The 144179-nt window shown below is 45.8% G+C and overlaps 1 protein-coding gene across 3 annotated transcripts; it reads right to left on the bottom strand.

Moving 5' to 3' along the window:
- Nucleotides 1-53529: 53529 nt before the first annotated feature.
- WDR72 (WD repeat domain 72) lies at nt 53530-143181 on the bottom strand. 3 transcript variants are annotated; one of them, XR_010475306.1, is made up of 21 exons: nt 142761-143181; nt 135428-135589; nt 134244-134350; nt 131205-131283; nt 129440-129611; nt 128817-128893; nt 127697-127816; nt 125652-125797; nt 125201-125297; nt 122558-122699; nt 121831-122073; nt 121022-121242; nt 120496-120691; nt 114430-114635; nt 101107-101921; nt 97541-97632; nt 95764-95846; nt 91654-91759; nt 61236-61670; nt 59584-59682; nt 54318-54349 (listed from the first exon to the last, which is right to left on the bottom strand). XR_010475306.1 is itself a non-coding variant. In XM_065076370.1 (20 exons), exons 2-20 carry the CDS (start codon nt 135578-135580, stop codon nt 54294-54296), a joined length of 3210 nt encoding a protein of 1069 aa, XP_064932442.1. In that variant the 5' UTR covers nt 135581-135589; nt 142761-143181; the 3' UTR covers nt 53530-54293. The 3 variants fall into 3 exon arrangements, 2 of the variants coding, with proteins under 2 accessions (XP_064932442.1, XP_064932444.1); XM_065076370.1 differs by lacking the exon at nt 61236-61670 and having other exon boundaries at nt 53530-54349; XM_065076372.1 differs by lacking the exons at nt 61236-61670; nt 142761-143181 and having other exon boundaries at nt 53530-54349; nt 134264-134350; nt 135428-135464.
- Nucleotides 143182-144179: the final 998 nt, after the last annotated feature.

Below are 144179 nucleotides of genomic sequence, written 5' to 3'. Positions count from 1 at the left end.
GCTCAGAGAATACAGCAGCTGCTTTACTGGAGAGTATTTCAACATGCTCAGCCCTGACCTGGGGCTCATCTCCAGAAGGGAGAAGAGTCTTGAGACATTGAACTTCTCAGTCAGAACTGGAAAACGCACGAACACCATCCATTGCTGCGGCGACGCCGACACTCCTGAAAGCACGGCACGCTTCTGCCCATATCGGTGCTCTGCTTTCACGTCTGTGATCTGCGGACGAGGTCTGCACCTCCTCCAAGCTTCACACAACTAGCAGCCTACGCATCCTTTAAATGACTGAAACACCATGCAAGCCTGTTGCTTAAGACTCCTGAACTTCAGAATAAGAGCATCTATGAAAAGCATTTTTAAAAAATCTAAAAACCCAACCTCTGTAAAAAGACGTGCTGCACAGAGTCAGCCGCTTCAGCAAGCTGCTCAAAACACACAAAACTGACTGCAGATCAAACATTTTAAACGGGATTTAACACAAATTTATTGGCAGTGAATTCTTGTATTATATTCGTATCCTATCTGTTGGAAGGTGGCCAGAAAGAGGCAAGATATGACATTTAAATTAAATTTGCTACTTGAAAGAGATGTGTATAAGTATTTAGAAAGAAATATGCATCTGTTATTTAATATTAGATAGGTGCACACTAACTATTTCCTGTAAACTCCACAATTACAATGAGTAACCACTGTTGTGGGAAACAAATATACAGCCAGCATTAGATCATTCTTAGATGGGAGGTGCTTTTGCTTGTGAACTTTCTTAAAATACCTGGAATTACGTCTCCCCCACCCGCTTCATTTCATGCAAGCGTTCTCTCCTGCTTTATGCCATTGGTTTACTGAAGAAAAATAGCAGTTTCTGTATAATGTAATTTAGGATAAATTAGAAACTTTGAAATATGTTTTTCTGTTGTGCAAATCATCTTAATCAAGGACCGCCACTAATACATTGACAATAATAGTGTCTGCAATGTTTTCCTGGAATGAAAGGGAAAACTTCTCATTTTGATAATGTATCATGTGGCCAAAAATATGTAACTGCAGTGCCATTCGTGAGCACTGCAGCTGCGCAGCGGCTTCTGGAGCACGCCCTGCACGCGCCTCAGGTGCCCGAGGCCCCGCGAGGCTGCCGAAGGCGCATTCCGGAGCCACCCGGGGCCCCTCTCTGTCCTGCCCGCACCCCCCAGCCCCGAGCACCCCCAGCTCCAGGCCCATGTTCTCAGAACCCTCGTGCAGCTGCTCAGACTGGTACAGTTATAGACACTTCTGCTCCGGGGCAGAAGAGGCCTGAGCAACCCTCTAGCAAAGGACAGTTAAGCTCCATCTCCAGAGCAACTTTCTCTCCTGAAGAATTAATTAACTTAAAACATTGTTCCTGCAGCCAAAACTTGATACACTGATGCAGAAAGATTAATGTAGCTGAGTATCACAGAGATGAAGAATTTCCTTCTAATTAAAACTTTCTGGCAAGATAACAGTATTGCCCTCATATTAAAGATTAATGCTTTTGATAGTTCTGATGGCTCAGTGTTCCCTGTAAATCATAACAGAGATGCTTAAAGAATTGATTCAAGCTCATTAATTGCAAAAATAAATAAATATCACACCATCTACAGCAACTACAAAAAGCAGAATACTAATCATTGCTAAGTTAATTTTTAATTCTGTTTGCTAAGCACTGCATTAGCGCAGTAACTAAAGCCTGGCTGCCCGAAGGCTGCAGCTTGCAGCTCCCCTGGCGCACCGAAGGCTCGCTGACCCACGCGGCACCACGGAAACGCTGCACTTACAAGAACCAGCTTCTTCCTTTCCCGGGGCAGCTCGGGAGCCCGTCCCACCCGGAGCGCCGCGAGCAGCTCCTGCTGGACACGAGCGCCAGCAGCCGCGGACACGCAGCGTCCCAGGCTGAGCCCCCGGCTGCTCGCTCCTCGCCCTACTTGTCTTGTGTTCATGGACTTTCTGCCATCAACAACCAAAGCAACCCCTCGCTCCAGATAAACGCCTCTTCATTTGAATGTGAGCAACGTATTGGTTTTCCACGTTAATTCAGACGTTGTTAGTTTTACATACTGCTCTGCCACAAGCCTCATGTTAGAAGTGCCTGAGTTTGTGTTGAGGTTTTGGCATTCACCTTGAACTCCAAGGGACTGTTGACTGGAAGACATCACACACCTTCAAGATTCTTCATTTTTTTTTTTTTCTTCAAGAAATGACAAAATGGCTGAAGTTCCGCGCATAGTAAAACTCAACATACAACTTGTTTAAAATACTATATGGGTCCTTCCTTATTTCCTGCCTTTGGCCATAGTTTAAGAAAGGATGTGGAGGTACCGTGTACCTGGGCACGTCTCTGGTGCGCAGCCGTTCAGACACCTTTCCAACAAGCAAGCGGCAGCTCCGCCGTCCCGAGGCAGGTGGCACAGAGCGTTTCCCGCCTTCCCTCTGCGACTGCCGCTGCCTAACCGCCTTCAGCAATCGAAACTGCATTGTGACCGCAAACAAATATGGGAGAACAACGAAATTTTAAGTCTGCTCATGGGAAACTTACAGAAGCAAAGCCAGAAATAAATGCAGCCCATATTTCATTATGCAAACACTGCCAGGAGATTATTTTTTCAACCTGCTTCAGGTTCATTTTACTATTAATTTAGTTTCCTATTCCAGCGTGCTATATGCTTGCAATCTTCTGTTAGCAAGCATTAGAGGTAGAATAGAGCAAAACTGCATTTTGTATGCTAAAAAGCAGCACAGGAGGCATTGCAAGGGTCATTTCCTCCTGCAGGACTTGGAGAAGCGACAGTCGCTTGTGTGCGCCAAGTCAAGCTCTGATTCTGTGACTCAAAAGGAAACTGAAGTTGATTGCATGTACAAGAACTACCCCATTAGTTTTACTTCCAGCAAATTTTACTAGCTTTTGTTACTGTTTCTCCAGTTAAATCCACATGAAATATCTGATTTGTCTGAAGAACTATTTTATTTTATGACTAATCAGTAATACAGAAGACAAAGCATTCTTGGAGACAAGTCTCTTGTCTCTTAACAGACCTGGGGGCCTGAGATAAAGGGAACCATGACAGTCTTCAGAGTTGAACCGGTAACTGGCACAGCTATTTACTTGCACTGGTATTCAAGCACTTCATGCTCACAACCATTTCCACATCAGCTATTGATGTGAACTCGAGTTTGAAGGCTGTCTGTATTTAATTGCAGAAGAAACAATAACCTGTTGCCTGATCCAATGGAGGTGACTTATCTGTTCACTAGGGCGCATGAATTTGGTGTTTGAAGGAGCAAGTGCCTACCGCACTAATTCAGTGGTTGCTTTGCAGTAAACCTGCAGATACAGGTCTGGACACCCTGCTGCAGGAAAGAGAAAATCAGAACGGGTTAAATGGCAAAGGCTGAGAACAGGGAACAACACAAGTACCCATGTCACTGTGAAGCCATGGTCCCTAAAGCCTGAGCTATTAATATAATGCTGGCTCTGCAAATGGCTCAAGGTCTTAAATATACAAATATGTAGCACAAAATATATATATTACATATAAATATAAAGCACCAAAAATTGCTTTAACATTCCAGAAAGAGAGACTCCAAATAGCTGGGACTGAATGTTTTCTTATGTTTTGTTTCAAATACATACGAGATTCAACCAAGCCAACACTTTGATAACAAAAAAACCCCAACCCTATCTCGTTTTCCTTTTACTTATTATAAATTTCAATTCTTACTTTCAAATACAGGCATCCCCCGGCACTTCAAAGCTACTGCAGCAACAGACTACATCATTTCAGCTGCTAAAGCAGCTCAAAGAACCCAGAGTCCTGCCTGCTCTTCTCAAGTCCCGGAGTCCCCCCTTCAGCCTCTCCACGTGCAGCGGGCGCTGCGCTGCGCGGACCGCGGGGGCTGCGCGCTGTTCCAGCCCACCGCGAGCCCCACCTCGCAGGGCAGCTCTCGATGGAGTAAGAACCTCATCACGTATTGCAGAGTCTAAAACTGCACGCTTCCCCTTCCAGATGTGATCATACCACCATCACAGAGCACACCTGAAAGCGCATTCAAAGTCAATGGAGTAACTCCTACTGAAGTCACTGGGCTTTGAAATCAATTTCTCCACATTGATTTCAAATGGAGTTGAAAAAGACTTGCATGTGCTTATAAAGTTGGAACTGAGGAAAAAATACTGCATTTCCCCTTTTTATGAAAAATAAGCTCAACAAAATGAAAACCTGCATCATTTTTGCAGCCAATAGATCAGATAGGATAGTATCGGCAGTGACTTACATGAAATTGAGGTCAGTAACAGAATTTCAGGCATCTAAGCATGTTTATGTCCCAAACAAAGAAGAAACAGACATGAACTTCACTGTTCATCTTTTCATGGGCATGTTTTGAATCTGAATTAATTGCAAGAGCTGCAGTTGTGCCTATGAAGCAAGGCAGCTGAGCACAAACCAGAAGGGCTCTGCGCTGAGCGCGGCTTTTCTCCTTGTGCCGTTCTCTCTCCTGGGAGACGCTGCGTGCACACACGGCACCCGCCGAGCAGCAGGGAGGTCACTGCAGCCAACAACACACACTTCTGCTTTTCTCACAGGGTATTCTTAAGCAATAGCAGCCCTACAGAACTATTAATTGGGCTGGTCCTTCCCGGGTTCAGACACCTGTTTTCTAGACATTGCCACCTTTGTCTCTTTACAATGGGGTATCTTTACCTGAAGCTTCCCAATTTAAAAAGGTACTATGTAATCACCCAGCTCACTGATTGAGAGGTGTTTGTCACTGTCAAGGAACATGATGGACTCATACCTTGGAAAATGAAGACAGCAGAAGTATCTCATCTGCCTTATAATAATGTGATCATTACAGAGGAGGAATAGAGAGCTTTCTGGAGAAGTGAACCAGTTCCTTTAGCAAAGAGGCACTTCTCTCACCACCCCAGAACACACAGAAAAGCACAGTTTCCATTTTAACAAAGTGGAACAATTAAAGCATCTCCAATGTCTTTATAATTCACATTCAGGACACTGAACCGAAAAATCTTTCCAAAGTGTTCTCAGCTGGTTGTAGGACCAGCACCGGTCACTTAGCAGACTCGCATAGCCAGCACCCCCGAATCACAGACAACCGTCCCCAAGAAAGTGTTTTAGCACATTAAAAACTGGAAAAAAAAAAAAATCAGAAAAGTGAGCATTGCTGCCTTTTACAGAAATATTATGGAATGGTAAAGACTCAAGTGAAGCCAATATAGTGCGCTGACAATCTGCGTTCTTTTAACAAATAGGCTATTCAGTCTAAGAATAAACCCCAGAAAAGACATTATTCTGGGACAGAAGGATTATTGTTGTTTTATCTTTATTTCTTTCTAGCCAGAGACAATTCATCTACAGGCAGAATTAAAGCAAAGGTGTCTGTGTCTGAAGCAGTGAGCTGAGCAGGGCAAACGGCGACTCTCTCAAGAGAAGTGAGCTTTCCCAGCCCGCAGAGCGGACAGCAGACCCAGAAGCACATCAAGGCCAGCTTGGTACGGCCATTCTTACATTCGCCGTGTCTCAGTTCATCTAAACTAAATACACAAGAACCCAGTATGCTCTGTGCTTCCAGACTGCAAAGAACCATTCCTTCCGCACACAGTAGCGCAAATTAACCACTTCTGCCGGTAAAGCACTAACAAGACCTCTGGTGTTATTCACATGACTACTACCAAAGGTGAGTAATTGGGAACTGGGCCACCTGCCAGCAGAGAGTTTCTGCCACTTTTACCGAGTATTACTTTATTTTGCAAGTTGACCTGTAATGAGATTCTGATGGGCACAGATAGAAGCTTTTCAGCCAGCATAATTCAATGACAAAAAATGATGGGTATGAAATTACATTTCTTTCATATAATTCTCCTGCTCCTCCTACTGCATCCCTGTAGCTTTTTCTTTTTTAAGCCCCAGATAAGGATTATATTACAACTTAGGGTAACAACGAGCAGAAAAAACGGACCATCTGAACAATAAGAGGTGCAGCACTCAATAGCACAGGAAGATTCTGCTCCAAGGTTTCCCTGAAATGCGTTTTCTGAAAGGGTGTTGTGCTCCATTGCCCAGAGTATAATACAACGCCCTCAACATACCCCAAACCTCACTTGCCATCACTGCCCAGTGCACGGGGAACAGAAGCGCACACGGTCAAACTCGGGGACTTCTCAGAGAAGAGCACGTGTTGCTGCTGCCCACTGTCCCTGCTGCGCGTCTGGTGGGTCGTGATGGACCCCGGCGACCCACGCAGCTCAGGATCAGCGATGGCAGCTCAGCTCCGCACGCGCTCCGTGCCAGCAGGAGCCGTCTGAACAAGCGGCCTGACACCGCCATCGCACTTGCTCTCCGAAGGCACAGCTGGCACTGTGGATGTGCGTTTTGTCGACGTGGTCTAAAACTGGAGAAGCAGATTAATTTTCAGTCCTACCGCAGTGTTAAGTAATGCAGAGGAGAAGCAGGATTATCAGCAAGAGGCCAAATTCACTTTCTTCTAGCCATCACCAAGCTCCAGAAGAAGTCAGCTTTCACATGAACTGAGGTGAAAATGCTTAGCAGGTAATTTCCAGTTCTCTTCAAAAGCCTAAAAAAAATCTGATTTGTATGCATAATTATTATTTCCAACTATCTGAAACCCACAAATTCTAACCTTTTTCTCCTGATATGAAAAGCGGCACACAATAGCCCATAACAAACAGGAGATGGCCGTGGTTCCAAAGGCCCGCCACAGCTCGTGACCTGCGCTGCGCTGCTGGAGCGGGGCCGGGGCAGCACCCGCCCAGGCAGCGCTCTCACTGCCCGCAGCTGAGCAGCACACACCTCCCTCCTTAGCAACTCTATTCTAAAAAAACGCAAGAGAAACACGTGCAAGAAATGAATGTAGCTGGCAAACAGAAACAGGCAAGACGTTACGGGAACAAGTTTGCTCAGGTACTATTTCCTGGAAACATGATACAGGCAATAGGTCAGTGAGTGTGAGCATACCCATTCATAAGTGTGCAAACAGTAGCTACAACTGCCTGGTTGTCAACTGGGTCATTATGAAATCTCTTGCGTCAGAGTAAATGGAGGTGCTGGAAACAACGGGGTACGACAGTGTGGCCTTTTGTAGGAGGGGAGAAACAAAAGGAAGCTTTGGGGAGAAGCTGGTTTTTTTTAAAGCATGGATAGGCCATCTTGGGCCCCTTGGTCATCTCAGGGCAGTTCCCGTATTCCGTTCTCAGTCCAAAAGGAACACGTTGGGCTGCCTGACCTTACACCTGTTCACTCCCAGCCCTGCCAACAGTCAGCCTTGTGCTGCAAGCACCCGACCACAGAGGAACAGGCTGTCAAATAGCTGATTTCTAAGAGCTTGTGTGGCCTCATACGCGTTTAATGAACGCTGAAGCAAGAGGCTGTCCCTAATTCTGCAGCTCAGGTCAAGATGAGAGGCAGCTTTGCATGTATGTATGTATATATGTATGGCTCTGCAAGCAGCCACACATGGGGCTGTTGTTGAGGCCCTGAAGAGCGCACTCAGTACCATCGTTCTCCATCGGTGTTGGACACAGTTTGTGGCACAATTTTTGATGTCTGGGCATTTTCTACTTCCTTGCAAAACTGAATAAACAGCAGAATTTCCCTAAAACCTCGTTCCCTTGAAAACAAAAGCTTTAACGCTAATACAACACACATTATCATTTTGCCTCCGAGACCAATGAGTTCTCTGACCAGTTTCCATTGTCTCCAGGAAAACATGAGAATCACTCCTAAAAATTTCTCAAAGGAAAGTCAGATTTCCTGACAAAGCAACTATTTTAAAATTTACCAGTTGATCCAGCAAAGTCCTTCAAAGTGTTAAATTAAAAGGTCTATGGCTTAGTTTTCTAAAAAAAAAAAAACAAACCCACTATCAACACAATGCTGTAAGTGTTATTACACTTGCTGGGAACACCATGAGGAGCTCTGACAGCACTGCATCAGTGACCTGAAGATACATCAGCTCTTCAGTTGTTTTTGCTACTCCGCAGAGCAGAGGAATGCCCCAGATCCGCCTAAGGAAGCGTTTCTGTGCTGCTCAGGGGCATTTCGGAGCGCCTGTCTCAGTGTCCTCAGGCTCTTCTTCAGCTATTAACGACTTCAGTAGAACAGGAAAAAATCTGCAAGAGCTCAAGGCTCTTGTGATTGATAGAAATTTTGTTAATGTACAAATTAACTATACATGTGGCTTTTAAATTCAATTTAAGCCTGAAAATCTAACCTTGGGGGTTTGAAATAATGGGACATTAACTTCACTGCCTTTTACAAACTACCATGAAACATAAGTAAATGACAAAGATGAATAAAATCAGAATGATGAATGTTTCATAGTTGGTATTTTTTTAAAATAATGTTATTGCCATTGAAAACCTAAGTGAAATGAATTCGGCCATTTCAGCTCAGTCCCTGGTGGACAATAGTCCACATTTCAGAAGCATCACACATAATTTGGCAGAATTGGCAGCCTCGGCTCAGATGCGGCTCAGGGCTGAGTCCGCGCGCAATTCCCCAGCGAGACGGCCCTTGGCGCCGGGGTTAAGGTCAACGGCTGGGCGCCGCGGGGCAGGACGGCTGCTGCGCTCACCTCGCCACGGACACAGGGTTCGGCTGCTGGGGACGCGCAGCCTCCCCGCGCCAGCAAATATATCATACCCTTCCCTTAAATATACACGCACCTGCACTTCCCTCCCGTCCCCCAGATAAAACACACCTTCCCTGCCCCTCAGTCAGTTTTACAGCCCCTGTCTTCCCCCTCCTCCCTTTCCCACCCCACAGTCATATTTCACCTTATACTAGATTTAAAAGATTGCCCATTCTTGACCCAGAATACAGCTGGGCAATATACTAGTTTAATGGCAGGAAAACAGGGGCATCAATGGAAATTACAGAAAATCAAATTGAACAGATGTCAGGAAGCACATCAGGCATTGTAAATGTGAGGGATGCCCGTCAGACAAGGTTACGGAGGTGAAAAAACAGACCCCGTGTAAAAGAGCAGAGCAAGAACAAGAAGAGCAGCCCTCCCCCCGCCCCGCTAACTGACGCATCGGGAGGTTGCCCTGCGCCGCTCTTCGGAGCGACAACAAGATCCACCGCACACGTGATTAGAAAATAAGACTAACAAGCCTCACAGTAACATCATCGTGTTACAAAAATACTTTTGAAAACAATGTCGTTTCATCAAAAGCTAACAGAGGTTCAGGTCAGGCCCTGAAAATATTACGACATCTTAGATTCCACAGGAATTTTCCACTGATTGTAACTAGAGAAGACCAGATATTTTAAAGTATTCAAACATTTAACACAGTAGATTGTGCCCAGTGGGATTTTTAAAAGGGCCCAGACACATAATTCCCATTAGTGACAGATTTGAAAAGCCCGCTGTCATCTGGGCATCCTCAGCATTTAAGTAACTCTACAGATCTGGCTCAGAGTGGAGGTTTTTCTACCTTTTGTGCTACACGTAAGGAAAAGAGTAGAACCAGTTTCAAATATGAGCAGAACACATGAACTTCTGCTTTCAGCTCAGGTAACTCCACCCACCGAAACAGCATCACGGTAACACAACTTCTGCTTTCCTGTATCCTACCAAGTCAAAGTTAACTGGAACAGTGGTCATGTTAGGTCTTGAGAAAGGACAAATAAACCTCGCTCTCTCTTCTGAGGCAACGAATGTCTCGCTGAAATAAGCGTTTATACACAAGGTACCTTTTCCCTAAGTTTGCCAATCACATAGCACAGTAGTATAGAACTATTCTAGTATAGAACTTCCTGGAAATACTCATTGTGCTTTCTAAGAGTGTGCCATACACATGAGAGTATTTTGTTCAGTTTGTGTCAAGAACTGTATTAACACACATTAGCAGGGCCCAGGGCAGCCTCTGCCCGTACAGCCCAGGCTGCCGCGTGCATCTGAAAAATCGGACATCGCACCATTACCCTTGCACCATTACCATCGCTGACAAAGACTGCAGAAGGCATCTTAGTTTCCTCACGTACTGGGGGTGTGGTCCTTGTTTCCCCTGTACATAGTCAGCTGCCCTTGACCGTGACTCAGACAGTTTTAACCAGGACAGCAGTTCAACAAGATGGGCACTTCGCCAGTTTCAGATGTTTTGGAGTAAAAAAAATTAAAGTAAAAATAAGACAAACTTGGACAGCGGGCTCTGAAGCCAACAGCTTCTAAGCTTTTCTTTAAAGACAAAATGTTTTGAAATTACTAACAGAAGTTTCCCTTAAGTGGCGATGTAAGTCAAGCCGCGTGCAACTCGCATCTCAGTACGAAGTGATGACGCAGAGATCATCAGGTTTAACTGCAGCAGGTTATCTCCGCACACTTCCCTCTCCACCTGCCTCCAGCCCAGCCTGCTGCGGGAAACCAGACCCGCCAGCTCCAGGCGCCCGACAGATCTCAGACGGGCGCTAGGAGAAGGGCTCTCCGCAGCTTAACTGCTTCTCCCTGCAGGGCTCCAAATCTGGACAAATACCTGTTTACTATCACGAGGCTGAGTGTTGCCATGAAACCACCTTGCCCATCACTTTGTTCATTACTTCCAGTTCTTAATTGCTTGGACCATGCCAGGCCAGCTCATCTTTAATTGGAATAAAGAGTTAATCTTTCATACAAAGGACCCAGCTGAGCCTTTGTATGTATTTGAATGTGCAAAGGGCTGCTGGCAGTTTGGAGTGTGTGTGGTGTTAGCGGGATTTAGCTCATTAGCAAACCACAAAGGCTCTGCTGACACTGTACTCTGGGTAAAATACACGAGGCCAACCTACACCCTGTGGACATGTACAGCATAACTACATAATAAACAGGCATTTATTAATAATTTTATCTGTCACACATGCAGAAGGAGAGGGTGAGAAGTCAAAAGCTGTCATATGTTGCAACTAAAGAGGCATAATTAAAATGATAAGTGTCATGTGATTATAACCCTTGAAGAATTAATCTAGCATGAAACAACAATGGTATAAATACAACAGCATATGTTCCAAAAATTAATTTCACATAATAGGCAGCTGATGTAAGCACTTAGACCCAATTATGTATGGTCATACAATAGCAGCTGATGCATGGAAAATCTCCTCTATAGTGTATACTGCAATAATCCCATTATAAATGAATGAATAGAAAGACTCCTTTAAAGTCTTTGCGCTAGTGTGTATTTACAAATTAGAATTTATGGAAACATTATGTAGTTTTCACTTCTCCACTCATTTGTTTCCAAGTTTTAACTTTCCAAGCCATATATTGCTTCCTCAGTACCTCAGACCATTGGCTGCCCTGTGGAAACAGGATTTGTCACGACAGCAGGTACAACCTATATATTTGTTTAACCTTGACTTTAAATAATTCTTTAATTGTTGTATTTCATAAGTTCTACTCTACTCAAATAGGACTTGATTCCTATTGTTATTCTACCTGATTCTCCCTCTAAAGTTAAATGAAACAGAATACTAGAATACTACGTACTGCAGAGACCAGAATTGAAGAGATAAGGACAACACTCATTGGTTGTTAGTGTTTAATTTAATGTTGAATGTTTTGGTTTTACTTATATTAACACTCATTTTAACACTGATTAACCTTTTTCTCATAGTGTGAGTAGTTTATACACAGCTGAAGCACGCTGGTATTTCAGTTCACACTGCTCGTGCACACGAGCTTCGCTCCATTGACCTCGACTCTGGTTGCGTGCAATGCAATGTCACATCCCAGCTTTCAGCTTGAGAGCACAATGTGCATCCAAAATCTTAAACCTGGAAGCACTGGTAAGAATTCAGATGCACACAGATTGCCTCCTGACAATGACAGAAAAACTTATTCCAGAGAGAAACTCTATTTATTGATTAAGTTTTGGCCCTGAAATCACTTTGGATGCTTGTAAGGTCAATCAGAATGACCTACCATATGCTTCAATAGCCTTCTGTTCTCCTTCAAATTATGCAACTTTTGGTTGTGAAGCGGTGAACATCCGCACTGCTGCCACTGACCGGTGGCACTGGTTCTGCTTCGAAAACCTAAAGGCAAATTTCATTCACTGTGTCTATAGAGTCAATATACTAAACAAGAGGAAAAACAGTGGTAGTCTTATAGCACTATGACAAGAAAACAATGTTATCTACTCCATGGAATTAATGTTGAACTGTAAAACAACAGCATTCTGGGTGCCACGCTGGGCAAATGAAACCAGAGGTAGCAGCAGACATGGAATTATCCATTCAGCTGATCACAGAATTACATCTGACAAAAAAAACCACCCACCACCACCACCCCCCCAAACCAAAACACTAACAGTCCTCAGCAAAGAAAAAAACCATACAACATGCCTCCAAAAAGTCACTTACAATGTATGCTACTAGTTCTTTTTACTTGGGTGCACATTCAGTTTTTTCTGGGAGCTGAAGAATGCAAAGAAATACATACAGCTCATTAAACTGCCTCCTAACAGTTCTTATGAACTAAAGACACAGCTGGACTTTACACACAAACAGCAAAGACACGGCCAAGATTTTAACAGCAACCATATTTGTTTAGTAGCCAAATCACATTTTGGCAGCAGTCAGCCAGTGACAGTCACAAGTCCTTTTTGGGAACATAAACGAAGTGTTATCTCTGGAGAACACAATATACTGTTGGCACGTAGTGAACTGGCAGGTGGGAGCTGCGCCAGGAGCCAGGTGAGCTGTGCCGCTGTCCCCGGCCAAGGCGGGAGCGGCAGCCGCAGCGAAACGAGCAGAATAACAATGCTTCAAAATACCGCGGCTTTCTTTTGTCTAAACATCATCTATTTCCTATCAGTCAGGACAGGAACAAAACATTTTAGGGAGGAATCAAAACATTTGAAAGAAAAACAAAATTAGAGAAGGCCAAGCACTAATTGCTTACCTGAAATAGGAAAGGAGAGCTTCAGTTTAAAGTTAATGCATTTACGGAGATTTTGAAATTTCACTTGACATTCAGTTCCAGCCATTTGTAAACTACTGATTAAATTAAGGCTCCTCAAACAGTGACACAGGCCAATGACAGCACTGCTGTAAGAGGCTGCTAGTCACCAAGCCAGCCCCGCTTCCCGAGGGCGGCCGCTGGCACCGCGCTCCTTGGGAAACCCCTGCGAACGCCGCCGCACCCGAGACTCCAACGCACTGCTGCCCGCAAACCGCGCGACGTGCCGCAAAGCCAAAAGCCACACAACGCCTGTGCTCCATGGCAAGGAGTTCACACAAGTAGCCCGTTAAGACGTCGTTTCTCTGCAGAGCAGGCCAGAGCGCAGCCAGCGCAGCGCCAGGGCTGCGCACCACCACAGAACTCCGGATGAGCCAGCGGGTCGCTCTCACGTGTGCCAACTGGACGGGCCCCTTGGGGACCCATTCTGCCAGGAAGGGATTACTGGCCTTCGCTAATGGCCTTTCTGCTCCTGGCTGTGCCTTTAAAGAGCAGACATCTACAAAGGCTTGTGTACCAGCACAGCCTGCAACCCATGGACTTGTCTCTGCACAGGAATAGGATGAGGAGGATGAGAAAATTTACTTCAGACAAGGATCCAGCCCAAGTCCCTCAATTTTCAGCTGATTTGCTTTCAATAGACTCAAACCAGTTCATTACCAGAGGGCAAAGGGGGTTTCTCCTATTCCGCCCCGCTTTACGCAGGGTCTGGCGCAGGTGGCTGAGCACGCGTGGTGCACACCAGTGACCCGCTCCTGGTTCCATCGCTTGGTGCCTCAGCCACAAAGCTCAGGAAAAACCATATGCAGGTTTTCCTGAATGAAATCTTATCTTTATCAAAGAAGGCCACACATTTGGGCCTGGAAGTATTATAGTAACAGCTGTAACTAAGTGAGTGTTATTAAGAAAGGAAATAAGGAATCGGGAAGTATTTGAAGTTCCGACCTTTCACCCCAGCACTATGATTCAAGCTAACCCTGAAGACCTGACTATGATCTATCAATGATTTCTGGTTTAGATCCCCAAGAGTTAATTTGGTTCATGCTGGGAGAAGTTGCTTGATATGGTTTAAAAAGTAGGCTATTAGTAATGGCACATTACCTGTTTGTGCAAAATCATGCACACAAGCTTGCCTTAAGCACTGAATAAAACAGCAATACATACACACATTACAAGGTTCTGAAAATACTAAATTGAAAAACAGGTTCAAATTTTGACAACGTAAGTCATGCTAAATTATCTTTCTCTCAGTAGAAAAGTCTTGACTGAATGAGAAGAGTATTCCTGGACTCCATGCCATGGAAACTGAAATAATGTCTGATGAATTTACAAGTACTGGACACTTCAAAGGCTGCTTCATTATATCTTTCAAAAATATTGCTCTATTAGTGAGGCATTTCATCAGTTAGAAGGGAGACATTACTCAGTATTAATGAAATATAGCAGACACCTGAGGACGTACATAAAAATTATTTCATTTAAAATTAGATATGTTTTCATGGATAATAAAGAATATTCCTTCTGAGCAGGAGAAAAACCGTTGGGGAGGCAGAGGTTGCGGGAGGATCCCTCAGCGATGTTATAAAATCACGGCAGCACCAAAGCGATACCAAGTAAAACGTGTTCCCTTCTTTCTTAATTGTAGAAAGGCTGCACAGCAGCTTTACTCATGCAGCCCACTTGATCCCCGTTTAAACAGAACCGATTTTCTTCCTTGCTTTTCCCCCAATTTTGGCAACAAGTAAACATTTCAACTTTTCTGTCATACAAAATTAACGAAAGATATAAATACAGTAGCCAGGTTGAAGGGATAATGTTTTATCAGCAGTTTCCCCTGTTTAACTGTTGCTTGAGAACTACCCTGAGATAAAAAGGAAAGGTTATTACACTGAAACAACCTTAATTCTTCAGGGGAAGAGGCCCAGTTTATTGACAGCAGGCAGCCATCTGCCGCTCGAGGCCCGCGTGCAGATGGAGCAGCCCCCACCCGCGTCCCCGCCGCGCCAGCCCGGGGCAGGACACGTCCCTCAGGGCCGCGGGACCCCACCCGGACACGGGCCCCGCACCGGCAGAGTTAGTTGGATTTTCTTTTTAATGCCCTGAGTGCAGAGATAAGTTAAGAGATTAAAGGTCCTTACTACATGCTTAAGTTTAGCAAGCAAGTGTCCGTGTGGCTGAGTGCGTAGCACAAAGCATGACAGCTGCAAATGGAATGTTACAGGAGACACAGGTACCTGTCTTCCTACAATGTTATGGGTCACTGCAAGGAAAGGAGCTGCCAGGCCGGGAGCTCAGACCTGCTGTGGAGGCACAGATCTTGGCCAAGGGTCCAGGAATCAACGGGTTAAAACTGTGGAGAGACATAGACACACTGGAGATAATCCAACGGAGGGCCACAAGGATGACTGAGGGATTACAGCATCTCTCCTATGAGGAAAGGGTGAGAGCTGGAACTGTTTAGCCTAGCAAACAGAAGGCTCAGGGGGGATCTTATCAATGTATAGAAACACCTGAAGGGAGGGTACAAACAGGACACGCACTTCCCAGTGGTGCCCAATGACAGGACAAGAGGCAATGGGCACAAACTGATACACAGGAGACTGTCTGAACATCAGGAAACACCTTTTTTGGTGTGAGGGTGACTGAGCACTGGCACAGGTTGCCCTAGGAGGTTATGGAGTCTCCATTGTTGGAGATACTCAGAAGCCATGTGGACACTGTCCTGGGCAATTGGCTTCAGCTGGCCACGCCTGAGAAGGCGGGCTGGACCAGATGACTTCCAGAGCTCCCTTCCAACCTCAGCCATTCTAAGAGTAATGTATCAAATTGTTAAGCAAGTTGATACTCATTAGGAACTGAAGCTTCCACACTGGGTGACAGATAAAGACACCACTTATCCAATGAGGAATTACAAGTTTACCCATGCAACCTCCCAGAGCTTTTTCATACCAGCATTCCCAGTCTGAGTACACACAGCACACAGATCTTACACGCTCCCTAGGCTGCAAGTAGAAAAAAGGTTTACCTGTGGTTTTCCTGAAAGGTCTCAGCTGCAGCCAGCATGTGCTGCTGAGAGCATAAGAGCTGAGGGTAACAGCCTTGCTTTGTTTCCCCTTCCCCCAGCTCTGCTCATGGGGCTGACCCCGCAGCCGGGGTGTGGTGACGGTTTTTTGCTGGTTTGTGTGTGTTGGTCGGTTTTTGGCTGGTTCGTTTTTTCTCCCCACCGGCAGCAACACTGTTGGGGATGGTAAGGGGGTAAGAAAGAATTTTCTGTTTTCTCACACTTGTGCACCAGTACCTGTCACCCTGTGTACTGTACCGTTAACAGGTAAAGGAGCTCAGGAATGTCAGACTTCTGTGGACAGCTCCAGGGAAAGGGGACAATATAAGTTTTTTAACATCAAATGAAGATTACCATAACAGTAGCAAATTGGTTCTGAATTGACTGAGGTAACGATAAGAACCTGTGATATTTGAACATGTGCTTAGCTGAGGTTTGCTTTAACCCTTACAGGTCTTCTGTAAAGCAGATTTGGAACATACCACTGTATTTGCTGTTTAAAGCAAAAAGGCCTAAGTGAACCTCCCAAGTATGGAGGCCAACGCAAAATGTCACATTGCAACAGACTGAAACCCAATTGCTGCTCACAACACATATTCAAAATCGTGAGCCCAGCCGCCTAGAGAACAGCAAGCACGGGGTCAGGGATAACAGGGGCTCGTGCAAAGTTCCAGGTTAGTGCTTCCCTAAACCCACGACAAAGCACTGAAACAGCATCTTCCTGTAGATTCAGGAAATGACTAAATAAAACCTCTCCTTTTTGTGCTGTTGCTCTTCCATAAAGTGCTGATGATACCATTGCCTCCCGTAGGCTGGAACAGTACAAACTCCATCCGACAGCCCGAGCTAGATTCCTAAGTCAATATTATCATTGAATGGGACCCATCGATCGGCCAAGCGAAGCAGTAAAAAAATGGATTCCAGCTTGAGGAAAAAAAGACGACTTGGGAAGCTACAAGTCTGGCTTGACAAAGCTGAAGTCTCTGGGCTTTGGCTGGGTTATAACTGCAGCTTGCACAGCCCAATAAACTCCAGGCCATTATAAGCTAGATTTAGCACCACACTACAGTTAAAGTAGCTTCCAGACCAAGGTTTCACTTCAGGAGGTCAGGAGATGAAGCCCGACCTGGCTGGAGTAGACTGAGCCCATGACATGGTTTGACACAGTTACATGGTCAAACAAACCCCTACTTAATTACAGCCTTGCCAGCAGCTTGACTTGCTAATGAGAGGCTGGTTGCAGCACTGCTATTTCCCTAACCTCTCTTGCCTCTTGGTTTATTGCACTTGAATGGAGAAGAATAAGAGAGAAGGAAGGAGGGGAAAGAGTGCGAAGCAAAGGGTGATCCAGCAGAGCTCACAGTGGTGGAAGCGCCTTCTGAAGCAAGAGCTGCTCACTGTAGTAACCGTCCGGATCTGCCTCGCAGCCAGCACTGTAAAGCTTTTATCATACCTTCATGGCACACAGATGGAGTGTTCCTTAAGCAGCAGGGAAAAAGGTCTGTAATAAATCACCACACAGGCCTCCTGTAAGGTGAGCATGTGATAGGTATGGTGAACTGCTGCATTCTGGATAACGACAGCAAGCCAGGAAACTGAAACCATAGGTACATAGTTCAAATTATTGCATCCCTTCCTGTAACCAAAAGTGCACTATAATAATTCATTAGGAACATGGATATTTCTTTTTGTTGTTTTTCTGCTGCAACGAGCTTTGATGATTACTATTAACGACCAAGAGTTGTTTTCTAAAAAACAAAACAAAACAATAAAAACCCCAACTTGTCTTTTCAGCTTTCATTTGGCTTCACTATACAGCAGAGGGAGGTTTCAAGCATTACCAATACCCTGGCTATAACAAATAAGTACCACCAAAAGGCCTATTTTTATACAACAGACACTGGACTAGAGATGTTTTTTCTATTTTGTATAGGTTACTGTACTGCCTTCATTACCAGAGCATGTAGGCAATTTTAATTAATACATTAAGAGACCTTGCCACACACAGCTGGCTCCTCTGATCATCTCCCAGGAGAAAAGTGGAAACTCAACATGTGTATGTGACTCTCTTTCTTTGTTATTGTCTCTTTTCCAAGAGGGCAACAATTTGCTATTGGCCTGCAGTCCAAAATATTCATACTAAAGTGTTTTACCAAGGTTACATCACTTTAAAATCTCAGCTTGAGAAAGCCACAGAAAATTCAGCCACGTTCTCCCCGAATTTAACCGGCTCCTCAGAGCCAGCTGAGGTGTCCCAGATTCATCTTTAGACATTACTTGTACTGCAGTAATTGCAGTAACAATCTCCACAGAGAGAACAGTCCATTATTCACATCTACAGACCATCTAAACACTGCCAATGTTAGATCAATGTCAGGTAAACGACAGCATGAGCCCCAACCCCGTCCCGCCGTCCGATGCGGCTCCAAGCTGGAGCGGGCTGCACTGACCCCAGCCAGGAAAATATCTAACACACACATTCCAATTTTGGGCACTTTATTCAAATGTGAAGGCAACCAGTGACAGAAACATCCTACAAGATTGATACGGTTTGAAGCATGTTATGTACGACTTTGCTGTTCAACTTGCAAGTAATTTGTAAAGCGGGTCTGTCCTGACTATGAAACATGGTATCAGTGTGATTGGAATCAATAGTTCCTGCACTGTCATTTGTCACATATTTACAAGCCTGAAAAATAGTTCATTCTGTCCTGATCCTATAACTCAAAAGATTGAATCAGAACCCTGGAGGGATCGTGGAGTGCGACACATTCATTACTGGTCACCGGTCTTTGGTGACGCTGCGATCACCGCCACGCCAGGGGATGCGACTTCAAACTGAAACAGGGTGCTCCCGCATGTGCTTTCTGCTCAAGTATATTTAAAACCTGTTGGTAAGTTGCCCTGTGTCATTTTATTGTAGTTAACTTAAAAGAATGAACTTATTTGTACTGTAATTTGCTTTTCAGTTTTAATTGCCCTTTTTAGAGGAGCTTTCACACTTTTTGCCTCAGCTTTTTAACATTCCAAATAATGCAACAGTTTTAAGGAACGAACGCAAGCCACGGAAAAGTCAAACTCATTCATATTTTCTCCTTAAACTTCCCTTCAAATTAACTTTTACAGAAAAATTCTAAAACCTCCTTTCTTGAAAGGTTTTTACGGCAAACTGCACGCCCGCTCCTGACGCCGTACTCTGGGAGCCCGGCCCAGCAGCTCAGCGCCAGCCACCCCCGAGACTGAAAGTCACTCACGGCCCTAAAGCAGAGCGCAGTGCGAGTCAGCAGCGCGTTGCCACGGGGTGACACACACCGTCCACATGAACAACCTCAGATCCATGCTCACAGACCACGGCCACACACCCTGAACTGCCAGGATTTCCACATCACAGCGGAGCAGCAGGCAGAGGGATTCCCCACCAGCCCAGGTTCAAAGCGGAGCCCGATGTCCCCCGGGCTGCCTCGTCCCCCCGTTCAGGCTGTGCCGCCCCCTGCCCTCCCGCGGCCCCAGAACTGGAGGGACAGGTAAGGTGCCCCTTACACATGGGGACACGGGTTCCCACAAGCTCCCACACTTGCCCAGCTAAACCAGCATCCAGCCCAAAAGCAGCAGGACTCCCTTCCCCGCAGTCCTTCCTCACTGCATATTTGGCAAAATATTGCTTTTTTTGGCAAAAAGGCCCTTAGCATGAGTTTCCCTTGAAACTATTGTCTCTGCAAAGTCACAAAAGCATCAGAGTCGCTTCTCAAGGTCTGCAGCTTAATCCTGTTCAAGAACTTCAGTTCCAATAACTCTGTTCCGCAGCTAATGTGTCACACAGGCACAAGAAGAGGTTGGACTAACAGAAACAAAAAAATCAAATTTCAGTAGAAAAACACCCACAATTTCAGGAGAGAGAAAAAAAGATAAAGGAAAGCATGACGTCACTTCTGACCCACGACTCACAGCCTGCAAAAAACACAGCAATATTTCCAGTGATCTCTCACGAGAACAAACCTCAAGTGCCAAGATGCTGCTAGCTCAAGAGGTAGAAGTGCCATTTTCAAACATAGAAATCCTTATGTTTCTGTTTGTTCTGTAAAACTTCTGCCATATTTTTGTATTTTATGCTGACCACAATGATTTATTCAGAAATACCTTCTATCCACACATAAATCCATTTTGCTGTAGCTGCAGCAAGAAAGGAGTGCTGGGACAGGCTCCGTTTGTTATTTAGAAGCCAGATGACCCAGGTTTCCCTTTCAAGTCTGTCTCTATGCGTTCTCAGGCACCAGGTAATACCCTGAAGGCCAGAGAGTGCTTCTCAGTGCTGTGCAACTAGCAGTAGACACATAATGAACAAGTTCGGAGCTAATAGGCCATGGGAAGAGAAGAGGATAGATGAAGGACATTTACAGAGCAGGGAGTTTGTCAAAGTTAATTTTATCCTTGCAGTGATGCTCGGGGCCCAAAATCGAACCAAGCAGCCCTTGCTCTGCCTGTTTTTATGCCCCTTCAAACCACATTTGTGCATATCCTTCTTGTATCACTTGTCATTTGTCAGAAACATTAATAGGGTTTAGAGCCTGTAAGCTTTCCTTAATCATCGTGCGTGTTAATCTGCACACTTCCTAATGCTTCATCTGTTGTCTTTAAACATCTGATGCAGTTTAAGTAAATCTGCACCATCTTCATCTGTAAAACCAGATGCAAAAGCTAATATCTCTGGTGTTTAATATCTTAACCCTTAATCTGTACTTTAGCATCAATCCCTAAGAAGATCTGTTTTTTAAATATTTGCCTTCTGACTTTACAGCAAACAAGAACTCCAGCAACAGGTAAAATGCCTTACTCTAATTATACCCCATTGCTTCTGAATTTCCTAACCATCGCTTTTCATAAGCAAACGTCCAAGAAGGCAAAACGAAGAAACCAAAGCACGAGAACGGTACTAGAGCTAGAGATGTGGTTACAAAGCCCTGCTCCCTATATTGCCACTACATTTCCTGTATTCTTAAATATTTTCTGTCACGAGTCAGCTCACTGTACGTTTCCGTCACGGCTGCACGCTCAGCCCAGGGAGCCCGCCGCGCGAGCCGGGGCAGAGGCGAGCGCCCGCAGGCCTCCTACCTGCCTCCAGCCGCTCTCCTCAGCCAGCGCAGCGGGAACCGCACGCCACTCCAGCTCTCGAGTGTCCTTGTGCAGTCTGCCATGGAAAGGCATAAGACGCCTTTTATCTGTCCTCTTTTGTGAATGCAGCTCCTTGAAGTATCTCTTCTTCTGTCCCAGAGTCATTATGGCCACTATTGCAAGCTCATAAGTTACAGAGAGAGCTCTGTCTGCAGGACGGAGACAAGAGGCTGCTGCTCACTTCAGTCACGATGGCCTTGCAAGGAGATGAATAGCCTGGGCCACCGTGGGGCCATGTAGCCTGGAAAAGTCGGGTTTGCACAGCCCTCCAGGGCAAGCCCTTCAACTTATTCACACGGGGCACAACAGCCACCCCGTGCTCTGGAGAACCATGGAGGCACAGTCCACACAGCTGCAGTCAGCCCTGCAGCACCAGCCTGCCGCACACAAGTCATCTTTGCAGAGCACAAGCCAGCAAGCCAAGGCTGCTATCAGCCATCTTCTGGAGGCACAGCCATGCCACCAACCCCACAGCACACAACTCACCCCACTAACAACACTGCCCCAAGCCCTGGCAGGGCTCCTACTTGTAGCCTCCGCCAGGTGCTGGAGGTGGGAGGAGGTCTGATGAGGCTCGTTAGCTCGTTTGCACCTCCTGGCAACTTTTGCAGCAGCAGAATATTGTCCCAGAGCCACCTGGGGGAAAGAGGAGGTTCCTGTCACTGAAAATGTTCGGGGTTTTCTGTTGCAGTTCAGACAGTATTTTAATGCTCTGCCTATGTAACGTTTCTTAAAATCATCAGCCAGAGCAAGCCTGCCAGGCCTTGGCCTTAGGGTTTTGAGTATGTTTGCTTCCCCTCCAGTTCTGAGGTGCTTTGCAGCCCACACAACGCGTGTGCCTGGCAGGCCTCAGATCTCTGTTCAGCTTTGAGCCCTCACTACAGGAAGACATGGAGGTGCTGCAGCAAGCTCAGAGGAGGGCAATGCGAGGCGCTGGAGCACAAGTGTGATGAGGAGCAGCTGAGGGACCCGGGGCTATTCAGCCTGGAGAACACTCTCATCTCCACAACTACCCGAAATGAGGTTGTAGCATGGAGGGTGTTGGTCTCTTCTCCCAAGTAACAGGACAAAAGGAAATGGCTTCAGGTTGTGCCAGGGAAGGTTTAGATTGGATATTAGGAACAACTTCTTCACAGAAAGGGTTGTCAAACATGGGAACAGGCTGACCAAGGAAGCGGGTGAGCCGCCATCCCTGGAGGCAGGTAAGACGTGTAGATGAGGTCCTTAGGGACACGGTTTAGAGGTGGACTCGGCAGTGCAGGTTAACGGTTGGACTCAATGACCTTAAAGGTCTTTTAAAACCAAAACAATCACAGAGGATACTAAACCGTAGAACGATTCTATGATCCACGGCCCGGTCCCTGGCACCCCGCAGGACCCCATGGCATGTTCTGGGGTGGATGTGGGCCTGGGGGCGAGCACGGGCCCCGAGCGCGGCCCCCGGGGAGCTGCTGTAGCAGCGTCTTTGTGTCATGTACTGATACAACTTGTAAGCTCTGTCTTAGATGAAGCAGAGATTTCATCAAATTAACACAGCTCATTCATCAGGGAAACATTTTTGTATTTGTAATAGTGACAACATATCTAGCTAACTTTAATAATTACTTTTTGGTTTTTAATTGCTTTTAAGAAGTGAGTCTTTGCCAAGCAGTTGAAATGTCCGTGTGTTAACAGGGCCCAGCTGTGCCTGCAGGTGAGGCTGCTCAGCCCTGGGCGAGCACTGGCTGTCTCAGCAAGGCAGCTGTTGCAAAACCGTCACAAAATTGCTGAAGATGATTGCTAACATTCTCTTTGCACATTCAGAAATAATTTCCTGTCCCATAGACTCTTGTCTGTTATTTGGGATAACTCAATAGTAAACTAACCAAGTAGAAAAGAACATTAGATTTGTCTGAAATCACCAAGAAACATGGATATGGTTGACATGGGTAGTCCTCTAATACAGACGCACACACACACCCCCCTACACACACTCCTCCATAGAAAAGTGCCATCAGTTCTTGACACAGGAAAAGAAATATTAATATTCTTGGTTACAAATAGCTTCTCAGACTTATTTCAGTCATAGAAATCACCTACTACATTTCTTTTTCAATTGAAATGTGTTCACTAATGTTTGATATGGTGTTTTGAACGGGAGACACTTGCACCAGAGGAACAGCCTGGCAATGATCTTCCATGGCACTGATGTATCTGCATAGAACATCCTATAGAGAAGGTGAGCACACACAACTCATTGACAGTTCTCAACAACGGCAGTCACGCAGCCAGACAGACGGAAAGCTGACACCCCCAAGCGAGCTAACACTAACCCACGAGTAAGATGTATCACCTCCATCACTGCTTTCTCTCGGTGTGAGCCATTATCTTTTACTAGCCCTAACTATGATTTCCTGTTGTTCATATCAGAATACGAAATGCTATCGGAAGCAGCGGCATGCTGCCCCCTGCCCACGCTCACTCTGGGAGGAGAGAGGTGGTGACTGGGCTGGGTGATGGGCGGAGGTTGTGACCGGCCCCCCACCCGTCCGCTGCAGTCCTTCCTGTCTTCAGATTCCAGGCACAGGCAGCCCCCAGGGGTGCCAGCAAGGAGCATTTTCTTGTGACCACAGTGATAAAGCCACGATCACTGTCATCACGCTGCAATTACAAATGGCATGATACATGCTATGGGAAGTCTAGTATTTGCAGAGGTAAAGAAAAGGTTTTCCTTGAGATGACCAGATAGGCTAAAACCAGTCAGGTATTCTCTCTTTCTTTGCAATATCAATTAGAAAAGAGTGCCAATGAGACTCAAAAGCTACATTTTGTAATGGGTCCCAACTGAATGAGATGTTTTAATGAGCAGAGGTCATTTTCAGCAATAAAGGCCAAAGTGATTGGTAGATAAGGAGCTGTGGTAGAGGGACGCTGGCACCATGCTGAATGATAAGGTAAACCCTGAGGTTCGGGGAAGGGATGGGCGGCTTCGAGGCTGCAGCCACCCGAGTTCAGAATATGCTGCAAAGCTCTCAGTTCAAGCAGCCTACAGAGGAGCGGTACCTGCTGAGCCATCAGGAGCCTCTTCTACATTTGTCTGCCTTCCAGAAAAGGCCAAGCATCAGACAAAGCCTCATGCGAAATACTGCATTAGCATTTAACAAATTCCTCATTACTGCTTCCAAACTGTGGATTTGGTTATAGCATGCAAGAAGTCCAATGGAGGGGGCATTCCCCTCTCAAGTTTTGGTAGCAGGAGAGGCAACTGGGTGTATGAAGGTCAGGACTCAGAAAGCACTTCTTCTTCACATGTAGTAAACCGGAGGAAAAAAGCAAGCAAACAAACAAAAAGCAGAGAACAAAGCAAGCGGCAGTGCACTCCACAGCAAGAGCACATTTAATGAGGAGGAGCCCGCAGCACCTCGGAAAGCACATCAGGTACGGCACCTCCTGATCGCCGCTCAGTCACGCAAATCCACCGCACCAGACAGCCGACAGACGGGGGCTGACAGGACACTGATCACCGACAGGGACAGGGGAAGAGGCGCCCGCCACAGACAGGGCACAGCGGAGGATTTCACAGGCTGTTCCTGAGACTGGCATGTACACAATCCCATTCAGCTTCCATTCACCTATTAGTAAAGCAGAGGTTACCAGAGCTTAAATGCCTAGTTCTCAGAAAGGTTTTTGATATGAAAAGCTGTCCAAAGAAGTAAGCAGACAACAAAAGAAGATATGAAGGGGTTCACGCCAAGCTCCAGAACCGGAGCTGAATGAAAACTGGACAAAACTTTGTCAACTATAAGAATTACACCTACTCTCGTGGCCATCATTCTTGTGTTATCTAAGCATTGCTACATTGCGATTTCAAGCAGAAAAAGGTAGGTGGGTTTATTAACTCCAAGACCTCAGGAGTAAGTTGTACAGAGCCAGCACTTGCATCAAGACTTGCTGAGCTCCCAGGCAATGGCTTTTTCTCAAGATTATGTTTCTAATGCCAGTGAAGGAAGCAAACCCGATACTCACCTTCCTGCTTCCCTCTGCTCTGCAGCCTTCTTTGGGAGTTTGCATCTCCCATGTGCTCATATCACTTGCATTTTGTTCAGCAGGGAGATTCAAACTCTTTTAGCCATGCTGGCAGCCTGTTAGTCAAACTGCCCGAGTCAGACCTTGTGGAAATGGTACGGCTGTTCCCATGAGACACTCTCCTCCTCACGACTGTGTCAGTGCCGAGGGTGAGACAACCTTGCATTGTAAAGTTAGTAATGTGAAAAAGCCTCAGATGCAGGAGCTCATGGATTAGTTTTCATGCAGAGCCCATGAATCTGAAACACTGTGGTGTTCATTAATAACACACATTATTAGGTTTCTTCTGATTAACAAACACAGGGAAGAGGTGACATGTATCTTCCACTCCACAAGGTCTATCCTCCCTCATTTAACATTCTCCAAACACATTCAAGGGGTGTAGCGCTCCTGTTTATACACAGTTCCCCACTTTAATATTTGCTACTTGACTATTCGCGGGGGGATTTTGATACAAATAGCAATGCTAAACAACACGCGTGTTTTAAACGGACGTGCTCCCAGCAGAGCTGCAGCTAGCACACTGCAGAGAGCATGTCAGCTGCATTTTATAAGCATGTATCTCAGCTGAACAAAAACCACAAGGTCAGTTTTCTGCTGTTTCTGAATGTCCTCGGTCTCCGAGTTAACCACTTACTGTTCAGATCACAAACGCCGCCTCAGCATCTGTATGCACCAGAGCCACCTCTCTGCTCGTGTGTGTCAGGCGCCAGCACGTGACAGCCAGCTGTATCTTCTCACAGGAGAGCAGAATAAATGCACTAACACAAACACTATTCCCCCCCAAAATGTGTGAAACATTTAACGGATTTATAACAATTTTAGCAAATTAATTGGAAATGAAAAAAAGTTTTTTGTAAAAATGAAGATGTTAAAAAATCCTGAAGGCCAAATACTTCACTTCAGATCAAAAACCAAATCTTTACTATGCAGAAAAATAGCAAAAGCCTGTAAATCCCCTGAATACAAAAGGACTTCCAAATTTTCACTGCAAAAAAATAAAGCCTGAACCAGTATCTCTCTTTATCTCTCTATCTCTCTTTATCTCTATCTCTCTTTATCTCTCTATCTCTCTCTCTCTCTTTATCTCTCCTCCATCGCAGTTCCTGTTCTGTTGTCTCCAGTCTGCGAGGACGTAACGCTCCAGTGTGCGGCTCAGACCTGGGCCTCTCCTAATAGCAACTGCCAAATATGCCAAATAGTGGCAATTACGTGATGCTTTGTGATGTGGACCACTGCCCATTAGGGACTCCTCTCTGACAGCCAAACCGATGTAACTTCAGACCTGAGGATGGATCATGCAGAGCTCCCAAATACACAGGCCTCTGCTGTTAATACACTTTAATTGCTGTGAGAAACATAAATACAGGTTTAAATTTGGTTACATCTTCCTGGGTTGATATACAGGGTGAAAAATACCTTGAATATCATGACTACTGGCTCACACTTGCAAAAAAACCCAACCGACTTAATGTTAAAATTTTTGTTAAACTTAGTATGCAATGGAAAATTAATTAAAACCATTATTAAACAGGCAAGATATTTACTGCTTGCCTTCCTGATTCGATCTGTTGTTAAAACGATCAACTTATATTTTCCTTTCACTCGCAAAACCTCTGACCGTCCCAGACCCAGCCAGGGGCTGCCAGGCCCACGCTCTTCACACTGTGCGCCCTGGGTTCTCTAGTTGCCGCATGTGTTTAATTTAATTACAATTAATGAGTTACAATTTCCCCTAAGGGAAAACTAGCTTTTGTTGACAAAGAGGTGTTTAGTGAATGGCATTCAAATTCTGACCTAGACCTCAAATTAACAGGCTCTCCATTAAGAATGCATGAGTAGCTTTAAAGACTGCATTTATCTGTCATGGTCCTTTAAGTCCTCTGTGATGTCTTAAAAAAGACAATCAAAATGGCAACACTACAAAAAGGATTCAAACATTACTTTTGATGGCCGTGTTTTCACTGCAAAATATCATTGAGCTCTACTGGATTACAGTCCATAAAAAGGCCACAATAAGTTAAAGTCCTACCTAAATACTGATGCCACTTTCCTTCATGCAGGAAATAAAGTACCAGGGCTCCAACAAAGCGGGTTATCAGACGCACCCTTCCCTGGTCCCCAAGCAGCGGGGAGCTGCACTGATGTATTCCAAAGAGGAAGCGTGGCTCCAGTGAAGAAAAGGCGAGCCGAATGTCACAGGTAAGTTTAAGCAATCAGTTCAGGTGCACTTGGAGACTTTATTCTAACTATTAGTCTGCAGAACTATTTTCAGATCTATTTTTTTTAGTTGTTAACAGGGTATAAAAGAATACCAATTCCAAATGAAATGGGAAAAAGCTTTTTACAGTATTTCAGAAATCTACATGATCAAGTAACGATGTCCAAGAGTCTTTAGATGATGCAGTAAAAGATTCAGTTTCGAGAGTTCAGCTTGCATTTAGCTAACCAATGCCAGTCTCATTCATGTATTATCTTCTTATTTCAGGACGGGGTGAAGCAACCTGTAGATCACACTGAGGCTGTGCAAAGCAAGCCCAGCTGCAGGTACTCTGAGACTGTGCAGGTAACTGCAAAATCTTTTGGATTAAACTGTTATAAACACTAGATACGGGGTTATTAAGATGTACATTTATGTGGTATAACAGTAACTGCAAAATCAGCGCAACATGGCCATGTGCCGTTGGTGTTTTTCGCTGTCTGGCATGCACTGTCAACTTTCTCACAAAGATTTGCATGTGTCCAAGGCTTTTTTAAATATCAGTTAATTAGCTTGTGCTGTTCAGTAGTTTCTAGTCAGAGCTGCAAATGTTGACAGGTTTCTGCTTCATTCTGCATCTTATTTCTCAAATACAGTAGCAATATGGAACAATAAAACCCATCATTAACAGAACACAAACACCTACATTCAAGCTGCTAATGTGCTATGGCAAATTAATATTTCAAAGTGTTGCTGAATTTGTTGAAAGCAGATGGATCTTTTCACTAGGAAGTTCCTTTCAACCGGACTACTTTCAAAGGCTCTTACAATTTAAAAAGTTAAGCATGAAACTCCGATACTTGGGTATTTTTGCCCTGATAGTTATCCATAAGTACCCATAATTTTAATTTACTTTGAAATTACTGTAAGCTAACAGCATTAAGTTTTTGGTGGTAAAAATTAGGCTGATGAGGGATGAAAGTAAGAATCCGAGACACTTGAGAAATATGGCAAAGAGTAAACCCTTAACAGCGGAGCAGAGATCTGGCACCAGCATGCAGACTGGCAGCACTTTGTGAAGCCTCTGTGAACGGCACGTACGGCAATGCAGGAACACGGACTGATACTCGCCCCGGGCTAACGGCCAGGAGCCAGGCAAGGAAACAGAGTGCAGCGTGGCGCACGGCCTGCGCGTGTCTGCGTGCACAAACTCCTGCACCTATGGCAAATCTACCCCACTCCTGTCAGCTGGAAACTACCTCTAATGGTTATTGGCTTGTTAAATGCATTTGCTGATTTTCAAGTTGCGGAGTATTTGGTAAAAGAGGTCTAGGGAACAAAATGCCATCAGTTCACTCGTATTTCCTACATAACCTTGCTTAGATCACTACAAATCAGAAGTAAACTGCTCAGTGTAAGAGTGCACCTGGTTTGAAGCTCACACGTGTACAAAGCTGCTGTCTCCACTGGGGAACTATTCCAAGAACCCTTGGGTTAACTGTTCTCTCAAGATATCCACTGTGAATCTGTGAGCGCCTGAATGGGAGCCCCTTGCTATTTAGATAGTGAGAGATAAGATTTCTTCTTTAAATATTAGCTGTCAAACTGCGTTATGTCTTATTATGTTTCATCAGATTGGCATTCAGCATGATGAGGTTTAACAGCACATGCTGATAACGCACAAATAGTGTAACATGACTTAGGAATAAAATTAAAGGGCAGCGGACTACTTTCAGCCTAGATACCTGGTTATCAATGGTTTGAGAGAGAACACAATTCAACCACAACAGGAAATGTAATTCATGTTCACAAACCTGGCAAGTTGTTCTTTTCACCAGCGGGCTAGATCAGAACAGCAGCGGTGCGGGCGGCAGGAGGTTCGTCACTGTTTTCAGCCACCATAATATTGGCACAGTACTTTCCAGGTGTGTATGCTTTGTAGCTCCTAGAAGAAAAAGCTGCCATTTCACAAGTACTCCTTAGGTTATGTGTTTTGGATGAGTATTTCAGAGACACGTTCTGTGTCCAGTACAATTAACGTCAGCTTGAGGAGCAGCAAAGGGCGGTTTCTAAACAGATCAACGAGCCTCCAAAATCTCTCTCTTACTAAACATGCTGAGCTCATTCTATGCATCGCAGATTATATACCTTTAAAACCCTTTCATCAAGAAAAACACCTTTTGAAAGCTGAAGAGAGACAGTCTGCTGATTTTAATAGGTTACTCAAGCCTGTAGTTGAATTCCCTCACCCAAACTTGGGTTCCGCAGTTGTAAGAACTCAGCTGCAATTTTCAGTGCACTTCTTCCATGCAAAGTTTTCTTTCCTCCTAATTTTGACTGCTAATGTATTAATGGCAAATAATTTTTTATCTCCCTCCCTTTCTCCCCTAAACTTCAATTACAGGTTGCATTCCAAAAGATTAATATTTGTGCATGGTTGGGAATTAAAGCGCTGACCTTCGTACACTCTTTTTCCTCATTGTTTTTCCGACCATCTGCTCTGCACCTGACAAATGAGGCAGCGAGGTCCCTCCGTATTCTGTTTGGGGTCTATTGGCTGAGGAACTCTTGGTCATCCTACCTGCCTGACGTCTGGGATCATGATGAATTGTCTCCAACTCCAGCCTCAGATTGTTTTTTAACATTTAATTTAGTTTCTTCCTGTGCTTGGATGAACATGGCCACGTTATGGATTTCTGCTCTAATGTACACCAGCAGGTTGGAAGAACAAGCCTCAGCAAGCTGTGGAAATAAGAGAGGCTGGATCAATAGTCAAGGTCACGACCCTGGCTCTGATTCTGTACACTGTCCTGAGATTTTCTCCCCTTAAAAGGCTCCAACTGCTTCTAATGTGGATCCAAGTGCATATTGAGAGAGAAATTCTTACCAATCAGCCCCCCAAAAGGGTCGGTGTTGCTGGATCCTCTTACCTTTGGCATCTTACATAAAGAGCTGACAAGGCATGCGCCTCTCTGCGTTTAGGCTAAAAAATTAACACCTTTTACACATGATCCCAGGCAACATTTTCATAAAGGGATAGGACACTGAATTTTTGTCTTCTGCTGCTGGAAAAACATCCACTCATTCTGAGAGTAATTCAGACGGCACTAGAAACTATTTCAGATAGATATTAACTGCACTATCCAATCTTAATGAAGATGCACAATTGTTACATAAGCTAAAGAGACAAAAAATAATTTCACAAGTATACCTTGATTATAAAAGTAGAAAATACTGCCATGAAGTGTTGTGATAGAGGAACAAAGATGCCAAGTCATTTGTTGAGCCTGCTTTTGTGCCGCAGATAGAGCTTTGAGGCTTCAAATATATGACTGCAACGCAACCAGGCACACTCTGAATGGGTGTAATTTCCACTGCAGGACACAGTCATGCTGAGATTCAGTGCTTAGGAAAAGAAGAAAAAGATTGCAAAGGTATTTAATGTATCAAACCACCCCCCCAACCCTTGATACAGATAAATTGCTGTATCTGGTAAGACCCAGCCCACAATGATGTGCAGTCAATCCAATAAACAATTCAGTCTCCAGTAGAGATGAGCAGAAGTATTTCTCACACAAAGCAGCAACCTTTTTGTTGTCTCTGCAAAAGGGTGAAAACAATCACTCTTCAGCTGGCCCCGTTTCTGCCTTTCACGTAGCAGAGCAGAGAGAACACAGGGACAGAACTGAAGGTCGGTCAAGAAATTCAGCTTGCCGCACCATTCCGCCTTGACCTGAGCCCGATCCATACGCCCAGCAGCAGGACGGCTACAGAGAGCTGCAATGAGCATTAACAGAAAACGCTGCTGACACAGGTTTCCCACAGTAGCTGGAAATTGTTCACATGTAAAATTTGCCTCCCAATCAAGGGAACAGGAATTGGTAGCGTTTCACATGGTAAAAATCAGGGATTTGTGCAGTGTGAGGAAGAAGCTAAGTTAACGTTATGAATTGACACAGGAAGGTTGCCCAGAGGTATTTAGGTGCCCCATGGGATCTCCAGTCAATGCAAATTCGATGTGCAGTGGTTTTGAAAAATCTCGCTCCGTGCCTATTGCATGTTGAGGTGCCAGCTCACTTCTAATAAGTCATTGAACCCTGCTACCCATTAAAAAGGAGAGGTAGAGGACTTTGCTTTAGCTTTGAAATTGTCCTTTTGGTTCCAACGTCCAGCTTTGAATGTAGGTGTTTCTCTCCTATATGGTGAGGACTAAGCAGACTCCTCGCTTGTATAGAATCCATGCCGACGTGCCCGATTATGGGACCACCACTGTACGCTCCTCAAGCAATAATCTGACATTGTACTTGCCTCAAATACACCATCTCTATCTGCCATCTGTAGGAAAAATATGCACTAAAATTTCCCCAAATCTGATGCCACAGAATTATGTGATATGGCTGGATGACTGAGGAGAAACAGAGAGGAATCAATAAAAAATCGTGAAAGGATGTTGTGAACAGTACGTACATAACGTGCAAAGATGGGCTAGACTTTCCAACTACTATTCTCTTTAGAAATCAGCAGCACCCCAGCCTCTCAATGAACCTTTGCCCTCCTGTGTTCCTTATATGCGTGATTCTTGCATATATTGTCCCTACCTACAAAAAATCTGATTTAAAGGTTATCAGCCACTTCAGTTTCCACCAGCTTTTGAAAATGTGGAGTATCATAGATGCATGAAGAAATGCAGCCAAGTAAAACCCATCAAGCCATCAAACCAAGTAAACTCTGTCTCATATGAAAGCAAGAGAAAAGTTCATATTTAACTGTTACTGTCTTTCAGTCAAAATAATGGCTCCTCCTTATATCTGGCTCTGGGTACCAGACTAGGATCAGACTCCCAGCACTAGGGTTGCTCACGCTGTCTCCCATTGGAACACTCCTGCCCCGGAAGCCCTGACACACCACCCTGATTGTGCACAACTCCCAAAGGGAGACGAGGCCAGTTACGGGGACCTTTCGGCTGCTAGAAGTGAGTGCTATGGAGTGTGATTCTATAGAGGCAAAAACTCCTAGTGACACACTATCACGTGTGTTACACTCACACAGGGGACTACAGATGTAAGAGAGCAATGTGGCACCACAAGGTCAGTTTTCAGGATTTCCTGAATATTCAAGGATTCAGTATATATTCTGTTCAGGCTGTTGAACAAACACTTTAAATGACAAAAGCTCTGCCTGCAGACTGCCTGGTGACCTCGCCAGCCCTGCTCTACTTCCCGATGGAGAGTCAAAGAAGAAACGAACATTTACAAACCAGCAATTACATACGTAAAGATTTTAACAGAAGAGTCAGCCTCAAGTAGCTTTTAGTGTCATCAGCCAATAACTCCTGTATTTTGCCAGAAATGATAAATTAATAAACAGAGCTATGGGGTTGTTTATGGATTGAAGAGATCCTCCTTCAGAAAGAAAATATTAGTGTACCACCATTATATTTGCTTAAGAAGTATATTATTTTGCAACTTCATTTATATAAAAAACTTCCAAACCTCTTTTTAAAATAGCAGAAATGTAGGCAGCTGTGTGTAAAACCAGGGGGCTGAGCGGTCTGGCTGCCGCCAGAGTCATCTCGAAGAAGGAGAAGCTCGAGTAGAAGGCACCAGCAGAGTCCTACGTGTGCCCCGAGAAAACAGCCGCTTGTGGCCAGAAGAATGCGAGATTTGCAGAACTTAAAGCAGCTTCAGTCTTCCCCAAAGCTGTGTGCGATCCCTTCCCCTCCCCTTTCCTCACCCCACGTCCTCCCCAGAAACACGCAGATGCACCAACGGACAGGAAAGACGCCTGTGAAAACTGCAGTGTCTGCAATCAAAAGTACAACGTTTACTGTGGCTTTTATCAAAGATTTCAATTCCCTCATCTTAAGGAAAATGACCCTTTTATTTTGTTGTGGACATAAAATTATGGCTCAGGGAAAATTGGAAGCATTTCTGTTGAGGGAAATCAATTTTCTCACTGCCATATATGATCAACATGTCACAGCCATCACCTAGATAATAACAGTAAAGTACAAGTAAAACGGCTGCTAATACTGGCTTAAAAAAAGAGCAAGATAACACTGCTGTGTTTTGGTTGTTTTTTCCCCCAAACACGTTTGCAATAAAAAAGGAGGAAGAATGCAAAGGTTTCTCCTGTGATCATAGCCTTTCAGAACAGTGTTTTATTCTGTATATTGATAGTCTGAAGTGTTGATGAAGCTGATGAGAAATTTGGTGTTCCTGGAAAAGTCAGTGCTTTGCGTAAGCTCTTCTGGGCCCTTCTCAATCAGCTTGTTAATGGGTGGTTAATAACAAGGAGATGTGACCAGCCTGAGACTACCCAGCAGCATGTTCACACAGAGGCACCACTGAGAGCGCAGAAGCATCTTCTTCATTCGGATACTCCAAACAAAGGAAACATCGAGTCTGACCTTGCTGGGGAAATGCTAATGGCCTCTGCTCATCCTCCTCCGGCCCCCCACCTCTGCTGCCCCGCCTCGGGAAGCCGCCGGCACAGCCCGCGCCAGCACCACCGGCCCCTACACAACCGGGGCCTGGACACGGGCGACACACCACAAGAGATTACATGCTCTTTGATGTTCGCTCCAGCAGACAAAACACCAGAGCTAAGCACATCTCCAGCGACACCACAGCAGTGCACACAGGGTAAATCAGAGCTCTGTTGAAGAAAAGGAAGTTGTTTAGTTTGTCAGGTTAAAATTTCAATGGTGCCGAGTAAACTAGCCTCCCCGGTATAAAACAAGCCCATGCTCCATGTGCACAACACTCCACAGTGACAAGGCCCCATTTGCAACACTGAACACAAGTGAACCTGTGCTGTGACTGTCGGATTCCCGTGAGTACCCCTGAGGATCCCATGAGCGCCCCTGCGAGAGGCACCGAGACGGGACCGCATTCCTGCGCTTATCAATGACAAAAGCGAGGAAGAGACTTTCTACTGAGGTTGTCAGGCAGCAAAAGCATCCAGCTTAAACCTTCTGGTAGTCACATTCATTACTAATCTGCATAAAACAAAGAATATGTTTTTGCAGGATTTATTGTGAGTTTCATTGAAGTCCACCATGTCCTCAGTTTGGCAAAGTGTTTCAGAATAAAACTACTGTGACTACTAATGTGCTTAAAATCAAGCATCTGCTTTATTAGGTGAGGAGCTCTGTGTAATGACTAGTGAGGGTTAAACATTACATTTTCCAAGCCTATCTGACCATTCTAAGAATATGCAATGCCATGACATGCTTCAAATCTAAATACAGTCGGGAAATGTGCTTCTAAGGAGTAAAAAGTATAACTGAAATGTGCTAAAAATACGGTGAAGACCTTTCAAATCCTTTTTTTAGCCTTTAATCCATTATTTAGCACTTCATTCTTTAGAAGAAACCTGCAGAGCTATATCCTCAGAAGCACAACCTTGAAACAAAGTGTTTTTAGACATGCACAGAAAGCATTAGCAGCTCTCATTGCCAAATGACACCTGTGCACCCGTGTCCTGATCCCTGGAGCCGGACCTCAGAGTATGGAGTTATTCATTCAAACCCACTCCATCTGACTGATATCAACGTACCCGCTCCTGGCTGCACAGACTGAGTAAATGTCCAGCTCAGACAGCAAACACTGTTGTCTTGGAATCTTTCATTCTGGGCTATTATCATGCATTTATCATTACGGTGTTTCATACCCAAATACCCATAAATATTTGGCTTTGGTTGCAGGCAGACCCGAATGTCGTGGAAAGCTGACCTGCAAGTAAGTAAGAGGAAAATCTTATCTGTGGCCTTGGAGAAAAGGAGATAAAAGTGAAGGGAAAGTTTGAGTAGTGTGAGCAAAACGTTTTTGAAAGCTAAATTAAGTAAATGTCCTGTAGTCAGTTATTAACTTCACCTAGTTAGTGTGGCTGTTTGGTCTAGAAAGGTTATCTGCTCTAACATTTCTTACCATTTTCATAATGTTATCAAGAATTAAAGAGGTAACATTTATCAAACATTGACAGTGTCCGTGAGTCAGAACAAAGAGCAGCCCCGCAGTGTGACAACGGCCAAGCTGCCAGAGAGGCAGGTCCAGATGCCTTGGAGATATTTGCCTTTGGATGATGCATTCTTTGTCATGTCAAAATGTAACTTTCAAAGTACACATGTTACTGATTAAGTTACAGGCAAAAAAATCTTATTTCCTTCTAATTATTCCTAAAGCCCTATGCAAAAGATGGAGAAGGATAATCAACGGGATGATCCAGATAAAAGCGAGCCTTAACACCAAGAGAAATCAAAGGGCCCTATCCTCCCAATCCTTCTGTGATTAGTCTTTAATCTGCAGTGAGATTGCTCACGTGAAAAAGAATTTACAAGATCAGATCTTAAACCTCCCAACTGCATTTTTCCTAACAAAAGGGGTGGATTAAGATCCAGACCTAGGGTCTCATTGTGCCTGACAATGCTGGAGCAGCAGTGGCAGCAGCCGTTGAGCCTCAAGGCTCGCGCTGTTCCAGTGGGCTTCCATTCCATCGGCTGGACTAACCCTTAGTGCAGCGAGTGGAAATCTCGTGACAGCACTTTATGTCAGATCCCTTCCCACAAAGCAAGTGACCCCGTAAGAGTGAGCACACCAAAGGCAGCCCAGAAACTAGGATTCCCAAACCCTTCCTCTACATCAGAAAGCAGAACCTCTGATCCAAAAGCTTGCTATCATTTCAAAATTTGAGAAGGCAGAGCAATTAGCAATGGCTGTCATTACCGCCTGGGTGTCAGCAGTGGCTAGGGCTTAAGACATTGTCTCCTGATTCACATTTGAACAATTACACTTACGTGGAGGCTATTCCAAGCAACTGCAATGTGCACGTTAGCCAATGGAGAGGCTTGGATAACACGAACAAACTAGAACCCAGATCTGTCTCAGGTTCATCTCCAACCGTTCCATTCCTTTCCCAGTCGGATCCAGGCAGTAGCTGGCACTTCTGTACCAACAGCTCTCATCCAGACCTACTTCTAGTCAATAATAAATAACTTGGGAAGAGTAAATAGGTGAGCAGAATTGCTAGTTACAATCTCTAACAAATTAAAAGGCATCAAATCAATATTACGTTTCAGTGGGATTCCACACTTTCCAATTCACTCAATACTTCCTAAAATTATCATTTCACCAGTTAATCAGGGATTATTTAAATGATGTGTCAGCTACGGCTTGGCTGTCAGTGTGCCTTCCACTGAGTGCAGCACATCCTGCACCGGGAAGCGGGACCGGGATGCACGAGGCACCTGCGTCCCTGTGTCTTGCACGCACACCCGAAGGCCACGGCCCGGGCTCTGTCCCCTCCGCTCGGTCTGCAGCCTCGGCTGGGACAAGCGAGCGCACAGGCGGCTCTGCTGTGCTGTGCTGTGCTGTGCCGTGCCGTGCCGTGCCGTGCGGTGCTGTGCTGTGCTGTGCGGTGCTGTGCTGTGCTGTGCTGTGCTGTGCTGTGCGGTGCTGTGCTGTGCTGTGCGGTGCTGTGCTGTGTGATGCGGTGCTGTGCGGTGCTGTGCTGTGCGGTGCGGTGCTGTGCTGTGCTGTGCTGTGCTGTGCTGTGCTGTGCTGTGCGGTGCTGTGCTGTGTGATGCGGTGCTGTGCGGTGCTGTGCTGTGCGGTGCTGTGCTGTGCGGTGCTGAGCTGTGCTGTGCGGTGCTGTGCTGTGCTGTGCTGTGTGGTGCTGTGTGGTGCTGTGCGGTGCTGTGCGGTGCTGTGCGGCGGGGGACAGCGGGCGCGGGCAGACCAGAGCTCCTCTACCCACGGCTATAGAGCTCCCTGCGACTCACAGATGCCCCCATTGCTCAGGCCAATGTACTCCCGTTCTACATTTTTCCTCTTTCCCAGACTCCCTAACCTCTTAATGTAAAATAGATCAAAATTGTCCTTATTCTGTTTCAGAGATCATGTTACTTTGCTTTCTGATATCCTGACTCCTCTGTAGAATATAACGGGTCTTAGAATAAACCTACTAATCAGATCTGAACACATTACTGATTCTGCTTCCCTTCCTCATAAGCATTACACAAATCCCTTCCCAAAATGCACTGTGGGTTTTGCAGCAAAACAGCATTGGCAATTCACTCTTTTTTTTTTTTAATTATGTACTTGAAAATATTTGCTACTTTATGTAATACTTTATATTATTACAACCATTGATGCTCACCTTAGAGAGCTGTGATTAGAATTACCAAGGCTAGTCCAGGATGAAGATCCAATTCCAGGCCAAATTTTGACCCAGGTTATTCACCAGCAAGTATAGAATAACCTTTGGATTGCAGTGACATTGCTCTAGATTTACTCCAGTCTGCCCGAGATCAGAATTAGCCTTTCTTTAAACACATTGTTCTCCGGGACGACGCCTTTCCAGATCGACTGGCACAGTTACATCCTTCTTCCCCTCTTCCCCTCAGGCCCATCTCTGAGTCGGAGGTGATTCAGAACGAGTGCTGGAGGGAAACGAGTTACAAGGGTCTCCCGCAGCTCTAAAGGTCCAAACTCCTTTGGTTGTGATGTGGAAGCCACAAAAACACACCAACCGTTCATTCATTCAGACTCCTCCCTCTTCACTTGAAGGGTAAAAGGCACTTCCAGAACGCAATGGGCTGTCTCCCCACACCTGTGAAGCACTTCGGAAACCCTTATACGCACTTATTACCTCTTCAGCTACCAGAGCAAAAAGACTATTGGCATTCACAGTCAGAAAGTAATCTTTCAACTGGAGAATTGCTAAGCCAGAGGGGATAGCTTAGTGATCTAAACATCCAGGATCAAATTAAGCCTTGGTGCAAGAGAAAGCAACTCGGCTGACTTGAGTGGAGCGGTGCTCATTTACATCAGAGCTGAGCTCGTCCTGCAAGGGTCAGAATCCCGCAGCCGGGGCTGCGAGAGCAGTCCGTCAGCCCAGCCGTGTGGGGGAGGCTTGCTTGCGAACGCCGGCTTGGGAGGGGCTGCTGAGAGCAAAAGGGGAATCTGAATTTCCTGAAGGATATGGCACACCAGAAATGAGAGGAAGGCTTGGCTCACAAACGTGTCTGCAAATACACGGCATTGCATACAGAAGAAAAAAAAACAACAAAAAACGCTCTCCTCTTTTCCTTTCAAAAATTCTCATTTCTTTGCTTATTTCCTCCAAATATTATTTGAAGACATCACTGGTTTGCAAAAATGCTCATCAAGACATGTTACCAAAATATGGTTGGTTGCTTGCTTTAAATAAAAAGCTGTTTTATCTAGTAAAAACGCCAAAGGCTAAACAACATGAAATATAAAGGGAAATCCAGTTTGCCGTATGTTCAGCTAGGATCCAGATCGGGCGGCAGGGCAGCCGCGGCGCCGCCGGCGGCAGAGAGCACCGCGCCTCGGGTGACGGCTCTGGCACCAGCCACTGCCGGGCTGCTCGTAACACTTTTACCCCGTGCTGTTTTATCTTTCAAAATCATTTGCTCAAGTAGCTGACAAATTTCCATCAGCACAGAAAATGCTGCTGGACGCTCTTCAATTTGCTGTCCCACAGACAGTATGGATAATGCCATTTACAAATCCACTCCATTAGAAATTGCAAATTTTCCCTACTTTTCCACACTTTTAATCTGTTCTTGTTTCCACAGTGTTAAAAATGAAAACTAATAACCCTTCCTGTTTTAGACACAGAGGAGCCATTAAGACTGCATTTTCCTTTTCACACTGCACTTTGACTAGATATTTTCATTTGCTCATCAAGGCTAGGTAATCAATATCAATATTTTAATTTTAAAATAAAGACAAAAGTATTATTATGGACAACATAAACGTCATTTTCAGAGCTGCTGTACGGCCCTTTCACAGGGAAGCCGAAGGGGAAATCGGCCCCAGCTCCTGTTTTCTCCGACTTCCAGGGGACAAGGCTGTGGATTAGCAGCGGCAAAGACAATGTTCCAATACCAGGAATCTCCCAACCAGAAAGTTGTATCTTGGGCTTGTGTTTCCCAGAGCCCTGCAGCAGCAGAGTCCCTAAGTGCTGTTAGATGGCAATTACACCTTAAGCAAAAAGATACTGCAGATCATTGATTCCTGCAAATCTCCTCTCCTTTGAAGCAGCAGCACTTGCTTATGAATGAAGATACACTTTCACCTTGAAATCACATAAACCTATTTTCTCTATTTAGTCCTGGAAGCACATGAATTAGATGTTCCAAATTGGATACATCTCATCCTAAGAAAAAAGAGGTTTGATCCTCAGAGCCTCGCTTTCAGCGGCCGCGATACGGCTGTGACCGCTCTCAGCAGCGTGACTGAGACTGTTTTGGGGAGTGAGAATTAACAACACGCAGTTTGCAGAACGCAGTCCGTGTTCGCAGCGGAGCCAGCGCGCTCAGCCAGCTCAGCCCAGCTCAGCCCAGCTCAGCCCAGCTGAGCCCAGCCCCGCAAACCGGCGCGGGTGCGCACGCGGGCTCCTTCGGGGGAGCTGCCCCGTGCGCAAATAGGTGACTGCGGGAGGCAAACACGGCAGAATTAAGCTCTTCTTTGATTGTATGGAACATTGACTTCTGTAAATGTGACCTTAAATTCAAATTGATCTGATCTTAAATGCAGGAGATTTCATCTACCTTCCAGGCAAATATGCTCCATATGTTAAATACCAGTAAATATAGTTAAGTTCTCTGTTGTCTATGGATGGAATACAGAGCAGCTTTTCTGTAAAGACCAGATTCTCCCTTAGCAGCAGAGGATTTAAAAGGTCAGAACTAGTAATGATCAGCTGAAAACAAGGGCTCTCCTGAAAGCTGTTAAGACTGTTTGCATTTCCAGTAGGTCCTAGAGCCCATTGCTTGGCAGTCATCACAGAAAGTCAGCTGAAAGAGAACCTGATGTGGGGTTCTGTTGCTTGGTTTGGTTTTGGTGGTGTTTGGGTTTTTACTGTTTGTTTATGATGATGATGCTTCTTTCTTTCTTTACCTTTTAATGACTGACAATAAAAGTGGAATGTTGTTTTCAGGAAACAGAATCAAAAGATGGATGAATCCCTAGAGTTACTCTAGGAAAACGGCCCCAGGTACAAGATGTAACTGACCGTGACTGGGGGGGTTAGGAAATACCTAGTTAGTTATCTCAGAATTGCTCACTGTAAGGCTTTGCATCTTTCCTGAAACACTGTGCTGTTCAGCACCTGAGGAAGATCTGTTCCCAGTTCTGGCTACTCGTTTGTTATGCAGCCCTCCGACATCGTTCACGATGGCCTCCCTTTTTAGTTCGTGGATCATCCATCCTGGGAAGCAGAGCAATGCTGCTCTCTCCCAAAGACAGATTGCCCTGCGTGCCAAGAGCTGGCAAAGATAAAACCCAAAGCCAACAGCAAAGTGCTCCTGGCAGAAGGCTTGATGGAAGCTTTAGGGAACTAATTCTGATATGTTTGCTTTATTTTCTTTTTAATGGGTTGTCAGCTGAGGAGAACAAACAGCTCCTCCTGCATCCAGAACCATAAGCATTTATTGGTCCAGATAAAGCGCAGAGAAGAAATATTATTCAGGGTGTACTATAAGTCATCACCATGTCTCTTCAGGTAAAATGCCAAAGTATTTCTGTTGTACGGTTTTCACTGTGCTGCTCTGTGCAGCACGGACTGGTGGCGGGATGTACTCACGGCCACTGGAACAGTGCAGTTTAATACCGAACACATCCTCTGAATCTTACCCTGTAATAGCCCCCGAGGTGCAGTATTTCTGATACCATTAACAGGAGAAGCAGCTCCCTTTGGCAGGACATACGGTGCTTTCAGTACAAGGGTACACAGCCCTGCGCGCGTTCTGAACCCTGCGGCCGCCAGGAGGGGCCTGGGAAGCCCTGAAGAGCCCGGGCCCGCAGCAGCGTCCCAGCTCCGATGAGCACGCACGGGGAACCCCCCATCTCTGTGCTCTCCCCAGTCCCCATTCCGGGGCAAAAGCCTTTATATTCCTCTTCTCAGCCCACATCATTTGGCATTGGATTGAGCAAATGGTAGACATGGAAATCGCTTTGCCAGCTCTTCAGGATATGGACCTGAGCACAAACGTGGGTTTATTTTCTCAACGTCTGGGAAAAGAAAATGCATTGATACTGTTTAGATACCTTTCAGAATGTTGTCAGCATAAAGTGCAGAAATACATCTCCCTGCGCTCACCCTGACCGGGGCTGGTAAACGTACCACTGAGCTGACACCAGTGTCTTTCCTTTTGAGGAACCTGATCTAGTAGAAGGTGTTCCTGCCTATAGCAGGGAGGTTGGAACGTTCTGGATCAGGTCCTCAGCTCCCTCACTATGTTTCAATATGACTGCATCTGTGTTGCTATGTAAAACTGCCCAGAGGAAGACCAGGATGGCCTTCGCATATCATTTCCCAAAATGAATGCTCTTCTGGTCACTTTGGTGTGACTCTGTTGAACTGGCCAGGGAGAAAACTCCCGGGCAGCCGCAGTGTGTGTCTGCTTGGCGCGTCAGTGGGTCAGACACCGCGAGCAGCCTCTGCCTACCTGTCACCTTCGTGGTGACGATGGCATCACCCTCAAAGGCAACACAAGGCCACCCCCAGGCTGTCAGCAGCTGAGCTAGCAGGTTTTGGGGGCAGGTCACCCCGTGCTGCGCCCGGCCGCCAGCGGGAGCGGTGGAGAGGTGTCGGCTCTGGGGGTGCTCGGGAGCGCAGGAACCGCTGGGCCCCTCTCGGACAGCGCGGACGCGGCCAACGGGGCCAGCGGAACCAAAACCCGCTGAGACAACTCCCAGTTCCACTGTTACACGGGTGTGAGGAAGCTCAGGCTGCCATTTAATCCACTGTATCTCCTTCACGGACTGGCAGCTTTACGCCCATTTTTAATGGCATCATTTACACTCCTGAAGAATTTGTGCCAGTACTGTACAAATAATTCTGATCCCAGAATCTACTCAGGCCTAACCATCCACATATATCAGTTAATGACAATTTAATTGCATATGCTTATCATCATAAATACTGAAATATTTGTATACAATAATATGTGCTAAGGAACACATTGAGTTTCAGTTTGCCATTAATTTCAGTTTGGTATTTATATACAGCATATGGATTTCAACTTTTCCCTTGACACTAGCGTTGTTGAAACAACCACTTGATCTATTAAATTTTTTGAGTAGCTCTTTAAATTATAAATAGTGCCCAGTTGTTTATTTCAAGTGCTTTCACTACTCCAAATGTGGTTTAATTGTATTTGAAAACTGCCAAATATCAATGGAGATCAATCCTGTCCCATTGATCTGTTTATGCAGTTAAACATGTAGAATATCAGATTCGGGCTCTAACATATTTAAATACTGCTCTATTGATCAGCGCTGCCATGATCCAGCGCAGACGATGGCACCGATGATTGCAGGAAGCTGCCTGCTCTGGTTTGCTCAGCCGAGACCTCCGTCTTTCAAAAGGCACCATGGAAAAGCTGATCCGCGGCTCTAGAGCAGAGCGGGAGCCAGAGCGGCACGGGAGCGCGCCCCGCAGAAACATCAAATCCACGCGGGATTCTCGCATCTCTGTGGGAAACCACAAAAACACACACCGAAAGGTGGAGAAGGGCCGTCAAAACCCTGCCCCTGGCTGCCTGGACGTGACGAGAGCGAGCAGGGCGCTCACACGAGCCTCGCTCCGCCACAAACACAACAAACTGCTCTGGGGGCTGTTAGCGCAGCCATAGAGCAAAGGTGCAAACTGTCTTCTGTAGAACACGATGGGACTACTCCAACTAAACTGCAGAAATGCCAGATCTTGCAATGATGTTACTTCAGTCTTTTGGATTGGTACGTGACCCTAGTTCGAGAGCTCTACAAGCAAGTAAAAAATACTTTGCTTCAACCCCAAACACCCATGGCGGATTTTCTAGAGCTAAACAAACATCTCTTTTATTTGTTAGACATTTTGAATATCCATGAAAAAGCTGACCAGGAATCATCAGCTTCTTGTATTTGCAGTTCAGAGTTAATCGGGCACAGAAAGAGCGCACAGGGAAGGATGAAGTGCTCGTTCCCACGCCACACAGAATCAGGGCCAGACACCAAAGATCGGTCTCTTCCAACACTAAGGTCCCGAGGGAGCAGAGGGAAAGCACCTCTCATTGCCTCAGACATCCACAGCTAAGCGAATGCAGCAAAAGACAGAGGGAGAAGAGGGTTTAGAACTTGGGAAAAGGGGAGGACTGGGATGAATCAAGCGGTAAAATGCTCAGAGGGTTGGCTGAGCCTTTCTAGACAAGGAGCGAAACGAAATGCATGCACAGTTCCAGAAAGCGCCCGACACAGGTAACAATGCTTCAGAGAGGGTGACGCGAGGAAGCGCCAGCAGCGTGCTCTCCCCACTCCTAGGACAGGGTCTCAGAAAACTCAGCACTGCCGCAGATGAGCACGCAGAGCCTCATCAGCTGAGCAACGAGAGCAGAACGCTCTGCTTCTTGTGCTTCCCTGCGTGTCGTACCTGGCTGTGCAACGCTGTGGTGACAGCAAAGGAGAACCACACACAGACCGCCCTGTGGTGTTTCAGGTGAGTGAAAGCTTGGAATGCAACCACCATCATTATTATCACCGGGCTTTGCCAGCAAAGGTAAGTAAGAAGTAGCCCCTTGTCAAGTTTGCGTCAAAACGAAACCTTGCTCCAGGCCCTGAGCAAACAGCGTTCCCTGGGAACGGGTGCATGTGGCACATCCATCACGCTATCAATACCCGGGCTGTCCTGGACTGTACACAGGACAGTGTTTGAACAAAGTCTAAATGCTTCTAAACTTCTCTTCGTGTGCTACAGTAAGATCTATAGTTTAAGATAACCTACACACGTTACGAGGTCATATTAACTGCATGCTACTAGATTAATAAAGACTTTTTTCTATATTAGTAATAATTATTGTAACTTTTTACTTACAATAATTTTTGAGGAGAATACTGCATCTGCTTGAGACTCAGGACTCGCATTGTAATTGATGACTGTTGTTAGCAGGGCTTAAAGATTTCAGTAGCTGCTGAAAATTAATTGTGGCAGAGGTATAATAACAACAGTATTTTGTACATTAAGGAATATTAAATAGGGAAAAGCAGGCCTGTGTGGAGTGAGGAAGACCGCAGGCAACGCTCTGCTGGGGACGGCAACTTGAACTAGCACTCATTCATATTTCTAAATTACTAAGAAGGATCTAGCTAATCATTAGTTTCTCTACAGCTCCTGGCAACCTTGTACAGACTGGTATGAGTTAATATAAATCCCATGAAGTTCACAAAATGTGCTACCACTCCTGGAACCTTGTGGGAAACACCAACTTAATAACCAACGGAGAGGTTACGATCCAAAACATTTGTTGAAGGTACGTTGGTGTCCGAGCGTGACCGACAGGGTGACGAACGATGGCTGCGGGGCCAGCTCTGCACCCGCGCTCTCCTCCAGCAAAGGCGAACACACCTTGCAGAGGAACTTACAGAATCCGCTTTCTGTGAGATCAACATCCACATGCCAAACCTGTACAACTCCGAATGCAGCAGCAGAGCTTCCCGCAAAGCCGGCACAGCACCCCGAAAGCGAGCTGCCCCGTCCTGCCTAACCCGTCCTGTCTGCCCCATCCTGTCTGTCTGCCCTGCCCCGTCCTGCCTGCCCTGTCCTGCCTGCCCCGTCCTGTCTGTCCTGTCCTGCCTGCCCTGTCTGTCCTGTCCTGTCTGTCCTGCCTGCCCTGTCCTGTCCTGCCTGCCCCGTCCTGTCTGCCCCGTCCTGTCTGCCCTGCCCTGTCCTGCCTGCCCCGTCCAGCCTGCCCCCAACGCCGCCCAACAGGCTCCAGGGCTGCCGTGTGCGCTCGGCAGGCTCTCGCAGAGCGCTTCAAAGCAGGCAGAGAGCACCAAGTGTTGTCTTTGTTTGCGTGAATTTGCAAGCCTCTGCTGAACTTGGCCGTCTGTGTTTAAAGGCTTAACATGCACACAATCCTCTTCTCACAGGCAATACTCACCACAGCATTCAGCCACAAATGCAAACCAGTCTCTCAGATAAAGTGGAAAAAATAAGGATGGAAGGGGTAAAATATGCAGGAAGCTCTTCTATCCCCATATGGCCTGAAATTTGCTCAGGGTATTATACACGTGATTAGCAACTGTCTGTCAACTAAAGAAAAAACACTTGGAGAATTTAAGGAGGATACAGTTTTTAGTGAAGATGCAGGACTCAAATGGTAATTAAATATAAAAAAGAATTATAAATTTCTGCCTTACAGATGAAGCCTTTGAAGACAGGGAAGATCAGTGTAAGACTCTCCCGTGTTTTGTTTGCTGAGACCTGCCCCGTAACAGGTGGAGTCAAATCTACCATTGTATTGTTCTGGTCCGACAAAAATCAGACCCATTTATCTTTAAAATATCTTTAAGAGTGCTAAACATAAGTGTATATTAAAGTATAGAAGAGTTTGACAAGGTAGTATTATTGATTACGAATGGACAAGGGCTAATACACATAAAGACTGGTAATACACATACATGGAGAGTTAAACGTTTGCACATCCGCTCTTTCTGCAGTCCTATAGCTAACATTTCACAATGTAACCGCAATCTCCACATCCACCTTTAAAACAGGACTCAGCATGGAATATACAATAGCAGATAAAAATAAATACACATACACACACACACATACAGGGCTTGACCCAAAATACTTTACAGTGAGCCTGTTTTCAGTGTGGTCACAGTAAATAAAGGTGATGCTTTTAATATAAATTTGCAACCTTAAAATTAGTGAATTTTAAAAACTTTAAAACATTTTAATTTAGCATCTCTAATCGGAGATATTTTACATCCTAACATATATGTTTGAGAAACCAAACGTCAACCATGAGCATGTATGACTTTCTCTCTCTGTCAGCAGCATGTTTTGTATTTACGTGCAGGATGAACCCTACAGCGCATTCACACCACATCCTGATACCTGACGGCAGGCCGGCAGAGCCGCGGGACCCACGCAGCCCCAGCCCCGCGGAGCAGGGGCACCGCGGCGAGCGCAGAACGCATCCCGCCGGCTTTACTTTGGGTTTCACTCTATGGTTCGTCTCTGTTTCTAAAGTACGACGAAGCTTCCTGAAAGGAGAAAAATTCCAGTTAAGCACAATATATTTCTCTTACTTTTACAGTAATAAGTGGTTGATAGCACTTAACTCTGACATTTTATCTACATACTTACCTAGCTGCTCCCCTTACAGTATCTGACCGTTCACAAACCTTAATGGAATTACACTCACAAAACTCCCATGAAGCTGGAAATTCTTCCTCAGTCTACACGGGAACGGAGACCTGCAGGGATCCACACAGCTTGCCCAAAAGCAGGTCAGACGTTCGAACGTGAACCAAACTCAAGTCTTTCCAACTCCCTTTCAGGAGAACAGCTTGTCTTCATAAACTGCTCTTATGCTTGGGTCACATTTAAAGTGACCCAATATATGCTACAATGTATGACATTCACATCCATTTTGTCCCCTTTATTGGTGTATAGCTACAAAGTAAAAGCAGTAGCAAAATACCCATAATTTTCTCATCTGTTATTTACATAACAGTATCAAGAATCAAAGCTGCCTTTACCAAGCTATGCAGTGCATCCTATCAAATACAGTACTTGCATTTTGTCTGCTTCTATGTGCAGAATGAGAACTTAAACGAATTGGTTTACCTGCATTTGTTCTATTAAATAAATACAATGGCTTGGTTTGGAAAGGTCAGTAACTTCTCTTGCTGCTGCTCCTCCTCTGTAGCTGTGGAAGAGCAGGGACACCATGTTCTCGGGGCCGAACGGCTCTGTCCGCGTGGCTGATGTCCCCACAGCTCAGTGGGGACACACAGCAGCGCTTCCCCAGGCACATCCTGCCAGACCACAGAGGAGATGAACTATAAGGTAAAGTAGTAAGACTGCAGTGGAATGAGCCCATACGGACCTTTATTTTCTAAGTGACACACTACAGACATAAACCTGAGTTGGAGGGGTCAGATCTCCATCAGCAGCAAACGCTAAGCTCTCCAAAATGTGGCAGGGTTCAGATCTCCTGCCTGGGTTTGCTCCCATCCTTCTGAGAGATGAAAATGCAACAGGAAACTCGAGCAAGAATGTGTATTTTCAGCTTCACAATTTGATTAATATTGGTAGAGCACCTTCAAAATGACTCATACTGCATACCACGTGTTTCTCTTGAAGAGGATTCAATCCAGTTTTATACTAACTTTTATCACATCCAGGAATGCACAGACACTACACTTAACATACACTCTATTATTCTGTACATACCCTTTTTACATGGATCTGTAATAGCAAATTTGAAGTGCCTGGGTCTGTGTTCTGTCAGTGACGCCAGCTGCCGGACAGCTCTGACAGGGCGAGTGCGGAACTCCTTTGCCCTCCAGACGAACACGGACCCGCTCAGACGCCTCCCAGCAGCGTGGTCAGCAGGAGCGGATCAGCTGCGCGCCAGGCACACAGAGATCGTCCCACCACGTTGTGGACACCCATGAGTTAGCACCCTGGGAATGGAATGTCCCTCACTCTAACCCAGCAGTGCAGACGCAGCACCTGTCTCTGCAGTCACCTTACCGGCACGGCCCAGGCACACCTGCGCGTTTAAATACACAGATACAGTTCTAAGACCGTGAAAAAGAATATCATTACCTCATAAGGAGAAACATACTGGGCTCAAATAGACCAAGACTGCCAGAGAAGCAGTTGCAAACTAGTTATGCCCATTTTTTTCCCATAAACATTAAAGCATTCTGTTTTCATCACTACTTACGTTCTAGAGATAACTCTGGGCACCCAGGCTTATGAGTGTGATTTCATTAGTAGAACGAGAGCGAAGTCACAGCGGGCACTGTCAGCACCCGTGCAGCCGCCCCGCTCCCACGGGCACAGCGTCCTGAGCACGGGACGGGCCCGCAGCCTCGGCTGGAGGACGCGTGAGGGCAGAGGATGAAGTACCTGCCGGGTTTCACTCCAGATGGCACAGCAAAGCCGAGCCGAGGCCGCCACCGAGGATCCTGTGACAGCTTTCACAAGACCTGTTCAACGCAGTTCACTGGTTGTCACTGTTTCCAAAACCACTGTTGTGCAGCGGCACTGGTGTGGAATGGAAGGTGAACTTCACCACAGAGATCGCTACATTTCCGTGGTGAGTGAAGTGACCCCAGCACGCTCCGTGAAGCACTCTGGGGTTCTCACAGATGAAAGGTGCTATATAAGTGTCAGGTATTGTTATACACCACTTAGGAGAACTGTTTCCATTTACTCCTCTGGATTTACTGTTGAACATTTAGAGATAATCGTCATTGCTGGTAACAGCAGTAAGAACAGCACCCTGAACGCTGCAGATTGTTCTGCATTCTGCTTGTCTGTAACAGGAGGTCGCACACTGCTCAGCAGGAGGAATTTTTTGACCATTCAATTATGGAGAACTGGCTGTTTTTCATATTATATGGTCAAAGTACAACTGCCAGAGTTATTTACATGGCTGCATCGTTCACAGCCCAGCATTACTGAAAAGATTCAGCTAAAAGGTAAGAGCTTTCATGACAATATTCAAACCGGCACAGTACCACAGCTTCCTACGGTACAGTAGTACAGCTGTTTGACTGTATGACCTGTTTGTATTTTTCCACATTCTACTCATTCATTTTATTAACAGATTTTATCCACATGCATGCCGGATGTTTTTAAAGATGCTTATCCAAGCACTAGTTGGAATTTAGTGGAGATTCCACTGTTCATCCTAACACGGGTGCCTTTGCATCCTTGTGGCATTTTTGGGAAGGAAGGGCACTTTTCTTTTTTTAACGTAACAGAGCTCTGAACGTAGCCCAATATTGACTCTAACAGGATCGTAAAAGGTAGCCTATTTTTGCTAGTAGAGGAGTAATTTCAGCTCTGCGCTAACAAATCCAATGGTCTTTATAACAACGGAAACCAGTCCTGCCCCAGTAATTCTCTCAGCTGAGTGGCACCTGAATATAAAGCCCCTCACGTTCCCCTTCTCTGCCGCTTCCCGGGTCTCTCCTCTCAGATTTCTGCCTGCAGTCGGGTATCTCATTAACCTGCGGCTCTATCGGGCCTCATTATCCTCTGCCGAACGTCAGACAGAGCAGGAGCCAGGCTGTTAACCCGCTGGTGGCTGCTGAGCGCGCGATGCCCCCGGGCCCCTCCGCAAGCGGCTCCGGCTGAGCAAACGCTGCTGCAGGACGCGGTCCGAACCCAGCACTGCGCAAGAAAACAGGAGTGAAAACCTTTGTGTGCAAGGGAGCTGAATCTATCTCCAAGGAAGCCAGGAAGGCTTCCCTCTTATTCCCAGTGTCTCTAGCACAGAAGCTGTAAAAGCATTAAAATGTGCAGAACTACCTCCTCCTCTCCCTGCAGCCAGCAAGGGCACTTTCCTGGCTGATCCAGAAAGATTACCCAGGCAAAGGGGCTAAATGCTCAAGAACACGCAGTGTTGCTGAGGTTCACTTTACGGTCCCATCCGCCTGTACGGGAACCGCCGGACGCGAGCCCGGCGCGGCGGGCGCTGCTCCGGCACCCGCGGGCTTCGGCTGCGCTGCTTGTACCCAGCGCAATGCCCAGAAATTCCCATCTGCCTCCAGCAGCCCTGTTCAGAATCACCACAGAAGATCAGAGTGCAGCTTGGGGGTCAGTGTGATCACAGTTTGCCCACGCTGGCATATTTACTCTTGCTAATAGAGTTTACTTCTTTTCATGTTTCCTTATTGCCGCTTTTCCCCGCTCTGTCCCTGCGGAAGTTTAACGACTGCCTGTCACAGGAGGGAGAAAAACCTCAGCATTCTGTAAAGAGTGTCATAGATTCATCCCACATACAAGGAAGAAACAGCCAAAACCACATATGAGCATCTATAGATGTAGGCATTGTAAAAAAAGTAACACAGGGTGCTACATGTTCTGTGGGCTAAGCAAAAATCTACACCAGTAATATCTGCTTAAAGGAGTAAAATAACAGAAAAGGCAACTTTTAATAAAAAATACAGAATGAAACCAGTAAAGTCCTCATGCAGTTAGACAGAGATACGGCTTAGGACACGGGGAAAGACATTTCCGAAATCCCCACAAAACCATTAAAGCGGAAGGTTCACCCCACCGGTATCACAGATGCCGCCCATGCACGGGGCTGGCGCAGCGGAAACCAGGAGCACGACGAGCCGCTCAAACATCAGCTCTTCTTCAGCAACACAATATTCTTAACTATTTAGTGGAACAAACAAGTAAACAGAACAAGACACATGTTCATCCCATGATAGATGGTGGATCCACCTAACTCTTCCCAGAGATTTCTTTACCGAAACCACCAAAGAACCTCTGTAATTTAATCACTGGCCGCTGCGACTGGCTGACTGCCTGTTAATTGCTCCGACAATACCCAAATTGTCAGACCAAAAGACCACCCAGTGATTCATTGGGCTGTCACTCCATATAACTACAGCAACAAATATAAGGAACAGTGCCTGGAACGAGTCTTCGCATGTGACGTCTTCTCTGATGCTTTTCTCAGTATCCAATCCATTAAAATTGTTCATAAACTTCTTTAAAAGCTCCAAAGGAGCAGCGATACTGCAAAGATCTCTCTCAGGAAAGCCACGTTTGGTAGCTGTCAGAGTTTCTACCTCAGATTGCTCAGGTAATCTGGTGATTCAGCCTAACAAGTTTGGGCAGCTCTGAGTCGGGGTCTCAGTTTTGTTGCTCTCTTTCAAACCCTCTCTACTCAGCCCGAGTACATGTCAGAGTTCAGCTGATTCCACACCATGCCAAGCTAAAGATATTTGGGACTTGTTTTTCCCCAGGATAGCTCATGCTCTATTTTACAAAGCACCATGACCAGTAGAGCCCCCAGCACAACACCCAACACGGTGTGTCCCGCTGCCCTCTCTGTCCCCCCGCCACACGGTCGCCCACGGCCAGCGGCTCCGCTGCCCGAGGACCCGCTGCCTGCTCCTCATTCTGCACGGAAATGAACGGGGGACTGTGCCGGTGAATCCTGACACCTTCCAACTTTCAGAAGCACACTGTGTGTCTGAAACCCAGTGCAGCAGAAAAAACACTAGCCATTTAACTTACAGGAAGAAAATACGTCACAACGTGCAAGCCACCAAATAGTGGCATCTATATTCATGCAGATATGACACATTGCCTTTTAAACACTGATATTATGAAGTTACAGGCTTCTTTAAAGGTATATATAATTAAGCTGATATCCATCTTTAAAGTAACCATGCCTTCAGTTCATTCTTGACAATAATAAACATGCTATTTCAGAATAAAGTCCAGAAAAAGCTGGAGTGCATGTCAAGGCTTGAGTGCTGCTGCCATCTACATGGCGGGGAGACTACAAGCCAAACCAACAACAGAATACCTGAGGTGCATGTCCTGGCAGAGCGCTGAGGCTGCCACCGTCATCACAGAAAGCGAACAGATCTTTATTACCCCGAGGTTCTGCGTGGAAAAGTCATTTTGGTTTATAGTACAGTTTCCCCAGGTCCTTATTATCAAGAAGTTTACACATTATTTAGATAAAATTGGAGGATAAGGAAAATATTATTTTACTAGTGCTGGATATTGTGTATATTTTTCTGCTGACTATTAAGCTTTCAAATGCTAAACAACAAAAACACACAAAAACCAAACCACAACAAAATCTCCCAGTTGCTGTAAAAATGGAGAGCCATGTACTTAGTGAAATGACATACTCCAGTGCCATTATTCTTCACAGCTGCCTTATTGAGCGTGTTGCCAGAGGAAGAAAAACAGCCTTTATCTCTGTGTTTGCAGGACACAAGGTAAGTTCAGGCTGCACAACTGTCTTCTCAAGCGAAGGTTTCCAGAAATACATGAAAGAAAAAATGTGCAATTAAATTCGTACTGTGTGTGAATTTTATGGAACAGTCAACTCTAAAAAACCTCTGCAGATGTTTGTGAAGTTGCATATATTGAATATGTTTAGCAGCTTGCGGTGCTGTGTCTGTACTCACCTGCCGCACAGTCGGGCTGCTCCGGTTGTGGCACACGGGGCGCTGGGGTCGCAGTACACGGGGCGCTCGGGTCAGGGCACACGGGGCGCTCGGGCACACGGGGCACTCGGGTCGCAGCGCACGGGGTGCTCGGGCACACGGGGCACTCGGGTCAGGGCACACGGGGCGCTTGGGCACACGGGGCACTCAGGCACACGGGGCACTCGGGTCAGGGCACACGGGGCGCTGGGGCACATGGGGCGCTCGGGCACACGGGGCACTCAGGCACACGGGGCACTCGGGTCAGGGCACACGGGGCGCTCGGGCACACGGGGCACTCGGGTCAGGGCACATGGGGTGCTCGGGCACACGGGGCGCTCGGGTCAGGGCACATGGGGCGCTTGGGCACACGGGGCACTCAGGCACACGGGGCACTCGGGTCAGGGCACACGGGGCGCTGGGGCACATGGGGCGCTCGGGCACACGGGGCACTCGGGTCGCGGCGCACGGGGCAGGTCTTCCCATGCAGGTTTCCCGTGCAGCACACACACCGAGATCTTCCAGCAGGTGCCATTCAATAAACAAACTTCTCATGGTCCCCAATAAGACAACCCTGGGTTACTGTGTGAATTTTATGTTGCATCCAAGTTCAGCATTACTTCTTCAAAAACAAGATTGATGAACTTTCACTTTGGGGATCTATGAATTCTAATTATAACCCAACTTGTGCCAGCGTGAGAGCTGGGATGGGTGACACCAGCCCACGACAGCTTGTGCCAATGTAACAGCTGGGACGGGTGACACCAGCCCACGACAGCTTGTGCCAATGTGACAGCTGGGACGGGTGACACCAGCCCACGACAGCTTGTGCCAATGTGACAGCTGGGACGGGTGACACCAGCCACCATTCCCGGCACAAGAGGCAGATCCAGACACGCACGTCCCAGGTCCCTGTGGCTTCACTGGCGCTGCGGCCGCCGGCACCCAAAGCGAGCTCACTGCTCTGAGCGGCCAGGTTCACCAAACAGCAGAAACCCCCCGAACACCAGGTGGTAAATGAGTCTAATGAGCTGCAAATGTTCCCCAAACATAACGATATATGTATTTTTTTTAAAGTAAAAAATATATAGCTGCTTTTCCCACTGAGCACAAACAGACATTCAATGAAGCGCATCGTTTCGGAGGAGGACTCCAATGGGTTTCTCCAACGTCACAGTGGTACATTTCTATAGATGATGGTGATGGCAGTTTTTCTAGAAAATGAACATTTATACCCTAGACATGAGCATATTTATAATCAATTCCCCATGCTTTCCTGTGCACAGAACATTATTTGTATTTTAGTAGTTTCTAAATATTCCACGTTTAATTCAAGATGTGCAGTTTTCCTTGAAATGCAAAAGAAAATTCTAACTATTTTCAATTCATCTGATTTTGCTCAGTGTTAAAATGCTATTGGTAACAAAGGTCAGAAGCAAGGAGAGAGAAAAATTTAAATTCCATGTATGTAAAAGAATATTAAAATTGAGGAAAATCTTTTATGGTGAATCCAAGTTAGTAAGATTTGGGACCACCACGTAAACCAGTGAAAAACTTCTAAAACTAGAGAGTTAATAGAACTATCTAAATGTAATGGAATCATTGTAAATCTATTACCCATGGAAGTGCGAAGAGATGCCAATAAACTGGCAAAAAGAAGCTGATCTTATGGAAAAGCTACTTCCGAAAATGAATTGTTGCAGGTGTACGACGGTAACCACAACAAGCCGCTCCATGTCCACGGCACACGGGCGCTCCGGGCTGCTCCGGTGCACCTTCTCAGCCTTTTGGGCAAGCAGGTTTTCTAGCACACCTTACAGGAGCACACCTTGGAGATCCAGGGATGCGGCTTCATGTCATCTGGAAAAGAAACGCGTTCATCCGGCTCAGTGATTTTACAATATGAGGGATTAGGCTAGATTTTGGTTTTCTACAAACAAGTTACTTTACGATCGTTTATAGAATAATAAACTCTAACATTTGTATGTGTTTATGTTACGATTACTATACTACAAGAGGCAATATGGAACCCCAAAGAGCTGCAGCGGATGTATGGCACTCCTCAAACTCTTCTGAACAGCCTTCTCCTCCTCCTTCCTCTTGTTGTTTCAAAGGAAAACATTCCAGTGGACCAGCAGCAATAGAATCTGTTTTAAATTAATAGATTGTTTATGTTTCCTCTGCAAATACAATTTTCAGATGATATATCTTTTCTTTCAGCAGAAAGAACCCTGCAGAAGCAACAGGAAGTTATACTAACAAGGCATTATATTCTAATTCTGTCATGAGTTATTAGAATTCCACAGAAAAGCACTCTCAATCATCAGTTCTTAGCTTCATGATTTCTTCTTATCTGACGTATGGCAATATTTACAACCTGAATTTTAAATATTGCTTGTATTGGAACCTCTGCTTCAACAGACACAACAGCTTCCGTGAGTCCACGAGCACCAAGAAAGCAGCGCACAGGATTTTTTCCCCATCTAATGGATATCTTGTTAATTTTTCAGGTTATTTACCATCTTTCTGTCTGTGCCTTCCTAGGGTGCTGCATACTCGGAAATTCACTGAACATTTCCTTTTCTATTCTGCCTCCATACTGATCAGCAGCCACACAGGTGACATTTGAAATCCTCTCCGGTGGATGGAACTTGCAGCTGACAAGTGAATATTCGCTAGAGTAATTATAACTTGCCTGATTAACAAGACAGTCACAATTTTAGTGCTGTGTCTTTAAGCACACTGTGGCTAATAAGGATCTGTTGTTCTTGATGCACTCGCGGTTCTGCCTCTCACAGACTGTATTTCAGGGACAGTCAAGAGATATTTCCCATTCTATGCCAAGGTCTATCTAGGACAAGCAACTGAGCAAGACTGTGAAAATGGCGCAGATTTTGCTATTATCTGTTATCTACCTAGAATTACATTCTGTTGTGAAAAGCGAAAAAATGAAGATGGAAAAATATAATAAGGGTGATGTTTTTGGAACGAAGGGATGGGAGAGACAATGAGCGCCAGAAGGGACTGAGAGCGCCTGGCTGCTGAAGGCCAGGGGCACACAGGCTTCTCACCAGTTACATGGTTTGCAACCAGAAGACAGAAAACACGCTGTAATTTCCACCTCCATCTCCCAGCCCTGTCTTCCGCTAAGGAGGCTCAATTCCCCTCTATCACCCAGTGAATTAATAGTCCATTGCTCAGTCTACTGCAATATCTCTGTAGAGGGAAATCACGGCAACGGGCACCTCTGCATTTCTTGTGACTTCAGCTCCCATCTACTCCTTTTTCTCACGAGAGCTGTACTTGCAGAGCCCTCCTTAGTGGGATGGCACGTGTATGAAGGCTCAGACAGCTCCCGTTGTGCCACGTCCTGCTACAATCCCCTCAGATTTTGAATGATGAAATTCAGAGCATTTGCAACCCCCTTAAGCCCATCAGAAGCAACTCCCTTTGGACGAGACCACCACACTGTGCAGGTGTGGCTTTACCACCACGGTTTGTACCAGAACACGTGGGTGAACAGCGCAGAGCCAGAGCTCTAACTCATACATCCACCTTCAGTTTCAGCCTCCTTCTCGCTTTCCCTCAATGTGAAAAACGTGTCTGATAAAATGGGAAACACTGCTGGGAATATATATTTACACCAAAGCAGCACCCCAAGGGATAGTGAATTCTTTGTGGGGAGCTGATATGATTCAAAGTCAAGTTCTACACAAAGATGTTGTAATTCTCATCTGATTATTATGTTCGAGGCCAGAGCAGAGCCAAGTGTGGAAAGCCAAGGCTTTGCATGTCAAGCAGACGCAGTCCTCAGCGTGTGGGGAAAATGGCAGTGAGAAACCTGCTATTAGGCATCTGGGCGAGAAGCCCAGCGTCTCCTCGGTGTGTGGGCGAAAATAGACGAGAGCCGCTATCACAGATAATGGCAGCTTGGAGGCACATGAAAGGAGCAACTAAAATCCATTTCACTTAGACAAGAAACTGCAGTCTGATATTTACCTGTGTCCATCACACGTGAAAAGTGTTTACTGCGAATTATCCAAGAGAAAAGTGCAGGTTGAGGGGTTTCATTACCTATCTGAGAGTAGTTCAGATCACACATTGAACTCTAGAAATCACAGGTAAATCTCAGATTGGTGTCTTGGGTAGTCAAATGGATTCCTGCTATTCATCTGAGTACAAGCCTTTTTCTGCAATTGCACATCCAGAGCAGTGAGAACATGTGCAGACACCCAGACAATGTGAAAGCAAAATAAGCAGAGGAAGCTTCGTGTGGTTTTAGAAAATTAAGATCACTTTGACAATAACTGCTGGTCTGAAGTCCAGGTTAGAGACTCCACCTCTCACCACCCAAACCAGGAGGCACAGACACTTCTGCCAACGGCTGCCCCACAGCCACCCTGGTCCTGGTGGGACAGCGAAGGAGAACCCTTTCTAGGAACAGCTGCAACCCCTTGCCGGTATACTGTCATATTTTCACCTTTTTCTCATCAGAAGAGACAATAAATTCAACATATATCTTAACGTCTCTTTTGCATGTACAATAACATCCTGTAAGCGAAGCACAAGAGGCTCTGCAGAACACATACATAGTTTAATAAAAGCAGTCAAATGAAGTCTGTACTTTTGTCCAGACTGTGAGTGTGTGTGAGAGATTCTAAAGTCATCGCTTCCACCAAACCAAACGCTGACCTCTCAGATTCCCAGATACGATTCAAAGTTAAAGCACCTGAGAAATACCAGAGAAAATCGCAGTCAACCCAATGTCATATTATTGTTTCAATGTTTGCTACTAAAAGTAAGAGGTAAGTTTTAAGTAAATGTATTGTGTTATCAAATCTTTCCTTTCAAACAAGCACTTCTGTCAGAAGTGTCTTAATTTCTTATCACAGAATTTCATCCGCACGAGGAGCAATAAATAATTCATGCCGCAGCTCTTTGTTGTGCGTCCCTGAACTGCACAGGGCTGGAAGGCTGACAGCTGTGTCAGGACAAGCACCCAGGATCTGACATGACAAGTGACTAACAAGTTTCTTTCAGTCTATAGTGAAAGAAGACAATGGCATAAAGTGCAAAAACCAAATCCCGAAACAAAATGGAACTGTTTCTTTCTCTTTACTTAAGTGTTTGCTATGAGCTTATTTCCGACCCATAACCTCTGGTCATTTTCTAGTCCTGCCCAGCCCCCTCCGCTCCTCACATTCGCCTGGCCATTTACGCCTGTCCACGGATCAATATGAGCAATTCTTGGAGAAATACGATGTCTCCATGACAACCAAGCCACAAATTCTCAGTGGAAAGCAGTGAGACCAGTAGTGACATCTCCTGAGGTTTTCAGACCTATAAGACAAGATGTCTTAAAATGCAGGAACGGACAGAAACAAAAGCCAGAGTAATTCATTGTTTATTACTAGTTTAATGATGTCAGATGGACCGAATGGAACTCAGTTTTTAAGTTTAGATGCTTTATCAACATGCATTTTTGCCAGTCAATATTCACCTCCTGACAGGCTTTTATTCTTTCCGTTACTTCACACAGAAATGCAGAGTGCAGAACTGGATATTCAAACATGTGCACTGGGCTGCACGGGATTAATGTAAGGTTAAAATTACTTTATCTTTAAGGTACATTAGTTCTCACCTGAATGCTTTAGTGCCACCTTGGTTTAATTCTCTGTCACTTCAGCAGAGGCCAGAACTTGAACCACCCACATTTTTGCCCATAGTCACTGCTGAAGAGACCAAAGCCAGTCTCTGAAGGAGGTGCCATGACCACAGATTGCAGGTGTGGTAAGGATTAAACTTTGCTCCTCCCGAGTAGGTCACCTCTTTCTAATCTCATGCTGGTTTCTGCTGTACAGCACTGAGTCCAAGCCTGTGTGGCTTTAAAATGAATACAGATTTACAATTCATTGGTTTCAATTATTCTAACACACACCGGTGTTCATTTCTGTGGAAAGGATGAAAAGGGAATGTAGTTCAAATCAGGTATATGACAGCGGCTGAACTCCCGAGGAATCCTGGAGGAGCGGAGCGTGCTGAAATCTAATCCCCCCGACACGGGTCCGATCTGGGTTCTGAGTGACTTAGGGGACCTGACACGGATTTCAGGCTGCACCCTTTGACTGAAAATTAAATCTGGGCAGCGTTCCTCGGGGAGGGCTCAGGGACTGTTGGCAGCTGCCCCTGTCAGCACGGGCCGTGGGCTCTGGAAATCTCTTAACTAAGCTGACAGGCCGCAGAGACGATGAATCAAAAATATGATACACGGATCAGCACACAGAGATGCAGGAGGGTTCACAGAGACCAGACAGAGCGGGGAAGGAAAATATCTGGTGAAGACGTTTAACTCTTTCACTAATAAGGACTATGTGCAGGTTACGTGCACGGTAGATGTGGGTCAGGCTCACGGTTTGCTTAAAGGAACTCAGTATTTAGTTGCACAGAATGTTTTCAATCAGCTGTGACTCAATACACTCTATATTTAATTGTTTCCCTTTGGGATTCATTTAATAAATTTTGTAGATGTTCCATAACGAGAAAGATAATGAAACTACATGAAGATAAATCTTTTAGTCACCAAAAAGAATGCACTTTATGGATGTTCCTGTACTTAGCTGAATCAATGTTTAGAGCCATTAAAATGAAATAATGATTGTGAGCTGATTTGAAGAAAAGAATCAAGCTATTTAACGGTACCAATTTGCTTTCCTGCAGAGATGGTGTTTGGACATCGCCGCTACATTCAACTGCAGTACATACGGTCCTTCCAATTTCTCACCATCCCGTGCTGCCTTCGAAGGGTCAGACACTGTACATATATTAAGTAAGTAGTGTAGTCCAAAACTAATTATAATGAACTAGTAGTGTCAGCTTTCTTTTTGGTCATAAAGCCTTTATCCTTTCCAAGACCTGAATTCTTGATGAAAGAGGAAAGGATAACAGCTCCACACTGTGACCCCTGGAGTGACCATTAATTTGACATTGCAGCTGCTAAAATGGAAACAGCATTACAATGTGCTTTTTCCACAGCCCCGAAAGCCGGGTCAGGTTTATCACTTGGTACTCGGTGACCGTCCCCAAGTGCCGCTCACCTGGACTCTCGGGCTCCTCCAGGACACATCTGTCGGGCACGTCCTCCACATCTGGCAGGCTGGCCGCGTTCGAGCTCTTGTCTCGCTTCAGCGCGCCGACTGCAGCAACAAAGGACAAAAACGGGAGGGAGAAACGTAACGTATTCAGAAACAAACACTGCCTGATATGCTGTGGAGCTTTCCGTGCTGACAACATCTGGAAACACAAATAACAGGTTGAAATCAAACAGAAACTCCAAGTACTTCTCTGCACAGTTGAAAAACCTAGACGAGAATTCATTCAGGGAGAAGTTTGAGGCGTTGGCCTAAACGCCACCCCTTTGAGGTAAAAAACCTGTTATTTCTTATAGAATTCTACAATAATAAAGTAATTTAGAAGCCATAAAACGTGCTTGTCTGTTTCACCAAGGAAGCAAGTAAACAATATAAAAGATCAATTAGGTGGTTTTGTAATTACTGGAGTCATCCACCAGGGAGAGAAATGGTGTTTGCTCTAAGATAACGGTACGTTGTACGTAAGAAGCGAGAATGCCTAATAAAATCAGTGATAATTCCAAACTGCAGCTGCAGTTTAGAAATTACCCAATTTGATTTCTTCTTTTACCTAATGGCTAAAAATATTTTCATTTCAGAGCAGGAAAATATCTCCATGGAAACAATCGTTTGTCTGTATGTGACTTTTAAATTCACTTGGCTTGTGCTCAAATCCCACGTAAGCTTTCTTGAAGAGAAGACAGGTATTTCCTTGTCAATGTCCGTCTCCCTCTCTTCTGCTCCGTACCTCCATATGGAGCCACAACTATAGCTTGACTTAATTTAAACACCCATTTAAGCTTCCCAAAATCATGGCTGCATCAACGCGGCCTCAGGGCATCGCTCAGGCAGGGAGATCTCAGAGGACACGGATTCCACTCCAGCGCCCCGAGCTTCCCATTGGTTTGCAGCTATTGATCCGGGTCGCCAAAAGGCTCTGTGGTTCCCGAGCCCTGCATCCGCAGAGGCCGTCTGGGGCAATCGGGGCTTCAGCACAACTGCGGCATTAGATCCCTGGAAATGCAGGATTAAACCATGACAAATATGAATCTATAATAGTGACACCGTACGTCTCACCTGGAAAAAATAAAAGGCAGTAATTGCCATGGCAGCGTTGACATGAGAATCTGCATGAGGTGAGCGGACACTGAAACCAACTCACAATAAATAACGGGTGTTCTCACACAAAAACACTCGCATACGTGCAGGAAGAAATATCTTCAAAAGATATCTGCTTTTCTCTGATTTTTACAACGTTTAAATAATTTCAAATACACTAATTGAAGGCCAGGATTCCCACTTTGAGAAAGAAAAGTTGGAAAACACAAGTGTGCGTATTATATTTTGAAAAAAAAAAAGTTTCGTGCCCAATTTATTTGAAGATTCTTTCTAAAATAGTTCTTCCCATTCTGCAGTCAGCTCCACCGTGCCGGTGACAGGCTGAGTCATTACAGCCGCAGGAATCTGAACGTCAGAACTACTCTGAACTGGAGCAATAGGGAAATTTCCAACAGAATATGCCGTGATAAAGGGAGAAAGCAAAAAGTACAGAGAAAGAGACAAATCACAAGAGCCGTCCCTACCATGAAACACGGCAGCGACCAAAGATTCAGCATCACCTTTCCAAACGCACGGTGTTTGCAGGCAGCAAAAACTGCAGCGAGGGGCGCGATGTGACCACGGCTCCACGTGCCCGTCCCTGTGCTGGAGCTGCTCCCGAACGGGACCCCCGCCCGCTCCAGCGCTCTGCCCGTCCCTGCCCGCGCCAGCACGGGTCAGGCACCCAGCTTACACCAACCGGCCCGGTCTGACAGCGAGGCGGGGCTGAGCAGCCACTTAGGGAAGGTGCCAGATTCATCTGAGAACAGCTCAGGACACAGTGAACAGAAGAGAGCTAGAAGCAAGTCCAGACACGGACGAGAGGTGTCACAAGGAAGGTCTGAAGTGGAGAAGAAAGAAGACAAGGCAGGCGGCAAGGTCCCTGGGCAAAGCAGGAGGATCTCCGTTGGCATGCCTGAGCTGAGACTGCAGAGATTCCGGAGAGGCTGGAGTCACTGAAAGCCGAGAAAGACAAAGACGAGAAAAAAGTGATCACATGTAGAGCTGATATTGCTGATAAACGACAAAAAAGAACGATAAAGCACACTGATTGTTGATGGCAAGGAGTCATCAGAACAGCTGGGAGGGAGCAGGAAGCAGGGCCAGAAGGGTTTTCACAGAGGACAGAACTCTGGACAGAGAGAACGAGTTTCAGAAGGCAAGTGCCCATTTTGGAGAAACAGGAGCCGGGCCGGGTCGCTGTGCAGGCCAAGGACGTGCAGCACGGCCCCGGCTCGGCAGCGCACGAACCCTGGGCCAACAACCGCACAGCAGCGCGGCTCTGGAGGCGCGTGAGGAGCACGGGCCGGTACGTGAGGAGCGCGGCTCTGGAGGCACGTGAGGAGCACGGCCGGTACGTGAGGAGCGCGGCTCTGGAGGTGCGTGAGGAGCACGGGCCGGTACGTGAGGAGCGCGGGTCTGGAGGTGCGTGAGGAGCACAGCCAGTACGTGAGGAGCGTGGGTCTGGAGGTGCGTGAGGAGCACGGCCAGTACGTGAGGAGCACGGGCCGGTGCGTGAGGAGCACGGCCGGTACGTGAGGAGCATGTCCGGTACGGGAGGAGCACGGCCGGTACGTGAGGAGCATGTCCGGTACGGGAGGAGCACGGGCTGGTACGTGAGGAGCATGTCCGGTACGTGAGGAGCACGGCCGGTGCGTGAGGAGCATGTCCGGTACGTGAGGAGCCCGGGCTGGTACGTGAGGAGCGTGAGGAGCGCGGGAGGGACCGAGGAACACACCTCCGCTCGTTCATTTAAAACATCGAGCTGTATGCTCAGTTTGAAAAGGAAGGTTCCTTAAAGGCACCATGAAAGAACAAAGTGAACTGAAAAGTTAAAAATAAGGAAAGAACAGTCTGGCCCAAATAAAAAGTGAAAGTAAAAAATAGCATTATGTAATAATGGAAAAAATATTTAAAAAATGTTAACCCTGACACCTACTTTACTGTCTTCCCCTAGGGGAACAGGATCTTATGTTCAAACGTCAATAGGGGAAATATTGTTCTGAATTGCTTATACCTAGGAGGCTGTTGCAATTTAAATTCTTTAAACATAAACAGCACAATCCCTATTCATTCTGAGGATACTCTGTCCTACTTTGGCTTTAAATGGACCTTAAAATTACTTTTGCTTCCCTTGGAAAGCTAATTTGTGTAGCCAAAGTGATGTAAATGTCTGGAGTATAAATGAGCCCCAAATCTACAAGTCAGACAAAAAGTTAAGGGACAATAATTTCTGATATAACAACTCCAGTGACATTTTCTTTCTGTTCGGTGCAATGTCATTTCAATTATTACATGGACAGCAGAAATTACCTTTGTTAGCATGGAAGTAAAACAACAGATTTCAGTGAGGCAAATGACCTTGAACTCAGCCTATCAAAATGACATAAATCTTCATTGTACAAGATCAATCTGGAGAACCGTAGTAATTTTTTCTGATACATCTTCATAAGCTCTTAAGAGTTGTTTACTGAACTTGCTAGCCATTCTTTCACATTATTGAAACAGAGAAAGACATTAAAAATAGGTATGGCACTTAGAATAGCAACAGAATCTAATAAAGTCATAGTATTTAACACTTATGTGAATAGTTTCAAAATATTTCAAAATCCCCAAATTAAACAAACGTTTCCAAAAAGAGACGGCACACTGATCTGTGACCGGCCCACGGGAGAACAGCCTGCGTGTGAATGATGAGCTGTTCTTCGTGAACAGACACTGGTCACCAGCCACAGCAACAACTCGGCGTGACAGTTTATCCCCAACTGTTCCGTTTAGCCTTCGAAAAGCCCTGTTCCGGCCCGGCAACGCCGCGCACGGACGTCCCGACGGCCTGCTCTGCACACCGGTTTGCACAGGGCACACACGGTGGAAAAGCGGTTTGCACGACACCGGTGAACAAACCCGTTAGCGTTTGCTGATAAGATGCCTCTGGTGTTAATACGGCAGATTAGTAACTTCAAGACAATCTGTAGAGAAAACCAGCGCTTATTTGTCATTCGAAAAAGCAGATAGGGGAACCAGAAATTATTTTTCAATCAAAAATATTAGGCAAGATAAGCTATAGGTGATGTATTTAAGCGTCTATTTAAGGACATTTAAGGTCCAATACATAACACAAAGCAACATGAATCTAAAAAAAACAGCACGAAAAAAAGCTGTAAAGGAAAACACAATGCTGGTGTTTTTCTATTTCTGTAAATGGATAAAGCCATTGTGCTGCGATGCCACTCCTGGGATGTATGGGATCCACAGGCACTTACCGCATTATACCCGAGAAGCCTGATGGAGAGCTGGGCAACAAATGCTCTGAGTACTGGTTTTAAAAGCATATTCCATAGAAACCTCAAAAAGCACAAGAACAGCTTTCCTTGCTGAGACCAAATACCATCAGCGTAAGAGTTCAACAACCATTCATTCCGTAACACTTCACCAGAAACTCCTCCTGAACTCCAACTCAAGACCTGGGGAATTCCAATTATTATTAATTCTTTTTGAACATTTAATAACTCCAAGTAGATTTTTATTCCATAAACTTCTCCAGTTTTCCCTTCAACATGTAGAGTTTTCTCATCCTTAACATCCTACACCCTAACTTGCCTTAACACGGCAAGCTCTGCTGTTTCACCTCACAGGCGTCTGTCAGCGCGTGTCACTATTGGCTTCATGTGAAATGCATTCTTGCACGAGAACAGGCACACGTACATTCGTGTAAGAGAACAGGCACACGTACATTCTTTATGAAAACAGGTACACATACATGCTTGTACGAGAACAGGTACACATACATGCTTGTATGAGAACAGGCGCACATACATTCTTGTACGAGAACAGGCACAGGTACAAGCGCTGAGCGCTCTGTGACACTTGTGACTGAACTGTCCTTTGCTTTATACTCTTTCAACCACGTCTTTTCCAGGTTGAGGATTACCATCCCATTTAGCTTTGCCCCTGTGTTTTGATGCCAACCTAAAAGGACACAATTATTTCATTCATATTATAAGAAATGCAGAAAACATTCATGAAACGGCAAGTGAAATACTAGCCACGTTCTCCACCATTACGGAAAGAGAAGCAGCAGATGGTGAAGCTCCCGCAGGCGCTTTGGGGCGCCCGTCCTGCCGCGGGGACCCCTGGCTGAGCCACGTCCCGGGACACCAGCGCCCCGCTCGGGCTCCCCGCTCGCCCAGCACAGAGATCCCCGCTCGCCCAGCACCGGATCCCCGCTCGCCCGCAGGGGTTCAGAGGTGACCCCTTTCTCAGAGCCAGGACGGTGTCTGACTGAGCCCAGCCTGTGACCCGGGTTCTTGTCTGGGAAACCGTCCCCCTGCTATTTCTTGCCCCTCCTGTCTCTTTGCCGAAGATTAATCCTCCCTCAGACTAGATCCTTGCTCTTGTCCTTATTTAATTGAACCCCATTTTTTTTTCCAGACCATTTCTCACACCATATAAACCACTAATTCATCTCACTGACAGAAGACATCAGTAGCCGGTCATTTCATAATTTCTAGTGTCGTTTAAGAAAACCTGCACTGATGTATGTAGTTGTCATTTAATAGACAATGGCTGGTTGTTATTTTCTGATGATTAAACATCACACTGGCCCAGTTTTCATTACATTTTAATTTTAAAAAGAGATTAAGAAATTAAGGTGGAGAAACACGCTGTTATTCTAAAGCGAGTGCTGTGGCACATGGAAGTCGGGCCTGTCCTTGAAATGAGCCGTTATGGAACACGCCAAACCAGCAGCCTCAGTCGCTCGAGCCCGTTGCAGCGGGCGCACAAGCAGGACCCAAAGCACACGGCAGACATCCCAACCCGGGAATCCCGAGCTCGCTCTTGCGCTCTTGGAGCCTCATGCAAACAAGTTCATTCCAGATGAACTGCAGCTACGGAATACCTCTTCTTCCGTAAGCATGACATTTCTGTTAAAGTTTTTATATACTTTAAATTAAAAAGTCCTGATACTCCACGTTCCTCCCTCCCCGTGTCTACACGGACAGCATTACTGCACACAGCAAACCTGACATTTTCAGTGATTCTGTTCCCACTACACCTCCAGGTTTTATTCACCCAGAGGGACTTCCCTGCTTCTCTCAACTAAAATATAATGGCACGTAACAAATAACGCTCTCTAAGGACATCCCATTTTTGTTTCATTAGTTCAATGAAACATTCACTCAATTTTAAAGCAGTTGTCTTGATCTGAGTTGTGATTTATACCAGAAGCTGCCGTGTATTCTGTGTATTATATATAATAAAACATCTAACTAGTAAAATTTATCTCGGTGGGTTCTGCTGCAAGAAATAAAACACTTCCCCATAAAATCCCACCCGTCTACTGCACAGCTCCGAGCATACGCTCTGTACAGCTCAGGGGGATCTGAAAAAGGAAACAGTAACCCCAAATTATCTTTAATTCATTCTTTTATCACCGTGCAGTGGCTTTTTCTTCTTGATGTCCTCTCTAGCCAGAAAGCCCAAACGGCTTTCTAATTTCCCTAAATGAGGATAGAGCATATTTTAACTGAACATGGTGTAAGACTGAATTATTTGATCACATTTAATCAACTTTCATTATCCCTCTCATTATTTTTTTCAGCAAGTAACAGGGAAGCAATAGAAAAACAATGTTTAGAGGAATTAGTGAAGAAGGCATTTCTCATTAAAGCATGTAGCATCTCCTCACCGGTCCGGTTCTCTACAAATACAGAGCAAAAACGTCCCCGGTTTCTGCGCGCGCGCTCAGCGGTGCGGGAGGGCACAGGCGCAACATGCAACGGCAGCGCCGCCCGTCACAGCTCCACAAGAGCAGCAGGCGCGTTAGAACATGCTGCGTATTTTAAAAACTGCATGATTGACAGTACTGACATCATTATGTTCATGGCAGTGGACCGATGTGGTATCCAAGTCCCAAATCATTAATCAGGGGATTTTCAAAGGGTTCTGATTCAGTCCAGTTCTACAGAGGAATTCCAGCTGCAGACTGCCTCAATTTGCTTTTAAAACCGAAACGAAACAGAAGTGTGCAGCATAATTATGACACTGACATATCCCTGCGCATAACGTGGATGTTATAGCTTGCATGCTCCTGCTTTCCCTCGATCAAAGGTGCCCAAATAGCTTAATCCATGGGTAAAAACAGACACAGAGCCTCTTTATTAACCTCTTCTGGCCAGATTATTGTGATCATGTTGCATTATGGCCCTGAAGAGGTATTGCTGATGGGGAGGCAAAGCCCAGCGCCGCCCCGCACGACCGCCGAGCGGCGGCTGTGGGACAGTGGAAGTGCTTATTTCCAAACCGCTTCTGTGATGCTCCCCGCTGTTAAAATGTTATCTGCCTTTAAAACACGTCCAGTTCAATTGCAAGCAGTAAGTAAACTCGGGCAGCACAGTGCTGTATACTGGAGAGTTTCACCAGCTGGTCAAAAGGCATTATTCCAGGAAACTAATGTGGTACAGGACTGCTTCCTGGTGCCTGAGACCTCTGATTGGCAAAAGCCAGTGGACTTTTCAGTCAGCAAGCTCGTTACCCATGGATGTGGCTCAAGGCTGACACACAGATTGACTGGTTCACACTAATTTACTTCACACAGATTCCATTTATCTCCTAGAAGATCCCCTGGCAGCAGCTTATAATGGCATATCCTAGGATGCCTGCCTGCATGAGTTTTTAAAGCGGCAGAGCTTGATGAATCTCAGCCCGGCAAACAGCCCGCAGATTGGCGACCGGGCGCAATCAGAACACATCAAGCAGCGCAGCTGGGACTTGCCGGCGTGCTTGACTGGTTCGAGCAGCTGAGCATCACGGCGCTGCCTCCCCGCTGGCACCGGCACCGGCACCGCGCAGCGCCCGGCGCGGAGCCCAGGGCACGGGGAACAAAGAGAGAGGCAAATGGGGAGCAGGTTACTGCACTGCATGGATACTGTTAACAGGTGCAGGACAAATCATTACAACATTTAATCGTCATGCAGCCCCAGGATTATCAAACTACATAATGCCCTGGTTAGCAGGTTTTGTGGCTAGGAATTTGGAAATTTTATTTCACTCACGTTAACAGTTCCTAGGAAAAAAACTGAATAGAACTAAAGCTGTTGCCATTTCTTTCCTATTGAAAAAAAATATATTCAATCCAGTAATACATGTATGATGAAATATAGTTACCGATATACTGGGTTTTACGTTACAGCAAGGTGAGGTACCGGTCAATGCAATTCCTTGCCTCCATAGAGTACAACAGACTTCTACAGGTGCGAGCTTAAACATTGTATTTTTAAAAGAACTAAAAATACAGCCTTGAACTCTAGCTTTCAAAATTCAGGTAGACAGAGACTATTCTTTAAAGTCCTTCTCACAAAGGAAACAAAAATTAATACTATTAGACAATAGCATTCGACATCAAACGTATTGCGAGAGATCCAAAGCACATTTAGTACTTAGGAGGTTAAAGACTCAGCTGTGGTGCTGGTTGATGAAAAAGCAGGATTAAGGCTTTCGTATGAGTCTTGACATGATCATGTTGTCTGCCTGCTGTCTTAAGCTGCAAAAAACAGCTGGGATCATCTTCTTATAATCTCCAACTCAAAGATGTTTAAGCAGTTCCCAATCCAATTAAACAGAGGTAAATATAAGGAAGGGGCCTACTGAGCCAAATCATCTTATTTTTTAATGAAAAACAGCATAATTGCAGGTTACACAACTCCTTAATCTCACTTTAAACCTAATAAACTGCTGCCTTATAGTGCACATGGCAGGCCCAGTTAACCCCAGCACTCTGTATCAGTGCGCTTAATTTTCGATCATTATCCTTTATTATGTTACTTGTAATCCTAAAAGCCGATGATTGTGTCCAGATATTTGGCAAGGATTGTACCTGGATATACAGGGATTCCTCTTCTAAGAGTAACGGATTAACGGGATAGTGCTGTGTGACTAGCAGCTGGTTTACAGTGAAACTGCCGGGCAGGTTTTAATTTGTGAAGTCCGTTTCCTCCTTCTGTCCCGTCCTTCCACCACGCTGCCCCTCCGAACAGCGGAGTGACCTGTCTGTCCTCGTGACCACCACGGCGCTACCGCGGGAATAACGCTGCCCTACCGAACGGGCTGCTGACTAAAATGTTCTTTATCCAAAAACAATCGAAGGTATGGAAATCCTCTTTCTCAGATGGAATTGCATGCTCGGTTTCAAAGCGGCTCTCGCACGCACATGGCCCAGTCATTGTAGTATTACTTAAAGGCTTAGAGCACTACACCACTTACTTTCTGTATAGTCAAAAGCTTTTTCAGGTGTGCGTATATGATCACATTGTGCCAAGGTATGTATTTTTAAATTATTAGGGTTAATACCATAAAAGCAAAAAATTCACATATGTAATCCTTCTACTTTGTCCCATAAATATGCACAAGGACCTTCTCTAAGGATGTAACAGCAAAATCTCATCAGGGACGACTTCAAATACAGACTCCTCCTGTCTGTAGGACCAAGAGGGAAATTCAAATGATGAGGAGCGAGCTGTTTGCAGTAGCTGTGTTACATTATGCATGAATCCTGGCTGCACGGTGTTTCATTAAAGATTTCCAGTTACATGGGTAAGATTTGTAGTGAACTGGTCTTTGGGGCAGCAAACTAGCATCGGAAAAATTGATATAATTTTGTATTTTTTTAGCAAAAGTTAATACTTTCGTATTATCACTTTGCTATAAAAACCGGGACTTTGAAAAAAGAAACACATAAGATTTGCCATACAATTCTGAAGGTCGGCGATACAACACTGACTGCACTGGCTGTATTATCACGGCAGCCGAGCCCCTGGTTAGAATTGGATTTTTCGTTGAAGTCTGATCATTAGTTTCTTGTTAATTCCGAAAGCAAAGATTTCTATTGCTTTTTGCAATATACCTGGTCAAAAGTATCTGGAAGGTCTTTACTTAGGTATTCCGACAGCGCCTGTTCCCGGGTGCTGTTCACTTGTGCACACCCGTATTCCAGCTGACACACGGCAAAGGTGAGCGCACACCGGCTACCTGGACATGATCCAGCCCTCAACAAGAAATTCCACATGGAAGTGTTCTGTCCATCTCCTGCAGGTATTTCAAACTATTTCTGGTGTTCTCCTCTTTCACTGGTTGATTTGTTTCTATTCCTACACGCTTTTAACTACCAGCTTGTCTGCACAATCAGAGGTGAACCTGGGGACAGTCATATATATCCCTCTGCATACCGAAGGATAAAAACAGATTTAGCGTCTCAGGAAACCAAACTGCCGGTTCAGGAGATCACTAAAGGTTTCACTCTACCTTGTGTGAGGAGTGAAGTGGAAATGCCAAAAGGGCTCCTGCGCAAGAAAGGTACAAATGTGCAGCAGGACCGTAATTGCAGTTTCAAAAGCACAGTGCAACGGCGGCGGCATAATTAACAGAGCACAAAGTGTTCCTGCAAAATAAATCACGGAATACTCGCTCTCTGCTCAGGGCACTAAGTTCACCTCTGTGCTAACCAGGTGCGCTTCCGCGAGCTGCAATAGGGCTGCTCTTGATTTACCACACGGCCAAGGCAGCTGAGACGAAGCGAGCAGCGCAGAAATTCTAACGGACACGTAAAAAAGATCAGAACAGGTATTGTACAAGATGACTTTCCATAACTACATTCAAACCAGCAGAAGACACAGTCCCTTTCACCAGAATATAACAGGCACTCTGGAATCTGCCCAATCTCTTCCAAAATAACCCAGATGTACTCGGCTCCAAAATGAAGCCTCAGCCTTCTCAGTACGATGATTTGGGGCTACACAGCTGCAGCCCAGCAGTACAGCTGATTGCGGTGACTAATTAAACACACAAAGCTCGCAGGCACCCAGTCCTGGCACGTCCTCGTCTCGGTCGAACGCGGGCGAGCCGCTGGCTGGGAGCTGCCCGCGCTGCGTCCAGGGGCAACGCTGCGCCAGAGCTGCCCCTCACGCTCAGTCCAGTACCTTTCTGTTCAAAGTATTTTTCCTAGTTTACATATAAGGTTGGCCATATTTCAGGTATGCTTACTTTCTGTTACTTAAAGTATGTGTGTTTTACAGCAATATTTAACAAACCATAAATTTACTACAGTATTACTAGAGGAAATCCATTTCCATGAAAGCTGTATATTCACAATATATTGTTGAAGTATACATTGCATTAATACTTCCCTGTGCTTATAAACATTAATACAGGTTATTTGTTTATTACCGTGTCACGGCTGTCCATCACATGCAGTGTCAGAGCGCACATCTCATATTGTCTGCGCCAAGGGCAGGACCAACGCGACCTCTGGCTCCTCCTCTTAACGGGATGAAACCACTGCGGAGGAATCCGCCTGCCGTGCATGGCTGCCCATGTGCCACACTGTGCTACGGCTCGCTCTCATGGCCAATCTTCTCTACAAAGTTTAGTGTTCTAAAATTCCAAAAATATTTTTCTTATTGTCACGTCATTTGTGTTTCCTGTTTACTCACCATACAACAAAACCTTCAAATCATCGGATTGTTTGGGACTGAACTCATGCTGGCCGCTCATTTTCTAGATCAGGATCATATATGTAATCCAAAAATGTTTTAAAAATACTCTGGACACTCAGGTTTTTTCCTTTCCAGAATCTATTATAATCTCCAATAAAACGGCCTTCACATGATTTCCTTTTCTTGCTTTACAGTTCTAAGTTCTCCTATATTCAACTGATATGCATGTGTGACGGATGTGAGAGATACAGCTACTACTGAAAATATATCGAATACACAAATTACATACAGAAATAGCGAAGGGAATTTATTCAAAGGAGGGGAGCGGTGAGCACAGGAGGCGAGGTGTGACGGTGCAGCTCCGCCTGCCGCTCGCGCTGCCGCAGGGGGAAGCAGACGCACAGCCGGTGCAGGGATGTTACCTGTGCTACCTGTGTTATTTCACAAGGACGAGCAGGTGCACACGTGGCCGTGAAGCGCACACGTTTGTACAGACACCTGGAACTTCACCAGCCCCAAAGCCACAGCGCATTCTTGGAGAGAGGGGAATGAGGCTCACGTGAATCGGTAACTATATTATCTGTGCACGACACTGATTTCACTACAAAATGTGGCCGAGAACGCAGCGTTCCTTGACCCAGCTGAGAAAAGGTCAGAAAGCAATTTTGAATAATAAATGAGCGCTGCTGACCCCGACCCCAGCGCGGCAGGGTCAGCAGCCGCCGCTCCGGCTGCCGCGGGACGCGCAGCTGCGGTCAGCCCAGCTAATGAGCCGCCCGGTGACACCCCAGTGCCGCGCAGCGTACAAAGCAAACCCACAAACACTGAAGGGATATCTACAGCGAAGTGCGATGTGACACACTTTGCAATCCTCGCTACGGCCATTATTTCACTGCTCCTCCTAGATGGCCTTTAACCACAAACATAGTACCTGACTAGCAGTTCCTTTAAGGTCTTTTCACATTTATATGGTTCCCATTCAGTGGATGTACTTTGAGAAGATAGACTTTGATAAGGCATTTGTTTGGCACCTCATTTAATACAAGTAAAAAAAATTACTTTTACTATAAGCTTATATTTATTTTATTTAAATTCAAGCTAACATATTACTTCCTCAGTGCATAAAAGACAAGCCCAGAGTGTGCAAGGCCAGGAAGGATTCTCTCCCGATCGCTCCACCAGGAGTTACCCCAGGAGCAGTCACGGAGCAGACGTTCGTGCAGCGGAGCGGGCAGCACACCAGAACTCACCTCTTGCCCCGTTAGATCGCACCGTGCCTCGGGTCCCGTTCCGTCCCAGACCAGGGTGCTGAGCTGGGCTCCAGGTCTCATTCCTCGGGTCTGACACCACTGCTCGCAGAACGTGCAGGAATACGCCTACATGTTTGCTTGTGTTCCACATGAACTAGCGATGCAAAGCCAGACTTGTACACACCGTTGTCGGAGGTGTTTAGAGATTTATGCATAAGGAAAGATAACTGGCTTGGGTTCTCCTGATGTCTAAATACTTCCCTGGGAATGCAATTAGCTACAGGAACTACAAAAGCTACAGGAGCGCTTCTATGTCTCTTTAAAGTCACCATAACGACTTTTATGGAGGATGTCTTTCAGACACTGACGTCTAGAGACCACATTAAAAACTCCACAGAAGAGTTACTGTGCTCCATTCGAGTCTGTTCTACTTCACGTAAGCTACTCGGACTTACCTGGCAACTGGTGCGTAGGAACTCTGAAACTCTCCGCTTTCAGCGAAGAAGGGGAAAAAGTGCTGTCCTGTTGCATTGAAGGGGAGCCTGAGGCACTAGGTACCATGAATATTGATATTTTCTTTTAAGCTTTTTAAAGCTTCAGCATTTGGGCTTAACTGCATGCTTGCATGCTCTTGAATTATGAGAAAGGATAAAGAAGAATGAGTAGTTAATTGAATTTTGTCAAACAATTTGTAATTCTGTATATTTCTACAAGATTCTTTCCTATATAGCTTATCTTTAAACTAACCAGCGTTTAAAATTACACCGTCGATTTTTTCGCCTGTCTTTCAGCTCTCCTCTCATCATGACAGATCTCTTCAGAGAGTCACCAGAAAAGAACACGACCTCCCCAAAAGGCCCCACAATCTCTGCACATAATACCTTTGTAATATTTGCAGTGTTATTTACATTCCTATGGCTTCTCCGAGTGCCACAGTGCGACTTCGGAGTGAGATGCTACCCCGGCACGTACAGACGGGATGCACCTCCACCGTGGGGCTGGCACACCGTGGGGAGAGCGCATCTGTTCCTGAGCCGCGGCGGCCGGGAGCCATTTAGATCTATTTAATGAGTGCTGATCACGGCAGGCCAGGTGCCCGCCCGCACCGGCCCGGCAGCCGCCACGGGCGCCAGCGCCGCCCGAGCACAGCCCTCCTGCTCTGGCGAGCACACTGTCTCTACATAATCTACCCCAGCTTTTCACCGAGCCAAGCGTGTGCATGGGATACAATTCTGTGTGCAGATACCAACTGAACTCATTGCTAGAGAACCTGGCTGCTAAATCTGAGTGCGTTCATTTAGGGAACCAGTAACAGTAACCAGCTCCTGTGCTACCAGTCGGCATGCAAATGAAATAAAATTTGATTATGAATAGATTAGAAAATTTGCTCAAAAATCTGCCTGTAGCTTTGCTTCATGTACTGGAGACAGCAGTAGCCTCCACAACAGAATTTCTTACTGCATATAGTGAATCAGTAAATTTACTCAGCCTTGCTTTGATTTCTTTCCTGGCACTAGATAATATGTGTATTTTTATGAGTCTGCTAGATTTGCTTAAAAACACTCCATTCGCTCTGCTTTATGACCGACATGAGCTCTACAGTGGGCAACCAGTGCCTAACAAACTGCTGTGCTCCTCATTTGTCCCCTTCCCTGCTCGCCGCTCCCGAACACCCTCGACACTCCAGAGGCACAGCCCTCTTCAAAACGGAACGGATCCGGGATCCTGGCAAAATAACATACAAGGGAAAAGAAACAAACCCAAAACCACACACAGCCAGACGATTTTACGGCTGCTGTGTTTCGTAGTTATGAGAGCACACGTCATTTGGACGTCAAAGAGCTGTTCACAATAGCTCCATGCCCCTGTTCCCCCAGCAGAGCCCACCAGGCTGTACATCAGCAGAAGCCTCTGCCCGGCAGTTAATCCTCCATTGCACAACCAGCCGGGCCTGTGCCAGTTGTGTACGGACAAGGTGTGGAGCAGAACAGTGTAATCTGGAGCTCGATTCAGTGTTGGGATACATCTCTTAACCAGCACCTGAACACGCCTTAATCACAGATGGAGAGGAGGAGCTCGAGAGATCCACCTGGTGGGATCACCTGTAAGTAGAAATGCTATCTGGCTTTGCTCAGCAGGAGCGAAGAGCTACTCCAGAGCACATCTCACGGCGGGTTTGCAGGGGCACGAGTACGGGAAGGAGCAGTCAGAACTGTACCCAGCTGGCACTGTAATCACAGGAAACAATTCTCCTACAGAAAACCTTCCCAGAGGGGTCCTACACACCACATTTGTTACTGTCCCCTCTCTGTGTGCTCTGCTGTCCCCCCTTCTCTGTGCTCTGCTGTCCCCTCTCTGTGTGCTCCGCTGTCCCCGCTCTGTGTGCTCCGCTGTCCCCCCTCTCTGTGCTCTGCTGTCCCCGCTCTCTGTGCTCTGCTGTCCCCGCTCTGTGTGCTCCGCTGTCCCCACCCTGTGCTCCGCTGTCCCCTCTCTGTGTGCTCTGCTGTCCCCTCTCTGTGCTCCGCTGTCCCCGCTCTGTGTGCTCTGCTGTCCCCCCTCTCTGTGCTCTGCTGTCCCCTCTCTGTGTGCTCTGCTGTCCCCGCTCTGTGTGCTCCGCTGTCCCCTCTGTGTGCTCCGCTGTCCCCACCCTGTGCTCCGCTGTCCCCTCTCTGTGTGCTCTGCTGTCCCCTCTCTGTGCTCCGCTGTCCCCGCTCTGTGTGCTCTGCTGTCCCCCCTCTCTGTGCTCTGCTGTCCCCCCTCTCTGTGCTCTGCTGTCCCCTCTCTGTGTGCTCCGCTGTCCCCACCCTGTGCTCCGCTGTCCCCTCTCTGTGTGCTCTGCTGTCCCCACCCTGTGCTCCGCTGTCCCCTCTCTGTGTGCTCTGCTGTCCCGGCTCCCTGTGCTCTGCTGTCCCCCCTCTGTGTGCTCTGCTGTCCCCTCTCTCTGTGCTCCGCTGTCCCCTCTGTGTGCTCCACTGTTCCCTCTCTCTGTGCTCCCCTGTCCCCACCCTGTGCTCCGCTGTCCCCTCTCTCTGTGCTCCGCTGTCCCCTCTGTGTGCTCCACTGTTCCCTCTCTCTGTGCTCCCCTGTCCCCTCTCTCTGTGCTCCACTGTTCCCTCTCTCTGTGCTCCACTGTTCCCTCTCTCTGTGCTCCCCTGTCCTCTCTCTCTGTGCTCCCCTGTCCCCTCTCTGTGCTCCCCTGTCCCCTCTCTCTGTGCTCCCCTGTCCTCTCTCTCTGTGCTCCCCTGTCCCCTCTCTGTGCTCCCCTGTCCCCTCTCTCTGTGCTCCCCTGTCCTCTCTCTCTGTGCTCCCCTGTCCCCTCTCTGTGCTCCGCTGTCCCCTCTGCCATGTGCCGTTGTACCAACAGCTAACGCATGGGGGGCTGTTGCTGCCAACCGCTTGTTGAGCTTTTCATGCAGTACAATGCCGCTCCATCTTATTTATTCTGTACGTTTATGCAGTGACACGGACAATGAGAATTGTCCCAACATATGTATTTTTCACTACGCACACCAAAGGATCCATTTCTAGTGCTACTTCCGTGCTCTAAGTGAGGAACGTGTAAATTAGCACTGACTTGCTTCCCAGAGTATGCAGTATTTATTCTCCTTAACCTGGAGCAACACATTCCCAAAAGCAATTAACATGCCTTATGTTCCTCTTTCTCCTACTAGAACTCCACTGCACAGAAAATTGGAGAAGTGGTTCACTTTGGTGTGTCTTCTCTAACTTTGGGCCAAACTGAAGTACTGCTTGCTACTTTTTAGCACAATTATGCCTGACAGGAGCCACATTCATAGATCCCAGAGCGGATTCTGCCATTTGCGGCTCTTCTCTTCTATTAGTAACTCATTTCATATGCTACTTTTCCCTTGCTTCTGATACTGAGCGCACACCGCAGTTGGTGAGCTGCAGGAACTCCTCAGCTGCGAGTGCTCTAAGAGAACTTGCACATCCTCACGGTTATCAACATGCTGCTTTTTTATTTCAAAGGAACAGTTTCTCTGCACATAAGCTCTAAGATGTCCAACAACCCAAAACATAAGGCTTTTACATGCGTTGCTTATTAGGACCTCCCCGTATTTCACATATTCACCCCCATATCCAATTTCTAACCCCTCCTCGCAGCGCTGCAGCGCGCGGGCTCAGCCTGCCCGCCAGGACCGGCAGCCCGGCCCAAGGGAGCCAGCTTCTCATCCGCTGCCCTAAGAGCCCTTCTCGGGCCCCCTCCGCAAAGCCGGACGATTGTGCCCAGATCACTTGGGTTTTGTCACACCAGCCTGTTTTATGTATACTAAAAAAGCCACAAACGTGTTTCACTTATGATTAGCTCAACAACTCAGAGGTAGCAACATTTCTATTTTAAAGTAGGCTTAATATGTACTTTGCTAAAAATAAAAGTACTAGAAATTCATATTTCTTGTTCATACAGGTTTACCTTAATTTTATTCTTGATACTACACAGCTTATTCACCAAGTAAACCCTAGTTTTCTAGCAGCCCATTGTATGCGGGGAAGCCTCCCGATGTTACCATTGCCAGAGAATAACTGAGGAAAAAAACCCCAACAAAACACAACACATCATCAGGGACTACAGAACAATAATGGGAAATGAATAAAATGTTTCTGATGAAAACAATTAGTCACAAGCATTACCAGCCGAAACTGGGCTCAGTGTTAAAGAGACAGTTTAGCGGCACACGGTACATCCATCACGGCTCCACAGACGAGTTATTGAGCTGTCTGTGAAAACCAGAGCCAAACAGGAAAGCTTTCAGCAGCGCTGAGGCCCCTGATTGATAGAGCGAGATGATGCAAAGCTGGCTGATGGCCTCTCTGCAAAATAAAGTGAAGGGACTCAAGGTCTTTCATGCCGATCTCTGACCACAGATGAACAGCTACTTTATTACAGCGCAGATTGAGGTTGCACCTCAGTCCATATTCTGCCACTTCTGGATGCACACGGTTAACTTTACCAACACTGCGCGGTGTTTAACATAAGTGTCTGCCATCTTCACAGGATTTAAAAATGCACAGCTGATTGCAGCAGTTAAAAGCTTTGCCTCCCTTCTCTTTAACTGCAGTGACCAACAAAAATATAATCAGCTTTATCACAGGCTTCTTATCGCAGTGATAGGGCTGATTGTTCAGGGAGAAGCGTCTCATTTAAAAGACACAGAAAAACCCTCTTGTGCATAACAGCCAGAATCCACCTGCTGTGCTGCTTCCCTCAGAAATGAGGTTATTTACCTGTCCCACACTGCAATCCCTGCCCCAGTGACCGGGCTGGGGTTCTGTTCTTCGCTGACACGGTGCCACGGATGTCATAGAATGCATATTCCGGATCTGCAAAACCTGAGTCTTACCACACGCGTCTGCCTGCAGCAGACACCGGGCGCTCGTCTCCGCGTTTGTGATGGCCAGGAAACGTTTCTTTTAAGCACAAAGCCAGCACTGCCTGACCAATACCAAGTGTTTACAGCCACCCCAACAACCCCGGCCCGTGGGGCACTAGTGAATTCGGGTGACAGCAGCGCCTCTCTTTACATCAGCACCTGAGGATATGTTTTCATCGCGTCACTTCCATAGTTCTCAGGTGCTGGGAGGGTCCTGCCCCTCCAGCCCGTCCCTGGGTTATTCTCACATTAGAGCCATAGGGTGCAGCAAATGTAGACCACAACGTTTAAGATCAACACCTGGGCTTGAGCCCCATGTTTTCCTCTGATATTAACATGAGTGTAGGAGGCTAATGAGATTTTCTTCAGTGCTTAAATACCTAAAACCTGTTCACAAGGATTCTGTCCCTCTTCCTCCACAAACTTCGCTCTGGATACTTTGATGCAGTTTTAGGTGCCGTTTTTAACCTCTACCAGGCACTTTCAAATGACCATGACCAGTATGTTTCACTGCTAGTCAAGTCAGAAGAGCTGGAAAGAGAAAGAAGAGATGTGGGGACTACAGCTGTTTATCCTGTGGACATCTGCACACTGACTGACATTCCACAAAGAACCTGACTCTGATTGTGCCCTGTTTTAAGGTTCTTATTGTGTGTCTGGCTCATGGGGTTGCTGAATCAACTTCCCAGTAATTGCTCTCATTCACTATCATGAGCTCTTCTTTGCAGAAAAATGCGCTTTCAGACATCTATTTGTCCTTAGTTCCAAGTCTCTCTCAGTGACGAGGCCAAAGCACTGGCCCGGACCAGACAACTGTTGTAGGTCCGTTCCAACCGAACTGTCCTAGTCGGGCGCATTTTACGTTTGACGTTCTCCTGTTCGGCGCCGCGATCACCGTGTGCCGGACCGCGTTCCCGTCCCGGCGCCGGAGCAGCGCGGCTCCGTGCCGCGAGCTCACGTGTCACGGCACGGCCCAGCGAAGTTCTCTCCGGAAACAACATCTACAATAATTATTCCATTTTCTAGCAACTTCTGCCCTACCTGTAAGTCTTACTAATACCGAGACATTTGCTCCCACCTCTTCCACAGCCTTGAGTTTAAAGACAGCGTTAATCACTGCTCCGCAAACTCTCCTCCTCAGAATAGCTTTCTCTTCCCGTTACCGTAGGCTAATATTGACTTAGAGGCTGCTGCCCGAGCTGTGTCCAGCACCGCAGCTCAGCGCCCCAGCACCAAATTCTGCCTGGAATTCTGAGGGCAGCGGCTGCTTTTCAAAGGCTTTTAGAACTGCTTTTACTAGCGCTTCTCACCAACCGCACACTTCAAACATGGAACGTGCATTTGTTTTGGTGCTAGGCCACAGTCACCTAATTAGGTCAATATAAAAACTGTGAAACCAGTAAATGACCAGGTAAGGCAAAGAAATTGAGAAAAAATTTAACAATACTAATAATAGCAGAATAGCTGCCGGAATGTAGTGTTCAAAATAAAGAGTGCCTGTTGCTTCAGAAATCATTCTGTAATTCTATGTTCATTAACGCCAGGCTATAAGAGCACTTCAGAGTGAGAACTCTCAGACCTGCGGGCTCCTGTTTCCCGGCTGATGTGGAATGTACTTTGGCCTGTGCACTCCACTTCCAACTCAGCTGTTTTACAAGAAAATACTCCCTTCTACTCCTTTCTCTTGCAGGTTTTTTAATGCAAAATGAGATGTAGAGTGTCCTGCAGGATTTTCCTCCTGTCCCATGCAAAGCCTCCTCCCCACAGCACGACCCGATGAGGAGGGAGACGCTCTCAATCGCCTGGTTGGATCCCGGTTCAGCGGGGCTGGGGCAATGGAAAGAGCAATCACCGCTATCCATACAGACAGGCGCCGGGAGGTAAGAGATTGATGTCCTAAGCTTTAAACAGATGTTGTATGTTTCTAAGCACAACATTCTAAACAAACTTCTAAAGCACTTAAAATTATTTCCAAGTAACGTTTGTCTCTAATGTTGAGAACACTGTGTTTTGATACCTGAAAGGCTGAGCTACCAGGAGGATTGCATTATTACACCTTTCTGCTGCGGAAGTTCAATCTTAGAATAAAAACCCTTTAAGAACAAAACACTGGTTCATATAAATAAAGGTGTTTTAAAAACCTGTATTGACTTTTGCATGTTATTAAGCTTTCCAGATGAATCCAGTTGTTAAATGGTTGTTCTAGTAACTGGCCTGTCATCTGGAAATGTTCCTAGATTGTGTTTTTGACACCGTGTCCCTGCAGAAAGTTGGGTGGTGTGACACAAAGAGCACAGGTTTGCCTCTCACGCTGATTACTTGATGTAATAGTACGCAAGCTTAAGTGAACTGTGTGTCTTCAATCTTCCCAATCACTTAGGGCTGGGCACCAGAGGATACCATCCATCATCCCTGGCCTGAAACATATGGTGCATCAGCAATCTCAGCCTGACCTAAATGATAGTAAAAGCTGCTACGCTGTTCACAATAAGAAATTGTTGTCCACTGAATTACAGGTTTGTGATTAGATTGCTAACATGGCCAACTTGATGTATAAGTGAAGTGTCCAGGAAAGATATTCCCTAGGATCCTCTGAAGATTAATTTATACCCTTGAAACGTGCACCAATCACAAGATGAAAAAATATGTCAAGATATTTTTCTTGTGAACAAAAAAAGCTCTGCAGCGGTAACGGCTATTCATTTATTTTTGGCAGTTTTAGCCAACAGAATTCAATAAACAAGGTTCTTAAGGGTTTTTGTTTTGTTACCAGGCTTTTACTGCTTGACTGCTAAAGCACTGAGCACCACAATATTTTTTATGAGGGACAGCTCCCTCCTGCATTCCACTCTAAAATCTCATATGTGACGGCAAATATCACACAAAGACAGCAAGACGCATACTCCAAAATATTCATTTGGTATTACTACATTCCTATGTAATGGATCCATAAATATCATACAATATTAAGTATCTATTTTTAAGGTAGAAAACACACTGTAATACATCTGACCACTGATCCCAAAATTATCAATCTCGCTTCTCCCTGAAGCAGATTATGTGTGTCATGTTATTCATTCATCCATTTAGGAAACACGCATCCACATCACATGGTTTCACCACGAATGGCAACACCAGCTTTGGGGGGACTTGTTGGGGGGTGTTATTCCAGAACAGCCCTGGCCCTTGAATCCTCTCTGGGTAGGACACAAACGGCGACCGGCACGTCTGAAGAGGCGCAGCCGCGGGTGAGGAACAGCAGTGCCTTCTGGAACCCGTGAGCCGCGCCAGCACGCGCGCCCCAGCGCCAGCACGCGCGCCCCAGCGCCAGCACGCACGCCCCAGCGCCAGCACGCGCCCCAGCGCCGGCACGCGCCCCAAGGCCAGCACGCGCCCCAAGGCCAGCACGCGCCCCAGCGCCAGCACGCGCACCCCAGCGCCAGCACGCGCCCCAAGGCCAGCACGCGCCCCAGCGCCAGCACGCATGCCCCAGCGCCAGCACGCACGCCCCAGCGCCAGCACGCACCCCAAGGCCAGCACGCGCGCCCCAGCGCCGGCACGCGCCCCAGCGCCAGCACGCGCGCCCCAGCGCCAGCACGCGTCTGTGACCCCTCGTGACCCGTCACAGCACAGCTCACCCCGCGCTGAGGTAGATTGCTCCTTCGTAAGCCATGGAATGTTAACAAACATGTTCAGCAAATCTGAGCCTAAGTACGATGAGCAGGAGCAGACTGCAGACGGCCGGTCTGGTTCGTGACACCCCGCGCCGTGCCGGCCCACACCGGGCACAGCAGCTCCCTGCGCCTGTAGGTCAGACCTGCTGCCGATGTTTAGCTCTATTTCCAGCATGCCTGTCACTGCCCTGAGTCCTTATCAACACACGATCCTATTTTAAAACATTCCTAACCGTGCGACTAAACCATTACATTTCATTACAGAAAAGCACAGGTCTACACTCCCGGTTTTACTATTCCTTAATATAGCCTATTGCCAGCAACGTAATTCATATAACCTAGAATATATTATACCCTGTCATGGATAACAATGGTCACCAGTGAAACGGGCTCCTTTTGAACCTTCCAAGAGGCACACGCTAATTAAAATAGGGAATTCTTCCCTGTGGGCTGAGGATGGCCTTAATCTGCTAAAATACAGACACACCTATTTGAAAGATCTTCCTATCTTCTATCAAAATGTTCCAGCTTCCTGAAAATACTAATTAAAAACAGTGCCTACTTAACTTATACGACAATAAGAAAATAGATTGTCTTTTCAGTTAAGACAAAGATTTATATTCATTGTCAGCGTTAAACTTTCCAGTCTGGAGAGATGCAAAACCTTGACAGCCCTTCATCTCCGAAGACAAAATTCAGCCACAGAACACTACTGGTACATAGAACACAGCAGGCATGCTGTAATTGTGTCAGATACACTGGGTTTCTTTCTGTTAAAATGTACTTCTGGAGCTTAAGGACAAGAAGGAAAGGGAAAAGGAAACCCAAAAGCTTTCCCAACACACGGGCGGTAGCGACGGAAAGAACACGTGGAGCAGCTCTGATCACGCTACAGCAAACGCCTCCCGGCGGCAGGCCCCAGCTCACCCTGTCCAGCGGCGGGTGGCGCGGCCAGCATCCATCACACGGGACAACACGGGCCCCTGGTCCTCAGGGACTCACTGCTCGGTATCTTCAGTGCGACACAACTCGAATTTTACCAAGTGTGAGGTTGAAAAGAAAAGAAAAAAAGCTTCTGCTGATACACTGTAATCTGAGAAAAAATCCCGAGATGTGCTGGAAAGGTTCCTGTGTCCATTAACATCCGGATCCCCATGTTAGCGAGTACAACTGAAGAACTAGAACACAATGCTGAATCAAGACAGGATACTTGGTAGATCTAACTTTGGGACTTCAAATAAAGCATATACTGAAACATTAAACATGGACCAGGCATGAGGGGAGAAAACACTGAACAATATATTTACTAACTTTCAGAATTTGAAATTCATCTTGTGATGATTGGCTTTGTGTACCATCCAAATACAAAATACTATTTCTACTAATATTTATCTGCTTTGAAACAACAGTGAGCTCATTTTATAAAAAACGAAAATAGATTCTGGATTACATAAGACAAATGAAATGCAAACAGGGATGGACTAAGACTTCTAAACGCGTGAAGGTGCAGAAGCGCACGCAGGAGATGAACGCGTTCTCATCTTAGCTTGTCTCACTGCCCCATAACTGTGCTGCTGCTGTTCGGTTCGACAGCTGAGTCGACTCAGGTTTATCATTTCCTCTCCTATAAGGTACGGGAGTCAGCTATTCTGAAATACGGGAACATTTCAAACACCGTTAGAGACTCGGTTCAGGAACAAATTCTGTATCAATAGCTTCTAAAAGATTCAAAAATAAGATACTCAAAACCAGCAGCTATGTAGTCACTCCCTTCACATATCCTAAAAAAACCCATATGCTATTCCAATAAAGTAAGAGAAGACTGACCAAAGCACAGTGCAGACTGGTCTGGTTCCCGACAGCCCGGGACAACACCGGCCACAGGCAACTGCGATCAACCTCTCGGCAACCGATTGTCACAACACGCAAAATCCAGGCACGGCCCAAAGAAAGAACCCTGCCCAAACCTTGCAGCCCTCAGCATAACCACCTAATACCGACAGGAACACTCTTCTGCCGGGGGATCATCCCCCTTTCCCACCCTTTCCCGACCGCTCTTTCCTCAGAAAGGCGTCCAGCTCGCCAGTTCTTCCGGGGCAGCACCTATCCAAGCCTTTCCTGACCTTCATGGACCTGTAACACCATGATGAACATTAGACAGCAAAGAAATTTTATAGGAAGAAATTCATAAAAGCAGAGGCTGGATATTGCAAAACATCAATACAACCCAGAGTAAGTCTAGATGGAGTGATGTAAATATAAACACGCATTCTGATATCATGTTGTTCCGCTCTACGGCTAATTTCAGTACTGATAATGGACTCCCCCAGCCCCCCAGGCTCCTTCTCATTGCAGACCCAAAAGCTCTAGCCTGGCGAGAATTATTAGCACACCGAATTCTAGAGGAGACTTACACTTCAAGCTGAGGTATTCTTTGCCTGCTGTTTTATTCACAAGAGGATCTGATCAGTTAAAGATCCTGAGCATCGCCAAGTTAAAATCACAGAAGGACGAACTTCAAATCTAACCTGGGTGAAAAACAACAGGTTCTATTCTCTCTACCTTCTTGGATGAAATTAAGACTCACATTTTACAGACATAGTTGATGAGAAGAACAACAGCTGAGGCCAGGAGACATTCGGATAAGGGATGGAGCTGTGACAAGGAGGGAGGCTCCAGCGCTCGAGGGAGGACGCGGCTCTGAGCGGGGAACAGCCGCAGCTCCTGCAGTGGTTGTTTCGCAGCCCCCACCCAGAACCGGCCTCCAGGTCTTGGCAAGGCTCGTGCTGCACACCGCTTGTGCCAAACTGCTAAACAGCGTAGAGAAAGGCTCGTGCTGCACTCTGCCTGCACCGAATGAACCGCGCAATAGCAGTAGAGACTAAAAAGGAACCAACGATCATTTCATGTGTCTGTATCAACAGCCCGAAAAAAGTGTGTTTACTTTTAAAGATCTAAAGAGAAGGTATATCAGAGATTCTTCCCATTCAATAAACACCGAAAAAAGCACAGAGAAACCAAAATTGTCCAAACTGTATCGTGCATTTGAAGTTAGAACACGTGTCATCCTCGCTGCCTTCTTGACCAGTGAATCTATCCTCTCCCTCCTAATGTTTTGGAGGAGTCTGAGATGGCGCCTGTGCAATTTGATTTTGTGTAAAAATACGCACCAAATCAGATTTCTGCTACATTAAGGAGTTCTCTGGTAAAATATATGATGCATGGAATGAAATCAGCTGTAGTTCTAGAACGAGTCTTTAAGCTTACTTCCTTTAGTACTTGACCACTAATATTAAAGACTACTGGATCAAAATACAGTTTTAATTGGATATATAGGACATGATACAGTGGTATAGTCAAACCACAGGTTAGATGCTAAAATACAACATTGATTTGTATTCTTTTACTGGAAATATTTGTAATGTGAAACTCGGATATAATACACTCATTTCAATGCACATTGAGGACAGAGGAAAGCTGCTGCTGTCACCAGCCCCTACTCAAAGTCCATTCATCAAACAAATGTTAGATTAATTGGTTTGCTGTTTCACAGACTAAAATGAGATTACGGATGAATCTAATTCTCATTAATAGTGATGAAATGTTGATTATACAATAATTTCTTACACTGCTTATTGCTAATGCACGTACACACAAAATCAGCCTGCAAGAGAATATTTTAAAGCAGCCTGAAGTGAGTCTAATAGTTTAATGAATTTTGTGACGTGCATGAACTTGTCCAAGAGCACAAAACTTCAGCTCCATCCAGAAACTTCCCACTCCTGCTGGCTGCAGCGTTCGCACTAATGGGAACAGCAGAGTGGACACGCAAGTTTCATTCTGCACATCAGTTTTAACGTTCCTGTTTCTCGGGAACAAGAGGAAGTGAAGATGGGAACGTAAAGGAACAAACCAGCCTGGACGAGTCCCGATGGAAGGTGCAACGTGCGACAGGAGAAGAGGGTTACGCGGGAAGGGCGCCAGAGGCGCCGGGTAGGAGGATCTCCGGAGAAGTAACAACTGCAATACTATGTGGTCATAGAGGTTTGTTCAGATGCTGCTCTAAAACTACGGCTGGAAATACTTCAAAGCACAGACAGGCTACCCTGGAAGAGGGACGGTTTTGATCAATACAATTTGAAATACTACATATGTGAACCATGGATATTGTGAGGCTCAGAAGGACATTTCGGTTTATACACTTTCGAGGATCCACTTATGAGCAGAATCACCCAAGTGTACAGGTTTCTCCACGCCGACGTTCTCGCTGGCTTTTGCCAGCCCCTGAGCTCAGCCCATGACGAGGGTGGCCCGACGCAGCGCCAGGTGTGGCAGCAGGATCTACCTCCATCTGAGCAGAGCAGCTCTCACCGCCGCTTGTGAACACAATTCTCATATAATGTGGAAATGCTCTTGAAATAATCCAGGGTGGGCTCATGCAAATATAACTTCATGAATACTAAGTGCAATCTATTAGTTCTGCTGTGCTTACTTGTTGGCCGGTGGAAACGTACCCTAGATCTTCATATGAAGATACTTAACCTCAATACCCTTGAAAAACAGAGTCTGCAAAAGCAGCAGGAAAGGACTATCGGCTCCTCTAAAGCAATGAAACCTTTAAACAACCCGCGGACAGTAAATCACCTCAGGTTCTTTCAAATATCTGCATATGAAAAACAAATTGCTAAAATTTGTGAGCTTAACAAACAGCTTATAAAAACTAACACAAACCCCTCGCTCGCTTTCCTTCAGGACGTGTCGATGAAAGATGCTTCTGTCTGCCTTTGGTTTTCCTTCAGACAACTGAATTGTCTTTTTCTTCCATGTGATTTCATGTGCTAGCAAAGCAGCGTTTTCTCTTACGCTCCTCAAACCCACTGAGTCCAAACCGCTTGTGCATTTAGTGATCTCCCTTCTCAGTTTCTTCCAGTTCAAAATCATGCCCATTGTCACAATCTCCTCATTTCCAGGTTCCAACTGATCTCAATCTTTATCACATTGGAAATGGGATCAAACTCTATTCTTGAATTTTTTTTAATCAACAGTTTTGTGTTAGTGATTTCCACCGGACACTGGTAACCTTTGGTACGTGTTCACGTTGCCATGCTCCTATTGTAATTTTTTTCTTCTCCATTCTTCTAGACTTTTCTCTTTCACCTCCGGTTCCCGTTGTATCTCCATCCCCCTGTTCCTCGTCTATCAGAAATGCCCCCTCAGCTCCATCCCGCTGAGTTAACCCCTGGTCGCACAGTAACGAGGGCACAGAGGAGACGTTTCCCGGTCCTGCGCGTTCTAGGGTGCAGCATCTCGCCGGGACGGCCTCTTCCAGATCGCGCTGGGTACTCGACTCATGTTGGATACGGGACCCAGCCGCAGCAGAACAAGCAGCTTCAAAGACTGAATACGTTACACACATCACAAGCCCAAACCCAACCTTGAAACTAACACAGTAAGGGAAATGTAAAGATATGGGACAGCTGTGCATTTATTTCAATGTAAGCTGTTAAACCAGAAACTGGTTCCTCAGATGTTGGTCAAGTTTTCTGGGTTCAGGAAATAAGAACCTCAATGCATTTTTCACCTCTAGAAGTTATTTCCCCAGCACTCAGGCAACCAAGGACAAGTTTTCATTAAAATCTTGTGTAATCTTTTTGATGTCGATGGTCCAAACAGACTAATAACTAATAGAGCTGCCTTTTGGGTCTTTTTTGTCTGTTGAAATACAAAGTCAGAATGAATATTTGAACCAATATGATCGCATCCCGCCGCCCATTGATTTACTGTTACTGAATGGGTTCCTCATTTCAGCACAACGTATTGTTATATTCTAGATAAGTCTCTGACAATTCTTTACACTAACCTATGAAATTCAATTGCCACCATTAATTTCACTCTGGTATTTATCAGCAGTAGCTTTTTCCTGCAAGAACCAATTCATTTAATTGAAAAGTTTAAAGAGCTCCAAAACCACACACAAGATTAGGTTATAGCTAATATCTTTCAAATATACTTAAAAGCTTGAATCATTAGCAGTTTCTTAAACTAGGAATTTTTTAGTGCAATCCAGAATTTATTGCAGCCTAGGCTTAGTGGTGTGATTTTTCACATTTAGATCTTTCACAAGTCTAAGAGGGACTTAAAATATTCTGAATTTAGGAATAAAGCCTGTACTTTATGCTTTCCTTTCACTTTTCCAGTTTTTGGCATTCCTAGAATATCCCATACATCAGTTCTTCAATTTAATATCACGAGCTTCTTAAACACACGTATCCCCACGGGTTTTCCTAAAAGATAAATGAATCCAGTTCTTCACATTAAAACCAAAGCGGCACACAGCGCCAGCAAGGCTCGCAAGCTCAGCGCTGCTCCGGGTGCCGTGGCCGCGGCTCCCTGCGCACCGCGAGGAACCGGCACCCAAGGGCGCCCCGCGGGAACCCGCCCGGACATCCCGCTCCCACACACGCCCGAGCGGGACGGACTCTCCCTCCCGGCTCACGCTGCAAGGCTGGAGATCCCCGCAGGGAAGTGCCTTGCGAGGCTGACCCGCGGCAGGACGGCTCCAGGAGACGCAGCGAGCCGCTGCTGGGGACACATGGACTCCAACGAGCCGCACGAGGGACTGTCCCGTTCTTCGTGTCCAAGCGCCGGGCGATGGAACGAGAACAGCGGTGTTACCACCAGTCTGCTTCCCAAAGGAGTTCTGTACACGGCTGGCTGTGGACCAGGTATGCATGGCATACGGGCGAACGCTACGAATGAAAGCGAACGAAGAATGGCAGCAAACCTCCTCTCAGCTTGTGCAAATAAGAGCGGATAACTAGATTGTTAAGATTTTAAAATCACCGTGTCTGACCCACATGGCAGTGGAAAACACCAACAACCTGTTAAACAGTATCATTAACCTGAGATCATTAATGATGAGGAAAAAGGCAAGAAGGGATAAAAGTGCAATGTCTTTTTCAGAATTATGATGAATGTCAAAAAAACCAGGGCAAAGCTCAGCTGCTTTGAAGAACTGGAGCAAAGCTTGCGGAAAAATCAATGTTACGATTGCTATCAATACGTTTGGAACAGGTCCAAAATTATTATCCCTGACATTAACATAAAATAAATGCAAACAGTTGCAATTTCATTCCCTTTTAGTAACAATGGGAGAACGTACCAGGCCGGAACGCAGCTAACCCTTTCTCTGGCAGCCCCACACACGTAGCTTTTTTGATTCCTTATCCTTATTTCTGGAAAATACACTATGGTTTGAGGGGTTTTTTGGTTTGTTTGTGTTACTTCAGTTAACAAACAATCCCGTTGGTACGGAACCACAGAACGCACTATTGCATTTCAATAGTTCAGCGAGTGAAGCTGTTGTCCAAATGCCGTCACCCGCAGCCATGGAGAGAAGGACGCGGAAGCCGCTGAAGGAGCAGTAGCTCTGAAAATGCAACTCTATACTATACTGGAAACTTCAAAGATAAAACTGAAGGTCAGATCCTGAAAGTTCTGCGTGTCGTCCTAAAGAAAACAGATTTCTACCCGAGTCAATAGAAGCTGAATTAAGGAAGGTTAAACATCTCCAGACCAACCTATTCATTCCAATTAAACAAAAATGCAGTACAGTACAATGATGATGGCAGCCGAGATTCAGGTACTTCTACTTCGGGTCAGAGTGCACAATCCCAGTCTTGAATTATGACTTAAAAACCTGAAACAATATTTAACCTTTACCTTGATATCACACAAGGTGACAGCTACTGCACAACCCATAAATCCAGAGTATTTAATCAGATACAAGACGATACACCTACGGATGAGTGACTAAACCCAGGCAGACTACACTGCCCGTGGACCTGCTCCTGGAGGGGCTTTTGATAACTCCTGCGTACCATCACACGCCACTAATAGTTTTAGTCTTTAACATATCAGAAACCACAAAAAAAACATAAAACACCAGCACATGGTTGAATTCTGAATAAACCCATCAAGTTTTGTGGTGCCTATTAGAAAAGAACACAAAACAAAACAAGAATATTCATGGTATTTACGTACTGTGAAAAATAAAGCAACAAGCTAAAACACGAACGGAAATGAGAACAAGAAGAAAGTTAACAGGATAACACCCACAGTGTAAAATCACCTTCCCCATGTTCCCGCATGTTCTCTGCCTCTTACAGAATACAATAAATTGCTGAACAAATAGTTCCAAGCAGCCAGCCTGCTCTACAGCACAGCTGAGAGCGCGAGGCACCAGAGTCCCAGCCGGCAGACACGCACCAACAGTGTTCCTCCTGGCAAAGCAGCTCTCCAGTGCGCTGCACAGCCTCCGGACAGCAGGGTAAGGGCAGAATGACAGCAGAAGTCTTTACCAGACACACCAACACCCAAACTCCCCCTTCGGAGAGCGGAAAGCTGAAGTGACACCCTGCATCCACAACCCGTGTGCGCCTCGATACCCGACTGGAGTTACACAGCAGCTGACCGCGGGACTGCAGCGGTCACTGCAGCGCTCTTCGCCTAACCAAGTGGTGCTGCAGCCAGCACAGGAGGTTTTCAAACAGACATCTGAGTTTGCAGATATCTGCAACTGCTGCTTCATTAGTCTCATTTTTGTTGTAACCCATGTCAAAGCACCACATTGAAATACACCCTGAAAACGCAGGAAACACTAAATCAAATCCCTATATGAACCCTGGAGCCGGGGGTGTTCCAGTTACAACGCATTTTGTCCCAAGCCACATTCAAAGAAATGATTCAGAGCCATCTTCAGTGTATAAGGTGTACGTAACAGCCACTGGAGCTGCACTACACCGCCCCAGCGCAGCCTACAGAGACAGCGCTGGCTCCCGCCCGGAGCGAGTCGCGCTGATCGTGCTCGGCGCCCCGGAGCAAGCAGACCGGTGACAAATTTTCATGACAGACACACACACTCAATGAGATTATAAATTAGTTTCCCAGGAGAAGGCTCACTAATAAGATTGGATCTAAAATTTAGGTCACTTAATTTTAAGACTCAGCTAATGGGCTAAAAAAATAATATAACTTCATAACATAAATTCAGGTTCAATCTCTTTTACCATAAACATTAGCACCGTTGTAAAGTTGCAAAGAATAAGCTTCTTGTAAAATGAAATGATCTAATTGTAAAATGCATTTGGTATCTCCTTGCAGGGAGGTTATTTCTAAAAGAAAAAAGATTCTGTATTACATTATGAAGTTATAAAATTTAAGCAATTAATTCTTAGTGCTGTATAAGTCCTGATGTCATAGAAAATATAAGTCTGTAAAACTCTTGGTGGATTCTATCTGAAAAACACTGCTTCCTTTATTTGCAAAAGTATTTACAATACCAGAACTACCACACGGTCCAAGAAACTTGACTTTTGTTCTTTAATGTTTAGAGATGAGAGCCTGACAATCACATAGGAAAGCCGCAGCCTGATAAGGTCAGAAATGGGCTGTCTGGCTTGTCTTATGCAGAAATACATTATTACGAACTTGTACTCCCAGCTTGTTCTGAGCACGGGGAAAGTTCTTATAACAGAATATACCGCTGAATTTTCCACCTGCTGGCGCAGGCCCGTCCCCGCCGGGCCGCAGCCCCGTCCCCAGGCCCGTCCGTACCGGGCCGCAGCCCCGTCCCCAGGCCCGTCCGTGCCGGGCCGCCGCCCCGTCCCCAGGCCCGTCCCCGCCGGGCCGCCGCCCCGTCCCCAGGCCCGTCCGTGCCGGGCCGCAGCCCCGTCCCCAGGCCCGTCCCCGCCGGGCCGCAGCCCCTTCCCCAGGCCCGTCCCCGCCGGGCCGCAGCCCCTTCCCCAGGCCCGTCCGTGCCGGGCCGCCGCCCCGTCCCCAGGCCCGTCCCCGCCGGGCCGCCGCCCCGTCCCCAGGCCCGTCCGTGCCGGGCCGCCGCCCCGTCCCCAGGCCCGTCCGTGCCGGGCCGCCGCCCCGTCCCCAGGCCCGTCCCCGCCGGGCCGCAGCCCCTTCCCCAGGCCCGTCCCCGCCGGGCCGCAGCCCCTTCCCCAGGCCCGTCCGTGCCGGGCCGCCGCCCCGTCCCCAGGCCCGTCCCCGCCGGGCCGCAGCCCCTTCCCCAGGCCCGTCCCCGCCGGGCCGCCGCCCCGTCCCCAGGCCCGTGCGCACGACTCACCGCTGCCGTTGCGGGCCCCCGGCTGCCCGCCGCTCGGCGTGTCCCACGGGGCGACGGCGGAGCTCTGCGCCTCTGCCAGCAGCGCGGCCTGCAGCGCCTCGGCGACCTGGAACGCACACGGGATTGAACGGCATCGGGACTGCGCTGGTCATCCAGCCAGCTGACAGTTTTAACTACTACTACAGAACTTTAAGTCTGTTCCAGCGAATGTCATGAGGAAGTCAACACTTACCCGTATCTCTCAGACAGTGATAACCATGTGTCTCTGAGAAAAATGTCAGCTGAGCACAAACAAAATGGTGCCAGTTTTCAATTGTGACTGCTGCCCACTAATTGAACATTAATTTTCCTATCTCAAAACTAGAAGCAGTCATCTACTGCCTCCGTGATTTCAAGGGATCATGACCATATCACTGGGTGCTTTACTAATGCATAACAGCTAATAAGAAATATCTTTATTTTTTCTATGATGTGTGCGAAAATGCTTCATAGACTGAATAAGGATCTTGTAGTTTAACTTTTTTTAGAACTTTTAGTGTCTAGTCTCTCTGAAAATCTTAGAGGATGCTTTCTTGTTAGTGGTGATCCTTTATTCCTCCAGCTGGAACATGCTAATACAGTATTGTTTGTGTAACACAGTAACACCGTTCCTCAGACCCCTCCAAAAAGAACACCTGCAGGAATTATGAGCAGCCTGTAAGTGCCACTTGCAGGAGCTGATGCGCCACGTATGGGCGTTAAGACAATGAAGTGCGGGGGTTGTATAACAGTTATCACTTCTCTTTGCTTCAGCAGAGGAGCCCAGAGAACTGAGGAGGTTTAAAACCCGAGACATTTAGAAAGCACACGGAGACCTGACACAATGACCAAGATTCCGCAGTCCCCAGTCTGACCTCGCACGGTGCGAACAGCAGCGTGTGCACGCCTCTCCGTTCGGTGTTCCAGATTACCCTCGGGAAGCTGCTCGTTCATCCCGAGCAACAGACGCTGCTTCAAGACAGAGAGAACCCAAAAAGTTCCCAGGACAGCGTACCCCACCTCAACTTAAATACAAATTTAAACTTAATATACAAAATTTAAGTTACATACATTTATAGGATAGATTATAAACAATCTATTAAAACGTTTGAGATGAGTATGATGTGCAGACCCGCTCAAGCCGCCTGGTCTCCCAGCACGTTCAGTGAATCCGCGGGCTGTCCTCAATCACGTTTCTAGCTGCCCTTGTAAATTCAAACCATTAAGCAGAACAAAGGCTGCAGGTGTCCTTTGTGACAAAATCCTTTATTGTAGACAAGTACACTACAGTCATGTCCACAGTGTGAAAGTTCACAGCAAGCGAACCCAGCCCTGTGTGTTCTGACATAGCGCAAACCTTCATCTTGTTACAACAGCACTTTATTTTACAGGGGAAACCAAAGGCAGTTTCCAATTCCTCACATCCGTACAAGCCTGAGCTTGGGGGATTACAGGTCCTGACTTTACAGGAGACTCTTACAACATACCTACAATAATTAAGAAAGAGAGGGAAACACAGACACGTTCTTATTGTCCTGGGAGAAGTTTTGACCAAACCCCTCTCTTACAGAGGTACACAGCACAACTGTGCACGTCGTGTGTTCACGGTGCTGTGCTCTGCTGCGGACCCGTCTCCGGCCTGGATGAGATGGCACCACCTCGCACTGCTGCGCTTGCCAGCCAGGCAGCGTTTTAACACGTCACTTCCCCTAACATCCCAAAGGAAAACCTGCAGCCAACGGCAGCAGGTGACACGCAGGCGCCCGTGCGCGTGGCCCATCCGTCGCCTGTCGAATCCCCCTCTCCACAGAGCTCAGCGTGGTTTCACGTGCTCAGTTTTGGCCTCTCGCTGCATCTTCCCCAAGAATTCATACACCTCATCTCTCATTATCACCAAGTGATTGAAAACCCAGCAGTTTTGTGTTTTTAAACACAAAACCAACTTACATGAGCACCTTTCGTTTCTTTGATAGTTTCCACTTCAGCATCCTTCTGGATTACACATGCATTGGCTATCTTGTTCATTTTCTTCCCCACAATTGTGACCGCTTCTGTAAATACTGGCTGCTTTTTAGTTGGGATTGTGAAAAGTGACAGAAATTATGCTGCTTCTATACCTCAGAAAGTATAAATAGCATAAGTCCAACTACAAATAGAGATATCAAGGAGTGAAAAATAATTGTTTGACTCTGCAGCAGCAAAGCCAGAGAGCAATTCCAAAAGAGAACTGAACAAACACTAAGGCAAGCTGTACTGTTACACCCATCCTGAGCTACACTGGCTTCCCTCTCTACGCTTTATCACTGACTTCCAAGGATTACCATTGTGTCTGTGAGCAGTGGGACTCAGGAGAGCACTGCTGGCTATTGCTCAGCCCATCACAGCACCGAGCCCTGCGACCTGCGCCCCCAGACGCCCTGCGCCGGTCACCGCGGGAAGCCCGAACACAGACTGAACACCAGACTCCCGTTGTCCAGCCTGCGCTCCTCTAATCCTGGACAGCAACTGCCAGGACCGGTGTCCAGACACCTACACTGAGGTCAGTTTGGCTTCAGGTAGATTCAACACCATAAACACAAGCACAGTCAGAGCATCCCAGAGAAATCACTGCGAACGTGGGCATCGGTACAGGAGGTACCAGCACGACAGCACCACTCTGCAACGGCCTGAACGTGCAGTGGCCTATGCTCTGAAAGAAAATGCCTTCATAACATCTCAGATTCAGCCTACCTTATTTTAGATATTAATGGAAAAGAAGTAATTGAAGTCAGAAAAAAGTACATGTGCACGGCAGGAATTGATAGAAAGAGATGAGAAAGTCTTGAGATGATTCATTCCTCCTAAAAAATCTCAGCAGTCCCTCCGTTGTCCGCCTTTTCCCACTGCTGAGAGGGAGGCCAAAGCAACTACTTTCCTCATGCAGATGATTAGGTCAGATCTTAACACGGTATCAACAGTTTCCCTACAGGGAGACCGTGCTAAATGTTATCTAACCTTTTGTTAGTGAAACTGCCAGCCTGCTAAAGTTCCACGCAAAACTCACGGCCACGTTTAGCACTGAGCTCCTCTGCTGAGATCAGCGCTGAAACCAGGAGCACAGCCAGAGACAAGGTCGCTTTGCTTTACAAATGCTTGTCCAGCTCACGGAGTAAGACACATTGGAAAAGGAAGCTTACTTGCTGTATAATAACTTTGTGAAGACAAAGGACTCTAGTCTCAGGAAAATCAACCTAACGAGAACAAACTTCACTCAATGAGATTTATAAAGATTTTAGAGCAGGAAAAAAGGAAGCAAATAATTTCCTATTGTATTCTTCCTCTCGAAATGCCTGAATAAAAGCATAGGGAGAAGGCATCTATCATTGAAGACTCAGGAGCTAGGAAGAGCACGGAAATCATTATCCAGGAAACCCACCGCAGCCTGACTATTCTGCTAACTTGCATCAGCACGATGCACGATGATGACCTCTCTCTTAAAATCTTAGAACAATATTTTTAAGATGTTAACTTGGAGGCGTCCCTCGGCCCTTCGGCCGGCCAGCAGACCCATCGGTCATCGGCAGCAGGTTTCCAGTGTCCCTGTTGCACAGAACGTGTTACAGCGCTGTGAGGAGATGAGCAATCTATAAGCGGCACGTCCTCTGGGTCATGTCAGAGTGAATATCTGAGAATGGCAAAAAGTTTAAAAAGCAGGTACCCAGTGACGTTTTGGGTAAACGTACGGGAGTGGTTAATCGGGCTGCTCAGGATTAATAAGTTGGCCATAAACCCGTGTTTGTATAAAAAACCCTATGATTTGATATAAATTATTGGTTGCTGAATACCCACGCCTATTGCCAACATCACAAATTATTCTGGGTATTTCCTCAACTTTCCCATATCTAAACATGTACTTTAAGGTAAAATAGTTTCATGTGTAGTATACTTCATAGCGAAATATTCATCTGCTTTCCGTAGATCTGAATGGCACAATGTATGTAATAATTTCACCTTAAATCCATAACTATTATGTCACATTCCAGATACAAACAGTAAATTCCAGCTACGTTATTTAAGGATTACGGGGAGCAGGCGGCACGGATGATGTCCTACCTTCACCGACTGGTCGCTCCAACAGCGGACGAGTTTGAACAACGAGACGCTTCCGAGGTCTGGGGAGCGGTACCGACCTCCACCTGGAACACACACACAGCACCTGTGAACGGACGGGACACCGCAGGGCACACCAACAAGGTATTTAACAGTTGTGGTTTCTCACTTCACCAACATACCTGAAAAGATTTGAAGAAGTGTCATTTCTTAGACTGTGCTTTCATCTGGTGCAATAAGCACAAAGGGCTGAGGCAGTATACCGTTTGAATATTTACTCTTATCCTAAATCAGAGTAGTCTTTTTGTTTGTCTTGAAAAACACAGAGGTCTGACATCCCACACAGTATGTTTTCATCGTAATTTTCTAAAGATACTGAGAACACTTTCCGATCTGGACTACTTACCTATGGATTTTACTAGTTAAGTTCTAAAACTACTTGAACGTGTGTTTCTTTACCTTTAAAAGAGCAGTTAGTACATGCAGTGTCGCTGCGCAGTCACCGTCACCAGGGCGGCAGTCCGCCGTGGCCCAGCGCCGCGCGGCCAGTGCCGCACCGGCTCCGCTCGCAGGTGACAAGGGTGTCACAGCCACGCGTTTGCAGGTGAGTTTTATTACGGCCCGTCCTGACTTTTCAGACTATTTTCAAAGCAAGGCACAGTTAGAACTGGCAGCTGTGCTGGTTTAGTCCACTTATTGCTCATTTGGACTTCAACAGACAAATGTGACGTCTCGGTACTTTACGTCTGTGTTTGCTACCAGACGTGTACTTTGGGTAAACTGGCCGCACAATCTTCTGAATCCACACAAGAATCTCTGGTTGCCAGGACCACGTAATGTCTTAGGAAGAGGAAACTGAATTGTAAGTAGCAACCGTGTGTGTTTTGGTAACACCAAATTTTGCAAGTGTCCTGAACACACAAGGCACTGACAACCCGCCTAAGTGTTGGATTCCTGCAGCAAAGACTGGAGTTTGAAAACCTTGCATAAGTACCTGCACATGGCAAAGTGAACAGGGAGCGGTATGCTCTTCAGTAAATAACTATCAACATAACTATGTCAATACCTAACACAATATGATGGGGATATTAAGGTTTATTTACATAGGAGATGGTCAAGATTTGACCTGAAAGAATTTGTGTCATCAGCCTGGACAGGACTTGGTCTGCAACAGGAACATCATATTTGTTAGGAAACGTATACTGATAAAAACCTAAACAGAATATGGGTATTTAAGCACTTTAGTTAGTTGCATACTGTAAAAATGAACTTAGACTGGCTCGCAAAGCCAAGACTGGCAAACAACAGCCTGTGCAGAGAAGAGCTCGCTTCGTTCTGCGCTAGGCCGAGGTCCCGGGGCATTACCGAGCGCTCCGGATGGCTCCTGCACCGCCGCGCAGCGGTTTGGGTTATCGGGTGCGCGGTAACAGTGATGAGGGACAACGGGGATGGGGAGACAGTGTTTTTCTTACTACATTCCTGTTTTCCATATTGCTGGAAAATGTCTATAGAAGCTCAGCTGAATGCTTTGCCATCACAGAAGATATCCCTTTCACTCCAGCATCACTTGATAGTCAATGTTTTGTTGACGTGTTTTTTGTGATGCTCACAGAAGAAAACAACAGAATAATCCAGTTTCTGTATGTACAAGCTGGACCTGCTCAAAGCTCAAGACTACAATTCTTGTCATGACTGAAATTAAATGATGCACTTTAGCAACATAAAGGAAACAAAAAAAGAACAGCTAAAAGCTAATATTGACACTTATTCGTACACTTACCGCTGGGTAGCTCTCCATAAAATCTGGGGAATGAAGGTGTCAGAGCTTCTGTATTTTGCCGTTTGTCATGCACAGATTCTGATTTCTGTGGACTAAAAGGACATGAAACTGTTAAACCCTGAGCACACGCAAATCTGCAGCTGAGCCTCTCCTCAAGAGTCACTGCACCCTTTTGCCCACAAGTCGACAATCCGGCACATTTTACTGCAGGTTTCTTTATTCTCACCAGCTGAGACAAGTTGCGCAAAAGCCAACAGATAAACACATTTATGAACAACAGTTCATAGACTTGGGTTCAAGTTCTTCCTCAAGTCATGGTTTTCATACTTCATCCTTCTTTCAATTACAATCATTTTTCGGTGAAGTGTTCAAATTATGTTTAAAAATACTGATTAAAACACCCAACCAACCAACCACCACAGAAGAGATCAGCACTGCTCTACTCCACGTGCTCTAAGCACATCACAGTCACTGCTTTCACATTCCACCATTTCATTTATCCAATCTAATAGCTCATAGTTCACAGAAACACTATAACCTGAAACTCACTGATCCAAAACACGAGCTGAAAACCTGCGATAGCAACGAGACCAGAGTTTTTCAAGCAAGTGTTTCTCATTGGGGAACGATGATCTGTCGAACCCATGGCTTAAGCAGAAACACGTACACACATGCTGACAGAACTTATGTTCCAAATGAGAGTGTCAGTCTCATCCAAGAATACCCAATAGTCTATGCATTGATCCAATGCATTTTTCCTGTTCTTACTCTCCAGGCTGAAGGTACGTACATGTGTGTTTATTTTATATAACAAAGGAGAGGTTCCTTTCACCCTCCTGTAAAAGCAAAATCATCAGATACGCCAAAGAACAGGGGTGTAAGTTTTCTAACCACATTCCCCAAATCAAGGCCATAGTTGATACTACGGTAATTCTCCATCCAGCTCAATTAAAATTTCATTGCTATATGCAGAGTAGCCCCCACTAACACAAGAAAGCTGGAATCCCTAAATGATTACTAAACCAGCAGTGAGACACCGTGATGCACTGCAAAGAATAAACACAAACACCTATTCTCCAGCACCAAATTAGGCAGAACCATGAATATCAGCCAAACACACGTTAACCAAGCATTCCAGCTGCTGAAAAATCTGTTCAGATATTCTTCCTCCTGTTTTTCACGTCAAAGTTGAAAAGCTTTGGAGCCTGTGCAGTGTGGTAACAGAGTAAACCTTCCCAGGACGGAGGAACGCCCACGCTCTGCTGACAGATGGGCCGAACCGCGATCAGGACGCACTTTCTGTCCCACGTTAGCAAGAGCGGTCTGTACTGCAGCGACGCTACCCAGCGCGGGGGGCCCGAGCGAGCTGTCCCCCGGCCCCCGGCAGCGCAGCAGCCACGGCGCGCTGCTCGGCCAGAGCGCAGCGCGCGACAGCGCTCCACAGCACAGAGAACGCGTTCCAGCCCCGAACGCGGAATTAACGAATAAGGATAAATCATACACAACGTTTAACGAACAAATGAACGCAGACTATGACAGTTCATTCAGACCCCTATTATTTGCAAGAGGAAGAGGTGAAATAAAGGCTCAGTCCTAAAATCACAGCAAACAGGTCAAGTGCTATTCACGTTACACTTATTACCAGGGAGGGAGGAGGAGGAAAGAGGGAAGGGGGCTTTTTCCCTGGGTAGAGAAGAGATAACTTTGCACACAAACTGTTTTTGAGGCAATGCAGGACGCAGAGATGCATTCAGAGAGCACCTTCAGGTAGCAAAACTGTGCCTTTAATCTCAGATACAAAGATAACTACCACGTTCTGCTTTATTGTAGAAAGAAGCATCTTAAACATGAGATTCTTTCCCATGTCTCTCATCCACTTCTCCCACTAGTGCGAACACAGTAACATCTTCTGGTTGGTTCTACGCACACAACTTGGATTCTGCGTGACCGTGGTGGTTCTTGACTGCAGTGGGACACCATCTGCAGCTTCACGGAGGTTAGGAAGCAGTAAAATAATCCTTTGCGTATCTCAAGTGCTCTTACCACGCTCTTGTTTGGGGGGAGGGAGGGAAGAGTGAATTCTGACTGCGGTCTGCGCTGCTGAAACAGTTCCTGGAAGGTGGGGAGGAGAAACTCTGTGCTCTTACAGGACAGAGCCACAATGAGACAAACACGGTCCTGTAACCAGCAGCAAAAATTGTGGCTGCTCTCCTGTTAATTTTCTGACTCTACAAGAGATGACAAAGAATGTACAGGCTCAACAGCAGGCAGGAGTGTGCGAGCACAACCGGGAGAGCAACAAACACCTCCCCCCAAAAAGGCATAACCGAAAAGACCCAAACACCAAAACTCACAAACAACATAAAAATTCCTATAATAGAATGGAATGAATAATAACTCCAGTGCTCTGATCCAGATGAGGCCATCAGGAGGCAACAGCCCATGTCAGAGCATCACAAATGGCACCAGGCTAAACTCAGCTACAAGGCAGCTATAGGTAGATGCACCACTCAGCTCTGGAAAAAGAGGTGATCCAAACCACGCCACGAGCCCAGACAAAACACCTCGGAGTCTTCAGACAATCCACACAATCCAAGCACAAATTCCTGTTCAAGCTGGAATGCTGGAAACAACCCTTTGTACACGGGCTTGTGCTGAATATGGACCAGTAGGCAATGTGATTAGAAGCAGAAGTGACTGAGCAGCGCGCGTTTGTCCTGCAGGATGCTGCGATCCCTGGAGACGCTCGCTGCCCAGAGCTCTCTCCAAGACGGACAGATATTTGCCGCATCAGGATCAATACGTTTTTGTCCCCCTTCTTGCCCCTGGGCCACAGCATCACCAACACTGAAGTTAATTGTCCCTAAAATGCTAAATACAGACCAACCTGGGTTTGCTGAACAACAAAAGTCTGTGGACAATATCCATTGCCTGATTAGTCTGCTCTATTTGGCTCGCTCAAATAATGTTGAGCATGCTATTTTTCCTTTAATGCTGAAAAAGCATTTAGTCAATAAATTTGTTGTGAGTAACATAAATGTTATTTCGGACGGTTCTCAGAACGCAAGGGCCGATGAGGCATTCACTGCCAGTGGCGGCTGTTATTACGGGGGTTGTACTTGAGACACTGTAACTAGGGCAGACTGTTCTTGTCTCTCATGTTTTATTTATCTGCGGAGCCACGGGTCTCCTGGCAGAGGCAGCACAGAGCTTTCAGGAAGAAGTTTAAACAGCACAATAATACGGGTCTCATTATTCTACTTAGTTTGAACTGCAAGGAAAACAGTAATCTCCAGAAAAACAGGGTGTGAATCTGGATAATTCAAGCTCTTGTTCTGTTGAAAACAATTAATTATTGCATCAGTTTTCTCATCTGTTAAATAGAGAAATATAAAGATGCTTTATCCCAATCTCCTTTTGTTCAAATAACATTCTATAAAAAAGCTCTAGAGAAAGAATGTAAACTCTACTGCAGTAGCCCATATTTAAGAAAAGTGTTTGTTTCGTATTTTTCACTTTTTAACTAATATAGAGGAAGAAAAGACTCATAATGAAAAGGTTCTTACCTTGCAGCTTCACCTGTGACTGCTGAAGGCATGTTAATTACTCTGTTGATTAAGGCTATCCTGCTAAGTAAGAATACCGTTTCCAATCCCCTTGTTCCATCGGCATTTCTCTCGTGTCCATCCTTCTTTCCGGTTTGTCCGTCGGTCGCAGCACGGTACTTGTTTGCTAAATCAAGCACTCTTGTTGAGAACAAGTTGATCACTGCGTGATCTTCTAGCGCAGCACGATCGCGCTTCCACCCCGGCAACACCAGCGAGAGGTGGTTCTCACCCGACACGAGTCCAAACGTAACAGGATGCTGGAGCCTCAGGATACCCAGGTATCTAACGCAAAGATTGTCTATTTCTTTATCTACGCCCCACGGTAAGAGACACGACAGCAGCAGTTTAGCTGTATCGATGGCGACGTTCACATCAATGCTTCCTGATGGTTGCATTCTAACCTTTCTTGAACTCTTCATCTTCTTCTGCCTTTTCACGGCACCGCTTTCGTCCAGAGGCCCGGCTGTGCTACCAGCCCTACAGGCCTGCTCTGAACGGCCAGCGTCTCCCTGCCCGGCCGCCGCACACACGGAGCCCGCGGGTTTATTCCTTTTCAACGTCAGCGCCCGTTTCTCGGTGGCGCTTCTGGCTCTTCCCAGAGCGTCGCAGCTGTGGAAGGAATTCGATGTCCTTAGCCCACTGAGTTCAGATGCCAGCAGAACTTCCTCAAGTTTCTCCAGATCAAATAGGAGAACGTGAAAGTTCGCGTTGTTCCATTTCGTTTGAACTGGTGCAATAGCGAAGGGCTGCTGGGTGCAGGCGGCATCGGGTAACTGAAAGGAAAAAACAAACGTGTCCAAACACAAATCCATAGTATTTTGCAATTTTCAAGCTATCAGCATAGAATTGCATAGGGAATAGGCCAAATCTATTAACTCTATTAAGTTCAACTTAGTAAGAAGTGAATAATAAATAGAATTAAGGAAAATGGATTTTCTTCTAAGTAGCTTAAGATACACAGAAACATATGCGTGCAAACACTGTAATACAGGCTCCCCAGCATCTCTGGTTACACAGCCACGCTGTGAGATCACATACATCTTTGCCAGAATTCCAGGCTGGTATTTCCCCTGGTAGGTCTCATTCCAAGCTGAAAGGCTTTTAGGAAAGCTTTAAAGAACACAGGCAAACAAACCCTACGATGCTGGAAAATTCCTGCAGACCTCGAGCGCTGCGGCACCAAGCAGCGCTGCGGGAGGATCATCCCGTTGTGAGACTGTGACACAACATCTTACATCAGAATCCCGCTGTATCTATTAAAGAGGCGAACAGCAGACGTGAGGGAGTACAAACTCCTCACTGATGCTGTGCCCGTTTCTTCAGGTGCTCATGCCCCGTACGTGTTCACTGCGCCACACAGGCCCGCGCCCCCCGCGCCGCACAGCACGGCCGTTCCACCCACCGGCACCACCGTTCCACCCCACCGGCACCGACGTTCCACCGGCATCGCCGTTCCACCCCACTGGCACCGACATTCCACCAGCACTGGCATGGCCGTTCCACCGGCACTGGCACCGCCGTTCCACCGGCACCGGCACCGACGTTCCACCCCACCGGCACCGACGTTCCACCCCACTGGCACAGCCGTTCCACCAGCACTGGCACCGCCGTTCCACCCCACCGGCACCGACGTTCCACCCCACCGGCACCGACGTTCCACCAGCACTGGCACAGCCGTTCCACCCCACCGGCACCGACGTTCCACCGGCACCGGCGTTCCACCCCACCGGCACCGTCGTTCCACCAGCACTGGCATGGCCGTTCCACCTCACCGGCACAACAGCACCCAGAGGCAGCTTCCCAGTTTTAATTGTCTTCTGGTAATTAGAAATATTCCACTAACTAACGCAAAGAACTCTCTCTCTTGAAAAACAGTCGAATCTTCAAAGAAACGGTCAAGTGCAGTAAGCAGGGCAACAGCTGGCTTTAACGCGAATGCCATGGTTAACTCCTCCGTCTCAAAACCACTCCTTGCCTACCTCCTTCTACATTACAAAGTGTCATTTTATAGGAATAGCTATTGTTAAACTTCATCTTGTAGTTACAAATAACACAAGGACAAAAATTCTCTCTATATAAGTTATTTGACTACATTGTTTGGGTAATAATATAATCTGGTTTTCTGCTGTTTAGAGAATGACGCTCCCAGCAGATGAGGATGCACTCTAAATACATAATCTTACTTAAAGATCTCCATAGGGAGTCATAAGTAAGAGATTATAACTGCTTGTTCAGGTTCTCTTTTTATCCCTTTCCTTCTTCAAAAATAATACATTGTAGTTAAGCCGCAGGATTATTTTAAGCTTTAATTATGCTGCTTCCTAATACACAGGGCGAACCCCATGGAATGCAAACACTGGAATTCACAAGCTAGCCTTGACATTAATAGAAGATAATATTTGGCTTATCGTTTTCATTTTCTCCGTTCTATACATTCATATTTGGTTGATTAACATTCAGAAACCTTTAGGAAAATCCCCATCCAAACAAAGAGAACTTCCGTGACAACGTCGCTCTGTGGAGGCGTCTGGTGACGCTGCGCGGGCAGCCACAATAACCGTCTCTTGCCAACAGGAGAGCTGATTGGCATTGATCCTGAACGCACCCACCAGGTCAGCTCAGCTCTGCCACCGGCGTTTCGTTCCGGTGGAGGAAGCGGGATACCCAAAGCTTCAGACATAAAACACCGTTTAGGAAATATGGACAAGCTATCCCCTGTAACAGAGGATGACAGAAAATAGAAGGAAACCCATAAAACTAACTATGAACTAGAGTGTTGGGAATAGATATTTACATTCTGTACTGTGCCTTTCATTTAGAAATATTTCACAAGAACACATTCTACTACACTCAGATAAATATTGCCATCATCTTTAACGTGTTTTCAAATGTACACATGAAGCGTTCAGCAACTCAGTGTCACAAACCGCGCCGAGAAGAGCAGCAGCAGCCTCGCCCCCGAGCCCCGCGGCGGAGCCGGAGGCCTCGCTGCCGCCCGCAGGCCGCAGCCATCACAGAGCCGTCGCTCCCTCTCCGCTGACTATTTTTGAACTTTCTCAGCATCAGGTGTCACGGTTGGTCCGGCTCTATGCTCACAAAACACAAGCACCTCACACAGCTGCTTGTGAAAGCTCTTCAGCTGCCCCTGGCCTGCCCCCCACATCTGTACTGGAAGAACAGCCCCAGCTGCAGCCCCGCACCCGGCGCTGCCGGCACAGCTCCGCTCCCTTCTCCACGGCGCTCCATCCTCCACAGCAGCAAGCACTGAACGTGTTCGCTTTCGGCTGGTCGGTCTTTGTTTTAAATACAGAATAGCTCGGTGTCCTTACCTGCACAGGCACTTTTTTCCTCAAGAAGGTTGAAGAGAATAGTAGCATTACATATAATATACATAAGAGAAAGAATTGTGTTTTGGGGACACGTTTGCAGGTGCTATCTCACATACAGTTTTGCAAAATAGCAAACTGGTAATGGTCTCACGGAATTGTCTCAGAAAACAAACGCATAATGCACAAAATGGCTGGCACGGTGTAAATTAAGGCATTACAATAATTTCTGAACCCCCCGAGCCCTCGGTTGCTAGAGATGGCAGTCGGCAGCAGTAAAACAAATTGTCTCCTTGAAATGTGCTTGGTGGACAGCAGCCTGATGATTGGCAGCACAAATAGAAGACAAACGAGAAAGCCTTCAATCTGCAGCTGATGCACAGGAACAACATGGGGAGCTGCGTTTACAATAGAGAAAACATTACCAAGCTAATGGCACAGGCAATCATTTGACCACCATGCATCTCTGATAGCAGCAGGGCATCCATTTTCAGTTAAGTGTTAGAGTACCTTTTTGCTTTCTCCGACCACTGCGGGGGTAAAACAACCCGGTGCGTGAAACCCACTGACTGGTAATAAATTACTATATTGGATACTTTTTGTTTTCTTTCAGCAATGACTTTACTGTGTATTCCTGCTATCATTACCAATTAAAGTGCAGATTGCGTTAGCAAGCTATATCTAACTGTATATCAGTCCCCGCGCTCCAATTGCCTTGGCAAGTACCGCAGGGTCAAGAGGCTCCTGCGACCTTTATCAGCTGAGTCTCCCTGACCACTCGCTATTTGAAGCAATCTCAGCTGAACAGATGGACACTTCTGCAGACTCTATAAAGCTTAGAATATAAAGATAAATGAAATTGTGTTTGGGGCTTCAAACTGGTTTATGAGCATAAAATATTGTTAGCAAGTTCCACAAAAATCTCAGATTTCCAACAGCATATCTTAAACCCACACCGTGAACACAACATGTCTTTATCTACTAGGAAATTCTATTATTTGCTGTAGCTTCTAAAAACAAAACTAAAAACTAGATATAACTTACATGTCCAGTTAGTACAAAGTCACTTCTGAATTTAGAAAGCCTGATTTTATTACTTTAATCATCAGAAGACAAGCAAGAAGAAAATGTATTATAGTGCTTCAGCACGACAGTAAGAGCAGCGCGCAGCGCGTGATCCAACGGGTGAAGAACAAACACCTGGGCAGCGCGGAGCAGGTGATCCAGCGGGTCATTGGTGGGGAGCACAAACACCTGGGCAGCGCAGAGCAGGTGATCCAGCGGGTCATTGGTGGGGAACACAAACACCTGGGCAGCGCAGAGCAGGTGATCCAGCGGGTCATTGGTGGGGAACACAAACACCTGGGCAGCGCGGAGCAGGTGATCCAGCGGGTCATTGGTGGGGAGCACAAACACCTGGGCAGCACGGAGCAGGTGATCCAGCGGGTCATTGGTGGGGAGCACAAACACCTGGGCAGCACGGAGCAGGTGATCCAGCGGGTCATTGGTGGGGAGCACAAACACCTGGGCAGCACGGAGCAGGTGATCCAGCGGGTCATTGGTGGGGAGCACAAACACCTGGGCAGCGCGGAGCAGGTGATCCAGCGGGTCATTGGTGGGGAGCACAAACACCTGGGCAGCACGGAGCAGGTGATCCAGCGGGTCATTGGTGGGGAGCACAAACACCTGGGCAGCACGGAGCAGGTGATCCAGCGGGTCATTGGTGGGGAGCACAAACACCTGGGCAGCACGGAGCAGGTGATCCAGCGGGTCATTGGTGGGGAGCACAAACACCTGGGCAGCGCGGAGCAGGCAGGGAAAGCTGGACCTTCACTTCAAATTCCCCACCTCAAGTTTCCTAAAGCCCTTTACATCACTGAGCCAAAACTTGGTCATACAACACATAACAGAAAGGTTCAAAGTCTCCAGGTGATGCTTGAAGAACTGATCATAATTAGATATAAATGTGGTCTTGTGATCATATTTACATCTATGTATTTGTAACTGAAAAATAATCCATTGTTCAACAATAACACTGAATGGTCTTTTGTTTGAGCTAAATCACATCAGCAAACCTGCCTTGTTAAGTTCGTAACCTTACGTAGCAGATGTAATATAGGCTTAACTAGATTTAGCGTTGAAAATTTCTTACATTGAATAAAACTATGGGATGCCTATTTTTTTTTTTTAAGCTTGGCTTGTTTTTCTGAAGGAGAAAATCCCCAGAGGTAGAACTCCGCTTTCCACGTCCGCAGGACGCCATGGGTGTCTCACAACAACACTGCCCCAAAACACCTTTTAGTGCTTCATTCTAACGTCACCCAATTCAATCAACAATTCAAAATGGTCTTTCTTACAATGAACCGACTGCCATTTACAAATACACAGCTGTCTCATCATCTTGTTCAGCTGAAAGGACGAACAAACCAGGATATGTGCGAAGTTGCATTTAATTAAAACAGTTAAAACAGCAGGTATATAATTGAAAGAGCTCCTAAACATATATACCATGCACTAACTCTAAAAGGACCTGCGCAGGAGAAAGGACGCAAGTTACCAGCTCTACTTTCGTCTCTACGTAAAGACCATAAGCACCTTCTAATCCAACACAGCCCCTGTCAGCAGCGCCCGTGCACGCTCCCGGGTCTCACCCTGCCGGCCTCCCGGAGCCTCAGGCTCAGGGAGCACGCACAGCGTCCCACGGCGGGCAGGCGGGCCAGGTCTACCCTCCCCAAGGCAGCGCTGCTCACACGCCGGGCGAGGCCCACGGGAGCAGCGGTGCTGCCGCCCCACGGTCACCCGCGACCCTCGGCTTCAACACTCCACTCACCCACAGCACTCAGATACGTTCAACAGGGGCGTTCAGAATTTCCTTCATTCACTCACCCTTTTTAAACCTCAGTACTCACATATGAACAACTAAGTGTCAAAGCCCGGAGTTAACAGCAGTGCCGCAGTTGTTCACATGCGAAGTATGCTTGACCTGGGGCTTCATTGTTTGGACAATGCAGTCCCAAACAAAGGTGTCAATTCATGATGATTTTCCCATATGAACTAGTTTAAAGAAGTGCTTTGAACTTGCCTTAAATTACTTTTATTATACTATTCATTACACCAACTCTGGTAATATTCCTGAGGATACCCAGATCCTCCTGAGGATCCATCTCCCACACAGAAAATGCTACAATATTTTTCCAGCTCACATCACCCATGTTTGTCTATCAATTCAACTGCAACATCAGCCAGGTCAACCTCCTTCCTCTAAGAGCGCAAATATTTTTTTGGTCTTTAATCCCAGTGGAGAATGTTACAACCTTCGCAGCGCCTTGAGCAGTAATTGTGGCATCACTCTTGATGAGTCTGTGGCAGAACGTAAGTAATTAAGCCGAGGAGTGTTCGAGCCCAAGCTTTGATGAATGGACTGCACAACCGGACAAACCTCCCTTTCCATCAGCGCGGCGGGACAGACTGCCGGCCAGATGGGTCTGCTGGGCACAACACGTTCGCATTGTTCCAAGAGAGCTGCTAACACGTCTATTGCTCAGTGCAAAGATCTGGTATGAAAATGAAACATTTCTCTTATTTTGTTTCCACGTCCACACTGTCTGCCTGTCTGTCCATCACAAATACCGAACTTCAATTTTTCACTGGATTTAATGCAAGTGTACATATAGGAGAGATCCTGGAGACAAATAACATGACATCAAAGAATAACTGGCAACTAAACCTAATATAGAGAATATTCTTCACATTAGTTTTTAAACAGGGAAAACAAAAGTTTTCAGTCGCTTCCAGTATAATAATAGAGAAACAAGTTTGTATAAATATATAGAAATTGTGTCTGAAGAGTTGAAATAAATAGCTTAGGCTTATTCTCAGATTTCTGTCAGACTGGTACTTACTATCCACACCTACAAGTTTAAAGTGTGCTACAATATCACCATTGCAAGTTTTTGCTTCCATTTTGCTTTAAGTTGATCAATGGAAAAACCCACTGAAATCAACCAATTCCCCCAGTCTCCTCTTGTCCAGCTCCAGAGCCCCAGCTCCCTCAGCCTTTCCTCACACGGGAGATGCTCCACTCCCTCCAGCATCTTGGTGGCTGCGCTGGACTCTCTCCAGCAGTTCCCTGTCCTGCTGGAACTGAGGGGCCACAACTGGACACAATATTCCAGGTGTGGTCTCCCCAGGGCAGAGCAGAGGGGCAGGAGAACCTCTCTGACCTACTGACCACCCCCTTCTAACCCACCCCAGGTACCATTGGCTTCCTGGCCACAAGGGCCCAGTGCTGGCTCATGGTCACCCTGCTGTCCCCAGGACCCCCAGGTCCCTTTCCCCTACGCTGCTCTCTAACAGGTCATTCCCAACTTACACTGGAACCTGGGGTTGTTCCTGCCCAGATTCAAGACTCTACACTTGCCCTTGTTCTATTTCATTACATTTTCCCCTTGGTGCAGCAGCTCAGAAACTGCAGGGACTCCCAGCAAACTGACACGCGGCCCAAGCTGTCAATATCTCCCAGGGTTACGATGCCTTTTAACTCATACCAGTTTAATTGTATAAGTTATTACTTCACTGTAGTAATGTTGCTACCTGGATAAAACACTTGAGAAACTTCACAGGAAATGCAGAACTGAAATGCTTTGCCTTTCAGTTACAGGAAATAAAAATATACGCACACCCCCCTTCATTTCTTCACTCATTCCCTATTACACTTAATTAATATACTAACACCAGCTTCTGATCACCAGTCCCAGCAAAGAACAGAAACATCCTGGCAGCAGCCACATCAAGGTTACCAGCGTTAAGGAGAAATGTTGTTCTTCCTTCTGTTTCGCTGTGTTCTTAATAATCCACTCCATACAAATGATCAAATCTGTAACTCCTCATAACAACACTCTAAATACCACAAAAGAAAAAAACAAACCCCAAAGTAACCTGTGTCTAACATACCATGTTTATGGTACCACTCCTGATCTTGTATTTGATAAGTATTGTCTGGTGTTTGCGCCTGTCGCTCATTTCCATTTTTCTATCAGTTCCTATCAGTGTCAGTGAGATGGAGCCAGCAGTGATTTCCCAGGCCTCCAACAACCACTGCATTTTTAAATTGCATCCTTTGCTAAACTAAAACAAATACCTGCTGTTGTCTTTTACTAATTCTGTTCAGCAACATAAAGTAGATATTTCTTCTATTATTTATAATTTCTGTACATTCTTGTTTCTCGTTTTAGGCAAGTATAACAACACAATTCGGCTTTCCCACTAAGGAAATACGTGTGCTCAGCCGCATCCTGCCTGCGTGCGTTTTGCCGAGAGCAGAATATGTATGCTGTTATACGAGCAAATAAGTTCTTCAGAACAACTAATACTAAGTAGGTCAATTTAAAATGCTTAAAGTGCATTTACAAGTGTTATAGGAACTGGTATTTAACTACTCTGCTCATAATTATTTCTAGTAACTGCATAAATCAAAATGAGCTTTTACAGATCTTGTGTAAACCCTTATTTAGGTATTTTGACTCTCTGCACCATATATTAATGCTCAAAGAACAGTATTTTAAGAAATAATCAAGTGAATATATCAAGTAAATACATGTAACGCTCCTGTCAAAGTTCATAAATGAATAAGTACATTTTCCTCCCCATCTGCGCCTCGTTCACCTCCCCAGCACTGCAACCCAGAGCCCAAGGCTCGGCCATTATTGCACCAACTTTGGAAGCTGCTCTTCCTCTCACATTTTTACCCAGAAGCAGCTCAATTAGGTTATTGAAATCACTAGAAAGGGAAGTGCATGATAAACACAGATTCCTGTCCAAATTATTTAAACTGAAAGCTAGGATTATCTAAACCGAAAAGCTAGGAAGCTTTCTAACATGAAAGGTGTCTGGAACATCAGGAAAACAATTCCCAGACATATCCAGCTCTTTACGTGCTTCCATGAAATCTTCATATGATGCATTAAAGCATCTTCATGTGGTTTTTTTTAAACCAGCTTTACACACAGCTTCAATTTTCAAAAATAACTATATGACTTAAAGGGGTAATGAGAGCTGGTTCCATATAAACACCATGAACACACAATCCAGTGTGCAGTCTATTGCAATTAAGAGCAGCGATTCAATACCTATAGCTCGTGGCCAGGTATCATAGCAACCCCGTGTCACCGAGCACCCCGGGCTGCTCAGCACCGTTCGGCAGAACCCGCCATGGCGCTGCACGTCGGCAGCCACCGCGGAGGCTGTTACAGCGGCAACAACAAAGAAAGCGCCTGACAACCCCGTGCTTCGCAAACGGACAGGGACGCTGCAGCAGCACAAACCGCGAAAGCGGAGCAAGAAAGAGCGCTTTTGTCACTAGTTACACCGCTCACACCCGCATCCTAACGTGCATCCACATAAGCTGGAGAGTTGAAATAACGCTGCGTTACCACGTTGTTTACACAGATCCACAGAGTACTGGCTTTTTCTTTGCCTTTTTTTCTCCACTAAACACAAGCATCATTTATCATCAACATTAATCTGAAAATAAAGCAGACCCACTTTAAAAATAATATTTAAACTTCCACAAATGAACTCTAGATAGTCTTGTATAAATCTGCAAAAAAGAGAAAAAATAGGTTACTGCGAACAAGAAGCCACTATTGATTTTTGTGCGGCGCAGTAAAGCATCTCCATTCTATTTGGCTGCTGTCACAGCCACTCTTTAACAGCTGGAGTCAAATTGCACTATTTACAGCAAGAGCCCTTGTCAAGTGGACCATAAGTATTCTAACAATACACTATTCAAATGGCACTTTGCCACACAAATTGCTGACTTGATGAATACCCTATGTCAATGACTAGGGCCAATGTAAGAGTTTCATTTTTATGAGAGGTTTTACATTCACGTATTAAGTAAAGCTTTGTTGAAGAACTATTAAGCTATATATTTGGGGTCTTTTGACACAGAAAATAATTAAAATCTGTTTAAATATATCAGGGGGATTTGACAACATGAATATGGATCTCGCGTTAACCGCATTTGTCACACTCATCTGTTATTGGTACTCCCACCGGCACGTGCGGCACAATAAAAGAATTAAAATGGTCAAAACACCATGAAATCAAAGCATTCTGCTTTTGGATCTGTGATTTACATGATGACAAATGTTTTGAAAGAAAGCCTTTGAAGTTGGACTCGCGATAGAGTAAAAAGGAACCACTGCTCTGCAAATGTTATCTGTGCTTGTCTGAATGCAGTATTAATGATAAAATAACGTGATGCTAAACATGAAGAAAAGACACTGAATCTTACTTGCGATCTTAACGTGGATCATCTCACTGTACGAAATGAGGATCACTCACAAGCAAACACCAACAGGACAGCACGGGCGCCCCTCGCTCCGTGGTATCTAAATCTTCTGAAACGGAATTACTAAAGAAGAGGCCAAAACTGACTTTTTAAAAATTAGAAACGTGATGAACAGTTTTGTGTGCTGTTGAATTTCTAATAAACAATTTGCCAAAGAAGCAAATTGACGATGAAACACTCAGTGTGCATCTATACCAAAACCTTTGATAATCTGAAAGTTCCACGATACTTTCATCTGTGTGGTCGTTACACGCTTATCAATACGGTACGAAACGTCAAACTCTCCCATATTCACAGAATTCTCACTAATTTCATGGGATCTGGGCTTCAGGAGACTGTATGAAGACGACCAAGCGCAGCACGGCCCTCTCGACAACACCACGAGCTTCCCGCGCCAGAGCGGAGCAAAGCCGCGCAGCTCACGCGCCCGCGCTCAGCACCGGACCGCACGCTCCCTCGTGCGGCCCGCGCCGGGCTCCTGAGCAGCGCCACGGGGCCCCCGCCGCCCCGCGCCCCCTTCGGCTCCCCCCGCACACCCAGCCGGCACCCCCAAAGCTCCAGACCCCGCTCTGACGGCGCTGGAGCTGCAAAGAGCCACCACATGTTACGGATGACGGATTTCTGATGAATGAGCAGCAGTTTCCCAAGCACAGAACTTCACTTGTTAGGAAATTAGACTGCGCTAACTTGACTATAATGGCAGAAAAGGTGAAATCAAGAAAAAAATTAAAATCTTGACACTCACAGGGAAGTCAAAGACACATTAATAATACTCTCTCAATAAAAAGGTTTTTATTGGGACAAGATAATTGATGAACAAAGTTTAAGCAATAAAATGGAATATTCTACTGAGAATCAGAGCAGCCAAGACATGTGCCTGAAAGCACTATAAATTATCGTTACAACTCCACCACTATCTATTGTGATATTACCTCCATTTTAAGATCATCATAATCCCCAAAGCATGTTCAACTCTACCAAAAACTATTTGCCCATATTCCACGAGCAGCACATTTTCCTTCCAGCCAGTTTGTTAAACTGAAAATCCCATGCATTTAATAGATATGACCAAAGACAACTACTCGAACTTCTCCTTTGAAAAGGCGAGAGGAAGCTGTTCCTTTTCAGAGGAACGGAGCGGCCAGGTCCTGTGTCAATGGGCAGCCAGCGCACCATCTGCCCCACCACGCGCTCAGCAGGATTACGTCTAATCAGACTTCTCAGAAAATAGGATCAAAAACAACTTTAGAAATCAGACTAAGGTTAGTAAAAGGTCAAAGAGAAATATTAAGAGTTAAACAAAAACGTTTTAAACTTAAATGTAAATTTGTAGCTACAATAAAAAAAAAATCTAAAAAGAAAATTTCAGAATGAGGACTTAGATTGAGCTGTACTTGATCAGGCGGAATTGTGGGACACAATTAATGAAGGCAGACACAGGCCACGGCCCACTCTGAGGGAGAACGTTCTCCATCCCCCACGCGTGTGGAGGGCCGGTCTGTCTGTCTGCGCCACTGAGAACAGAACTCCCAGCCACCAGCAGTTAACGCTGAGCAAGAACAAACGGCATCGAGGCCTCCTCAAGGTGCACGGACAGCGAGCGCTCCGCGAACACACCCCCTCCCGTTTTCAGAAAAACGGAGGTACCGTTATTTTCCAACCCAAATAAGGCTATATCTAACTCCTTGAATTTGAGATTGTATTAAATCTGAGACAGTTTTAATAGTTGCTTTTACATTTAATAAATTCAAGCTTATTTTAAAATATCTACAAATAACTGACAAATGCAGATCTATCTAGGCCACAAACGAAGAGAACGACTGTTGCATTTCAACCTTACTTCTCATTACGTGGTGTCTCAGTACCCGTTTTCTCAAAGAGCACATTAACAATAGCTGCAGTGTGGTATTCCCTTCTATCACTTTTTCAGAACAAAATGACAGAACACATCTTTTCCACCAGTCACAATCACTTAGTTTAACAACTTCCATACAAAATTAGTAGACAAAGCTGAGTACAATGCCTGGCCAAACCGCTCCTGAAGACCGTCAGACCTATTTGCAGCCTATTATCTCAAAAGGAGCACTGCCACCCTCTTTTTATTCACCCATACTCATATAAACGTAAAGCACTCGCGCTCGGTTCTGTAACGATGTTAACAGAAAGCCATCCAGAACACCAGCACCGAGCGGCAACGGGAACCTGCGAGTTCACAGAAAAGCAACAGTGGACAGGCCAACAGCGCTGTGCCACGAGGTGCTTCTCTCCAGACACACGAACCCAAACCAGGGGGTTGGTGGCTAACGGCACTGCTAACAGGGGCAGCCACAAGCACGGGGAAACAGGGCTGACCTACGGTAGGCGCAAAGCCTCTGAGACAACGCCTCCAGGATGATCTACGGTGACCCTGCAGAAGGCACTCCCACCTTCCCGCCTGCTCTGGGAAACGGGGCTGAAGGCACAAAGTGAGCCAGTCAGAGCAAGGCTTTATAGACTTAAAACCAGGCCTCCACACCCCTTACACAGGGCCGTGCGTCGCGAAGGTGAAGGGTAGAGACTGTGGGTCACAAGCCATGGCTCTGGAGAATCACTCGCTCTTACCTCATCAGCCGATCTCTGTGTACGGGCAGGACCGTGACACGCCACACCGTGCTTGTAAGAGCTGGAGGGCTTGTGCCCCGCGTGTTTGCTGCTTTTGGAGTCCGGAGGCGCAGGAAGGAAAGCTCCTGCCGCCAGGTATTCCGAATCCCCCACGCAAGCGAGGATCGCCTTTGCTGTGTCGCCCGTTTCGTGCCGTTCCAGCGTGCCTGGGGAAACAAGAGAAGCTGTGATCTTCTCAAGGAACTGCACATTGCAGTATTAGCACAGAGCATTTCGTGTGACCAGATAAATCACCAAACATCTACAGACCAGCAAACTAATTCTTCATTTTCTGGACCTTAGAAATGTGATTTTACACAAGGGTCTATTCTACAGCTTTACCACTTAAAAAAATAGAAAGCTTTATTTCTAAAGAAGCAAATACCTTAGACCTCAGACTACAAGAAACAAGGTATTTGTGTAGCATGTGAAGTCAGATGTTTTCAGAAGCAGCAAATACAGAAAAACAGCACTCCCCTAACTCTGTTCAAAACAGCGTCATTTGTTTTCTTCTCACAAAGCATCCACATCATTAACAGTGTCAACAAAAACACGTATGTAATATTTCAGTGCTGTCCTCTAGTGTTCTAGATCACAAACAGCAAGGCAAAGCTCAAACGTTTCCTTCCATTCTTACAAACAACCTTTACCTCTGACACTTTAACAGCTGAACGCCCTACACGTAGGTTATCAGTCAGCAATACGAACACCTTTCCGAGACCGCTTATCAGCCGTGCGGCTCCAGACAACCCGGAACCTTGCACTGCTATACCAACTGACGTGATTTTCACAATAACTTTACGTAGAAATAATTTTAGTAGTAGTGCTTAACTTATAACTAACATTAAAGATATCTAAACTGAGCCTAAATATATTTGAAATGAGCTCATACTATATACTGCACATTTCCTATAGGAATTAAACTCATAAGAAATCGCTGCAATGGCATCTTTCCTGTAACTATCAGAGATAAAAGACATGTGAAGCATTTAAAAAGTATTCAATATCTACTATAACATGAGATTTTTTTTTTTCCCTTAAGTTTGAATTCTTTGTAGCCTCAAGTAATACAACATGAATTTTCCCTTCCACTGCTACCAGAAAAAATGTGTAACATCGGAGTTCTATCAGTAACACCTGCTAAAAATATTGGACTGGGATTGAGGGATCTCATACGATAAGTGTGTGTGTACGTGTGTACAAAATCCCTTTATCTGCAATTATTTCTCTGAAACTCATCCATTTCTGTTCACTGTTGTATCTCCTCTGTTACTTCTACGGCCAAGAGTCAGAGCAGAAGAAAGTAACGCAACTGATTCTTTGTTCCCTAGAAAATCAATTGCATACCATACATTACTGCAATATTGCACTGAAAAAAGCATCAGCCCCGGTTGTTTTCAACACGTCGTTTTCTCCATCCCTCCCCAGTCAGCGCTGGAGCTCCTCACAGAACTGCAGGTTTACTGGAAGGAAACCACGTCACCCAGAGGTCTGACCGTGCAGACACCCACCCAGCCCGGCTGCTCGGCTCCCGGCACCGCCAGCGCGGAACCCGTGCCAAGACAGGCCCCAGCGAAGGGTTATACCAGCCACACCAGCCCTGTGGGCAAATACACATTCCTAGAAGTTCCTCTGCAAAGTCAAGAAGCCTGGAAATAATACAGTCGCTGAGCTGATACTGGTTTGGCCTCCTTACACACACCTCATCTCTCGAGCTATAAGCACGTCCTGTTTCCCTACGCAACGCCCGCAATCCTCCGCAGCAAAAGATGAGCAAGAGTCACGAGAATCACTGTTCTCCCTTATTGCTCAGTGTGAAGGACTAAACTTATCTTCGACTGCTGACAGATGTGTTTGTACATATTATAAACTTAAGATGGAAATTGAGAAACACCTGAACACGGACGTTTGGTTACTGAATGTTCCTACTACCTACAAACCTATTTTCCAAGTGCCAGTGTCATGCCATAGCAAACACATAATTTAGTATGAGTAGTTTAGAGAAGAGAAAATTAACTTATCAACTGAGAAAATCCCTTCTGGATTCACATTGGGCAAGAATTATGACTCAGCCTCTCAAATAAGAGTGACATTTTTTTTCCCTTGAACACATGTATGGACAGAAACACTGAATAGAAAACAACACCCTGACACCCAGCTTAGTTTCTTACTGATAGAAGGCTACGACATCATCAAATCAATTTTGAAAACAGAGCTCGATCTTTAAATCACTTATGTATCATTCATAAGAGCAATCTCAAATCCCTTATAAGGAGCACCTTGCAGAAGATCTAGCTTAAAAACACGCTTGCTTGCACATACTTCTTAATCATGGATGTCTGTATGGGTGAGTGCATACGTGTGTACAGGTTTGCGTGTACATCTGGAGCTGCAATAAAAGAGCACAAAGTGCATAGTAAAATGAGTGTGATGGAAGGAGGTGGGAAATAACACAAGTTTCGCAATGTATTTATTTATCCAATACACTTCACCCTTCTGAAGAGCCCAGGTACTCCCTTGCAGAGTGATTACGTGGCAGAGACAATAGAGAACTGTGTTCTACGATTCTGGAACACATCTGTAAGATAAAACACTGGGGGCGTGTGCAGGCGATGGATGGAGAAACCGTACAGGCGACAAAGACATTCCGACCACTGCAACAGTCAGAACCGGGGCAGGGCGGCTATTGTTCCAGAAACTGTTATTTGTTAGAAATATGTTTTCTCTGATTTAAAGGAAAATACAAAGAGCAAGTAAAGACACAGCCTCTCAAATCTGACGTATTTGAAACATATACGAGCCCAAAAGCTTTTGATTCAGGGGCATGAAATAGCAGAGGATGAAAGGGGAAAGACAGGGTTTTCGAGCAGCAGCAGCACCACTCTGACCCTCCACCACACATACAAAATACAGGAGAGGAAAGTCTTTATCTGTAAAGCCGTGGCCATGGCAACCAAGTCTCGGAAACAGACAAGAGGGGAGTATTTCACTCTCCTGGGCAGCTCTGGACCACCAGATGTGACGGGCTAGAGACTCCTACAACATCTCATTCGTCCTCCACACCAAGCACTATGGATTGGGTGTTACCCTGTGCACAGTTCTCTGCTCCTACTGAACGATGCATTTTACTGGGTGTCCATGCACACCATCCCCAGGATTTTCAAAATACGCTAACCAATGCCTCCTCCCCCTTAATGTCTTTTAGAATGGGATTTAAGTGACAACCCTCCATGTTATTGCATGTTATCATTTGCATTGTGTTACCTTTAACACCCCTGGAACTTCTTCACAGAGCTGCTCTGTCAGAGAAAGACGTCTGAGCAGACATTGCAGCGTTAACCGTTTCAGGTCAGCACCCCGGCCAAGCTCCCTCGCCCGGGTTAACCCCCGCCCTGCCGCTCCTCCTCTCTACAGTGGGAGAGTGGAGGGGCAGAGAAATCAGGATCTCAGGCCAGGCCATGCGGCATCTGCCCCGACTACTAATGCTGGAGGTCCGACCATGACCCAAGAACAGAAGAGCTGAATCTCCGGAGCCTTTTTCCAAATGCGAAAAGCTCCCTTTGGGGAAGACACGAGCCTTTCACAGCCTCCAGTTCAATCCTCCCAGTAATGCAGCCGGTACCTCACCTCTGAGCCATAGTTTCGTGAGGGCTATTCTTTGTGGTGTGACGAGGGAGGATGAAATTAGGTGACTCTCGCTGTTCGGGAGAGCACTGTCGGGAATATCGAGTGGGACCTATTTGTCCTGATCTCAGAGTGCGCGCAGAAGCGGGGTTTGGGATAACAAAGCAGGTGTCAGGGCCCACGTTCTGGGCGTATTCACAGATGCACCTGACTCAGGATAAACCTGCTATTTAAACACAGTGCTTCCCAACATGATATTGTGTGATTCTAAAATTAAGGAAAGGGTGTGAACTGAGCACATGTAGAACCTGTGTGTGTACAAGACTGACTGAACAACAGGACTCTGGTTAAAGCACCAGGGTTGGACTGAAATGAGAGAGTTTATTCAAACTCCAGAGTGTTTTGGAAAGACACCCGCTACCTAATGAAGCAACTTGTCCTGCACAGACCGAGGGAGGCTTCCCGCGCGCCGCACGGGGAACCGTTCACACCGACGGCCCCAGCGACGGTGACCTGTGTCTGCACCTGCTGTTGCGCCACTGCTAAACGCACACTAAGCACCTTGTAAAATAACAAACCAGAACAAGACAGAATGCAGAACAACAGGTTCTCAGCAGATTGATTCTGCAAGAGTGATGAACTTCAAGAAATAAATTCATATTAAACGAGTACTAATTGGAAGACTAAATCTGCCTCTGAGAAAGGAAGATTGCTCTTTAGAGTCTATCCCTACTTAGATAGAAATGTGGCTCACTGGACATGTTGCCATATGTGTATGCAGCAAGAAAAACACCACTGGTCTTTTTATTACTACTTGTTACATACTGATATTTAACTTGGCAAAAAAAAATACCAACTGTTTAGAAAAAGGTAAAAGCCATAGAGAGAACAGCTGGTTTCCTTTTGAAGAGGATTCCAAGTGCTGGCTGTCAGAAAAAAATGTTCGGCACTTTAATTAGAATAAAATCTGTTATTGACTTCCATATTTGTCTTCCAGCACACGTAAGTTTGGAACATATCCTGTACACATGCTATATTAACATTCCAAATGTATTATTAGATCAATATATATTGTCATGGAAAGCTCTTCCACTGTAATGGAATGTTGCTGTATCCATATATTAAAATTTAGGCAAGATGCATTAAACTACACATGGCTTCTGCATTGTTTTCTATATCACTATGCATATGCAAGAACAACATTTGAACTTACAACAGAATAATTTTCCTTTGTTCTGTAAACCAGGGGACTAAGGAAGGATAGGATTCGACGTACCTTGCTCCGGATCTGTAACAGCAGCAGGCCATCGGCTGCGCTTGCCCAGCGCCCCTGTAACCCCCCTGTAGCCAAGGAGAAGATGCAGCCTTTCACCTACTCCCGCTTTCTGCCCCTTACAGAACCCGCCTGAACCACCAGCTCTCAGGTAGATGTCTTAAGTATCGACAGAAGTCTCAGGCTAGACAAGGTAAATTCCGCTTGATGTCAGCTATACTCTTGGACTTCTAACACATTTCATCACAAACGACTTATCTGGAATAAATGCAGCCCATTGTACTTGAGCAACTTGCCACGGACTACACGAAACAGGGCATCTCTGGCAGTCTCGTGAAGAGAGGGTACAAGAAGTCGTACAGGGAGAAGTAGCAGCTTAGACGGGGTTATAACAACTTGTAAATTGCAGTCTCGGTGCTCCACTAGTAAAACTACATTTCCATACGCTATTAATACGCTGTGCATTTTGGTGGGTCTAGATTCATTAAGCACTTACCCCTCCCACGACACGTAGCTGTGAACAGCACGGAAGCTGTTTAACAGTTTAGCACCATTACAGCGTCTAACAGTTCTGTCTGTCAAAGTTAAATAACTGCATCTATTCCCTGTGAATCAGCATCACACTCTCAAATCAACCGGGAATCTACAGTTTAACCTGAAACTCCCAGCTTTAGTTTGCCTGGCTACACAGTGAGAGCTTTGCAATCATCTTCCACTATTAACCGATTATCAGTTCCGTCTAAAGGTTTCTCAGATCATGATTTTGCTGAAGAGAGCAGAACTTCCTGCTCTGACGTGGGATTGTTAGGACTGAAAATGTCATTATTTTTAATAATGAAGAGAATAACTTGCGTGTTACTTATAGCTTCTACAAATCCTCAGTTCACTGCAGTGTCAGCTCATCATCTGATTGGCAGGATGACTGAAGCTCTTGTATTTCACTAATGACATACCTTGAACCACATGAAAATTTCATTTTTTGCCTGTTCATATAAACATTTAAGCTCTGATTAATATATTCAGTGTGTCAGTATTTCTGCTTTGGTCTTCTATAAATCACGTTCACGTAACACAACATCACAGACAAACAAAATTAGGGAAAGTCAACAAAAACCCCTCTGAGTTATTACCTGTTTCAACTTCCCAAATATAAACCGACTCATCTTCACACCCGACAATTAGCAGATTTTCAACAGGGTCGAATTTGATCTTCTTCACAGGAAACAAATGCTTTCGGGCATGCAGGAGACACACTTTCTTCTGCAGGTGTAAAACTGCTACCGAGTGATCGCTGCACACGCAGCACACCACGCTGGCGTCTCTGAACTGCAAGACAACACTCCAGTTTCAACACCACAACCAGCCACAACCACATCGGTTCAGCTTCTGAAGACAGGAGATAACCAGATTAACACACAAATTGAAAATCATGATATTAAAAAGCAGTGAATTGGTTATTAAGAGCTTAAATTTAACATGTCACTGGTTTAGGATCATTTTTCTGAATCACTGAAATACCCCTGGAATTAAAAGCAACTTTCAAACAAGACAATTAAATGAACATAAATTAAGGATAAAGTGTTGTAGTATTTCCAGTTGTTTTTTCACGCAGATACAGAAATGCTTTTTCAAGACACGATTCATGCTCTGACTTACTCGGTAGTTCTCCGGAGCCCTCAGGAGCTCGGTCACCGGCCCAGACTGCAGGCTGAAGCGGTGCAGGACGCCTCCAGCGAACACGTCCCAGCAGATCACCACGGAGTCCTGGCCCCCCGACAACAGCCAGCTCGGGTCGAATCTTACCGACTTATCATGTGGATACAGCAGACAGGTGACTCTGCTGCTGTGACCGCTCAGAACCTTGTAAGGTAGGCTATCTGAAACAAAATGGTACGTAAACCATTTCTGTTCTTAAAGAACAGAGGTTCCGTATTTTACAGTACATTTGCAAGCAGTCAGGAGATTCAAAAGACTAAATACAATAATCCTTTCCACAGGATCAAAGAATTTTGAACATGCTCCTAAAAGGGAAGACTTTTCCTAAAAGGTCTGCGCTCTGAGCTTCATCTCCCGAGATGTACCCTTTTCATTCCCTCTGTGCAATGATCTTTTAGAGAGAAGACGACAGATGACCGCTGCCCACACCCCCACACCCACGCACCTCGCCCCGGGGACTCCACACAGACAAATGACCGCTGCCCACACCCCCACACCCACGCACCTCGCCCCGGGGACTCCACACGCACAGCCGCCCCAGGGCCCCCCCCCGCGCAAACGCCTCGGCAGGACCAAGCTGCGGTCCGACGGGTCAGCGGCAGAAAGACGACCATCACCTCCCGCTCTCCTCGTTCAGTCCCTGATCACCACCCCTGTTTTCCAGGGCATTTCTACAGGGATGACTTGAGCGGGTGTCAGAAGCGCGCTGCCTCCTGAGCCCGACCGAGGGGAGCTTGGGCAGGACTTACCCTTCAGCACAGCTCTGTTCTCTAGAAGTCTTGCTCTTGCAGTTTTCAAACCTGGTGTTACAAAAATGTCCCCATTTTCACATCCACACACAAGCCTATCAAGACTGGGTATGTACACAGATGAACTGACAACTACACTTCCAATTCCATTGTCAGTTGCACAATGATCAATAAGGCTCTCCAACATTGAACGGTGTTTATCAAAATTATCCTGAAGAGTCCATGTTGTTGTGATTGGGATTTCTAGAGGATGGGGGAAAAGAAACGATAATTTGATTCTTCTAGTGTTGGATTTTTTTTAATTCAAAACCAAAAATCCAAACAAGCAAAATATACAGTTTCATGTCTTCACTTCCCCTTACCCACTTCCCTTACCCTTCTGCAGCCCGGCAATGGCAAGTCAGCCGTTGCCACTCCAACACTAGACCACATCTCACTAAATCCTTTATTTTATACCTCCCTCCGAACAACCCTAGGCAGGACCAACTATGTGAATTTTCATGACGTTTGGTGCAGAAGCATTTATGGGCAGATGGTAAGGAAAAAGGAACACTTATTTGCTCGGTTCCATGAAGAACTTATAGATGCTCATCTTTGTCAGTGTCTTGCTCCTTCTAACTACGGGCAATTATCACAGAATGAACGAACGAGCACCAGTTTCTAGTGTGAAAATATCTTCATGACAAGTTAAGACAAAGATGCTCTCAAGAGCACAGAGTTGCCAGACCTTTTGGTGGCCCATCAAACGTTGACACAGGGACATCAGGAACGTGCCACAGAGTGATCCTTCCTGAGGCTTCAGCAGAAAAGAGAACCTTGTAGAAAGGCTCCTTCCTTTCATTCATGAAGCCCATGACAAAAGGAAAACTCTGCCAAAAACAACAGTAAATCAATATTTGGATATGAAAGAGATGATAAAATCATCTAATAATTGCAAATTCAAAGGGATTTTTTACATCAATAGCTGTAGAAATATAATACAAATCACGGCTGAACCCTCACCCATCACTAAGTCTTGCTCAGACCAGGTCGCCTCGGCCTGGTGCAAACCTCCTGAAATCACCTCTGCTCTGCCTGCATCCCAAGTGGAGAAATGAAGGGGCAGGGCCCCCTAGTTCACTGTCTCTAAGGGAGGATACGCCAACGGTATCACCAGCGTATTGAAAGAGGCAGCATGGGTACCGAGGTCAGGCTGAACAAAAATGCAGTGGAACACTGATGATCTTCACAGCGAAACAAATTCAGTAAAGCTTCAATCATGTTACTACAAATAATGAAAGATAAGAATGACGCTTTTACATAGAAGGTAATAGTCTATAACACTAACAGTGGGTCATCTGGAATAAGTTAGATACTGCAGCAGTATAATATCATGGATAAACAGACTCACTGGCACCTGCCTAGTTCCACTCAGTCAATGCCAAGACTTATTGCAGTATCTATCTCAAACACCACGTTTCTGTTCTTCCGTGAAGACCAGAAGTCCGCAAGTTTAATTTGTCTGTAGGTGTAACACCACAGGTAGTTCTACATCGCCACATCAGTAACACCCAAACTATGGATGACCTACTGATGACTTGCCAAGAACATCCTGTCCAGTTGTTACACAAGCTCAGTTCTCAATATCAGACTATTAAAAACAGGTGAGGTGTTTAAGGAGAAACTTCTAGCTGCTCAAAACCTCTGCAAAACTCGAGAAAATAAGGAATCTCCAGGTATGTCTGCATTCCTATTTACAGCAGGCTGGTGCTTTGAAAGTGAATGCTCAGTCTGGTGTTGTGGAGCTGCCTTGGAGCACCGACTCAGGATTCTTTTCACAGGAAAGCAAAGCGGGAGATGTGTGCAGGGCCACACACAAATCCACACCAAAACGCCCCAGGGTGCAGCCGGTGCCGCGGACAGCACGGAGGGAAGGCCATCGGCACAACCGCTCTGTGCCATACACCGCCCTCACCTAGCGTAGTAACAGCTTCATTCTGTCTGCTGCAACACAATTTGAAATCCCCTTATGTGGGATATATTTTATTTAGAACACTGAAGTCTGGGAGTAAATTGCACAATAAGCAACTGTGCTGTAATGTGGTTCAGTTTATAATCCAAGAACGGAGATCACAACTGACCACAACACAGGCAGCTCTGTGGTCTCACCAAGCTGCTACAAAACCAGTCAGGCAGTAAGGCAAATATTACAGCAGAAATACTAGGAAAGGGCAGAGCACATCATTTAAAAGCTGCATGTGTTTTGGGTGAAGCACGCACGAGCTTCATACGCCACCGTAACCCTAGTGTGGCTATTCCTTTTCCCCTACGACACCTGACCTTCTGGCAGCGTCAGCAGTTTCCCATCTGACTTTAGATCTCGGCGTCTGGGGAAGAGCTGAATGGCCGTGCTACCGCCCCTCAACCGAAACTTAAATCCGTCAGACTGCGCCCGAGTATGCAACGACAGCGCCTTCCAAGAGCCTATAGCTGTCAGCAGCAGAAACGAACACGAGAACACCTCACCCAGGTACATCTGACAAGGCTTCTGGATGGGCAAAGAAAACCCACCTCCCTTGCATATCCACAGGAACTGCTTAAAGACCTGCCTGAGTTCTCACGCAAATACTCATCAGACAAACTGCATGCAGGAATTACTATAAATCCACAACTTCCAACAATTGCTACGTCATAAACAGTATTAGCCATAAGACTTAGTAAAACCATAACCAAAGCTACACAGAAAAATCAGTTATATTTGGTTTGGTTCTCCCTTGCCAAAGGGGTTTTTTTCCCTGCTTCCTAATTCTAATAGATTTTCTAGTTCTAAATCAACTGTTTTGCCTTATCTGTTCCTTCGTGGCCACACAAAGCCCTGCTCAAAACTGAGTCGAGACGCAGGTCTTCCAGCACAGCTGGGTGCCCTCGCGCCCTCCGTCTCAGCGGCGACTCCGGCACCTGAAACCGGGGCGACGCTCCGCCAGCCGGCCTTCTCCAGCCCAGGTGTAAACACAACCTGCTCCTCCAGCCTCCTCTTAAACAGCTTCTAAACCTACTTTAGACCAACATTAACCTTAAAAAGCTCTCCCTTTTTTGCCAAAATTAGGCTAATTATTGAAGTGATATTTTTTCTATCTACAGCCAAAAATACATGATTTTTTTTTTTCCCCATGAAAAATATTGCTAGAATTTAAGACAAAAATATGCTACGAGCATCTCCAGGTTAGTAAGTAACAATTTCAAGGTTAAGGGATAAACCTTACTCATTTTTTTTTTCACAGAACAATTAAAACTTGAGAGGAACACTACGATTCTTTAGGGATCATTCGGGTTACTGCAAACAAATAACGAATGAACCTTTTAAGCTCTGTGTAAACATTTCTGAATGTACCTTATCTTCCCCCAGAGCAGTAAAGCAGAGTAAGTGAGGATGAACAGCTTCTTTCAGCGCCCTCGCGTCAGCAGGATACGTGCTTTTGGAAAGCCCACTGCACAATTCGGAACAAAAAAGCAAGCTTTTGAAAGTCGTATTTTTTAGAAAGCACAACAGTAACATCCAAGACCCACCAGTTCAATTAAAAGTTGCCGAATCAGTAATTACAAGCGACTTTCTGAAGCCGCAGCACCAGCTGCCCAAGTTCTACATGGCTAATCTCACCCCTGCGCTCCCTGCTGTGCCGGACAAAGAGCGCGGGCTGTCACACCCGGGGTAAATCTTCAGCGCCAAAGCGGTTTTGTTCTCGTTTTTGATCACTTGCAACACGCAGAGCTGTTCCATAATAAACCCCCCAAAGTTCATCCCGTACCTGAACTCTGCGTGTGAGTTTCCCAGCCCAGCCCACCTGCTCGGCAGCTGGTAGATGTAGCTGTGGCCGTCCTCCGTCCAGACGAGGAGCCTGCGCGCCGCCAGCACCTCCCCGCCAGCGAAGCGCCGGCCGCTCTCACACGACTCCGCACAAAGCAGCGAGAAGTCACAGTAATCGTACACCTGAGCTCGGGCGCAAAACCAAACAACACGCAGAAATAAATATAAGCAGTATTGGCACGTTCATTTTAACTCGAGCTCATCTGGGGCACTGGATCAGTAAGCAGAACATCAGCCTGACTGTTTGTAGTTTGACCACCTTTTTTTAAAGCCAAAGCGGTTTTCATATGATCAACCACTGCGAACTGCGAACTCAAAATCAAACTATTTTGAAGACAAAGACACTGACAATTACAAAAAGCAGCGTTAGAGCCTTCTGCTACATCAGGGGTATTTGATGGGATCTGCTTTGTTTTGCCTTGCATCCATAGTTAATATTTACTGGACTATTCATTTCTTGCAGAAAGCTAGGTAATGAATTTAACACATAAATATGACATTGAAGACTTTGAACTATAAATGCTTATGTCTGTATTCTTCAAAAGACGAGCTGCTGGCAGAATCACAGCACATATCAAAGCAGGTTCTTCCTTCTTCTCTGGGGAGCAAGAGACTTTTCTTCTTTGCAAATTAATTGAAAGCAAAGAACACATATTCCCCTTTGCTTGCAAGAATTCTCTCTTGCATTTCTAGAGCTGGCAAAAAACACCAATAAGCTTGTTTGCTTCCTCTGCCCTTCCCATTTTGAGTCAAAAGCGGGTACGGCTGGGGCAGCGGAGGATACCGGCTGCTTGTTCGCACTCCCGGGGGCCTCACGGAGAGAATATTCATGGCTACGTTTTTATAACTTATTCCAGCAGTGTGAGGAAACATTTCAGAATGAGAATTTCTACTAAATACTTGAAGCTAATTTTGATTAATTAGCTAATTTGTCTCTATTTTGATTACTGTAGAAGTGCGTCAAGGAGCCACTTTAAACATACATGTGACGCTCTGCGCTACACATCTCATACTTTGATAATAAAGCAGTAAGCTCACCATCATCTTTTATTTTAAAGCTGTATACTGATTGCAATATGGAAGTTGAAAACCAAACATGACTTGGGTATCTATAACTCTGTTTCAAGGAGCAAAGTATGTGTATTTGAACGCATACTGCAGGTATTACAAGAAACATGGATGTCTTGTGGAAAAACATCTCAGGAATTAAGAGAAAACAATGCACACTACACAGATTTGTTTTTCCCATGAAAAGCCTATCCATTCTATACGTGGCATTTCTTTATAATGGCTTTGCACAGACTTCTTTAAGCAGCCCCGAAGAAGTCTCAGGGACACCCCACAACTGGGCCACTCGAGGCTGACTGAGGGGTGCTTGAAATTCCCACCCGCCCTCCACCAGCAGCGGTGCTTGGATCAAACCCGTATGTTGCGCTAACAGCTCGGGATTACTTCAAAAGGAACATGAGAACACTGAGAAAGAGAAATACGCATTTTGTTTTAAACAATAAAGTTCAGTTTAACTCCAATTTAAAATAAAATAACAACAGTTGAAGTACCTAAGCCCGGGGCTGCGGCTCCCTGGCTCCCCGAGCGGAGCGCGGGCCGCGGGCCCTGACGGAGCAGAGGCCCCTGCGCACCCAGCGCCTGCCCGCTGGCATCAATTCTGCCGTACCCCAGCAGCTGTGGTGCAGCTTCGCCTCCCCCTGACAGGTGCTCTGGCGGGGGTTACAATGCACCCGGGGCTCTGAGGCTGCCTAACACCTGAGGTAAACCCTGCTCTACCCAGCCAACTTCAGGTTAAACTTTTAAAACGGAAACACATCAATACCAAACAAACACTTCATCTCAGCCATGCAGTTGATGTAAGCAGAGAAGGGATACAGAACACTATTATATCTGAAAATTAGTGAACGCTTTTTCTTTAAGCTGAGAAGAAAAACAAGTACCTGCGTGTAAAAATCACATCAGCTTTTCAAAATGAACAAAGTTCGGCAGAAGGTATAAGGCTTCACAACGTACCTGCCAGCAGGCGGAGGACACGACGAGGAGCAGCCTTTCCGTGTAAGCACAAAACCGCACTGCCCGACAGCCGACACAGCCCAGAGCTCTGGACTCCCGCTCGCTCACGCTTCTCCTCTCCTTTATGGCACAGGAGACAAAAAGCCACCTGAGCTTCTACTTCTCACATAGAAAGAAACCACAGAAACTGATTTTGTTCACATACACTTTCAAAATGCAAAGTGAAGAGTCAGATAGGAAGACAGCAAGGTTCACAAGCACCACGAGAACAGAAGATATTCCGCATGGCTCAGACCTCGATCTCACTTAAGGAAGTGATAATGGATATGGAGAAGGATTAAAGGCAGGTCACAGGTAGCAGATATTCTTGCACCAGGTGCTAAGTATTCTTCAGCCAAAAAATAGCTACGACCACCTATACACTGACAGTATCAGATTCAGAACAGCTCATGGACATTTTGCTGTCCCACTCATCCTCGTTGCATCCAGGACAGTCAGATGTATGTGTTGCCACACACCTTGTTTGAACTTAACACCTATAAGAAGCAGTAGGAAAGCAATTCATTTCCTTAGCTTTGTATTGCTGAACGTACAGATGGTTTTAAAAAAAACATGTCTTTCCACCCTTTTCACGTGAATATCAGACTCATGGTGATGACGATGCATAATACTTTGCCGTAATACCGAGATCTCCCTGTGAATCCAGCTCTGGGGGTTGAATTAAAACAAAACACTGTGTTCCAATTCTAACGCTTGTGCGTGCCCAGTGACCACTGCTGAAAACATTAATACAGAAAAGGTGCAGAGAACAAGCAAGTGACAACGAGGAGTGTTTTCCCAGTGAACACAGCACTGTGGGGGCAGAAAGAGGAAAACAACATCTGAAAGGCCGTTTTGGAGACAGTAAAAGGGTGACGAGGGGGTACACAGGCCAATTTTAAAGAGTCTTGAGTTTAAAAAGGTGTGTTTTCAGAATTTTGTGACAAAATTAATCAATTCTATTTAATACATATCCAGAAGATCCAAATCCATTCATATTCTGCTTTAACGTATCCTTTCCTTGAGAAAATGACTAAGTTCACGTTACCGTCCAAATCACCACTCCCCACCTCGAACTGACCTGTATGCTGTTGAAAGATGAAGACAAGTCCCACACCTTGAGCACTCCGGTTACAGACACCGCGACCAGCGAGTCTTCTGTGGAAGTTAAAGTGAGACAGTAAAACCGACAGCGAGCTCAAGCGGTGCCCGAAGAGAACCTTGGGGCTAGAGAGACACCGATGTTCTACCCAGCGCTAACACCGAGACTCTGCAGGACACCGGTTAGACGAAATGTTCATTTTACATATACTATTCAGAAATATGAAACATGCAAGCAAGTAGTGAATAATTATTTTGTCCAATCAGATACATTTCAATAGAAGACATAGAAGAGTGAGTTTGTGCTTTTAATTTCCCTGATATTACATAACTAATCAACACTTATATCCAAGAAATTAGGTGCGTACAACCAGTGTAGAGTCTGCTTGTTTTTCTCTTTAAGAAGTGAATTAAACAAATCACCACCAACATTAGGAGTACTAAAAACACCTTCTTACATGCCATCAATGAAATGTTAACATCTTGTACATAACAGCTCTGTAAAAAACAATTAGCTATTAAATCTAGTAGGACTGTACTATTTACACAGATATATTTTATCACTATTTGATTGGCCTACGTAAGTACATCCAAAATGTATACCTTGAATTCTTGCAGAGTGTACAATACACATACAGTTTATCCAATCGGAAGACTGTGAGGACAGAGCGTGAAGAACACTCAGAGTCTTGGCATCGATAACAAGGACGTCTCTGTACTCTCCACAGCAAAGCAGCCAGCCTTCCCCGGTCATTCGGGACGAGCAGTGGTAATACTGCGCGAGAGGAAAGGGTCGGCACACACAGCTACACAAACGGACACTGCTTCACGTCAGCACGTCACACTTGGAACTGTCACCAACCTTTGCAGTAAAACACCACCGCAATGTGAGAGCACACACCACTCTGCCAGCGACACGAGCGTTTCATGTGCACTGATAACATCCTATAGGCACACAGTTTAGAGGTGCTTTGCACTGAAATCACTGTCTGCCCTGCCTAAACGTTTGGATTTGGGGCAGCAAAGTGTTAATTTTCATTATCAATTGCTGAACGGTTTGGGTCTTGTTTCTCCAAGAGACCTCATCGGAAGATTCACAATGAATCTCTCATTCTTTTTCAGGAAGAATTTCTGCTCCCTGAGATATTCTTCAGGCTGACCCTACACGTCCTAGTGCTCAGCAGATTCCTCCTTCCTCAAGAATCGTATCCAGAAAACAAAAACCAGACACACAGCAAAGCACCAAGGAACAGAGACGGCAGAGGTGCAGAGTGACTACGGAGATTTCTTTTTTGCTAAGCATTTCATACGTGTAAAGACATTTGCATTTTGGGTAATATCTGTCTCTAAGTTAATTGCTATAAACGCATAAGCAGCCACCTCAAATGGAATTTACAAGTAAATACTATCGCTAAAGTAAAGGGAACAATCATGTAGCAGATGAAAATATCAGTGAGACCAACAAAATTGTGCCACATTCACTACAAGTTCTCTGCACATTCTGTTTTGCTTGGATAATAATTGTTGGTCTATCAGTTAACTAACTGAAGTCTGAAAACAAAAGCAGCATAAATAACTGGGAATACGATAAGTATCACCACAGATGATATGAATGATCAGAGGCAGAAACGCTTAGCAGCAGGAACCACTTGTAATTACTGTTACTCTTAAATTAGGCTTGAACTGGAAGATTTGTACAGTTAGTCCTCTGAGACAAGCCCACACTGGTTAGGATCCACAAACGGTGGAGAGTTGACCCTGGTGCTAAACTCCATTTCAACGGCAAATGTTCAGTTTGCACTGCTTGACATCCACCCTTTCCAGCTGAATCCAGGCTGGACAGTAGGAACCTCCCAGACCAGACACGTTAGCACTTTAATTAAAGCCTACATTAACTAAAAATAAAGCAACAATTTTCGGTGGTGATGTTATCAAAAACCAAGAGTGCACTAACCCTGCTAGACAACAACATTCTGTCTATTCTCTCAGGAATTATGCCACAAGCAATCATTCCCCACAGAACACCACCGCTGCAACGACACATCACAACATCACTACAGCTTCCCAGAGCCCAGACTTCACAGTGTTAATGGATACCCCCTTCCAGACACCTGCAGCTTGCAAAGGATCAGTCTGATCTGATTAAGGAGTTCAGGAGAACATAAAAGCCTCAGTTCTTTTATTAGAAGGAAGTAAAAGGAAAAGCAGCAGGTATAAAACTACTTATGTTGCAACCGGTTTTTTTCTACTACTAAGTATATTACAGCTATACATTTAAAATTGTATGTTTCTGAAAAACAGCATGTTAATAAAGCAAAATTTCTCTTCCAATGAACAGAGATATTCCACGAAAAGTTGCTATACTTACGTAGATTGCTGTATGCCTATAGGGAAGCTTTGCGTTCTCAATGCACTGTCCACTAGTGACATTCCAAACACACATTTCCCTGCCAAAGACAACTCTATATTATTCTCTGTCATTTCCACTCAATGGGCTGGAATAATTTCATGCCACCAAGTTTTTCTTTAGTGCTGTACTTAAGTGCAGCCTGGCCGTTTAGGTGGCTTTTTGTTACAGATTACTGGGTAAGAAAACGTTTCGTCATTAGCAGGGGATGACATGCAGTATCTGTTTCTTTTTGGGTTGGTAATTACACCCTGCTGCCTTGCAGCAAACCTGACTTTAAGGCCAACTCTGGTCTACAACAAATTGTAGGTGTAGTGCCATTACAGCTCGTCAACACATCACTGTAACACTCTGTCGCTGGCACTACATCCTCCTGGAAAACGATTCATTTTGGTGAACGCGAAGCGCGCTGGAGCAGCTCGGTGCCCCTGTGCCTGGTCAGGCCGCAGCTCCGCAGGAACCGCGCTGCGCAGGTCTAACAGTGACACCAGCAGGCTGCTCCCGCCTGCACCGGCCCCGCAACGGGCGCCCGGGACACGACCAGATACAACTAATTACCCTTAACTTCAATGTTCCAGAAAGACACATCAGCCACTCTTCATCTATACATCATTCAACATGCTACAGGACTGGAGTACAACAGGAACACAATCCAATTAAACACTGTAATTGATGTTGTATAAGGTGTGTTTTCATAGCCCAACAACTGAATGTTAAACTTCAATGCTTTTAGATTTTATTTAACCAGCAAGCAATATTTCCACAGTTGAAACAATAACTTCATGATTTTGGAGATAATATTCTAAGACATTTTCTGTATGAGGGCTTAAAGAACACCTTCGGAAAAAAATACTTTATATCAGAAATGTTACTTAGTGATTTGCATTTTAATCTACACACTTTGACATTTTATGATAATCTAAAAACATTACTTGATTTATATTTTTCAGCTGATCAAGAGCAGTGAAATCTACACACCTGTGTTGTAGCATCAGAGCTGATAGACCACAAGTCCCAAGTTCAACAGAACGCTTACGCTGTTTGTTAAACATGCCAAGGCAGAGCATTTCTCCTTGTTTATATCAGAACACAATACAGTAACATCGCTAGGGCAGTAAAGATGATACATACGTGCAAACATGTACAAAAGAGTCCAGAATACAACTTAATTTACCGTGTGTACTAACACAGAGTGAACGATACCACATGCAGATATACCCATCCTGCTGTATATGCTGTACGCATGCACAGGACATCAGTCAGAACTTCGGAATCATTATGGATTAATTTCTAGATTTCCAGATAAAAAGTACAGAAATGCTGCTCAATACTCGTCCTTCTGGGATAAGTCAGCTACATGATCACTTAAGAGATGCTGAAGTAAGATGGGGGAAAAGTACCATGTTCCACACCATTTCCTCCACCCTCAAAACAAGGAGATGGAAGCTTGAGAACGGCAGAAGTGAATGATTGACAAGGCAGAAAATGCAGTTCGACAATCCCTGCACCTCCGGAAGGTGAGGCCCCCTGTCTGTAATTATCTCAATCCATGTGGCCATCTTCAGGGCTCGGTGATGGATGCTTCGCCCTTATGTAACACGGGTGAGAAGCTGGCAGCGATTTGGTACCAGTGAGTGGCTGAAGGGGCAGAAGACTGCCCAGTGCCAGCGGACACACTCGAGCACGCCCGATGAGCCCTCCGGAGGCAGGACCAGCCGGATGTGAACATCGCCCTGCATGGCACATCTATAGCAAAAACCTCATCTGTTTCTTAATGCTTTTCACCCCATCTTTTTGGAAATACAGCATCTTTTCTCCCAGCGTGATCTGGAAACAGCATTGCACTAACAGAACTTCAGAACTGAGGAAAAAAACAGCTTCACCTCTGCACCCCAGGAGAAATGTAGGAGGCCAGCACAAAACTACTTGTGTAGGCTCCTCACCCTCCTTTCCGCACATGACAACCAGAACTGTTTACAAGGATTGTTCCAGTGGGGCAGTCTAACCTCCCAATATTAAGAAGCCTGAACTAGTCTGTTCAAGTCACCCCTTTCTTGTGTACCTGTGGTTCAGGGTGAGGATCAGACAGATGCAGCTGGAAAGGACAAACAAGCTCCTCAGTGAGGAAGCAGCAGCCTTACGGTGCTGGAAGGTGCGGCTTGGAAAGGGCAACTGACAGGAACTCTTCATGGCAAGAGGTTTTAACAGAGCTGTCCTGCTCATTTTGAAAGATGAAGCCAAAGCAAGGAGAATATCATTAAGACAAACTATGGAAAGCCCCTAAGGAAGAAGCCAGCCCAAACTACTTTCAACAACCGGAATCCTGAACAGATGAGCTTCAGACCCCGGCTGAAACGATAAGCAAATATTCAGAGAGAAAACAACCTCTTGAATGGTAACGTAGCACAAATGCAAAAATTAGTTTGAGTCAATCGATGGGCCAAGTCCAGCAAACACATAGGAGAAAAGCTGCAAGGTCGGGAGCCTCCGAAAGGGTGCACTCCGAAATAGCAAGTCAGATAAAACCAAGACAAGGAACACACAGGCCTTTTATTAAAAGGCAGTCTTTTAGTGCTTCTGTACACATTCACCCAGTAAGCATAACCTGGATCAGAGCACATCAGCCACTTGCACTGATTCAGTTCTCAGGACTGAGCTCAGAAGGCACAGGAAAACAGCACCATGATACTAAAACGCTTCTGAACCTGTTGATTGTCTCCCACAGCCGTTTGACCGGGGCCTGGCTGACCCCCGAACAACTCGTTCTCCGCACTCCTAACCAGATACCCCAACGTGCCGAACCCTACGGCTGCCCAAGAGATGAGCTCTAAGGTCGACTATCATATATAAGCAACACAGCCACGATCCGAGGTAACTGCTGTACTTTTCATATCATGGAAGAAATGGATTGAGAACATTCTGTCAAATGCTGAATCTGGCCGAAACCTGCCATACATTTCATTATTTAAGAAATTAATAATTGAATATTCAGTTACCTACCCATTTTCAGTAGCACTTACTACATATGGCTGTTTCTCAAACTCTCTTGCTTTTGCCAAACAGGTTACAGAAGCAGTATGGCCAAAGAGCATTTCTTTAGAGGAGATCTAGGAGAACAACACAACAGTTTAACTTAAACATAACATTTTCTGTATAAACTAAGCAGATCTAAAGATTAGAGAATACTACTTGTAGATGTTATTAATGAGCAACTGTCAATCTGCTTCATATTCTTATATTCTTATATTCTTCAGTTACCTTTCTGGAATGTACATAGATGTAGATGGATTATACAGTTTGCATAAAGTACAGACTTTGTATTCACTGCAGTCTAAAAATTGCACCTTGTGAAGAACTTATGGAGCAACGAATGCTCTAGAACAGGCAACGTGCGGGACACCTCTGGCCTTGGCCCTATGGCACGGAGCAGGGCTGGCAGCGAAGGGGGGAATGACGCGGGAACGCTCTGAGGCATGTGTTTCATACCGTGCGTCCAAGTAATCCCCCGACTAGCTTCACTGCAGGCAAAGATCTTAATGGGAAAAGGTGGCCCTATAAGAACACAAACTAAACTTTGGAGCTATATTTGAGCACAAATGGGGCAGCCAAATCCAGCAAGAACAGAATCACAGCTCTAGGAATGCAGAGCAAAAAACTGGAACCACTTTCACTCTCTTCTGTTCTATGAAAATAAATTGAAATAGTCAAAGCAATAGCAATAATATGTCAGGAGGTCTATGTATTTCATCTTTCTTCTTCCATCTTTCTGTAAACTCTCCCATTGTTAACCCAGTAGACAGCTCCAGTTTTACAAATATATATTTTTTTTTCCTTAAATTACAGGCCAAAAATTATTTAAAAAAAAAAGAAATGAAAATACTTTACAAGAGCAGAATCCTGATAATTGTGTACGTTCACTTGCTGTCATTACTCACAGCACACCATCTCCAATTATAACCCACAGGTCATGACAATCTATGAAAAATTATCCTAAGTCTGTAAATTACTGGTTGCTCATATAGCCCCTTCAACACTCTTTATTTCATTATTTTCCTATAACAAATATCATACCACTATCTTTAAAATTTAATCTAAGTGCGAGTCTGGATAATGCCATTTTTAATAATAAAAGCTAAAACTCCAATGTGTCTCTCTGGCAGACCGGTAACACAGCGGACACGAACCTTTAATTCTGATGAAAGATCCCACAGACATATTTGTCCTTCTTGACTTCCTGTGACGATGGTCTGCTGGTCGTCTGTGATCATAACGGCCGTGATGCTGTGCGCCGGAGCCGCGTTCCCCCACAGCGCCACGGCCTGCACCGACGCTCTCATAGCCAGCACCTGAACACAGAACGGGCCAATGACCGTGGTGACACGGAACAAGATCAACAACTAAAAACAGAAGGGGGGCGATTTAATCAACATCTGAAAAGGGAATCTACAAAATACTGCTGCAAAAAAAGTTGATGAGGCATTGAAACATTTTCTAGCTGCTGCTGACATCACGCTAATGCTTTGATTAAGATCGCTATCCACTAATAGCTCAAACATACAGCACGACAGTGATGTGTCACTATTTTAGATCTAGGCAGTGTCAAACACGACCAGGGTTAGCAGGGGCCAGCACCAGTCCTGCAGTGCCCCACACAACCCAGCTTAGCTCTGCCCTGCCCAGCTGTGGCGGGGGGGGCAACACCGACTTTTTGTCCTAACAGCAACGATACCATTGAAGAGAGAATTCAGAGCAGCTGCTTGCAGCCACAAAGCGAAACCCGCCTTCCAGGGGGGAGACAACCCAGCCTGGAGCACATCCTGAGCCAAGATTTCAAATGCAACAGGTGCCAGCGGCGAGGTCCTGAGGCGGCGCGCTGGAGGGCCGGCCGCAGGACAGAGGGGCGCTGGGCAGCAGGCGCAGCAGCGGCTCGCAGCCAGGGGAACAACGCCGCAGCGACCGGCAGGGCTCCCGGGAGAGCTCCGAAACCAGCGTGGCACACGGGCAGCACCCAAGCAGCCTTTAAACTGCGTTTAAAGAAACTGAAATATAACCCATCACTAGACCCAGCACAGTAACAGCTGAAAGCACGGGCACAGACGAGAGGCATCTGAGTTACTACTAATAAAAGCGTTGCGTGACACAGAAGTGGAGGAATGGTCTTGATTCCCTACAAGGACACGAGGTGAAAGGCTCATCTACCGAGAAAACAGGCTGAAAAGACTGGCACGGCAGACCACCGAGGTCCTGCCACACAACCGCAGCCACAACAACGGCAGAGCAAGAGGAACGCAAGAGAACATTAACTGAGGTCAAGAGTTCCTTAGCCTAAATCACATTGGGTTACATTTTAAAGCTCTTTGTGGGCATATTACAAAATACTGAGACACGTTACTTATCTCAGCTTTAGAATTTGACTTTTCTAAAACTTATGTTGTAAGTCTCTACTCATATGAAGTATTATGCTTACTGGTGAACACCGAAGGCTTATTATCTTCCAGTTTGTGCCCTGAAATGGAAGTCGTTCTAGCCAAACTCTAATGATACATTTTTAAGTATCAGCTAAGCAAAGAAAATCCACCATTTTCATAGGGCTTATAAAACCATGGCTGACAAGTTAACAGTTTGATAAACCAAATCCGGGGTCTTTTAAATGCCTTTTCCTGCATATCATGTAGTCACTTACACTTGTGCCATGGGAGTGTTCAATTAGCGTAAAACACCGTAAGGCAGCAGAATTCAGGTTTGCACTGCGCTGAATATGAAGTCATAAATTACATTTTCTTGTAAAAGCAGCACAGAATCAAGATCAATATTCCTGGCAGACCCACTGCTGAGCAAGTGATGGCTAAGAGAGAACTCGGACCACCAGCACAAGTTAGAAACCAGAGAAACTGATAGAATTGCTAATATATACATGATCCATTTGCACACGTTTGTTTTAGATCTCCATGAGCATCATGAATTAATAAACAGCTACTACTACTACAGACAAAACGTTGGTTACGTAAGAGAAGTAATTTAGACTGAAATATTACATGAACATTTTGTGCTTTTTCTTTTGTATTATAACTGAAGCCTAAGAGAAATAAAAACCAGAAGGTATACGAACTTCTGTATTAATACAGGTCCTTAACTGTTTCCCTCTTGCTTCTTGGTTAACCTTTCTTTAGGATTAAGATATTTTGATGCACGAGTATTTTGTGTGCAAGTTCTGCTTCCAAGAATACCATTTCCCCAGAAACACTGCCTACCCACATGCACACATCCACACCGTCCGACCACCAAAGCTATTCAGTGATGCTGATGGCACCTCAAGCAAACTTTTTAAACAAAATCAACAGATATTTATCAGACTGTTCCTTTAAAAATGTAAAAAGTGTTTCCACAAAGTCAAATATTGCCCAAGGCACATCTGAGCTGCAGTAGCTTATCAGCACATGTGGAATTCCTCCAGCTCTGCCCACTCAAGCACAGCTGATTCACAGTATTAACCCCTACTGCAACTTCAAATCAAGTTCCTCAGACCTACTACCCATGTTCCCCGCTGGCAGCCTAATAAACGTATTTGTTCCTCCTGCCCTTACCATCACACTGCCAAAACCAACTCCCTCGTGAATGTAACCAAAATTCCCTGGTCTTAGTTAAAACCGTACCAGTTCATTCCACTACTCACTGACCACATCACCGCCGTCCTCTCTAGTTCTACAAACGCTTTTCCTACCAAAACCACACCACGAACCTCTAACAAGGAGAATGATCCCAATTTGCACAGCTCAACAACAGGCACGCGTCCCGGAGCTGCATTTTCTCCACACAAAAGCTACAACCCCAAAGCCGATGGTTTGCGGGTTAGGCTGAAGAGCCGCTCGCGCCGCGGGGAGCTGCGCGAACCCCCTGCGTTCCGCCCCCTGCAGCCGGCAGCGCACGCTCCCCTTTGGGCCCCGCATTCGAACACAGAGGCTGCTCCAAAGCCTAAGGACAACCTGAACCACGTTAAACTATCACCTACCGTGATAAGAACCACGTTTCTTGATAACGAACATAAATATTCTGATTTTTAAATTAATTCATAATTCACCCGTTCTCACACACGTAAAGGTCCTTAAAACTAGGAACTGAGCTTCCCAGAGACCTAATGGCAAACAGTTCACACAGTAAAACCAGGTGTGATGGAAACCTCTGTCTCATAGCTACAGCCCATAACAAAAGCTATCAAATAGGAATTTATAGATTATTTATAGAGGGAGACTTCGTACAACAAAAGATCACTCTACAGGTAACAGCAAATCTGCCTTTTCTTGATTTACATTCGTACTTATTCCGTTTCTCCTATGCATCCTAAATGATCAGTAAAACTTCAACTTTTTCAAGTGCAGTTAAATGTATGGCAACTGCTGCAGGCACAAAAAAGATGCACAAATTCACTTACAGTCCTGAAAATGTTAAGAGATTAGTAGCAGTTAACTGTATTGGATTAAAAATACAAATATTGGGGGGGAAGGGAAGCCAACAAAAACCACCCAACTCAGGATAGATGGCCAAAATTATTAAAAGCAATTATTAACAGTTTCTTAAAAGCAGCGTGTGTCTCTTCAGTCCAGCAAAATCCTGTCCGTTCTCTGGCTTTATCTCACATATCCTCTCTTGCCATCTACATAAGAAAATAAAAGTTCTATCAATATTCTTTGTACTATTACTAAAAAGCTAATTATTTCCTTTCTCAATTTACTTTATGATGTAAACACAGCATTCTCCTGAAAGGTGTTGTATATTATCGCTGGTAATCAGCAAAGATATAACCCTTCCAGAACTAAGCAATTCTACTCACCTACTGTCCACAAGAGACACCAAGTCCATCTGAGAGGCATAAATAATAAACATATTGCATTTATATAATACTTGATGAAAGTAATCTAAAGATACAGAAGTGACATAGTGCTGTCTTTGTAAGCCTGCAAACGACCCGCATTGGTGCTCATGATTATACAAGGGAATTAATAACTGGCTCCTTTAGGATGCAGTCTGCTCTCTGTGGGTCCAACAGCAAAACTAGTTTTATATTTCAAATATTGTAGTTAATATACCTAACCACATAACGGGCAACAAGTAAAGTACTCCAGCAACCAATATTTCTACCGTATGTCCCAGTCCCTCACGCTTTAATACATTCTGCCAGCACCCTCTGCACTGCGCGCCTTTCGCTCCGCTTCGCCTTTGCGGCTCCGTGCCGGGATCCCACGGGCCTCCCCTCCAGCCCTGCCCGGTACACCCCACCGGGCGGGGGTCACGGCTGAGCGGCACCCGGCTCTCCCCGGGGCGCGAATAAACCGCCTTTGCAGTCCAAGGGAGCAAGAGTCTGGGGCCAGGAATCAATACAACCCACTTTAACTAGCGAGTGCCACCTAGTAATACCTTGTTTGTATTTCTTGAACGAGTGACACAAGAAACACTTATTTCATTCCACACAATAATTCACCACAATCAGAAGGAGCACAGTAAGGGCAACACCATCTCCCAGCTGCTGATTACATCAAAGGTTTGCAGCACAAATTCAATTTTATGATGTTAATCTCAGCCTGCCACTCAGAAATTTTCTCTGAGGGATATGATTTTTCTCTGGATTTCATTTTAAGAATGATTTTCTTCTTCTACAATCAATAAAGATATGTTTTCATCAAAAGACTCTATCTTGGCAGAATTCAATTGGCCATCTCAAAACCTTTTGGTGACACAATATTAATTAAAATAGTTTATGTTGCGCCTAAGCTGGAAAATGGGGCAGTGAAAACATCAACAACTCGGAACACCTGTGCATTACACACTGTCATAGGGTGCAGTAGAATAATCTTCACCTCCACATAAGCTGCTACGTTATTTTAAGCTTGCTGGAAAAGTGTCACAAGGTGCTCTTCTGCTAAATAGAAAAATTAACACTGCGTGCAAATTATAAACTCCCACTTTCTTTCACTGTCATTAAAGGCTTCAGCAACAACGGTTAAACAGCTCTTAGATCACTGACTATGTCAGACAACAATCACTGCATGTCAGCTAGCTACCTTGGTTTTAAATCACACACATCAGGGATCTGTATACATACAAAGTTTACTTGAAAAAGAAGAACAATATACAAGTGTGTTTGGGGCCATACAATATTTCTTTAAAGAAAAAACAAGCACATTTGTTTTTACTGCCTGAAAAATGATGTGTGAATGTTCTATGAGCTACAAGAAGAGCAATCTACAAGAAATGTTGCTTAAGCACGACACAGAACTACGTAGATGTGGATTACCTGCCACTTCCGAAGCCTTAAGCATTCAAACAGTATGACTTGCATCACCTTCAGCGGAGGCACTCATTCAGATCGCTCTCAGGACATTCACTCATCAGTTCTTACAGGAAAGCATCAGATTCTGCAGAATGTAAATTTGCTATCTACCAAATTGCACCTTACTGACCTAAAGACAGATTTTCACCTTAGTTTTATATACATTAAGTTACACCCACCTTTACCAAAAAGAAGCTTTCCACATAAGAAAGTGCTGATTCTTTATGCTAGTGAAGAGACAGCCCCTTACCTTTTCTTAATTATAAACTGTCTCTTGAGCAAAGACACATTTATGTCCTTCAGAGAGTCAATGATCCCCACATAATCCACATGAATCAAAGGTCTGCTGAGGTGGTGTCCAATCCAAGCTTATAGCCTACATAACTTGGAAAGCATAGAGAGTAATAAACGTCAAGTCTGTGTCAAGACTTCCCATAGATACAAGGAAAAGTCACACGTAATCCGTAAGAGCTTTGATCAACTTTCATGTTGATGAAATATCTCAGATTCCGTAAAGAATTAGCCATAATTAGACTACAGAATTAGTTGTTGTCTACGCTGCTTTAGCAGTAAAGATATAAGATCTGGTAAGGTCAGGACACATGAAACCTAAAAACGACGACAAAAACAAACAAACAAAACCCTTAAAAAATGTCTCGCACTGGAGGGCAGTGAATACACATCCAAGTTCTGCGTCCCGTCCCGCATTTTGTCTTCCATAAGTGACCTTGAAATCATTTAAGACTAAAAAATAAAACCCGGAGAGGTGAGTTCCTGGCTCAGCTACACTGTACTGTGGAACACTGAGACATAAACAGCACTGCAACCAGATGCTGGAAATACAACTACAACACGCCACCAGCCTTTGGTTTTGGATAATGGTGTAATAATCGCTAGTCAGCGGTGGAATCAACCGCATCACAGAAAGATTTCTGAACTCTGCCAAGAGCTCCCCATTTTTCCCTTTTGCTCTCTGAACACTCTTCAGCCGTGGAACAGGCCTCTGCGCAGTGTTCTCCTCATGGGGCGCGGAGCTGTTTAGTGTAAACAACCCAGGACAATTTATTATGTATACACAGTCAAATCTGCTTAAGCAAAAAGACACTGTTTAGTATGAAGCAGAAGCAAAGTCCAAAACTGATTCAATGCATTGCAATGCATGGATTGCACATTTTGTTACAATAAACTTCTAATTTTAACACTGCAGGATTTCCAATGAGACAAGCCTGCTCTTGTCACACATCTACCCCACCAACTGACACGACCTCTGGAGCAGAACCAGCTCACCCAAACAGCCATTTTTGCAATGGGTTTTCCCAAAAGATCACAGTTCTGTACCAGCGGCATTACTGACATGCTAAAATCTCATTAAATATTAACAAACTACTACTGTTCCTAGCATTAAGTAGAAAAGTAATCGCCACAGGAACATCACGAGGCTTTAAGTGAGCCATTAAGTTTCTAATCAAGCAAGTCTCAGAAAAAAAAGTTGCTAACCAAAACTGTTTTCCCGCGAAAACAGAACTGCTGTACAACAAACAAAGAAAGTCTTCCACTCTAAGGTGTTGCACCTACTCAATAAGGCATCACTAAAATAACACAAAAGCATTTTCCCATTTAAATGAGCTGACATTTTGAACTCTGAAGTGCCCTCCCTCACATCACTGCTTTTCTCTAAGCAGACCAGTGAACGAGCATACCCTGCAGCATCACGGGATATACATTCGATTCACCAGATTACCTTGGAATCAGAAGTTTCAGACATCTAACATCAAAGTTGAAATACAATGAAGTTACACAGTTGATGCTAAACGTACAGGGGACCAAACAAAACACCCAGAAGCTCGGATGAAATCCGCTCAAGACCAAACGCCACGCCAGCCAAAGGCGCAGCACCCAGCACAGGAGCTGGGGAGTCCCAGTGCACCGCTCTTCTCGGCTACGGCAAAGCCCGCGCCCGCCCTCGGCCGCCTTCCCGCGGCAGCAGCGGACCCGCCGCCGCTGCCCGGCCGCGGCAAACCACCCCGGCCGCCCCCCCGGGCACCAGCGCGGCCGGCGCCCCCGCCGCCCCGAGCCCGGCCCTGCTGTCGGGTGGGGGGGCCGGCAGCCGGCTGCAAGCGGGCAGGGAGAAGGTGGAGAGGAGCCGGGCCCGGAGCGGGGCTGAGCAGGCGAGTCTGCGCACAGCCCCTTACCTGCAGCGGGAGCGGCGGGCGGCAGCGCCGGGGGCACCGGGGCACGGCGGGCGGCGCGGGCGCGGGGGCGGCGCAGCGGGACGGGCTTTGCCGCGGCGGGAGCGGCTGCAGCCGGCGCGCGGCCGCTCCTCGGGCGCCAGCAGCGAAAGCGGCACGTGCCGGCGCCGGCTCGCGCTCCCCGGCGCCGCCCGCCGTCCCGGCAGCGCCCTCAGCCCGGCAGCGGCGCCCCCGGCCCGGCAGCGCCCGGGACAACGATCAACGCGGCAGCTGAGGGCAAAACTGCGAGGGAAACAGGAGCCAGATACCAAGTATGTGGGGCTGAACTCGGGCGGCAGCCGTGCCCCTCACCTGCCCGCCCCATACGCTGATCACCGCTGACCCGGGCGGGGCCGCACCCCACTCGGGCAGGGCCGACAGCTGAGGACCAGCCCGCCCCGCAGGGACTGTCGCCTGCCCGCTGACTGGGCACAGGAAACTTTCAAGTGCCCGCCCTACTTTAACAGGGTAAAAAGAACATTCTGGAGGCGGCAGGCGGGTGCAGCGGCCGCAGGTGGTGCTGCTCTCCGCAGGAGGGGCCAGGCCAGCAGGTGCTCCGAGCGTGGCGGCTGATGTCGCGCGGGTCTGGGGGTCAGCAGCAGCTGCGGTGCCAGGACTCGGGCAGTAAACCCGCGAGCTGGGCACCCTGGGGTGAGAGGCCCGTGTTGTGGAGCGTGTGAGGGAAGGTGTGTATTGCAGGCCGACTGAAGAGCACTGAAATGCGGTATCTTAGGTGAAAACTTTTCTGGATTTGCTTCTGGGGATTTGGGTAGTAGTCATGTTGAAAGTAAAATGAGCTGATACAAGTCAACTTACTTAAAAAATCACAATATTCTCAGAAAATATGCTGTTAGGCTTCTGTCAAATCCCATACAGACCATAGCAGTAGTATGAGAAGTAATTTGATTCTTTTTATGATGTTCAGTGATTTGTTAAATGTAAAAACTTTAATATTTTTTAAACAAGTACAAATACAAACACACATTAGGTGGAAAATATTGTGGCAAAGACAACCCCATACAGGAAGATAAGATTTCGAAGATGAAGTATTTGTAAGTACTTCCCTGTTCTGTGGCACTGGTTCTTGGCAAGAACCTGCATTATGGGAAAAACAGAATGAACATGGACTTATCAACATACCTGCTATGGGATCAGCTGCATTTGCATATGAAGTCAAACAATAAGAATTACTTAGGCTCAAAATACTTTTTATTAATAACTTGTGATGTTTGTAGAATATTCATTAACTGAAATCCATAATGAATTGTAGTACAAGCATATCACAAGTTGAAAAGTCACACCTGGCAACTGGTAAGGAAAGGGAGAATGTGCACCAAAAAGGTAAGTAAAACTGGTCACGCTCTTCAGCTCAACAGACACTGC

The sequence above is a fragment of the Columba livia genome, chromosome 11 (genome assembly GCF_036013475.1).
Source record: "Columba livia isolate bColLiv1 breed racing homer chromosome 11, bColLiv1.pat.W.v2, whole genome shotgun sequence".
Classification (NCBI taxonomy): Eukaryota; Metazoa; Chordata; class Aves; order Columbiformes; family Columbidae; genus Columba; species Columba livia.
Note: the sequence above shows the minus strand (reverse complement) of the source record. Positions and strands in the feature narration are given on the sequence as shown.

Bases quoted from the DNA above. Each gene is read 5' to 3' on its own strand.
- WDR72 (XM_065076370.1), bottom strand. From the start codon at position 135,580: ATGAGAGCGTCGGTGCAGGCCGTGGCGCTGTGGGGGAACGCGGCTCCG. The intron at 122,700-125,200 runs GTACATTCAGAA...TGTTTTTGGCAG, and splicing joins CTGCTCTGGGGGAAGATAAG to AGTTTTCCTTTTGTCATGGG. The intron at 97,633-101,106 runs GTAAGAACCTTT...ATGTCCTTTTAG, and splicing joins GTCACAGGTGAAGCTGCAAG to TCCACAGAAATCAGAATCTG.